The sequence below is a fragment of the Argopecten irradians genome, chromosome 3, assembly GCF_041381155.1.
Source record: "Argopecten irradians isolate NY chromosome 3, Ai_NY, whole genome shotgun sequence".
Classification (NCBI taxonomy): Eukaryota; Metazoa; Mollusca; class Bivalvia; order Pectinida; family Pectinidae; genus Argopecten; species Argopecten irradians.
Genome location: NC_091136.1, coordinates 50918183 through 51062361, shown reverse-complemented (window position 1 = coordinate 51062361; position 144179 = coordinate 50918183). Strand labels below are relative to the sequence as shown.

At 34.7% G+C, this 144179-nt stretch overlaps 3 long non-coding RNA genes across 4 annotated transcripts; 2 read left to right on the top strand and 1 right to left on the bottom strand.

Annotated features, from left to right (window-relative positions):
• The first annotated feature begins 23380 nt into the window (after positions 1-23380).
• On the top strand, positions 23381-25515 carry LOC138320080 (uncharacterized). Its single transcript, XR_011208088.1, has 3 exons — positions 23381-23569; positions 23783-23903; positions 24793-25515. It is a non-coding gene; the product is annotated as an uncharacterized lncRNA (long non-coding RNA).
• Positions 25516-43452: 17937 nt separating this feature from the next.
• LOC138318970 (uncharacterized) lies at positions 43453-127503 on the bottom strand. Its single transcript, XR_011207932.1, has 3 exons — positions 127340-127503; positions 125361-125449; positions 43453-44018 (listed from the first exon to the last, which is right to left on the bottom strand). It is a non-coding gene; the product is annotated as an uncharacterized lncRNA (long non-coding RNA).
• On the top strand, positions 61695-98878 carry LOC138318971 (uncharacterized). Of its 2 annotated transcripts, none has more exons than XR_011207933.1 (4): positions 61695-62079; positions 93909-94000; positions 94535-94654; positions 97661-98878. It is a non-coding gene; the product is annotated as an uncharacterized lncRNA (long non-coding RNA). The 2 variants fall into 2 exon arrangements; XR_011207934.1 differs by lacking the exon at positions 61695-62079 and adding an exon at positions 74080-74156.
• Positions 127504-144179: the final 16676 nt, after the last annotated feature.

Genomic DNA, 144179 nt, shown 5'->3' with positions numbered 1-144179 from the left:
CTCCAAACAAACTCGGTTAATACCTACAAATGAGATGGCATTAATTTATTCCTTCTGTCTGAAAATAAACAGACATTTTAAGATAAGACGCTTATAACTGTTCACACCTCTGTACAACAATGGTCTGACTAAGGCGCCTCAGATTATAGATGTTCTGAAATTAGGAACCGGTTAATGACATGTGCGATACCATTTTAAATTAGTCTAATCTTGGCTAAATAAGCGAAGAGATTTAAAGTGTGTCTTTATTCGTTGTACGATATCATTTTCTCGATAGTTCGTAATGAGTATATTCTAAAACCTTAAATAGCATCATCATGAATTTTAATAGCTCATGACAAAGCACGTTTATATGTAGTAAAGTAATACTATGGTGTGGTAACAAAATCCATTAGGTTTTGTTTATGTCTCATAATATAAAAATGATTAAGCTTCGCTTTATATCCAACTATTTTGAGCGTTTTTATTATTGTTATCTGTGTTAACTAAATCATTGACTCGTCGATTTAACGATACTGTTTTCAATTTTACCGAGTCCTGAAAATACCATGATGATATATACAGAATAAAACTATATATTCTACTTTGAATGCCAATGGTTGTCCACGACTGTCACAAACTTTTCATTCTGAATCATTTCATGTGTAATCAGTTTGATTTAGTGTCAATGTAAAGTAGACGTCGTCTAGCCTTCGGGAAAAACATATATTATTTTTGAAAGTGTACAGTAGTTGTTCGACAGGACAGTGCCCACGTATATCAATCCTGATGATGTAGTAAAATATAAGCTCCGTAGTAGATATTTTCACTTATTCACCCTTGGATATTAATAATGAATGTTCCAATTTAGTTTTTGGTTTAGAAGAGTTGAAATGTGTTTGCCGAAGTAAATGAGTTTACAGGCCCACTAAACTAAAAGATAATGCCAGGACATCTATCTCTGTAATGTAGGAGTGTGAATCAATTTCAGTAGCATCATAGAATTAGTCACTATTGTTACTAACGTGATATGGAGTGCTTGCTATGTTATTGTCAAAGAAGATAGAAATCAGATTCTTATTGCATAATGTCACAATAATAAATCAATAACTAAAATTCAATCCACCCTAATGTTGCCGGGTTCACTGAACTATACGGCTACATAAACGTGTTCGTAAACAAAAGTTTATGTAATTACATTGAACGATTCAGAGATCAGATACAATACCCAATAGATGACGATGCGAGGTGTGATGTTTCGGTGAAATATCGATGTATGGTGACTTGTTTGTACTGACTTCAACTGGAAGGTGTTTTAATTAGATATACCGATGTTCCATCGACAGGTGTTAGTGTCAGGTGTGTATTACGGAGATACACAACATGGATGCCACAACAATAACATATTGCTTTATTTCTATGTTCACTAGGATGTTAAAGCCAGCGTACACATTGTTATATCTTCATGGAAATATCTCTATAAAACTTTACAGAGTTACATAACACAATACTTAATTAGACATGAGTGACATTGTCTGTAATGTAATCTATCAGCTTGTGCTAACCCGCATTTAAAACATGCAGACAAATTAGCCTACGATATCACATGATTTTGTATTTTTTGTTTTTGTCTCAGCCATGTCGATCATGACATACGATAGACTGAATAACACCAATACTATACATACATGATTTGTATTTCATGCCTTGTTGTAGCCATGGTAACCAACGCACAGGGATTATCCTCCGCTCACTTTTTATCTCAAAACACTCTATCAGAGGTACTCCCCTTAATTTTACTACATTGCTATAGCAATGACTTGTCAGTGGACTGGACCGAGAAAGCGAGTATTAATAATAAAAAATGAAATGGAATATCTTCCAGAAATGAATGTACTTTTTAAAGGTGCATGTAAATATTTGATTATAATGAATAGGTAAAGATCTAGACGGATTTGACCGTTTGTCTTTGTTTATCCTGCTAATATCACTAGCTGTTAACAAAAAATGACAACGAGAATGTCTTTTGAAGACAATGCGGTATTAGTTAAAACAAATATTTACACAACAGAAACTTTTGATAGTATACATACACACAATGATATCACAGCCTGACTCATGAATTGACAAATCTTGATTGGAATATGTCTGTCTATAAACTGGAGTGAGTGGATCTTAGGTACATCAGTACAATCTATTTTAATCTATAAAAAGGTTAAGTGATTCCAGTAACAAAGGGGGTAACAAAAAGACGTGTTTTGTAATAAAGGATTTCAAACATAAAACTGTATATGCTTAGCAATTTGATAAGACAATTGCCACACAAACAATAAAGTCTCATGATTTGCTATTTAGATTAATTTAACCCCTGCCTCCACATAATTTACCTGTTTACAACATTTCCTTTGTCAGTGCACGTGTACTCTGGGTCAATCTGATTACGATTATAAACCAATATGTCGCGCATCGTTATTAAAATTTTTGCTGTACAATCGTGTTTAATTTCACTTTGTTTACTTTTTAGAAACAAAATAATTTTATTTTCTAAATTAATGTAACATATTGTTAGAATGTTTCAAAGATATGCTTGAACTGTTCACTAATTGAAAACAAACACAAACATTACGTATTTTTATCGTATTTCAACACGGTATAAAGCTGGTTATTTGTTCCGGGATTATAACATACAGTAATGATAATATTTGTCATTCTATGTTGCAACCAAACACTATATATAATGGTTTTCGTTTCAGATTTAATCACGTCATCAGCATACTTATCGCCATCACTATATAACAGACGCTTTTGGTGAATAAGATAATTGTGAGGTTAGTTGGTTACCAGTCAGTGTTAGATTACAATAACGTCCTACTAACACTCAGGGTCAGATTAGGAGGGTTGGTTACAATAACGTCCTACTAACACTCAGGGTCAGATTAGGAGGGTTGGTTACAATAACTAACACTCAGGGTCAGATTAGGAGGGTTGGTTACAATAACGTCCTACTAACACTCAGGGTCAGATTAGGAGGGTTGGTTACAATAACGTCCTACTAACACTCAGGGTCAGATTAGGAGGGTTGGTTACAATAACGTCCTACTAACACTCAGGGTCAGATTAGGAGGGTTGGTTACAATAGGGTCAGATTAGGAGGGTTGGTTACAATAACGTCCTACTAACACTCAGGGTCAGATTAGGAGGGTTGGTTACAATAACGTCCTACTAACACTCAGGGTCAGATTAGGAGGGTTGGTTACAATAACGTCCTATTAACACTCAGGGTCAGATTAGGTGGGTTGGTTACAATAACGTCCTATTAACACTCAGGGTCAGATTAGGAGACTGCGATATGCTTGTGTCGACTTCACGAATACTACCAATACAGCGTTACTTTAATGAGAACATGGCATTTATAATGTTATACCGTCTTACATGGACAATCCAAATTGATGTGGATGTACACGTGACATTCTGCTGCAATTAAATACCGTCTAGATAAATATGACACCGTTAGTTACATCGTTAGGTTGACTGCAATTAAAATTTTACTTTCTTTTGTTTGATGTGTGTGATTTTGAATCTTATCTATATTTGTTTTTTTTTTTTACATTCATAAAACAACAACATTGAACAACATTCAAGGGTCATTTTATGTTTCGTTTAGATTTTCAACTTAGACAAACCAGCAGCTGTCCAAAGCGATCTGCATGTAAAAAGGAGGCGTACATTCTGCCAACGTTATTGCTTCCGATACATTACTTATGTACGCAAGCTTCGGGACACAAGTATCTATCTGGAATAAATAAACCAATTTCATTTTACATTGGATATTTGATACCCTCAAGCCCTGTTTCTCCTCAATCAACACGGGACTATTTTCTTTTGTGTAAGTTTTATCCCTATGCCTTCCACAGGCCTAGATAAACTTAAATAATCAAATTTCATTTGCCAAGAAACTATCATAAATTTAAATTCTAATTGTGAACTGAAAGCTCTCAGGTGCGCGATTCGGCCTTTACAATACCTGAGATTTGAATAGAGACATTGTATAAGACCACTGGTTCAGGTGTAATTCAGGTGAGAATACAAACTACCTGTAATCAAGGCTTCATCATTATGCAAGGAGGGTACTTGTACATGAACAGTAGTGTTTGTCAGGGGGAGAGTGACGGTATTCGCTAATGCAATTTTGCGTGTGTGAAGATGGTTGATTCACCATTCAGATACCGGAAACCGGCCCTGATAAATCATGGACACATAGGAAGCTCTCTTACTCAACCTAACATCACCTTTTCATTTATCACCCGAGAGCGCGAGACTATGTAAATAAGATTATCGGCACGACTCAAGATCGAATCCCGGGGAACTGAAAAAGCGCTCCAGAATGAGTGGAGCTACGTCAGGGGTATCTGTGTTAACAGTACATGGTCCAGAACTAGAATTATCGGGTATAACTGTCATATATAAGTCATCTGTAGCGCATTAGCGGTAAAAAAAAACAAGGAAAAAATACGAAAAACCCCGACGAAAGTTGAAAAATTGAGAACATTGTGAAATAGAATGATAGCGGAGTGAACTTAGCTAGTGAGTCTTTACACACTGTAATAGACTTTTTGTTATTTACTTTCTGAAATTTAATGATGTTTTCAATTAGTATAATTTATTATCCGGTACAACTGTCATTATACCGGTATAACTGTCATTATACCGGTATAAGTCATTTGTAGCGCACTAGTGATAATAAAAATCCAATGAAAAAAATACGAAAAAGGCAAAGTTTTTAAACAATGTAATGGGTATTTTTTGTTATGTATTTAAGTTTGTTAAAATTTGGTCTCTTTTGCCATTTGTTTCATTTATTACATAATAAGTATATCCGATGCCATCATTTCTAGCTTGCAAAAATAAAACGCTGTACATAATATATCAATTCGATATTGTAGTAAAGGAACCATTTCGAAAACTATCTTTTATTGACTTTGGATATTGACCAATGGAATAAAAGCATACTAACACTACTACAATAACCAATTATCATAGCCTTCCACTTTCACCTTCATCATTTCCTGCCAGTTTATTTTATCATAACCAACCACTTTCACATTCAACATTCCTTGACAGTTATCACTTTCATTTTCGAACTGGTAATTTCTAGTTTCATGTATTGTTACTTTCGGTTTAAATAAGTGGTAAGTTCCATTCCGGACGGCTAGTGTTACGTAAAGGCCTAGACAGTGATTGGATCGGGCACACCACACCGGTATCATTTGTTATTATACTGGAATCTCCATCAGTATTCCTAGTATTACCTTAGTACAGGATTCAATGTAAAGCTTCCCTTCAGGCGTCCATCATTGTTTCAATAAATATCACTAACTGTTGATCGTGATGGTGTTTCAATAAATATCACTAACTGTTGATCGTGATGGAGCGAGTCAGACAGCGGTATCTTACTTTTAAAACAAGTTCCGTTTTTGTTTTGTGCGTATAAAAATGTCTTCTGAATGTAAGTAACAAATATTATACTATGCCATTTGTACGTCTTCTAAAAAGTTCATAACAGGGGATGGGTAGAAGAAGAAGAAGAAGAAGAAGAAGAAAACAAAAGAAGAAGAAGAAGAAAACAAAAAACTTAAAAAGAAACCTCAACAAAGCAAAACATAGATTGGTTTTAACGCATAAATAGTCACTTAAGATATGAAGTAATTTCACAATTTACATATGTTCCATCAAGGACGTAGCTAGATGACATTGGTTCCCCTAATGATTTAGTTATATAGGTATAAATTGTGTTGGATATGAAAAATGAGTACAGCAAATGTACAATTTTATAACTGTTCTCGTCTTAATCTGTTCTTTTTTTAAAAGAACAATGCAATTAAAACATTATATATAAAGATAGTAGGAAGTGTTGAGTCAATATAGCTATAAATTAAAATAATGACAAAGGAGCTGTAGGATGACTTGCTTAGTAACCCCTAGGTGTTATTGTTTTAGTCTGTTTACTCACTAAATATACAGTGATGTGTGTTTGTGGTCACCGTGTCACGCTTACTGACGCAGAGGCCTACCTAGATCCATTACTACAGAGTACAAACGGGAGCAGGTGATCGATTTGGGAAGATAGATAGTGGAGCGGAGCAGGTATGCAGAGAGCTTTATCCTTTAATACAGTTATTTTTTCAGGTTTTTCCTGTGGACCAGCTATAATTGTACACGAAGATGCCAGCACATGCCTTGAGCTACGCTGGAACGTCATTCACATGGAAATAATAACGACGCTCGGATTACTTCACGCTCTAGAGAATACGTGTCATTACTGCCTCGCGGTGACACTGACTCTACCGTCACTGGGGAGGGGGCCAAGGTGTAATGACTTTCCTTTGAAGCGCTCACGGAAAATACTATCGACAAACAAGCCAATAAAAAAGAGAGGGCTGCACCGCTGTTTGCGGACTGTGGCATTGAAGAATTCCGTCATTGGCAGATCTGACACCTTATGAGATGCAAAGAGTCGACACTCTGACACGTAGCGTCATTGCGGCCGAATTATAGTATTAGATATGCAGATGGTCTGTTTATCAATACATGAATGACCAGGTGTGTGACTATAACACAAACAACAGTAAGGTTGTATACCGTTAGGTTGACATTGAAACCTCCTCAATGTTTACTGGGCATTTCTTTAAAGGGGATACATATCCTGCCAAACACCGACACCTGGTCCATTGCTGAGGGAGGATTATAATCTTTATGACCTTGACCAATAAAAGTTTACGGAAATAAAAATATCCGGCAATATAAAAAAGTCATTAAAGAAATACAAAAATAGGTAATTTGTTGACCAGGGGAAATTAAGATGATAACAAATAAATCAAATATGATCGGCGTTTTTCTATTCATTTTCATTGCCTATAATTTTAAAATATAAAAAAAATATCTTTTTATTACATTTTTAATACTGGAAATGAAAATTCCACAACATTGACTGTTGACATCAGAATGTTTTATGCTGATGACATCGGCATTTCAAATCTATAATCAACCCCATCAGACCTTTACTGCCCTTTATTAATTCAGAAATATGTTCGTTGGAATATATGTCCTTGTTTAAGGATGCTCCACCGCCGACAGAGCATAAATGATATTCATCATTGGAACAATAATTGGTGTTTAATCGTGTATATATATGTCTAATTAACACAAAAAATAATATAAAATAATTTAGTTCGCCTTTGGTGCATGCGCAATCAGTATTTCATTCCATATAGGATATAGTGACACGGAATTTTTTCGGGATGCAATTAATTATTTTTCATATTTTTAACTTGAAGTAAAATTAGAAGCTCAAACTTTTCAATGGTGGTAATGGTGTAAAGTAAGTAACTTTTTTAACTGAAGAAAAATACTAAATCGTCTGCTTCTGTTTTTGATAGTGAAAAAATTCCATTTGTCAGCGGTGGAGCATCTTTAAGGATAATTAAAGTTAATATATGTTTGTCTTGGTGAGCATTTGAATAATGTCTGCCATACGATAACCTGTAAGTTCACACCTGTAGGAATTAGGATCTGTGTTAATGTAGCTTATGTACACTTAATCCAAGACAGTGAGCTCCACAGGGATAGGAAGATGCAGTTACTTTCGTTAAATATATTTGTCTATCGCATGCATCACAGTATATCAGGATTACAATGATGACAAAATGTTTTGTTCTGACATGTGAGAAGTCATTAACACAGTTTTAGCTCTTTAGTACATTGTTTAACAAAGCACATTGAACACTCCCAAAGATAATCACATCAAAATTGCGATCACATCAAAATTGCGACTGAAATAAATCATACATCACCAGAAATGCATTAAGCTTAATACAAAATAGCATTTATAACTGTGTCAATTTACGGACTTCGTTCATTCTGAATGTCACTGGTGACGGCGGTGACTCGAGAATATCTTCATAATATATTTTCGTTTTCTTTTACCACCTTACTCAGTTATAGGTTTGTATATTTTATGCTGTAACTAACCTAGCTAATGGACGGTGTGAAAATGAAATATAATCATTAAGTGCCCCCTGGGTCAGCAGTATCCGAAATATTTGTAAAAGGAGTGTACTTTTAACTGAAACATCATCATGGTATTGATAAATCCCGTACATTATGATAGAAAAGCAATACACGAAACGACTGAAACCAACAGAAAGCCATAACTTTATTGGTACTATATCGTCTTATTATTTATTATTCACAAGTTCGCACAATTTCTTCAACATTAAACTAAAATAATATCATACCATAATTTATGCGTCCATAAATAAGGTAGAGCATTTTATCATAATACACATCTCCTCTCTATTGCCCTCACCGAACATACCACCAGCCCGGGTTATATGGCGCGCTAGTCTCTGACCTTGTGATGTACTAGAGCAACATTTAAGTGCCTAGTATACTAAATTCATATTCTAAGTACATCTTTTCCATATTTTATATCTCAGACACATTAGGGTAGTACGAACTAGCGGAGGTAAATCATGATGTATCAATCCCAATCAGATTTCAGCCCCTTAATAACACATAACACCACACATAAAAAGTGAGTTTACATCCAACTAGAAACATTTTCAGAATTTCCCTTTTTAATGTGAAAGAAGATAAACCTTAAATTATACATACATTTTCGACTGGAAAATCTTATCGAAACTTTTATGTATCCACACAGATTTCATTTACATTAAAATTTACATATCCCTGATTATCATCACATTAAAAACTCTCTCTACCTGACGATCAACACTTTAATTTACATAGCTCCATTTACAGGTAGGCCTATTTGAAGAACCATGCCGCGATAGTACCACGGAATTCATTCATAAAAATTGAAAGGATCCGATCGATAGGCCCCTCAGAGGTACATTGGAGATTGTCAGGATATGGCGCTCATTTCACTCAAAATGTCAGTTCAATAAGCCATTTCCTGTTCACCGTTCGGGAGTTTATAAAAGAAACCTAAGATTTTGTCATCAGAAATTGGAAGTCGATCCCCAACTCTTCAATCACAAGGGCGATATTTAGATACAAAAGCTCCCTGGATTCGCTGGGGCCACTTGACCTAGCAGGGTCCCAATGTCTGTACTAGGGGCGGATCGTCAGTCGGCATGATCGCCAAACAACAATTGTGGTCAGGACCACACTGATCACATGTTACTATTTATAGACAGTGACACAAAGCTCCCAAAAAAATAATAAGATATTTTTGAATCGCATATTAAAGTGAGATATTTTATTTTACTGTCTAACTCATGTTCTGTACAGGACAATGACTGAAAGGGATTGAGGTAGTTATTTTTCTATTATCAATAATAAAGTGTCAATTTCCTTTCATGGTAAATGGGCATTTATTTTTTCCGTTGGTATTGTCAATTGAGATCGAACATTGTCAAATGTGAATTATTCAAAAAGTCACACCATTAGAGAGTTGTAATTAGATAGTTTTATTTATGTCGGAAAGATATCCGATTATTCCGCTCCACCGAATGTACTGGAAAAAAGCCATGGCATTTCTGATAGAAGGAAATCGAAGAGTGAAAACGATCTCTATAATAGTGAATCTGACAGCGCAACAGGTGGCTATTTATCGGACACCTCGGGTCATTTACGTCACAAAGTATCAATTTTATCTACCATTTACGGCTCTCGATATATAGGAATAATTTATGTTACGAACGCATAACAGTCTTAAATCCGACCGTCTATTCTCATTGATGTTATTTTAGAATAACCTACCTCCGTCAGGTGAATGTGTGTGTTCATCATCTTACCTGTAATTATAAAACATCAGGGTAATAAACATTCGGCCCGACCATTGAACAGGTGGATATTGCTGACACACTGTTACAGGGTTATCTCCGCTTTATAGATTTACACCTGAAAATAAATTTCAGATAGTCCTGACATCACTTGATCATTAATTATATAGCTATTATCAGAGTTATAGGCAGTTCAGCAAGGTACGTTTGCAATTTTATTTTAATCAAAATTGTAATGAGGACAATTGAAAGTTTAAAGCTCCATAACAGGAGGTGTAAATGAGAATGCCCCCTTGTCAATACACAACAGAACATCAAAGACTGTTGACATCACACAAGGTATGGGTCACAGTCAGATGTCACAGGCTTCTCCCGCCGTCACACTAGTGGATTCTGTTGGATGTCAGGGACACCCAAGGGTGTCGGATTGAATAATGGTGCGTTGTTCAGTCACTGATGTAGGACCGTATCTTATCTGTCATTATCTCTCTATCCCATCGTGCAACCTACGCAAACTGTCCACTATGACATACTTTTAATGCTATTGTAAACTTCTTCCTACATGGCAATTCTCTATATATAATCTGATATCGCAACAACAAAGCACACTAGGACAAACAAGGCTTGCAAAAACAACATTTTATTGGTGGGATCGATATCCATGTTCTACGAACCTCTGTTCTTACTTTACCTCAATATTTCCAAAAATCAATGGATCTATCGTTCAATGTACGAAATCTAGTATAAAGGTTAAGACCAACTTTCGGATGTCAGCAGAAATGGTGAAGTGCCCGCCCCATCTCTTAGCTACTAGGACCACTGCGTCTACCGAGCGATATTTATCATATTGTTAATCCAAGCCAAATCTGATTAATTCTCCGTCAACATGGGCCAGGAGATAATTACACCACCATATCAGTTGCCCGATTTAGCTGCCTCCAACACCCTTCATTTTAATCCTGATATCAATCGTACGTCCATCCCCTCACTCTCAGGCCTGCCCCTAATAACTCTCATACAATGATTCTCTGACAAAAGTCAAATCTTGTCAAGTGTTGCCTTCTAGTTATCTGTAATACAAATCAAACTTTACCCGTAAGGTAAAGGCAATAGTTGTCATATTAACCTTCAGAAATCAATTCCAGGTAATACACAAATCTATAAATAGGGGAAATAGCTGAATTTCCAACTTACGCCAGTTGTATAGTAAAACAATCACACTTGTTATATCGAAAATAAAGAAAATGAATAAAAAGATAGAAATGTCACATGTTTTAAGTATGAGTTCCACAGGTGAAAAAAGAATTCAGTTAGACACGTAGCATACGAAAACATTCTTGATTTGTTATACTACAGGGCTCACTATAGCATTGCCTTATCGTGATACAAGTGCTTTTTTGAGTATCATATAAATGTTTGGGTTTATTTACCAGTAAAACATTTTCTATTTGACGATTGTGTTGTACATATTAACTTTCAAATTCACTTTTATGTTTCATGGTCCATTCACACAAAGTTATATTATTGATAGTGTCACACTCCGTCGCCATTCATAAACAACTTATATGTAATATATATGTTTAATATATATGCGTGTTTATTTTATGAAATGGAAAATGTATCATTTAATTGCCTGTAAATATATGTATGTGATATATTACAATGTTAGTAGTCCAGTGTTTACATTCTCTGACCCATAGATACATCATTATTTCCGCAGAGATAATTTTAATATACTTACCTATCTCAATTCACGACATTGGATGATTTTTATTTTTCACATCAAAGTGTGCATTGTAGATAATATTGTAGTACCATTCCAAATATGTTGGACAATATGTGTGTATAAAATTGACATTCGAAGTTAATGTTTTATAATAAAAAAAAATTGATATTTTCCACATCACCAAGCACTTTGATATTATATCATCATCCTGACGGTAAATGTTTAGAAATAATAAAGGTAAACGCCATACGTGTATGTCGGTAGCTTAATATCTAATTATACTTTAATATGGTCATAGTTTATTGAGTGAAAAAACCCACGGAGATGGCATCTCCATCTTTAGTCCGTTGGTGGTCGAATTGAAACGAGATACATTTACCTGTGTGAGAGGTGAGAACCTTACCAATCGTGGTGTGAGCCTTTACCAGAGTGACGAGGAAGTAGAGGTCATAATACTACAATGGTATGCTATTCTCAGTACCAGCCGCTTTGTCAGTAATATCTAATTACAAATATATGTAAACTATCTGGACATAAACATTTACTACAACCTAACAGTGAACATTTAACAGGTGTCGTGGCGTAGTTACTCCGGCACAGGTAACTTTGTAGGATGGATACGAGAATTAAATTAATGTGACAGAAACTCAGGGACAAATGGAAAGGTATCTCCTAAAGGAGTGTTGGGTGTTTGAGATGGTTGTTTTTATGTCCACTCAACCGAAACACATTAATGAAAGACAATCTTATCAGATTAAGAGTAATGGGATATGATGTCAACATTTCAAGTCGTAATCTCCAAGTTTCATAGAACCTGTCGGTATTAATCTTATCGTCAAAGCGATAAATTACCCGAAGGTACAGAAAGTAAAACTGAATTTTTGATTCACGAACTCACTTAACTGTTGAAATAATGTTGAAAGTTTATATTTGGAATTGGCTACGGTTGTCTCGGATGCAATTGCATTAATAAATACACATAAAAGGTTTAATACTAATTGCAATAGCCAATATGACAATATCAAAATAAACCGCTCTTTTCCTGTAATGGAATGAATCAAGCTTTTTGAAAGTGATAGTTACTTTTTAATAACTTGCGAATTGTCGTCTTTCTGTGATAAATGGCCATAAGAATACGGGCCGGTGTAGCATAGCATATTTTATCCATATTTGGTCTTCTCCTGATTTTATACAATGTACACCTTTATCTTACAACGGAGCAGACAAAAGGAAAAACCCACATAGAACGAAAGATTGGCTAATCTTTATGACACAATAGATTCAAAAGACAATAAAACGCCTACACACAGAGCTGAAATAGACAATACCCATGTTCATGTTTCCTATGCTATTTAGATTGTGGACTTAACCCCTGCCTGTTTACACGTTTTATCAGATTGTCCACTGTAATATAGCTTTAATGCTGTGATAGTGTAAATAACTTTTGACTGCTTTTCCGAGACGTTCATGATTATTTCAGGGTAAAACTTCACCCAGCACCGTTTTCTTGGAATGGCAGGTTCCTATCTTCCTCAATGGTCTTCTATAACTTTTAAGACAAAACATGAATCTCTGCTATATAACATATAACTGGCGGCATTTATTTCTGAGCAAAAAATACCAGGGTCAAAATACAGTTGGTACAACTGGTCAGCATTCATGTTATACATACATTGCTATCGAAAGGACATATTTTCCTACGGATTAAACACAAATATAAATCAAAACTGTATGTGATATTTTGTTTCTGATATTTTCCACTGCAATGATACTTTTGTGCTTCTATCGTTGATTAATAGAATTAAGTAAATCCATTTCGACATGTTACTATAATCAGACAGAACCAACCACCCAGTTTAGTCAAACGTGCCCAATTTTCATTATTAGTTTTCTTACAAAGAAAAATGGTAAAACAAACCTCAGTTGGCTTCTATTTATTTAATCATTACCTTTTAGGTGGTTTTTCCCGGCGTAAACCATCTTAGTGATACAGAGATAACAATCTACTCAAATGAATCACTACATCGATATGGACAGCTGTCATTTGAGCTATCCGGAAGAAAACAGATATCTACCAATACTGTATGCAGGGGTTTTAACACACGATGACTAAAATAGCATCCGGTATGTCGTTATCAATTGTCACTAAATATAATAAAGATTTGAATATATTATCTTTGAAGAAACCTTCTATTTACTCCAGCTATTTAACTGTTCAATTATCATCAATGAATTCTATTGATTCCGTGGTTATAGTGGGTGTTTGAGACACCCAACAACCGGCCGTTCCCCAAATATATGTTAATGATGTGTCCTTACATTATTTGTATCCCAGCACCAGCCCTTTAAATAAGAATTAAATCCCTGCATAAACTATTGTAATTGATATCTTAAAAAAGGGTGTGCGCGTTCTGCAGTATGATGCACGTGGGTAAACGACATTCCCCGCCACCACCTCCTCCACACTTTTGGTCCACAGTAATGCACTAGTCACTCGTCGTTTTAACACACATCTTCAGACGCCTTATTCGCCAAAGTTAAGAATTTCTGAATGGGATCGGTTTGAATCAGCTGATCGAGTTGGGCCAATTTATGAAAATGAGATTTAATCATTCGGAATTAATTACCTTTAATTTAGGTAAACATTGTAGTAACTATAATAATAGGGATATACCCCCACCGACCCACAGAACCAGCCACACTGTTCTACCTAAGTCACACCTGGCGCGTTGGTTATTTATATTTTATTTTATCACCTAATCACAAGGGTAGTTATTTAATTAATTCGTGCAAGGCCAATTTTGTCATTCCTTACATCCTGTTTGGAGCTTTAAATAGTCGTAAAAAATCTAGCATGGTTCTATTAAAAATCTGTCTACAATGAACAAAATACAATACTACTCAACAAATTGTTTAAGCTTGAAATGTAAACAAAAGGTGACACTTAACAGTAAATAGCTAAATATCTCATTTACTTAGATCAACATGACCCCCTATATTGTTGATATACATCCGATGGCCTTTCTACTATTAATCGGTTCCAAGTACATAAAGGTAAAAATCAACATATAATATTATTATTATGTGTTTACGAAATGATTTGGATCCATACAGCGGAGTGTTAATAACTATAAAATGGCAATAATCTTAGACCAACCGTACTCTTCATCTCATTAACTAAGTATTATGGTATGCTATTATTTCCAATGCTAATAACGAGGTCGTAGCTTTAATCAGAAACATATATACATCTCTAATATATGTTTCAGTCTGATTTAATGAAGCTTTTTCAAAGTTCGGTACGAATTGTCAGTAAAGTCCTACTGTTAAGAATAGATGTAACCGAAATGTCAATCACCTGACTTTTATATGATAACACAATGACAAATTATTACATCGATTCAATATCATTTGCTGCAGAAATAGTTTACCTTGCTTAAAAAGTTCACTCGGTTAACTTCTCTATCGTGTTGTTGTCAACAACGTTACATTCCAAATAGAACTAAAATGTACAGTTGGAGCAAGTGGAATTAGTGCAATGTTACACTGATAATTATACCATATTATCTCGAAATTTCATTTTACTATTATTATTACTGTAGTAGTTCAATATGGGTCTACCACCGACTTAAAATATCATGGAAATATATATACAAAACAAATAAAAAGGTCATTTATTTCACAACAATTATATATATATATACATATATATAACAATAGAGTAGGTTACTATGGCTGAAATTGGGCTATTTTAATTAATGTGAATTGATATGAATCATTACTTAGTTAAAAAAATACTGTATTCGTCATTTAATAATATATACATGAACAAACAACAAAATTGAACATTTGGGGATGACAAAAAACTCATTAAACCGTATATGAAGTCCTTTTCCAGAAGCTTTACTTACGGACATACGATAAGGTTGGCAAACAAAGGTTCACAAATGTCAATGTCAAATGACCCTTATAACCATGACCTGTTGGTAATCCTGACCTAATGGCCAATATAAAATCACAGAATTCAACTGCCACGGACAAGTACATTTGTTTTTCTTACATCAATTAAATAAATAGCATTGTTAGATATGAAAGCTTTCACTTTTGTTTATCTATGTCGCTATTATCTTTGCAAACTGCTTACCCGAATGCGATCTTCAACGAAACCAATTGTTTTTATATAGAAGTCTAAGTATATGTATACAACATATAATTATATAACTCATGGACGTTCATACACCACATAAACACAATAGTCCAAATCAAAGCAGGATAATGAAAACAAAACAATGACCGGTGAAACCTTAATCACGCATGACTGACCTATGATGTAATGCAATGTCAACTGCTACAGGTTGGATACCTATTACCATTTGGTAAATACAGGTAAATACACTTGAGGATGCATTCTTCTGAGGTTCAGTCTCACTGAAGTCTCGTTTCGACAAAGATAAAAAAGTTATGAGATTTTCAAATATATTTTATCAATATCTGTAGCAAGTTGCCAGATGCAAATTTTGTCAAAAAATTACATTTCTATTTTCAATAGATTTTTTTATACAGGATTTTAAGAAATGGCCCATTTGGCGGCCATATTGAAATTTTGTCTTTTTCCTCTTTGAGTAGAGCCATAGTTTAACCCTTTTTTTTACTGAAATTGTTTTTACTTAAATCATCACTGCACCAGCATTTTTAGCTGTATCGAGCTAATTTTTGCTGTTAATCTTTACTAGGTTCGTGGTTATCAAAATATTGAGCATTATTGCGTGAAGTGATACGCTTTTGTCACTTTATTTTTACATTTAATGGTAATTTGATCACTTTTATTTTTTACTCTAAAATACTGAAAAATAACACATATTCAAATGGGGCAAAAAAGTAAGCACACTGACCCAACACTTTTCTGCCTAATTTAGAAAGAACAACACATTCCCTATTGATATGCAAGATATTAACAAAAGTTAAATACCACAACTACTTCGATAAAGGGTTAAATTTGGCAAAAATGGCTGAAAATGGTGTATTTTGTAGCTCAAAATTAAGGGGTAGGTGTAGCATATGTTGTTATTCTGAGAAAAAGTACGAGTCTTATTAATCAAAACTTGTATATTTTTAAAGCAGAGTACAGGAAAATAGATTCCTCAAACTTCCATACATATCAAACATCTTATTAGGAAATTATGGCTTTAAACTCTTGTGTATATGGTCAAAACGGCAAAAATCCCAAAAAATCTAAGATTTTGTCAACTTGGTATCTTTGAGTGACAATAGCTCAAAAACAAGCACACCTACATATGTTTTTTCTTCCATTTTCTTGTGTGGTATGAACTCCTATTTCCAAAAATCTATATTAGAAAAAAAGTTTAATACAAGAAATTTTTCAGAGGTGTACATCCTTAAGTTGGTCAAGTCATACATTTTAAAACACAGGTCTTGGCGAGGATATGATGCACAAGCAAACAAAGCTGGAGATGTTGTACCAATGTTTGCAAAGCAAAACGCATCTCCTGTATCATTGATGTTTTACGGGTACCAAAGTTTGTTTATGAGTAAACCAATCTGATCGCACCCGCAACAGCACAAAGACCGTACAGATATAGCTAATCTTACAAAACTTCACATTTTGAATGTTTTTTTTTCTTTAAACAAACCAAACATATTTTAGAAAGCTATATGTAAAGTGAACAATACCAGTAAGCCTTAACCAACACAGCGTAATCAAAAGGCACAATCAACTTTAATTTTATGTTTCGTATATGTGGTATAAGCCTATATACAAACGTCCGGTGCAGGACACCATCATTGTTGGTATGAAATTTGTTTCATTTAAAGTGTCAGGATTTGAATGCATTGTAATCAGTTATGTGTACTCAAATAAATCATTGACAAACTTTTGATGAATCTTGTTAATTAATCTGACAATTTAGTTAATCTAGAAATCAAACACTAATAATGGACCTGTGCACAGTCAATACTGTCACTGTATTTACCTGTTAGCCTACAGGTAACGGAATCCTTTCTTAAGTCAGCAAAGCTTTACAAACAGATTGGATTAAAGTCATCAGAACGGTAGCTGCTGTAAAAGAATAGCTTGTGTGTTAGGTCCACATTAGGCGGGAATTAGCGTCAGAAGGCCATTCAGTTATACTAATGCACGACAAAAACCTGATAACTGGTACAGAAAAGGTATTGACAATATATTGAATGAACCCGGTCATTGACGAGCGAGTTGTATTGACCGACGTCTGAGTAAACCTCAGCTAGGGTTACTCTGGCCAGACATTGTAATTACAACCTTGTACAACACCTTTTGGAAAACACTGTGTTTTATTGGAAACAGGATATTTACTTAAGAGTGATTCTAATGTGAGGAGCATAATGTATTTCCTGTGACAAGTCTGATGTCACTCGTAAGGTCATTGTATGTTCCTTAACGCAGGCAAACACTAATAGTTCAGTACAGATTATAATTGAGCAAATTGACATTCACTTAATAATGTGCAAATATAAATTACAGTTATAGATACTGAATTGATCAATGCGTCTTGCATTTGCATATTTATATTTGGCAATATTTGTCAGTTTAAAGACGCCAAGACATTATATATGTCATCCACTACTATTTAAAAGATTTTTATTCAAAAGTGAAATGTTATATGATTAATCTAACGATAAATCATCCGCATTGATAAAAAATATCGTAAAGCAATTGAAAGCATGGAAAAGTATAATAGAAATCTATAATTGAAAAAAAGGATATTATCAATTACAACAAATTCTTCTTCTTTTTACAATTGGAATTATCATTAGATGTTTCAAAACATTATTTTGGATTCATTATATACAGTGGTTGTTTGGAGTACCGACTGGTATCGATATACGTATTTCCATTCGTGGTTTGATTGTAGATCCCATTGACATACGTTCTAAGCCAGGTAATGTCAAAAGAATATACAGTTTGATACACTGATAGTAACTTTTACTATAACATTTCTGTACTCTGCAACTCTAAAATTGTATGCAACACAATATGCTATCTTCCACGCACGACATCTTTACGATAAAATAATATGTTTTTATGATGTTGAATATCTTTAAACTTCTGTCTGTAACAGGTGTGACGACTGTTATGTCACAACCGATGATGAGATACTAAATCAAAATAATCAAATAACCTGGTTACTATTGGTAGTAATTGGTGGCACATATTAGCATGGATATATATGGATATCTTGTCGTGATCATGGAAATTTTTGGAAAAGATATGATCGGACAACTATGCATTTATTGTACCCTATATAACATGGCACATTACTACATCGTAATATAACAATGTATATTGTTTTATTGATCTCTCGTGGTTTTACATAATGTTTTCCACATCCAATGTCGCCAAAATAATGTCATCATATCAAGTTTCAAACGAAATAGAAGATCAGCTATCGAGACTGATGTAATTTGGAACAGATTATTTCTCAATCCTGTGGTCATGTAGAGATGTATATGTATGAAGGCATTATCTATGATGCATAATATTTAAAATGTATATTTCGATGATTAAGTAAGGACATTTTCAACAAATCATGATTTCATAACAACATTTTTCTAGATGATAAATTGGAACTTGTTATATGCCTTTGCCAAAAATTAAATAAATACAAATAAAAAACCCAGGAATGAACGTATTTAAATGTGGTTAAACCAATAAGAGATCTGGAAATACATGTACACATAGGACCGTCATCCGACCACTCTTTCGTTACCACCATTGTTTATATGAACATGGACGCCATGTACCAAACTATCGTTCCATTGTGAAGGATGTTGATCACAGACCAACTCAATTAATTGTCAAATAATTTATCCATCTGATAAAATGTGTCAAAATATGTAATCTACTGTTGATACAGCAAACACAAGCTGGCCGTGGGATGTTCAACTGATATTATCAGAAAACAAATAATGCTTCCACCCTATAAACACTAGTCTTTGTTTCCCCGTGACTGAAACGCTTCATTCAAATGTTTGCGATTTTGACAACGCCATGACGGGTTAAGCAAGTCTTCATATCAGAAAATTTCATAAGAATATTAAATGATATCATAAATCAAATATGCAAATTCCATACCAACTTAAAAATCTTAAAGTATCAACTTAAGAGATAACTGTGGATTCAGTGGGCCCGGCCTGGTAGCTATGACGACCGGGATAACACACCACAAATGGCTAGGTGTTTATCCCGTGTTAGTAAATGCTGCCTTTCATCTTGTTAGTTGGGTAAGGTGTTGAAGGATCAGATTCCGCTACAATCAGACCTGGTCATCTCCAAGTTTTACATTGTAACTATTTAGTTTGGTGAGGTACAGTTCTTGATGAGATCACGTGTTGATTTTTGCTCCACAAATTTGTTTACCTTGATGTGGGTACCCAGCCTGGTAACGCATGCGCTCCTCTACTATGTACATACGGATACCTGTTTGCACTCAGAAATGTAGGATAAACCAGACAATGGTAATTGTTTCTAATTAGCGCTGATCGATGACGCATGTGCTAAATGTACCAAACTTACTATTGTTATCAGGTTAACACAATAGGACAGTAGAATGTGTGTTTGATGACATAATGCATATGCAATAATAGGTAAGCCATAATTAGTCGATGAACATTAGGAGTAAAGAAATAAATTAATGATAATTTCCTGTAACTGTTTTAGCTTATGCATGATGTCACTGGTACCATTAATCAGAAAATCAATTATAATGACCTACATTTGATAGGACAAGTGAAAATGCATTGCCAATTTCGCAATATAACTGATTTAAGCAGTTTAATATAAGTGTGCATGCACAACAACATTGTCTAAACAGTTTTTAAAAATACAGATAGTGTTAGATTGAGGGAATTAATCTAATGCAAGTAGATCATTCCTGATTTGGAAGTGTTGATTTAACGCGAGCACAGGCTTTTACCGGGCTTAACACTTCGTTCCAATGTTGATTTTGGACGGATCGTTGTACGATTAATCAACGTTATATGATATTTGGTAGACATTCACCAGGGTTCTAGCCCTTCAGGTCTGACACCACTGCTTCCCTGTATGTCGGAGGTAGATTTTACATTTATGTAATGATAAATCAGCACGATCTCTTATAGAAATAATATCTGGACAACGAAAATAAGAAAAACATCACATCCTACAATTACTTGGATGCATTCTAATCCTGCAATCTGTTAAGGTACTCATTTTATTTAGTTTTGTAATCAGGACAGCATAACATTTTATATTCTAGATTCGGCATCCATCATGTCATTGGTAGCTTTGTTAGTTAGTTAAATTAGATGCTGAGATAAGTGACATGTTATTATCCATAATTGGAATAATCAAACGATTCGTTAAAAAAAAGAAGATTGTTTTAATATTTTGAAATATATGTATGACCTACTATAAAAACTTTCCAAACTTTCGATGATTCACATAGTAAACCTTTTAAACTTAATTGTAACGAAAAAGTCGTATTTTCTCACCAAACATGGTATGCCAATCGTATCTCTCGACAGCTTTTGAACTGTTAGCAGTGAAAATTTACAACTACTCCAAAAGGATAAAATAATATCTTAACTGATTAAAATGTGTTTAACTATTTTTCTATTTTTAAAGATCAAAAAGTTGTTATCGATGGTGACTCATATTCAATGAAGTCACACACTACGCTACCTTTCTGCTCTAGACTTCTACCCATACAATATTGACATATCAGTCAATACGAGAGCTATTGAACCGATTCTGATTGGCCACAGAATAGCTCCCTGTATACCCCTCAAGATAAACCAGTGTAGTAGGCACTCAATGATAGCGACCCCTCTGTTATCGGTATTAGCCCCAATAAGGTATTATAAAGCCAAATATCGATAGGGACAATTTTGAAAATACCCAGATAACATGTCAAAAATATTAATACTATAATGATAATTTAAAAAAAATGATAAAACTAGTCATTTGATAATAAATCAAACCTATTACTTTACACCTTCAATTAATTAGCATGCACATGATTGTATGAAAGTGATGGTGTGAGTTAGTACGATTAGACTATTAAAGTATCAATTATTCAAAATATTCTACTAATGATTCATAAATTACATTTTTATTACAATATATGAAGTCATTTTCATATTTGATGTGGTGTCAATTTCATTAAATATTGTTAGACACAAGACATATATAATTTTACTTTATGCCATATTTGACTGAAATTGATTGACTAGAACAACAAAACCATTCTATTCATGAACTAAAAGCCACACTTTCCTTAATGATGTAATATTAATTACACAATTATCATATTGAGTAATCCCTAAATATCATAAAATTGATACAATCGGAAAGATATTTGAAACATGAACCGCTCGTAATCGGTAGAGCAGTACGGTATATATCAAGGACGCTAAGAATAGTAAACATATATATAATGTTACTTATATAATTTTGATATACGGAATAAAAATCATTCCCAAGGTGTTATTTTAAGGGATGGTTATGTAGTACCCATTAAGTCCCATTACGTAATTAGATGAAGTCTACAAATGCATTTGTGAAGAGGTCTATAGGTGCAAAACCTACTCCAAATAAGTAAAAAAACCCTGAAAAAATGATTTTAATAAATACAATCTTGGTGTTTGAAAGCCAATAAAAAGTGTCAAATAGCAATTTAGATAGCAGAACCGGCCACCGACATCTTCCAACAAAAAACATAAATATATTTTATTTACTAACTAATAAGACTTAATTTGAATTCCTACTGACGTCGCTGGATCTTTTAACCAAACCACAACAAAGGTTTATCGGTAAAAATCTACCTACCTGCCAAAGGTACGTTATAATAGTGTTACCTGCCAATCGGCATGTCGTCCCGGCGTTAGGAATGGCGACTAATTACTTAAAAATTGATCGAAAAGTCGATAACATTTTCAGTAATATAAATTCTTTAACAATTAAAATGTGTTTAGCTTCATTCAAATTACATTCTATTGAACTGTTTAATTTTCCCTAACAAATGACTCTTTATAAATCACTACACAAACACAGTGTTCAGTTTTCACTTTGGTAATAATAATTAACTTTTTTCTTCTTTGAAAATGACAAAAATGAAAAATGTTTTATTAACATAATTTAGTTTTCAATATGAAATTCTTTAACAGCGCTTGTTTTTCTCTCCTGAATCGTAAATGATGCCCACACAGGGAGGCTACTGATAAAAACAATGTGAAATAAACAGTAAGAGACTCGCTACAATGACATTATAACGCATGCCTATGTATTGAGCATTGTGTGTGGAGAGACAAGAGGCCTACACATCTGATCTCTTTGTCGACGTGCATCAGGTTTAAATGTAAAGATGATCACGACAAGGATGACATTCGTCAGACGTAATCTCGTCCGTATGCACTAGCTGTCCCCAGTGTCATTATCTCTATGCATGTGCAGTTGCATGCATGCTTCGCCCACTAGGATAAGGATCTGTGTTTGTAATTAAAGCCCTCCTTAACGAGACAGGTAGAACACAACGAGACAGGTCGTGTCGCTAATATCGGTCTCCATCCTCGTGTTAGATCCCTGTAATCAGTTACCCAAAAACAAAATCCAACAAGTAAGCATTTATTCCCATCATTTCTAGTAGATATTGTACTGTTTATATGTAAATTTTACATCCTTTCCGGGAAATATATTTTATAACTAACATAGCAAATTGTTAATCATCAACAGTGAACTTGTAACCTAGACCTTGTGCTATACCACATTAAATCATAACCCTAAACTATCGATCTTAGACATATGTATCCACACCTTTATTGGGAGGGCATACTACGTAATACTGTGTTTTAAAGAGTAGTGGGAATCTTTGTTTTAAAATATTGACGATATTTCCTTTAGGCGTGGCAAATCATATCAATTTTATTTATTCATAAAAAGGAAAAGATGATTTTTTGCGTTGTGACAGTCTTCATTGGTCAACGATGGTGAATGGAAGCAAGCACATGAATACATTATATTATTCAGGTATGTAGAATATGCACTAAAATTAATATTTATTATATTGAAAATTGCATATTGATAAATATATAAATTTCTCTCATTCGAAGGAAAATCTTCCTATCATATCGCTTGTATTTATTTGGTCAACGTTTGCAAAGTTTCCATCAAACATATATGTCACTTTTATTCATATCATATAGTATAGACTTAACATCAAATCTGAATAATGCCAATCAGGGCCATTGGAAGCCTACATCCTGTGCCAAATCCTGTGAGCAGTGAGCAAACACTTGGACGAGTATGTAGAGAGGCCACTTCCTGTCGGGACCAGGTCGACTTCACCTGTATCAAACTACAGGTGAGTAAGGTAGCTGATGAGCTAGTGATAAGACTAAAGAGCCCAAATTAGATAGGGGTGGCAGATAAGTGACATTAGTCATCTGTGTTTTAATATTATCAAGTGCAACCAAACAAAAACTAACTTAAAATAGACAGACTCATTTCTTAAATGTACCGTAAGCTTGTATAAGGTAAACTGAAATTAAATTAGCATTTATCTGTCATTAAAATATTCAACAATGAACACACTTTTTATTTTTCATTTTAAAGAATAGGGAATATGTTTATTGAGAAGTATTAATCATTAATCAATGTTCAATATATGTAAATGAGAATGATATGACATATAGAAGAGTAGCTGACTGTTCGTTTTGATATCTGACGAAGGTGTCAATGTTTCTAGGCATGTTAACGATTACAACTTTGTCAAGCCCACTACCTAGTATTATTCATTCTTTATCTCCAAACAATCACACATGCTTGACAATTGAATATGTACAATTAGATTGTGTACATTTCCTCGCTACACAGGGATTATAACTCGCATTTATTTGTGAGAAAATGATAGGTGTTGGGGTATATAACATTGACAGGAGATATTCAGGGATTGGGATAACTTGTTAAACAAGGCAGCCAAATGTTTGAATTACCTTACGGTTATAACATGTTACCTGTGATGTAATATCGAGATTACTCACAATCTTTTACGGTTTAGGAGCATGTTCAGATAAACCCCCAAAACTTCATTACCGTCTTAAACACACATGAACTTTACGTCCAAAACGTGTCGAAAAATACAATAAATGACATTACACTCATAGCATTATAGCGACTCCTATATATAATATTTAATTGTTTCTATGTTGTGAACTGTTTGGACAATAAAGTCGTGATGTAATTGTCTACAGGTACTTATGCTGATGGAGGGTCCACCTGAGGATACTTCGAAGCCAATTAACCTGTCAGATTTGTCCAATGAAGTGCCTTGTGTACAACAAAAATGTCCAAGATTTAAGGTTAATGGGTCCAGGTGATTCTGGTTTGTAATACAAAATATATACATTACTCTTACCTAAAAACACGATACAGAGAGAAATACACATAGGCGTCAACACATTGGGATAAAATATACCACAACGACACACGGGGATAAAATATACCACAACGACACACGGGGATAAAATATACCACAACGACACATGAGGATAAACTATACCACAACGACACATAGGGATAAAATATACCACAACTACACATCGGGATAAAATATACCACAACGACACACGGGGGTAAAATTTACCACAGCCACACATTGGGATAAAATAATCAGACGATCTAAAATAATGACCACTACGGAAACATGGTAGCCATGTTGAATTTCTTCGGGAAATCCAAACACCTTCTTAACTGCTACATATTGTATATGTGTTCGAGAAAAATGACGACAGCGTAGATTACTAATTGAACTTCACCATCTCTGATGCCAATTTATCACATAACTGGCCCGTTCAGCCAATGTCATAAATATTGTAACACACATGTGTAATAACACTTTTATGACGTCACATATATATTTGACGTCACAATATCTGTATGACGTCGCATGATTGTTTCAGTAGACGGAAACGTCATATCTGAGCCAGATTTCTACTGTTTTATATAGAGAAGAAATTTAAAGTTTTGCTAATATTTCTATTAATAAAGGTTATGTGATAAATAGAATGTTACATTCAAGACTGTGATTTGAAATTTATCAAACTCATTAAATAATTTGATATGCCACTCGCCTAACGGCTGCAAGATCCTCTATTTCCCTAATTCACTTTCATTGTTGAACACAAATATATTCCATTATTGTTAAATTACGTCATAACAAGATACATACCAGCCCTTTGATACCAAAACAGTGTGTCTTTCTCACCTTACGCTATAAAGACTTATATTACAGTCAAAAACCAATTATTTATAAGTTCTACTAACGTAAAACTTTAGTCTGAAAAACAAAAACCTTAAATTACCATTTACTGTTCATGTAATACTGCTTCCAATATTGTGAACTGATTTTCTTTCGTATCATATTTCCCTGCAAAAACTACAAAACTGAATTGAATGGATTTAAAATAACTCCTGAGCTTTCTTTCTAATAATTAACTTTTAATTGTATGTGTATATATATCAATTTAACGTATGCCAGATTACAAATACTACAGATTTTTACCATTTCAACAGTCACTTAGTCAGTAACCCTATCTGAAGAGCTGATAAAAGGCCTGTTATGTGACAATGCCTTGCCGAGAACAGATAAAAACGCAAGAAAGACCCCACTGTTAGCATCGAACTCTTGGCATTTTCAAACACTCTCCTGATCTTGACTGATAGCACTTATCAGTGCAGCGTACCAAATAACGTCTACGATATACGAAATGGGCTTCCATTATAGGAAATGTCACAATCGTACTAGACAACAAGTCAAAACTGCTTAGAAATGTTGGTGATGAGTCCACTGATAAATAATCTTTCTTCCAAGACATAAAGGTGGTCTTTAACAGAATAATCAAAGCAATCAAGTTTTTCTGACGTTGACACGAAATAGATTGCATAAACATACACCTATACAGCATACAATTGAATCGTTAATGAGGCAGAATTTATCTTGAAATTTTAAACAAATATCACCGAGAAAGGTTCAAATTACTTTTAACAGTTATCAGTACGCAACGGGCAGAGGGATAAATGAGTAATTACTGTCGTATTATCATAGAAAGTGAAATTGAACACATGAAGTCGTCATACAAACTGAAATCGAAAAACAAATCTATTTCAATTGATAGTCGTGAATAGATGTTTTTAATACAATTATTTAAAATAAGTAATAACATGACCAAGCAATCAATTCAAGGTTATGGCAATGAGTGCGAGCAACATTTATATTCATCGGATTTACAATTCATATATATGCTGCTTTCAAGTACGTTTAAACATCTGTACCTTTATATTAAATATATATATTATACTTCCCGCCAGGTGGGACATTACTGTTGTCCCCATTGCATATTAATAAAAAGCGATTATTTGGGATCTTATCTTTCCTCCTCCTGACTTTTATTCTCTAACGCGTCCTTTGACACCACATCCACTTTTGGCTTCGAGTTGAGCGTTCGTCACGTGAGGAAACATTTCGTCCAGTTCTTAGTCAAGACACACGTTGTCTATAAAAATGTTAGTTTTTATTGACGTTCGTGTTCTGTTCGGTGTCATCTGTATACTTCAGCGAGATAGCACTATGCAATAGGGAAGTGTTCCACTACATACAAATACAACGCAATCTCCCAAAAATATTCACACTCTCACACATAGCAACACACACCCTCACATGCAGTTGCATCTTAAATGACCTAAGCTATAATCTACCAATCAAAATAAAATCAGATTAAAACACCAGGAAAATCAATTAATTATAATTATCTACGTTCTACCTTTGATTGTATCTTGGATATATCGATTTAGTGCATTAGAGTAATTTTATTTGACTTTAGCCGCTCGGTTTTGTAAGCATTTTTTTCTTACGTGTTTTTGCTTTATTCATTTATAGAAACTTCCTCATATAGTTGGCTAATTTCGCATTCACTTCATTTTGCGTTTTGACGTATTTTGAACAACCCCAATATTTTACCTTTTGTTGTATTATTCTAAATTTTACATTATGTTTTTACAGTCAGTAAATTTAATTCCAGCCGATTATACCTTTTCTATGTATATCTATCTACTTATATATGTGTGTATTTAAATATTACTGAATTAGAAACAGATGAAACAGATTCACTTATCAATCATTAAAAAAATGATCAAATTTTATGTCTTAATATTTACTGGTGTCATTATTTGAAATAGTAACTCATGCAAATATCATTACTTTGTGTGATGTTCGGGATGTGATTTCATAACCATTTCTACCATACTTGAGATGGATCGTAACCCATTATAAAGTCCTAGTAAAAACACTTGTACCTCCACGATTTTTCAAAGGCAACCTCTTAGCATAAAATTACATATTTCAAGTACATCAATTATCTATTAATTATGACAAATCGATATAATTAACCCCGCTTGCATTGGTTGTGACAATAGATGTCTCGTTAGATTGTATTATGGATATCTGTTATCCAGGCCTCCTATACCAGCTGTAGCAGTGCGGGGGTAAATACACATTCACTCATATAAGTGTATGACCTTATCTTTTATTTAAATACATTTGAAACCTCATTGTTATCCAATGTGGCCTCAAACCAGAAAGTGTGTGTTCTCATAAACCGTCCATTCAACATTCGATATTGCAGTACTCAATGATAATTTACGATTTTGACAGATCATTTATCAAACTAGACCCAAATAAAACTTTTCTCAAATCAGTAACAATAGGTCAGATTAGTTCAAGGTCACACGCGCATGACCACAAGGTGATCTTTACAAATATACAAAACATTAATTAATCAGGTTTCGCATTTTACATTTGATTTCATTCATTCTTACCAACATGACTAGCTCCTGTGTGTAGGTTGAAACTAACTATTCTAATTCAATTAAAAAACATAATGCAATTAGTCATTTATTTCTTGAACCTGGCACATAATCTGTTGGGTCATAAGTAACTGATAAAATTGTTTTAAAGAAAATATCAAAGTAGAGAGTTTGAATATAATATAAATTGCCTTCAGTCCTTATCAACATCAGCACCCTCTAGTGGTCAATCTTGCATTTTCTTTATCGCAATAACTTCCGGTGAGCAGAAAACACTCAGTAGAGATTGGACCATTTCGCTGTTATCAGGAGTTATCATGTGTCGGCTTTGAAAACAAACTTGCAGACAAGATAACGTAATAATATATATCAGCGCGTCCGTCATTCCACGCCTACAATAGGCCCATGATCAAACGTCAACTTTCAGCGTGTCCAGAGTAATCACTAGAGGTCGCTGGAGTCGTATCTGCTTCCCAAAAGTTGGCAGTACTCACAAATATGTATGCTATTCACGTCTGTGAGGATGATAATATCAAACAGAAATGTTATGTATAGTTGATACTGATTTGTATACATCGTGTAATACCGTGAATCTCTGATAGTCAGGAACATCACTCACAAGTATCAAGATAAGTAAACTTGTATATATGTTATACAGTATTGGTAGCTGTATATTTGAACTAATGCGGCATCGTCCTATGATGTCCCATTCAATTCTATCCTCGGCATATTACAGAGATGAAATTAATTTTGTAGGCTTTCTTCGAGGTTGTTCACTAAATATCTAAAGAACTATATGCAAATTATATTGAGTCTTGTGCAATATATGTTCTTTAAGAACTTTGCATATTCTATATTTGTATACATTTGTGTGGGGTTTTGTTAGAAATCTAAGAGAACAACACGCGGATTTGCGACTAAAACAAAGCTGGAGACATCCGGGAAGCCGCTCCTTATTCACACATAATAGCATTATACATTTTTCCCATTCCTGTGTTCCTGGTTTTCGCTCATATTTGCAAACGGTTGTGATAAATACAGTATATAACAACTTTCACTTCGAACCGAAAAAAATGCTTTCGTCATTTACTTAATTTGTTGTAGAGGTTAACCTAAGTTCAAATGTACAAGCATGTGGATTCGTGCAACGAATTCTATTTTTTATGAATTTGGGGTCGGTGTAGACCAAAATCGATTTTACGAAAACTTAGTGGTCCATGCATGTGCACTATAATACGCAAACTCTGTTATACAATGCACATCATACTTAAATACGTCTAACGGTAATTGGGCTTAGACTAAGGTAAAGAGTAATAATGACTTTCCATATAAATACTGCTACAATTATGAGGGAGTATTTCTCGGGTCAATATGCAGACCTGTACACAATAATTGCTATGGTTTTAATGACCTGTTCAATGCCGTGTCTGGAGGTTATTGGGTACTTCAGTGTCTGGAAGTTTCAGCGTCCTCCATGGCACCACGACTAATTTCACGGTAATCATCTGTTTTCTTAATTCAATTCAATGTGTGTTAGAATGAGAAAAAGAACAAGGGTACAAACTACTTTGATACTCTGTCGATTTTTCCAATCTCTTCCATTCAGTCTTACGATCAATACAGAATCCCACACATCCATCAAATGGAAAGCATGTATATCTTTAAGAAGGAGATATTGCGCATTCTAATGCATCAGGGTAACGTCCATTCATTTCACTGCGTCAGTACCGACAGAGTACAGTTTCATAGATCAAAATTAATATTATGGATCTGATCACACAAAAGGTAAATAAACTTGGCATTCATATTAAAAACAATACGATGTCTTCATAAATATATACTGAAATATCGCATAGTCATTTAAAAAAACAATAACAAAATTTAAAAAAGAAATCGAAAGAATATTTATTTTTTTACATTTCACTTTATGTGTAGGCGAGCAGATATAAATTAGTACTTTCAGTAATATTTTGCAAGCTTAGACCAAATTTAGATTCCATAAAATAACCAGTTATACGCTGTTGTATTTATTCCATTTGTGTGAAGTATCGGCTAAGGTGCGTTGGCATCCAATAAAATTCATCTGTGCCGAAACTATTTAAAATGAAGCAATATCAAACATGCATGTCGGTATTATAATGACTTTCCCTTTGTTAGGCAATACCACGGCGTCCCATTGTTCTATATGAAACATTGTTTTCCTTCTTCATTGAAGACTGTTTCCATACCTGTGTATTTGATTGAATTTTCCACAAAATAGGGTTAAAACATTACATCATTTCAATTGTTAAATATTCATATGCTACAGCAATATGCCAGCCGTCCTACAAAAAACATTCCATAAAATAAAATTTAAGAGGCAACTTTTTGTGGTAGGAATGGGAAGGTTTTCCAGTTGTATTTAACACGGAACATTAATTTTCCTAAACTGTGATGCAATGTTTTAATTACCTTACCAATTACACAATCCCAGCTGGTGTGCAAAAGTTGTCATTTGAATTAAAACATGCCATAATGACTCGACTTTTATCTGCAAACAAAAAGCTGTTCACATTTATAATGACGAGCGCTAGCTGTATGCATAAATTATATTGTAAACATGTATAGTGTGTGTGTAGTAACTACAAATCAATACAAATAACAATATAAAAAAAATCATTATCTAAGTTAAATTTTGAAGTCAGTGTTGGGGTAGACAAAAACACACACATTTACCACACAACAACGACAGTCATTTCTGTTATCGATTTAAATGCTTGAAATCTTGATCAAATTGCCGTACAAGAGAAACAAGATTATCTTATTGAGTGTATTAAATAAGAGATATCGGCTTGATCCCCAACGGTAAACTCAATAATTACATTAAGTAATATGTGGACCACACTGCACCTTGTTAAGTACTATCTCAATTTAACGGATAATCGTGTAACAGAATGAAAAAAAAACATGCACGACTTAATATGAGTATATTGATTAAATAACATCTTTCTTTTTTTCTTTGCATCACAATGTGCATAACTTCACATGATGAATACCAAAAAGTCAGAATTCGACTGCATATAATACTCGGCTGTTTCGTTTTCATTGGACTTCAAGGGGACCAAATGGCGGATAATAGGATGGCAATATATTTGTTTCAACGTATCGACGCTCAGGAGAGAAATACTTCTTAAGAACTTGCATCGAGTTTTGTAAGAGTACTAACAATTTAAAAACAACATCGTATCTGTTTGGACCTGCAGAATATTATATTTCAAACAGCATAGTAAATTTCTATCTCCCGAAAGCAATATCTGTGGATCCTTGTATCACCAACCATGTCTTAGAAAACTGAAACAGTAGTACAAAATACGAATGTCTATGTCTAATTTCGAAATCACTTTAATTTATTGAAGAGCATTTTATGATGCATGTTTACAATGCAAACAAATACCAATGAGCAAAAGACTGTCGTATACACGCAATGTTACACCATCAAATTTGGAGTTTTTAGGATAAATCTAAAGTGTTGAGGATTATCACCCAATTTGACAAAACATAATCTGCATCTAATTAGGAGACATAAATAGAAGAGGAGGGGACAATATTGCCACTGACCCTGGCTAGACAGTAGCAACTTTTGACCTGCATCTAATTAAACCATGTAAATGATAAATCTCTCATAAAAATCAGACACCAATACATCAACTTTCTGACCTTACCGTAGCACCATAGGATTCGCTGGACCATACAGACACTTCACACTCTAGTGACTCGCAGTTGTTCAACTGCCAATACAAAAAACACCTACTGAACTGTCGTGAGATGTAAATAATTTATCCTAATTAATATCCCCATGGCCTGCCTGGAGTGTACACTCTGTGGCAGCCATATGAGAGGTGTACTGTGTTTAATTTCGGTCGTTGAATTTATGATCTGTTCGTCACCTTACAACCTAGCGATATGTTTTGGCAGTTTCATTGGTGTTCAGTTCCACAATTTATAAATGACATTTATTGTTCATACATTGCCTTAATTAGTTCAACTTTTCACCTCTATCTTTCTGTATATGACATTGCCAAGGTCATTCATTGCTTTAGAATATGATTTATTTGTTTGGCCAGAGTGTGGCTTCATTTGATTAAATATCATTTCTATAAGAGTATTTACATGTTTGATATGTACATAACCAGACACGACCAGACAGCTGTAACCACGTAATAAATTACTGTGATCCAATCAGCTTTACATAAATGAACTTTACACTTAATTAAAAAAAAACCTGACATATTACAAACAATTAGCATGAATTAAAAATGATCACGTTTTTACCAAAAGGAATATGTTTGGCATCCATACACATACTGTACATTTTTATCAAATGTTTTCGTATGACGTCAATGAGACCACCTGCAAGGACAAGGAAACACATACATGTACTTTAATCATTCTTTATGTAAATCCAATTCAACAAACGCAAGTAATTCAAAAGATAAGAATGTGAAAATGGGTTAAAATAACAGTATATAAATTATGTTCTGAGTTCAATAGATGTCATCCATTTGTACAACCGCCGGTTTACAATTCAGACAGTAATTATTGTTACAGAATAAGCAAAGCTGAACGTTATTAGATGTTATTTCATTATATGATAATCAAACACATTATTCCGACTTTAAATATTTCAGAGTTAGCTCCCTTGTGGTGAGGTATCGATTGTTACGTCATTATTTTGTGACCTCAATTCACGTAGTTTTCTCCGAAAAGTATGACGTTACGCTCGCACACACATGACGTCAAAATCAATACCTACCCACAAGGGCAGATAACAGATAAAATATAGACACATGATACTGTAAACAGATTTTTTCTCGGGCAACAAGATTTCGCAGGTGATTATACTGTATCACACTAAATCACAACTTAATTCGCTATAGTAAAATGTCGTTAGTTATGAACACACGAAATTACGTTTTTTGCAAATTAAATTTATTTAGTGTATGTCTTGCAAAGAGGCACAAGGGGTCGGTAAAGTGACTCCATGGACTGTATAAAAAAGAAACATGATATGACCACTGCGATAAAGGATAAGCAACAGCTAAAAAATTAGTATACATAGAAATATGTGCGACATAAAATTCCCACACACATATATGGCAGGTTACAATATTATGACTACAAATACATCCAACCATCAGTACTTAACCAGTCAAATGAGTTGGCACTAATATGATTTTGACACTTTTTATGGCAGAAACTTTGTTCTACAATAGGACTGCACAACAAGATAAACGAATAAAATTATCAAATTTACAAAAGAGCATTATTGCGTCAAAATCAGTAGAGTACATGTATCCAATAGTATTCTAGCAACCGCTAATCGGTATTTGTATTTTACTGAACTATATTATATTTTATTTATTATCAGTTTTGGGATGAATATGGTAATGTTTAGCTGTTCTGTATGTATTGGTGACCCCCCCCCCCCACATCCCGGGCTGACTGAAGACCTGTCCCCCAGGACAATCAAACCTGTCTGTCCCCATGTCCCGACCTGTCAGGAGAACCAGCTTTGGACATCAGTCTCCTTGTACTGTGCCCGAGTGACTGACACATCTCTACAGCATTCATAGCGAAAAGCTTTCCTCGGTCATGTTCAACATCATCTATTTTCTAACCCAGGCTTTATTTTATAACGTTTACATCTAATCCATTAAGCAAAAATATTCGACCATTTAGTTTGACTTCTAGATGATAGCCCGACCAATGTTGCGCTACCGACATGGGGTGAAGGCAAGGTTTCAGACAAATACAAAAGATGTCCTCTTGTTGGAAACGGAAGCTTGTTATGTTCGACATGAATTGTAACACAAGGGTAAGAAATGGGATAATGAAAAAGATGTAAAATGCAGTTACGTGCGCCCGCCGGCGATATTAATATGGTTACGATTGAAGGTATCGGTAAAATCACTGCCCGCCCATACCTGACTTTAATGATCGTGCCATATGTTAAACAATCCTTCTCATTGCACCTTCCATGTATGTAATATGTTAAACATAATATTTAGATTTGTTTCATATTGTTTAACATTTTAGCACTAAGCCAACCTCTTTCATGAACATACTTAACTAAACGGGGTCCACCCTATACAATACTATGTAATCTACATAATGAATGTCACGATCTACATTTGTTCTTCATAAGATCTCTGTTTAAAGTAAATTCATAATTGCAGTATCATTCATTTTTGTTTTGTTATTTAGGTATTACGAGATTGAAAATGTACAAATATATGAGTCATGAGCAAACACGTTGAAAGGTATACTATCTATATCATTCAAAATCACAGAAAAACATGCTGAAACCATATACATTCTGCTATAGTGCGCCTACTTCTTTATATTTCTTTGTCGTTTAGAATCTATTCTTAGATTTGCAAAACACTTCAAAATTCTGCACCGTCATTTCGGAGATATTTACAAATATAAGTTAACTAAATTTACATAATACATTTAACTGAAGATATAGGTAAAGTATACCCCACGGATGCATCGATTCATTAGCATTAAGTAAGTCCTAAAACAGCTCTATCCCAAGGATTAGCTTCGGGGTCAGGAGCTACAACTAGTAAGGTGAAACCAACAGAACAATCTAGTATCAGCTTTCTTAGGAATATGTTTAAAAAGATCACCCGGAGATTCTTTTTTATAATTGAAATATGCAGCAATTGACGAAAATGCAGTATCATCGACATCAATTAAAGTAACACTAACACGCTAACCCCCGTGTGTCATACCATCATGAATCTCAATCATCGAGATTTCGGTATCCCTGAAGATATCGGGCTGGGGATAATGTGAGGGAATGGGCGATTATACAGAGGAAAAATCGTACCGATGACATCGGGCGGGATAATGTGAGGGGAAAGGCGATGATACAGAGGAGAGGTCGTACCGATGATATCGGACGGAGGTTAATGTGAGGGGATGGGCGATGATACAGAGGAGAGGTCGTACCGATGATATCGGACGGGGGTTAATGTGAGGGGATGGGAGATGATACAGAGGAGGTCGTACCGATGATATCGGACGGGGGTTAATGTGAGGGGATGGGCGATGATACAGAGTAGAGGTCGTACCGATGATATCGGACGGGGGTTAATGTGAGGGGATGGGATATGATACATAGGAGGTGTCCTACCGATGACATCGTGGCGAGGATAATGTGATACAGAGGAGAGGTCGTACCGATGATATCGGACGGGGGTTAATGTGAGGGGATGGGCGATGATACAGAGGAGAGGTCGTATGATGATATCGGACGGGGGATAATGTGAGGGGATGGGCGATGATACAGAGGAGGGTCGTACCGATGATATCGGACGGGGTTAATGTGAGGGGATGGGCGATGATACAGGAGTCGTAGATGATATCGCGGAGTGATATAGAGAGAGTCGTACCGATGATATCGGACGGGGGTTAATGTGAGGGGATGGGCGATGATACAGAGGAGAGTCGTACCGATGATATCGGACGGGGGTTAATGTGAGGGGATGGGCGATGATACAGAGGAGATGGTCGTACCGATGATATCGGACGGGGGTTAATGTGAGGGGATGGGCGATGATACAGAGTAGAGTCGTACCGATGATATCGACGGGGTTAATGGAGGGATGGGCGATGATACAGAGGAGGTCGTACCGGGACGGGGTTAATGTGAGGGGATGGGCGATGATACAGAGTAGAGGTGTACCGATGATATCGGACGGGGGTTAATGTGAGGGGATGGGCGATGATACAGAGGAGAGTCGTACGTATTCCGATGATATCGGACGGGGGTTAATGGAGGGGATGGGGATGATACAGAGGAGGTCGTACCGATGATATCGGACGGGGGTTAATGTGAGGGGATGGGCGATGATACAGAGTAGAGGTCGTACGATGATATCGGAGGGGGTTAATGTGAGGGGATGGGCGATGATACAGAGAGAGGTCGTACCGATGATATCGGACGGGGGTTAATGTGAGGGGATGGGCGATGATACAGAGTAGAGGTCGTACCGATGATATCGGACGGGGGTTAATGTGAGGGGATGGGCGATGATACAGAGGAGAGGTCGATACAGAGTAGAGGTCGTACCGATGATATCGGACGGGGGTTAATGTGAGGGGATGGGCGATGATACAGAGTAGAGGTCGTACCGATGATATCGGACGGGGGTTAATGTGAGGGGATGGGCGATGATACAGAGTAGAGGTCGTACCGATGATATCGGACGGGGGTTAATGTGAGGGGATGGGGATGATACAGAGTAGAGGTCGTACCGATGATATCGGACGGGGTTAATGTGAGGGGATGGGCGATGATACAGAGGAGGTCGTACGTATCGATGATATCGGGTACGGGGGATTAATGTGAGGGGATGGGCGATGATACAGAGGAGAGTCGTACCGATGATATCGGACGGGGGTTAATGTGAGGGGATGGGCGATGATACAGAGGAGAGTCGTATGATGATATCGGACGGGGGTTAATGTGAGGGGATGGGCGATGATACAGAGGAGAGGTCGTACCGATGATATCGGACGGGGGTTAATGTGAGGGGATGGGGATGATACAGAGGAGGTCTTGATGATATCGGACGGGGGTATGTGAGGGGATGGGCGATGATACAGAGTAGAGGTCGTACGATGATATCGGACGGGGGTTAATGTGAGGGGATGGGCGTGATACGAGCGATTGATTACGGAGGAAGTGGGTCGTACCGATGATATCGGACGGGGGATAATGTGTGGGATGGGAGATGATACAGAGGAGGGTCGTACCGATGATATCGTGCGGAGGGGATGGGAAGATTATGAGGAGTCGATGACGGGGTATGGGGCGAGGAGGAGGTCGTACGTGATATCGGATAGGAAGGCAATATATAACATAATGAGTCAATTATTTTTTGGGGAAAAGGAAAATTAAAATCAATATTGTAGGGAATATAGATGACAAGCTAAGGGGCTAGGCAATGACACTAGGAAGTCAACTTGGATGCAAGCACTAACCAATGTCACAATGAAATAAAGACACTGGCACTAACCAATGTCACAATGAAATAAAGACACAAACTGTGTTAGGCAACTAGCGGAAGAGGCAGAAGAATATGTATACGAATGACAAACAAAGCCAAGTTTGAAAAGAATATGATCGAAAGGGGAAAATGGTAGTAACACAGAATAGAGGGCATGATTTGTATGGCTAGATGGGATTCCAGTTCGATACCATGGCAGCAAGTATATGGGATGAGGTCGGTCATTGGTATATGACGGGACAATGCGTTGGTTTGAAACGATTCACGTGAGATTTACCATCGATAGGTGGAACGTGACGCAACTGTCAGGATTCGTGTGTAAATTGGGGGTAGATGTTTTATTAAAGGATGAGGAAATAAGTGTAAGATCCCAAATGAGGGACTGGGGATTAACAGAGTAGGATAACATGTATAGAGAAACGTTCGATTAAATGGGCAAAACTATTAAGGGAGATAAAGCATTCCTTTAAATCATTTTGCCAGGTGGTGTTCAATGAGACTGAATTGATCGTATCATCTCCATCACATATCTACGTTTATAGGATATCCACATACATCATATTATCATTATTACATTGGGCACCCATGCTCAACCAACAGTTCCGCCTTTCATCTTCACATAACTGGAATGTCAACCGCCTGATTATTGCAGCTACACTTTAAAATATCATCCTCTTTATCTGATGTTTGTATAGACTGCTGGGACAATTAATCTCCCACATCCAAACTTGTTCAATAATCTCTCTCATCCCCGCAGATAAAATAGGCAATAAAATAATATTTAATCCTGTTAATAAAGAATCGTGATGCAGTGAACCTCTTTCTGTATATGTTTTCAATTCTAGAATTTAATGTACTGTTTAATGCATCCGAAATTTCCCACAAACAATTGCAAGATAATCACCTGCACCGTCACGGTGGGTGAACATGAACAAAAATCTCGGTCGTCTTCAGCATCACATACCCCGGAATGATTGTATGTTGTAGGGTAGTCATTTTAATTTTACTTATATGATCTCACTCGCCTGGAAACAATTTAGAAAACTGCAAAAAATCCTTGTTCAATTATCGCAGATAGACGTGCACGATAAGATTCAGAAAGCTCACAACATGCATTATGCTCAGTGACCCAGGGTAAGTACTTTCGCACAGTGGTAGTTGACTTTCTATATATCAACGTCGTTCATTCGTGACCTTGCACATTTTAACGATAGCCATCACATTTACAACTTTCATTTTTTTGCCATGCTTGATGGCGTGTGATGGCGAAATGAATGACCTACACCCCAGACAGGCGGGGTTTCCCATATAACGTAAAATGGTCGACGCCACCTCGATCTCATGACCGAACAAAGGGCTAAAGGTCAGGACAAAATGCTGAATGGTCAAGGCAATTATATTTTGGAAATATGACACCACAAAACACAAACAAACACCGAGTACAAAATCTGAGCACAAAGCTGTGTAGCTAACACTAGTACCAATCCAAGAACATATGAAGAGATTTTACCGTTGTTTTGCCTCGACCGATATTTTTGGGTTTGTTACTATCAACGCAATTAAAGTTGACAAATAAATAAATTAATTAAAAGTGAACAATTCTAATAACAAATACTAAATATATATCATTCGGATATAGACAATTTTTGGTATATTAAGAATGCGACAATAGCTCGTCGTCGATCCCTGTCGACCTAGCCAGTCTAGTGATCACCGTAATGGGATCATTCTCAGGATCACCAAGATATGTCTATTAACGAGAGAACACTTGTAAGCTCGGCTATCGGTGGTGAATCAGAGATTGGTCATCGACTTGGTAGGTGAAGTAATAACCTTATATATTTTTAATTTCATTGACATATTTACTGCTTTTACTATTTAAAGTGAACAGTCGGGCAAGGATGGCTAAAGTCGGTAAAAATGGTGTGAATGTATCCAGTATAATTTCTTATGAAATAGAAAAATAAAATCTCTCGCCAAAATCTGTCTGCGTACGAAGAAATTAATTTAAAGTATAGGAATCCTAAAACGTCCTCCCGGCTGACTATGTCCGTGGTTACATTTACACGCAGCCTCGCTTTCAATGCTTTCAACTTTCCTTTACTTTAATGGTCAGAACTGGGAAACGTAAGCAGAACTTGGCCGTCGTATTAATATGTGAGAACTTTTGGAAGGCCAATGAACGCATTTAGACTGGTTTTCTTTGCCCGACTATTCACTTTAAATATGAATGTATTTTACTGCATCAGGCTTTCAGTTATTGGAAATCACGTATTAATGTTGATTGAAAAACCTAGCCTCGAATAGATTCACGATTACAAAATGATTTTAAGAGCAAATTAAGAAGAATGTTTCTCAAACATGTATCTCTATACCAGAAAGTCTCTTTCCCTACCAATCCTGCCTATTCTACATATGTTTTAACTTGATGAGGACCAGTCTGACCCCTAATCATACCAATACATCAGCCTATCTTAATTTCCATCTCCCTCATGCCTTCATTTTTGAGGACTGTCCATTATATGTCTCCATGATAATAATCTTTATATTTTTGTACCCTGAATAACGGTGTTTTTTGACCTCTGGCTCTAACCATTCATTTGCTGTCCCCTGAAGGAGTTTTCTGTTTCCATTTAACATTGACCAGACTTAACACAGATGTTTTGACCTGGGTCGTAGGTCACACTCACCTTCCACCAATCAGCTGTCCTTTTGTTTTTTACCTTCATTCTCCTTGACCAATCAGCTATCCTTTTGTTTTCATTGAGGTCAAAATGTCACCATTACCCCTGACCATAGTGACCCGTCAGGTTTTTCCATTTGTAGAAATACAGATGGTGTTTTTTAATACTTCTTTGCTTGTACCTAATTAATCCTGCTCTCTGATCAACAAGTGGCTGCCCTGCTGGTCAACCTTTCATTGGACACCTGCACACTGACCACTCGCTGGACAACTTAAACAAAGAACCAATAAAAAAATTCTTTTCTAATGGATACACTAGTGCAGGACCGCTTGATTTGATGTCCCTTATCATTATCTAAATCATACACTCTCTGTACCTCTGAACTGGTCATTCCAAGGCCATTATAAATCACTTGATACATAGGCAGGGATCTCAACAAAACCCATTCAACCTGTTTGATGGACTTAATTTATGCAACTAAAACATGCAGTACATGCCAGATATCGGACAATTTGATTTCTTTTAATCCAAGCCTTCCCTGTCCCACCTCAAACCACATCCAATGTCCTTGGTCAGGATTAATTCCCCTCTCATACCTTCTCTCTTTTCCATTTCAATGGTACTTCAATGTGATGTCACTAGATGTACTTCACTACAAAGACAATAAATCAAGACCTATAGTTTTTATAATGGATGTTAATATTTGTTTTCCCATTCTTCTTATTCAAGACTTAGAGCCTTAACGTTTCAAGCTTCTTTGCCTATTGTTTGATCTATTTTTTCCACTTATGTATTATGCAATATTTGATATTGTCGTAAGAGAACATACAAATGAATATGTAAATCTTTTAGGTGGTGAAAAAGCAATAAAGACATATACTTCAATCTTTAATCACAATCAGTCACTGTAGAAATATTTCACATGCACAATACTGTCTCTTATGCTGGAGTACACATAGTTTAGATCATTCGGAGGTGTGGCCTAAAATGAGACCATCATATTTTCAAACTGTTGTATTAAATATGAAAAAATAATTCTGACATTTAGAATTTTAGATATTGAATGGTGTTTATTGTTTGTTTTTACATTTTATTAGGTTTTGGTATTGGAGAAACGCTCCAATTTGCTGCCAAGATTCCAGAGATTTGAATGTTTTCTACACAAGCTGAATAGCATTATAAGATATGACCTCCTGTTAGTCCACACCAATCTAACCTTCATTGATGGAATGTATTGCATCCTTTCATTGGGGTTACAGGGATTATCTTTGCTATAAAATCTATTATAATAACGTTTTCTGTAAGTTGGAAGGTGATTTTGGTTTAAAAAATACTTGCCTATAACTGCAAGACCAATCCAAATTTATCACGACCTTGACCTTTTTGAAGTCAAAACCTTGCCCTTTACTGCCCAGTTTATTGAATCTACTGTGGCTGTTACTTTAGTATCTACAGTCCTATCTTACTTCAGGAAATAAATTCATACATGAATCCTAGTCAGACATGAAACATAACTATAACAAATGCCCTGATAAATTGTACTGTGTACACTCAAGTATCTTTTGATGCATATATATACATATATTTACATAAGTATACACAGACAGACACTTTATGTTAATCTTACCCCTGTATCAACCTTAGAAGGACAGAAAAATATGATATATATTATTTAAAAAAAAAATAGATAAATAAGGTGTAGGTACATGTACGTGGGGGATGGGATAGGAGGTTGAAGGAAGATACACTTAACAACATGTTTTTTTGTAAAAAAAAACCTGTTACCTATTACCATATAAGGAGAGATTGAATAAATATGAAATACAAAGATTACCAAAAAAATTTTGACAGGACGTTTAATGTTATAGGAAGACCACCTCAGACCTAAAAGATGATTATCTTGTAATTCATACACTAAGTGCACATTTCAAGACACATTTACTTTTCAAAGGCAAATAACATCACGAACCATAGAGCTACACAACACTGGTAGATCGTGATTATCTGCTATTAAATGGAGTGTCAGCTTTTTTCTGTTGGCGTAAAATATATATCATTTCATCACTTGAGTGTAAATAGCCTGTACGCCCAGGGTGTTTCCACACGTGGGGCCAAACACTTACATGTTATGTTACATAATGTTTCACCAGGGACACAACTTAAGTGGGATCATGAATGAGCTAACAAAATATACCATGATTGTTCCCCTTTGTCTAAACTCTTTTGTGTGCAGCCTTTTATTTATCTGTCTGAATGGATCTAATCACATTAAATGAAGACGAAAGCGATGTTACATATACTTGTTTAGAGCTGTGAGTACATAAACGCTAGTTTACACCAGGTTAACATGTAAACAGTGTGAGTAGACATGAGCTTTCTACCTGTAGATATATATATATATATATATATATATATACATGTTATTGTGTAAATAGTCAGTCCGACATGCTGTACAAACATTTTCCCATATTGTTGATGGTTATATCACTGCTGTAGTGTGTTATTAACTAAAGTCAGGATTCTATGCTACTCTACAAATATACCTGTAACAATGCTGGTGCCAGAAAGACACATATTAAAAATATCACACACAATGACTATATCTGGTCATTTTGATTAAACTTAGCACAACAATATGTAACAGTAACATATTATGTCAAAAAATCATTTGATAAAGCGAAAAATTGCCTTGAAACAGTGCAATTAGACTTGTAAATAGTCTGTCATATAAACATCATCAAACAAAGGAATAGAACATAATTCAATTAAACAGAATTAATTTCGAATAGAGTAATATATGAAGAAAACAAAATAAACTAGGATTTTATAGTAAAGACAGTGAAATTCATTTTCATGTCTAATCCCAACAACATTTTTTTATTTATCATATGTAATAATACACCAGTTAAGGGGGAAATTTTCAATTTCAGTTCTGATAATACACTGTTTAGTAGGAGAAGGAGTTTAATGTTGATGATATCTAGATACAGACAGGTACAATCTACACAACAAAGCATCGTTATGTATTGTGCTGAACAGATAACAGCTTATTAATTCTAGATCTTGGCTGAATACTGAATAATCGTCTGTATCTCTGCCTCCCATCACTAGTTTGTTTATTGTGATCAAATGATCAGAATAGATCACAGATTCCTATCACTAGTATCTCCCACCATTTTATCATCAGCATAGCATTGATGTTGTAAGAGTGATTTTCAAGCGACCAGCATGTTTTGTATTTATTCATCATTTTTTATCAAATTACAGATAATAAAAAGTAAGTAAATGCAGAAGAAGAAAAAATGTATGAGGTAACACCTGCAGCCTTTTATGTCATGTGACTTTAATTAAAACAGATTCAGTCCAATAGACAAAGATACTTTTTTTTATACAGACAGTGAAAAATAAAATGATTTAAGAGGCATTATTTACACAGATATTCAAATGTTCAGGTGATAAATAGACAAGCCACAGGGCAAATAAGTGAGGTAAATATTCCTAAAAACTGATATCATTAAATGTGAAACAGATCTATTGTGGTAGATACACCATTAAAACTGGACAGTAGATACTGAAATCAATATTCAGAAAGAGGCAGATCTTCAATTACAGATATCCTAAATATTTTTATGATGGATTATATCAAACAGTCTCCTAGCTCACAGAGAAAAATTACACAGATATCCTAAAATGTATTTCCAATTTGATATTGGAAAGGCATCTTCAGCAAATTAATAGAAAACAGATGTTTATAAACTCTCCGATGTAAGTATCTTGAATGTGAAACTGAGGACAACAGACATCATTCTAGTGTTGACTGAGTTGGTTATTTATAGTTTGGGATGTCCTCAGGAACTGCGTTACTGTCACATCCTAAAACAAAAATAGATATATTTAGTTCAAAAAGAGTCCCAAAACTGTTTATACTACACTTTTTTAGCTTTCTAAACAATCTTTGAGATAAATTAAATGTTAATTTTCATAATGCAATTTGTCTTATGTTTCCAATTGTCATCCAATTGGAGCACAGTACCAGTACTTGAGTATTTCTATAAATCTTAAGTGTTAATTAACACTGATTTACGCGGGAATCAAGCAGATTTTGGTGTTCACCTCAGGCCACGTCGTCGGAGACCCACGGGTGATCGCACTACACGACGCTACACTTATCACATTTGGGCAAACTCCTAGTAAAATCCTCGTAAAATATGCTAATTCACATACTAGAATTGACCAATTAGAATACTCGATATACAGTTCAGAACTCTTCAGAATGAAGGCTGGTTTATTGGTTTGCCCTTATTAATACCTTATACCTAATAACATTAAGACTATAGTATAAAACACTTATATGACAATAGCTATTTCTGCCTAATAAAGCATACTATTATTACAGAAATACCTAATAAAGTCCTATACTGCTATGAACGAAGCTAACAACGCTTTTGTTCATAGTTTACCTGACCCATACACACACGTGTAAACATACACCGCTCGTGCGCTCACAGTATCATGTACCCGAAAATTCGCCAGGTGCAAGTGTTAGCCGTATAAGATACATAATGCTTACTCTGATTGATTAAATCCCATCGCAAAAATGTACTGGAACCAATCAAATTCTTCATGCATATAAATTACCTACGAGGATTTTACCAGGAGTTTGCCCACGGGTGATAAGTGTAGCGTAGCGTAGTGCGATCACCCATGGGTCTCCGGCGATGCTCAGGCCAGGAACATAGAAGTTTCATTCTTGTTTCAGAAATGTAGCGGGGCTTTAAATAGAAACCTTTTACATATGAAAAAAATGCAAATATAATATTAATGCAGATAAAATATAAGAATAGACAGGTGCATCTTTTCCATTTCTGCAACAATATATATATCAGATAAGATGAATTTACATATATTATGTAAATGAAACAAATTATTATGTTCATAATGAATTAAGTAGAACTAAACATCTGCCATATACATGGAAATAGATTTCTTATGTAACCATCATGCATATTAGATCTTCTCCAGAATAATAATGCCATCTTGGGACATTTACTGAATTATAGCTTTTTTGCAGTCTGCAAGACAGTGGTGATATTAGTTCTGGGAGAATTCTTATTACAAAGTTTTTTAAACTGTACATTTTAGTTTGAATTAATTAGGTGCAACTGTACTTAATTGTATATATATAGATAACAACACTGGAAAACCTTTACCGTAATGCACATAAGCCATGTTGTCCCTTACTGAAAATAGACTGATCTAATTTCATATGCATTATTCATGTACTCAGAGAATGTAGAATTTTGAAGTTTCAAATGTCATACGGTAAACATTAAACCTGAGTTGGCATACTATCCTAGAAATGATACTGTTTCTGATTAAACTCAGGTTCAAGCTGACCTGGTATTTAAACAGTCAGGTATGTAGGACAATTACTCCAGAAAAAGGATGGATACATGTGGACATTAATTAACATATTTTAAAAATGACATTACAAGTATTGGGTTGATGTTGTATTCCAAGCTCCAACTACAGGCTATATCTCTCTCAACACCAACAATACAAACAATATATCTTAATGCAACATAAAATTATATAATATGATGTAGATTTTAGTAAGAAAAGTAGGGAAATAGAACTCAGGAACTATTGTTTTCTTAGCTCTTTGTCATTATCTCAAGCATCCATAGGTGTGATAACAGTATTTCTAAATCTACTTCAGTGGCTGTAACAAATGTTATAATGTGCATCTTTAAATCCTATCTAAAGATTCTATTTTTTTTATACAAAATGCTTGTCTATTAAAGACATGTATGTATACATATGACCTAATCTGTTATATAGACAACACCAGCACATCATGTAATAGAAATTAAAAAGTGATGTAAGGACATGTTCACTGACAATGTAGAGACTATGTACAACAAGGCAATAGCTAACGACCTTCACTTACACCCCTCCCCCTCACCACTACCACAGGAAATGGATTACATGAAAAATGAATCTATCCTTTGAAGTTGTAGGTCTCTGCTTAGGTAAACAGCTCAGAGAAGGTTGGGCTAAGCTCATACGCAAACTTAACACATTCATCTTTAAACTACCTGTGACTTTTAAAGTTTTACTTGTGTCTATAATCCAGGTAAAATTTATTTTCCGAATTAAGTCTATTCATAATTGATAGTTTATTCACAAAGCGTTGTATTATTACAATTCAAAGCAAACTCCAAGACCTATCATATTTTATGGATCAGTCTCAAGTTGACTGTAATAATTGTCAGATTTTTATTATTCCAAGTTTTAAAGATTCGTAACCACAAACATCATTACATAATGTTTTGTTAGTCTGGGAGCCATACTGTCGATAATTATTTTGACAGAGAAAATGGTGTGAAAAGGACTTCCTGCAGGGTAAAATGTTTAGCTGAATTAATACAATACAATATATCAGAGTATTAATCATTATCAACAGCTCAAATCACCCATTACCAGTTTTCAGTAATCCTTGGAGAGCAACAATAACTAGATTATAATCATACGTTTACATCAATATTAAAATCAATCATCAACACCAGAAATGCACTAACAAGGCTGTTGGTATACAATTCTGGTGGGAAGGCAATCAAAGCATGTATTTACAGGACCAAATAGAAATAACACTACTGTAAAAATCAACCCACCAACAACGCCCTCTGTTTTAATAATTCTGAGTTTATTCTCTTAATAAGTTACCCCATCAATGGCTCAGAGTTACCTTCCCTTGATTAATGAGTTATCTGCCCTTGATTATGTAGAGTAAATATTCAAGGGGTTAGATATTTCAGAGTAACTTTTTCTTTATGTTTTAGTTTGTTTTGATAATTATGAGTTTATACTCTTAATAAGTTACCCCATCAATGGTTCAGAGTTACTGCCTCTGATATGTTATCTCCCTTTGACAATTCAGAGGTACCTAGTACCTAGATGGTGTAATACCGTATAAGAGGATTCCCTATTACAATTATCTTTTAATCTATACTTTTTTTGATGCAGTTTCGTTTCCTTTCTATACAAATAAGCATTACAAATATAGAATACCTAGTCAATAGAGATTAATTCTCCTTTTAAGTGACTTAGTTATAAACCACACCAAAGAAATTACCATTACTAATGAATTTTATTCAGACTCAATCTTTACATTTCATTCTTTCTGGGAAATACTTCAGACGTCACCTTATTAGTAAACAGATGTTCATAACAGCATTTTTTCATTTGCAGCACTCAGGACCCATTGATATTAATATGAAGTCAATTAACTAAACAACATATCCTATCTCTAACATTATGTCATTATTACAGTTCTCACAGCACAGGTTCCTCTCACTGACATACAAATAAAACCGGAATACGGTAATCAAAATGATAATTATCGGTCAATGATAACTAATTAGTCTAAACTTCAAGGCTCACATTTGTTAATATCTCCGAGTAATGATCAAATTATCATAAACCATCAAGAGTTTGTAACTATTGGGAAGTTTCTACTTAAAAAAACACAGTGATCCACAATTTAGTTATGAATATGGCCGTGTTATAAAACCTGTGGTTGACATTTAGAAAATCATGTGGTGCTCATTAAGTCCATATTATCTGTTGGCTTTGTATATGTAAGAGAGGAAATGACGGGAGACAAAATTGACGTAAACTATGTGACATTTTATCCTATCACATAAACGGCTCTCCCTATCCTTACCCTAGTTACTAATTGTAGATGATTGTAGCTGTCTATACTGAGCTGACATTTCAGAGAATCACCGATATTTTCTGATCATTAAATCTGATCAATCATCAACAGTCCAGAAGCCTCAGTAGCTCTTCACCTCCGACCCTAACAACATGTATAATTACAATATTTGACAAATTAACAGGAAACAATTTTTTTCCTATGTGGGAACTGCTATTAAAGTCGGCACTTGGATGAGTTTCATTTACCAAGGATATGAAATAGACACAAATTAAACATGTTGTCACATCTCAACAGTAGAATGAATTAAGTCACATCTCAACAGTAGAATGAATTAAGTCACATCTCAACAGTAGAATGAATTACGTCACATTTCAACAGTAGAATGAATTAAGTCACATCTCAACAGTTGAATGAATTCAGCTATTTAAGATCGTGTTAAATCTGATTTCTACCATACCAGATAATAGCCCTGACAGTAAGTCCAAGTCTGTCTTAGTTTGACTGGATCATTAGAGGTGCACATGGTATATTGAAATATTTGGTTCCATTTTTTAATTAAGCAATCAACTGATCATTCATTCATCACAAACTGTGAACTTCCCTATGAAGTGGGACCGTTTAGATCCCGAGTTTTTGTTAATGCGCAATTCCCTGGAAATGTAGACAATGATAATTCATAGTACAGCAAATAAATGACAAATAAATAAGTATTCAAATGTAGGTAATGATATTTGAATTTCCCAATTTGTATAGTATCAATGATATTTAGTTAACATCTAGAAATTTCAGCCCCTATAAATGTCACTAACCCCACTGAATTTATTTAAAGGTGATAATTTGAGTAAAAAAATATCATCATTGACATTTAACTGTTATTGGATGGATGATAAAAGTCAAAAGTCAATGGTTGAGGTGAACCCATTATAAATAAATCTGTCTGTCCCATACATATGATGTATGGAGGACCTCTGATGGTATTGTCAGTATAATGGTGGACTTATCTATACTGGGTCAGGGTATTCTAATTTAGAAATTCTATGTACTTTTTATAAGGACTACATTTTTTTTATTTGCAGGAGTAATCGTGTAATGCTTTAGGAATATTGAAAAAAAACTTAATTATATAGTTGATCATTGATTTCAGGACAACTTATTACAACAATGTCACAAAAGTACAGTAGGAGACATACCTATATTGGTGTGTAGATCAAGAAGGCTTTGGTAAAACAGAGATGGGGGATTTTGTATAACCCTTTTAGGGATGAGAATTTTGGATAAAACATATCAAGAGATGGTTAACCTATTTAGAGATTAGAAGAATTTGCAGCATATATTTAAATAGAGAGGTATGTGATATACTTTTGTGAAAAAAAACTTGTTTAGAGATGGATTTGGATAAGAGAGGTTTTGTTTGCAATTGGAGGTCTAAAACATATTCAGACATGGTGGACTCTAGTGAAATACATATGGAGATTAAAGATTTTGCATATTAATTGTAACAGCTTTACCAAATTTTGCAGAGTTATTCACAATCCAGTTTCAGTATTAATATTTGAGTTATATCTATTGGCTTATCTATTGAAGGATGTGAACTGAAAACTTCACAAATTATAATTTACACCTGGACATAATTTGCCGAGGAAAAAACCCCTTATTCTCATTTCCTCTGTGTTCAACATCCTCTATTTGAATTATGTCACTGATAAATGTTTTTCTTTATCCTTCCTGTGACCATCATCTGAACATTTACTAAGAACCTAATGTAAAAAGCAACACATGGAAACTGACATTGGCCATTTACATATCATCAGAGTAGTTACATCAGCTACAAAAATAAACGTACTTTCTATAGCAAACAGAAAATGTGTAGCAGTGAACATTATTACTGATATTTCCATTTTACTCTATTCAAAATCATCCAAATGGGGAATGGTTTATAAATACCCATTTCCATTATTGCTCCGAGATAGCTATCAGTTTCTGAGTGCTAGTACGAAATTCTGAAATCGGCCAATCAGAGAACCTACCTTTGTGTCATCATCTAGATGTTGTTAACCATTGGAAGTAATCATCGCCATCATCATCCCTGTTTATAGAACTTAACTAACCATGAATTTATATGTATATAAACCTATATTAAACTGCTATACTATATCATCACCACCAGTCTGTGATCTTCAGAGCGCGACGTCTAATTACATGTAGTTTTATTAAGTGCAGGCCATATCTTGGCTGTGCATCCTAACAATAAAACCAGTCATCATCGCCATCATCTGAGGCTGACAATATAAGTAATGTATTAAAGGACGATTACTATCGTATCAGTTGTGGACAGGAAATGGGGAAATTCCCGTTTATGGATATTCGCAGTTACGAGATCATAATGTTGATTTTGATCCGGTTCATAAACTTCTTGTTATCAATCAAACAAAGTAAAGACTATAATTATAAAATATATTTCTCAACTGATAAATAATCTAATTTTATTTCTTAAACTTGTGGAAAATGCCAGCAGCAAATTTTCGTTGTCATGTGTGTAAGTGTCTTCAGTGATATCTGATCCTTTATTTGTGTTTACAAGGACAGATTGGGTAGTTAAAACTGTAAAGAAGCGGGAAAAATGACTTTACTTAAACTTGCTTTGTAACTGGAAATATGCATGTTGACACGGTAAATTAAAATTGAAATGATAATAATTCAATGATTTACCATATATAATAGGTTAAGTTGCAATCAAAGTCCTTTAGAATGAATTTATTCTAGTGAAGCTTTATTTGTCTCATTATAAGCAATATTGTTCTCTGATTGGCATACATATACTATTGATGTTCAGACATACTTAAGCTTAATACTGATCAGTATCTTCATAATTTCCCGACTTAATTGTTAATGAACAGTACTTTGAATTTGTTTTTTTTCCCATTGTACATCATACTACATGACCCTGGCCGGTAATAGGATGTTAATTAATAATCAAACAAACAAACAAAACCAGGATCCGGAGTTTCCAGAGACAAATCATTGACCTATGATCAGAATTAACCTGGTAACTGCCCAATGAGGGATTCTAGCTTGAAACCCAGAGATGGAGGGCTAGTGGTAATATATTGTAACACCTTAACCACTAGCCCACCTGAGGTCACGACTGCCCCTATACCTCCATGAGAGAGTGAAAATAAGGGAAGTAACTCTGACAGATCACAATGTTGACATAAAACCCAGTGTGTGGCTGCTGAGGATAGCCCTGGTACAATAGCCCATTATTGTACTTCCTGTACTTATAAACAATTCCCATCAGGCTGTGTGTCCTAATTGGTGTTCAGACCACAATGACCAGTTATTAAAAGTCGGTATGAATCACAACCCTCTCACAGTAGATAATAGCTGGTCTGTACCAGGTCCACACCACTGAACTAAAGGTGCTAAAAATAATTAATAAGTGATAATACTGATAATAGCTGATTCAAGAAATAATGTGGTAAAACTAATTTAGAAACTTTTAAAGTTAAATATTATTTTCCAATTTGTAGTTTTGGTTGGAGAATGACCATTATTGGTAAGAGTTGTCAATATCTGGTGACTACCTCGTAAACAGAGACCTCTAATCCTCTACCATCCAGAGTATATTAACATATCTTGCTCCAGGTTTTCCAGACCAGACTCAGTGCATTTTTCAGCTATTACTTAGTACTTTATGTGAAAGTTATTGGTATTTATAAATATACATTTATACACAAAAAGATAATATCCAACTATTGGTACAAAACAACAGAGTATGGTCTACAAGTTATTGACAAGAGGCTGAGGGGTCATGACAGATTTTAGCCTAAATATTTGACCCTGTGATTATGAATGAAGTTCAAGGCCATTCATTTGAACAAACATTGAAGCTCTTCACCCTAGCACGCTAACAGGCCTATATCATGTCTCTTAGTCATTGACAAGAAGTTTTAGACTATTAGACCCATGTGCCTTTGAATGAAAGTCAAGGTTGTTCATTTGAATAAACTTTTATAATATCAGTAGCCTGGGCCTTTTGGTTATCTAAAAGAAGTTAGATTATAAGTAAATTTATGAACAATGGAGCAGGTCATCTGAAAGGGTCAGGTGACCTAAATGATTTTCACAAATTTTAATTTGCACTAGGTCTATTAACCCATCAAATGTCAGACATACTGTATAAATCCAACCCTCAAAATACCCCACCACGATTAAACCTCACTGATGAAAATGACATAGGAAAAAACAAAAAGAAACATCCAATGATACTAAATATAATCTGAACTACCTCAATGCATTATTGTACTGCTCAAAATATCATATATAAAGATTTAATTTAGAAAATTTAGACCACATTATTTTCATATTTGTACTAATTATACCATGAATTATATATTGGTTTGTATGTACATTCCTCAGTCATGATTTGACATTAAATTTGTAAGCTTTTCCATTTAGTGATTCAGAAATACTACAATGTCTTTAACATAATTATCATCTTATATATACACACTAAATGTAAAATTATTCTAAATATTTACACCCTAGAGATGCCTTAATGATCCAGAGAAAAACCATGTCAAGCGGTTAGTGAGTGTGCTGATTTTATAATTAGATAACAATTCATATCAAGTCAATTATTTACCATTCAAAAGGTTTGGAATTTCATTCGCATCAATTAATATCACGAGTTAGCGAACGTGTAAGGGCTCCCCAGCTGTACAGTAGTACTTCAACACGACGTAGCTGACGTATGATTTTCCGCCTGCCTCAGACATGCTGGAGCTCTTTCAAGCACCTTGCGACAATTGGTCCGATCGGATGAATATGTTAACGAATAGGTGTATCATTCTTGTTTTCACTAGACCAACATGTTGCACTCATTAAATTATAAATACAAAATGTCATTTGAGAATCCTGGGAATAAGGAGAGTATATATAGTGACACCAGGATTGATGGCGGACAAGATCACTCACAACACCAGAATCTCGGTGGCTACAGTATCCACCTAAAATCTGGTGGACAAGATCACTCACAACACCAGAATCTCGGTGGCTACAGTATCCACCTAAAATCTGGTGGACAAGATCACTCACAACACCAGAATCCTGGTGGCTACAGTATCCACCTAAAACCTGGCGGACAAGATCACTCACAACACCAGAATCTTGGTGGCTACAGTATCCACCTAAAATCTGGCGGACAAGATCACTCACAACACCAGAATCTTGGTGGCTACAGTATCCACCTAAAATCTGGCGGACAAGATCACTCACAACACCAGAATCTTGGTGGCTACAGTATCCATGCACCTAAAATCTGGCGGACAAGATCACTCACAACACCAGAATCTTGGTGGCTACAGTATCCATGCACCTAAATTCTGGCGGACAAGATCACTCACAACACCAGAATCTTGGTGGCTACAGTATCCACCTAAAATCTGGCGGACAAGATCACTCACAACACCAGAATCTCGGTGGCTACAGTATCCACCTAAAATCTGGTGGACAAGATCACTCACAACACCAGAATCTCGGTGGCTACAGTATCCATGCACCTAAAATCTGGCGGACAAGATCACTCACAACACCAGAATCTTGGTGGCTACAGTATCCACCTAAAATCTGGCGGACAAGATCACTCACAACACCAGAATCTTGGTGGCTACAGTATCCACCTAAAATCTGGCGGACAAGATCACTCACAACACCAGAATCTTGGTGGCTACAGTACCACCTAAAATCTGGCGACAAGATCACTCACAACACCAGAATCTTGGTGGCTACAGTATCCTGCACTAAAATCTGGCGGACAAGATCACTCACAACACCAGAATCTTGGTGGCTACAGTATCCATGCACCTAAAATCTGGTGGACAAGATCACTCACAATACCAGAATCTTGGTGGCTACAGTATCTCAATACTGGTCTAAATTTTCTCACAGACTATACAGACTACACAATCCAAAGGATTTTCCCTTCCATGTTTTCTTATTACATGTACATCATTTTTAGATTTAAACCTTAATTTCTGGGCTCCTCACCTTTCTTGGCATGTTTTGGGAGACAGCTAGAGGACAGCTCAATGAAGTCTTAATGTACTGTACTGTGCAATAATGAGTACAGTATAAGTACTTTGTATTGATTATCCTAAACATCAGACAATATAACGGTTAAAATGTTCTCAAACTAATCATGCAGGCACCAAACTTTGTGAAGAAAACTTGTTTAATAAGTAACCCTAGCTAATTTTCAGCAAGATAATCTCACACTTTAAATAATTAATACTTTACCATTTAAACAGACATAGCAATACCTTAGAAATTTCTAGAATGTCAATGTTGATAAAAGTGATCATGACATTGACACTTTACCAGGAATGAAGTGTATTTTGACTATATATATATACCTAACCTGTGTATATAGTTTTATCTATTTTAATAACATCTTTGATGTAAATCTTTAATAGATTCAGTACACTGCACTGAAGTGCTGATATTTAGTAACAGGTGATTTAATCATCAGAAATTAATCTAATAGACTTCTTAACCTGGATGAATCTTGATGATACTAATTATAAATCAACCTAAATTCTAACCTAATTATTTACAATTACAAGTGTCAAGGAGATGGAATGCCTAGATTTATTTTCATCTTCTATCTGCATGGGAATTTATGGAACATTTTACTGTTTTGGCATGAAGATTTATGCACTAATCACATAATAACAAAACCTCATTATGAAACAGTAGAAATTCAGATGGTTATCAAGTACAATGTGAACTATATTTGGTATCTTTTATTGTAACTCCTAAAACAAGAATTAAACAGCTAAAATTGGATATTACTCCTGTGTTGCTCTCACCCATTTGGTCTTAAAAAAATTGTCAAATGATCAGGTTTGTGTTATGACAACTGATAATTAGAAAACTTTATAGTGTGATATTACAGCAATTTATTTACTTTTTTAGCCTTATATGTTCATAGCTGCCTGTTAATCTCATTAGAGTAAGGATTCTATTTAGAAAGTTGAAACAGGTGTATTGACACTCCTGATTTAGTGTCACAGTTGAATTCACAGCAGGTGAATTACAGGTATTCCACAATAGTGTAAAACAATACAGTTAGAGAATATTATATATCATAATATCCTGTTCAAATCTTCCCCTATAAAGATATAGTTGGCTATTTCAGGACCGTTTACAAACGCGCCAGGCTACAATTAAATGTGGAGGGAAGCTGGAGAAAATTTGTTAAGGACATGTACTTGTGTTTGGTGGATTTGACTGACCACCAGGCAGTCTCTAGAATATCAAAAACATCACTAAAGTTTAGCTTGATAATGTTTGTCTCTGTGACATTCTTATGTTTCAAACTAGGGGAGATAATAAAATATTAGAATTTTGCTGAGAAATCAATATTACTCAGGATCTGTAGTCAGTCTAGAGGAGGAGGTAGTGGTAGTGCCATTCGGCATGCACAGCTCACACACAAGTTACATAACACAACTAAAATTCCAAAAAGGACATCCCTACTTCATGAATATCCAGGACAGAAAAGTAAAGTTTTGAAAAGTTATTGAGCAAACCATTAAAAGAGATTAGGTGTAATATGATATATTTCAGTTCTTTGGTTAGAGTTTACAAAAATCTTCTTTAAAGCAGATCAGATTTGTGTGAGTGTTGTTTATCCATGTAATGTCAATGGTGACTAAGAAGTCACCAGTTCTAGAGAAGTGTTATTCTAAATATGTAATAAATACATGTACTCCATACATCACACTGAAAATCTCATCGAAAGATGTCAACAAAGACACGATTTAGAATCGGCTAGGTCAATATCAATCAATACTTTGAGTTAATATTGATAACTTCCATTATTACAAATCACATTTATCAACAAACTTTATCACTTTTATCTTTCCCGCCGCATTTTCATTTTTACAAATTCAAGTGTTTCCTCTGTCAACATATCTTTGAACGCTTCAACGGTATTATGAAAGACTGCGACAAACCAACGGAGAAGTCTGCCAAGAGCCCAATTAATGCAGATTTTCTTTTTTTTTTGAAGAGGATAGAGACAGTGTTGAGTACATTTCAAGCAAACACTTAGGCTCCCCTGCATTAGGCAAATGAATTATTTCTAAATGGTGATATACTTTAGCAGGATCAACATCAAAGACTTGATTTTAATGTTAAACATTTGCACTACTTCAGGACAGAACAGTGTATATAAATCGTCACTGATAAACTTAATACTGCGGGTTCCATGTCAAATAAATTCTGTCTCTGGCCTTTAACAATTACTTGTTCTCCTATTGTCCCCGGAACATCCATCATGTTCAGATCTATTAGAGCAGACCTCTATACCTTTGATTGTTTATCATTGTTAGAGACAACAGATCAAACGTTCACCACCGATGTCTGTTAAGTGTTTTCAAATGTTTATATATTTATTTTAACTATGCTATGTGTTCATGAATTAATTACTACAATGGGGCAATGTCATGTCATTTATTAGGTGTTTGAAGTTGAAAACAGAAAGTTCAATAACGCTGCCCTTTATATCACTTTTATAAATTCATATGTAATGTAATTCTTTGTTTTGTTGAATGTTGTGTTCTGAATCTTTTTTTTGTTGTTTTAGAGTTTGATTAGTAATTAAGCCATCTCTTCTGTCAAGTATGTGTGGTACTTGTCATAATCATCGGATCACAATCAATTAACCTTAATGGTTTATATATATTATATATATACAGGCCTACTTGTATAGATACATACGAAGTTGATCTGTTTCTATAGAAACTATCAATCAACAAAGTTCATATTAATATATATCATATTGGATAAATTCCTTTATTAATCTTTTTCCAAACCATGCATATCTATAATTGATTTCTAAATAAAAAAATAAACTTATATATTTGTTTTCTTAATGAAATAGGACACATCATATTCAATAATGGATTCCTTAATGATCCATAATTAATTTCATAATGACTATGTACTTTACAAATATTTGTCCCACTAACTGTACTAATGTAAAAGAACTCTGTAAATTAATGTACCTGATGTACGGTTCATTGGGGTTAAGGGGACATAACTCTTACAAAAGGAGAGTGATAGTATTACCAGGGTGATAAAGTAGTACAGCGTGGGTGTTTAACACATGATTTTGATACATTAAATATAATACAATCGCATATCATCACTAAAATGTTCAGAAATGATATTTAATGAATTAAAATGTTTTGCCATTTGGTACATGTTGAGGAGATTGACATACGTTGTAGTGTATTTGGAATATTAATCCTATAAATGAGATTTATTAGCTGAAGGGTAATGGTATGCCATGTTTTATTTAATGGCTGTCACCTGTTCAGAACTTTATGTATATATGTACATATAATGCCATTGGAGTCTCAGTAACACACAGCCATTGAGATGCTACAAGTGAATTGTGGCTGTAACCCAATATGGAATTTGTCTGTCTGTCAGATATTACAGACACAATTACAATACTGTTTTCCGATACTGAAAATTAACTTTTGATATCTTTGACAACTGAACATTTAATATATAAAAACAAAACATTTGATGTGACCTTGATTAACCTTAGACAAAACAAGAGGCCCAAAGGGCCTTTACGGTCATCTAACTACCTTGGCAATAGTAAAATTAATTATATATGGTGTCACTTTGTCAGGACCATGTCGGGATCATTTTCAATTTCTTTCAACAAATTTTATTTCAAACAAGAGGCCAAAGGGCCTTAACATATAGGAAATTAATTAGATATAGTGTCATGGTAGCCATCTTCGATTTGGGATCAACCAGAGATGTAACAACACTTTGTCAGGACCATGTCAGGATCATTTCATGCAAGTTTCATCCATATTGCACCGGTAGAACTGGAGAAGAAGTTCAAAATGTGTTTTCAAGATGGCAGCTGTGGCGGCCATCTTGGATTTCGTATCAATCCGAAAAATAAAAACACTTTGTCGGGACCATGTCAGGATCATTTCATGCAAGTTTCATCCAAATTGCACCGGTAGAACTTGAGAAGAAGTTCAAAATGTGAAATGTTAACGCACGGCACACGGCGGACGACGACGGACGATAAATGACGACTATAGGTCATCCTGACCCTTCGGGTCAGATGACCTAAAAATTTTATGTTGCTCAAGAAGCTTTGCCTTTTTTTTACATCAACAGTATCAGATCTACCCTTTGTTCAATTGGAAAATAGTTGCTTGCACTATTATCAAGACATGTTTTATATATAAACTTATAATAACCAATCCATAAGTTCATTGTAACTAGATTATCTCCCCTTGATACAAAGGGCGTGAAATGGGGAACCGGCAAATACTGCCTCCATTCTCTGAGAATGATTGCAGCAATTGTTACCATTATAAATCCATTCAACCTATCTAACTAAGCGTATTTGTACAAAATGGCTATGTTAACTTATAATTAGTAAAAGCATTTCAAACCTTTCACAATCAATTCACATGTTAGAAAGCTGTAAAGAGATAACCAGGACAAGTCTGTAGGAGACTGATATAGATAAAACATAGGAGAGAGGGAGAAAAATGTTAATTATAATAACCCAAACAGGAATCAATTTGTACCACACATAATTAACAGTACATGCTATAGAAATCTAGGACCACAAACATACATAATGTAGGGAATATGAAACCTGCCTATTGCTTATCTACACATTTATCAGACATCATATATAGAAAGTTATGGGGTATTCGTTAATGGTAGAATTATTCAGGTCCTGTGAATGTTTGATACCTATAGCCTACTGATATAGTTTTATCATTGTTACCGAGTCCATAACTACCATTTAATTGACACAGCATAGTTATGATATGAAGGTCATTTTTCCACAACCTTTGATATATGGTAAACACGTTTAGTGTTATACCTATTGCGACAATCTATTCAGGCATTTGTTGTTGTTTAGTGTAAATCATCAGGAAGTTTCACAATCAAGTGAATACAAATAAACCATAATTTAATTACCATTACCAAAATTCACATAAGCATGAATTAGGAGCATAAAAATTTCACCCTTCAGTAAACCTTGGACAACAGCATGTAACAGATAATGGACCTTGTGGAGCATAATTCCGATATCTATCTACGGAACAGCTATATTGTATGTCCTTGAAATGTTTACGAAATCGTTCTAACCATTAATTGCTGTCTATTAATAATCTGTTTGGCAAGCCAAAAAAAAACTATAACCATACAGAAATCTTCATAGCTATAAGATCCTCATCGAAGTAATGAAAATCGAAAATCAAATGAAAATGTCCCAAATGTACCTAATGACCCTAACGTCCAGTAATAAATCCTGCCACCTCAATGACTACATCAATATTATTAGCAGATTTACTACTGAAACAAAAGTGAATTGCTGTTTTTTTTTATTCCAGGGAAGTCGACTTTCTGTCTACGACTGTGACGCGCGTGTCTGCGCCTACTTCCACCCGTTTTGAATAAAGTAATTGTTGACATTTGTTTGATGGGCCTATATATGAGAACTGTCCGTGACTGCTCGTGGAAGAAACTCGCTAGACTGTATGATCCAAGCGTTAATAGTGATAACATCATGGTCGTACGAAACGTTACAACCTACCAATTACAGTCGAACCGCAAGCACAGGAACAAAACACTAATTAAATCTATGTACCGATTCAAATGTTACTTCTGAAAAAAAGAGAGGCGTACTCGAATGGCATGCATTTGTTTACAGAAGTTACCAACAATAGTAGCATGAGTAGTTTCGGTGCAAGAAATCTACGCAGTCAATCGTAATAACTTTATCTGTCACCTGATTATGGACTAAGTCTGATTCATACTACGATGGTAATCGTTAAAAGAAATCTCTGGCACCAGCGTGTTCCAAAGAAGCTCAGGTTGAACAACAAATAAACAGATAGTTTGACCAATAGCATCTGTCCTAACAACACTATTCTTGTTGCCTTAGCACTGTAATTAGTATTACATGGTTTTGACATATGTACTGTGCCGATTTTATGACAGATCAAATTCTGGTCGTCACAATAGCCATGTAGATACTATAGATTGATAGCTTCTGATAAAGTAACTCATATTCAAATCGGCATGGATAAAGCACCTTTGGCACACGATCTTAGGATATATGTACAAGATATTTATCTGTATGACAGAGAAAAAAGAGATTGCTACTCCCCCTAGTGGAGAAAAGGCTTTGTCAGATAAGACAAACATTATGTTAAGTCTAGCCTTCAAACTCCATCAAAAGAAACTGTAAAAAGTCACCCAACCAACCAGCCAATCTCAAAGAAAAAAATGTCAAACTGGCATCCATTCAGCAAAGGTTTGTCAAAAGGTAACGATCCTCTAAGATGGAATTACAGATCAGGACCAATGTAGAAGCAGTGATAATACAGCAATAGTGAATGTCAGGCACCATTTCTCCGATAGGTGTAATCAACACCACGTTAAAGCAGCTCTGATTGCTACTTTAAAAAATCTGTTTACAATTGTTTCTCTTCAACCTACCACTTTTGTTATTCCTAAAGCAATAAGGTATAGAAAATGTGTCCATTAGATCCATCTAAGATGGTGTTTATGTCACTTCTATATTCAAATCGGGGCGATGAATAGAAATAGATACTTACTGTTTCTATTGGACAATTTCTCTTTCACAGATCTCTTCTCTTATGACATATAACTGGATGTCTGAAATTACAGGGCAGGGAAATTCTTACAATGATCATCCATTTAATTACTTATGATGTTGGTTTTTCCTGTCCACAAAGCATGTATATTTATATAATATAGCCTATAGGGGTTTATAGGAAACAAGTTAATGGAAGGCAGAGAGATTTTAATATGTTTAATAAAACTAAGTTACAAAGCTTGGTAAGTGTATGGATAAATAAACATGTGATTTTTTTTTACTAAAACATTATTATAGTCTGTAGAAAACTCCCTTTTATCCATAGAAATGATTGATTGTTACAGATAGTAACCTTTAATTTAGACTCTGTAATAGACCTAATGATTTTCTATATGAAACATTATAGTGGAAAATTTTGAACTATTTTTTATTAACAAATCAATTGGATATAATTAAATAACAGATAAAATAAAGATGTTAAAAAATTGCCATTCTAAAGTCTTTTTCTGACCACTTGATAAAGACTTTGTTGGCCTTATGTTGAGAGTACTGACATTTCAAAGTTTAATCAGTTTGACTTTTTATAATAATCTCACGTCTGCGTGTTAATTGCATATGTATTTCACCTGTCTGTGATTTCATAATTATCTCACAAGTCGTGAAAAGTAATATACGGCAGCTGTTAATTTATATAACAGTTTCACAGTTGTAGATATATATATATTTGTTAATTTTTTATAAATGTCATTTAGATACAAATAAAAAAAAGAGAGAGCTGAAAATCCATCAAAAATCTTAATGAATAGACCAAATACACAATAATAAGTCAGGAATTTGACATAGGATGTTATACATGATGTATATGTTGAAAAAATAAATGAATTAGAAAACTAAAGTGATTCTAAGTTTGAAGCCTTATAATCTTGCATATCAACACAATAAGATTTGTTTAAATGAAAAAAATACACACATCTCATTGCAATTTATTTTTTAGAAAATTAATATATGAAGTATGTAAATGCATGATAAACCAAATTAAGTGCATATCCTTGGACTCTGCTTGAGGATAAAGCTACTTGGGTACGGACCTGTATTGTGCAATGCTTGACAATTTACCTGTTGAATTTTACCTGTGAAATTAACTTGATCTTTCCTTCTCCACACCAGTGGACAGGGATTCATTAAATCATGGAGGAATCTGACAGGACAACAACTAATCCACTTCCTACCATGAATAAACATGAAGGTTTTATTGTATATTCTTACGGAGATAATCATGCTGTTTATCGCCCATTGTTCTCGCCACAACAATAGGACGTCCTGTAGTTGCAACCACTGTAAAATTTGTACTTTCATGAATGACAGCAGGGGATGTCAATTTCCCATCCCTGTCCCCGCCCCTCTCTCGGAATTATTGATCCCTACAAACCACAATAGTAAAGAAGCCGACCCCAAAACAAGACTTCTCAGCCCTGACAAAGAGATGGAATGTTGGACATAGTAAATCTACACCACTCCAGCCTCAGGTAATGCCACAGATTGAAATAACGGCAAAGTCCGCTGTCATCGAGCAACAACAGGAATCCCTGATCCCTAACCACATCCATCATTGTCCCTTGTCCGAGGGAGCTAATTATGGGCCCTGTTACATCAACAGACCCCTATAGTAGGACGTGACTCTATATTAGTGACCGTTATCTCCATAACGAGATCCAGGTAAACATTCTCAGGTGGAACAGGATATAAAAGTATATATCTACAGTTGAATATATACAACCAAGATTAAGTCTCATAATAGACTTCTTTTCTCTGAAGTTATCACTAAAGACAAAAAGGAATCTTTTACCTAAGATATCTTCACATCACCCCATAACTATTTTTGTGTTTGTAATTTGATACATCCTGGTCTACAGAACACATGACATTTATTGTTTCATCTCCTTAGTACATGTGAACTAAATATATGCTATATCAGTATATGGATTATTGATTTATGCATCGAAGAATACTTTAATGGAGGGAACTCTATGTCCAGTTAAAGCCATTAAATCCTTTAATTAAAGCTGTGTTTGCAGCTCTTCACTTATTCAAAGACAAAATTTGATACAAATGTGAAATAATCGGTAAGCAGCGTATGTGTAGGTATGTTATGCAGTATTGAGATCTAGGGTAAAAACCCTCTTCAGTTTTATGTCTATACCTTTATAAGGTCCCAGGGTTAAAGCTGAGCTGAGTGCTGTCCAATTTTTAGTCTATACGTTTATATGGTCCAGGGTTAAAGCTGAGCGCTGTCCATTTTTTAGTCTATACATTTATATAGTCAAGTGTAAAAGCTGAGCTGAGCGCTGTCCATTTTTTAGTCTACACATTTATATGGTCCAGGGTTCTGAGTGCTGTCCATTTTTTAGTCTACACATTTATATGGTCCAGGGTTCTGAGCGCTGTCCATGTTTTAGTCTATATGTTTATATTGACCAGGGTTCTGGGTGCTGTCCATTTTTTAGTCTATATGTTTATATGGTCCAGGGTTAAAGCTGAGTGCTGTCCATTTTTTAGTCTATATGTTTATATGGTCCAGGGTTCTGGGTGCTGTCCATTTTTTAGTCTATATGTTTATATGGTCCAGGGTTAAAGCTGAGTGCTGTCCATTTTTTAGTCTATATGTTTATATGGTCCAGGGTTCTGGGTGCTGTCCATTTTTTAGTCTATATGTTTATATGGTCCAGGGTTCTGAGCGCTGTCCATTTTTTAGTCTACACATTTATATGGTCCAGGGTTCTGGGTGCTGTCCATTTTTTAGTCTATATGTTTATATGGTCCAGGGTTCTGAGTGCTGTCCATGTTTTAGTCTATATGTTTATATTGACCAGGGTTCTGGGTGCTGTCCATTTTTTAGTCTATATGTTTATATGGTCCAGGGTTAAAGCTGAGTGCTGTCCATTTTTTAGTCTATATGTTTATATGGTCCAGGGTTCTGAGTGCTGTCCATTTTTTAGTCTATATGTTTATATGCAGGGTTCTGAGTGCTGTCCATTTTTTAGTCTATATGTTTATATGGTCCAGGTTAAATCTGAGTGCTGTCCATTTTTCAGTCTATTATACATTTATAATGTCCAGGGTTGTGAGCGCTGTCCATTTTTTAGTCTACACATTTATATGGTCCAGGGTTCTGGGTGCTGTCCATTTTTTAGTCTATATGTTTATATTGACCAGGGTTCTGGGTGCTGTCCATTTTTTAGTCTATATGTTTATATGGTCCAGGGTTAAAGCTGAGTGCTGTCCATTTTTTAGTCTACACATTTATATGGTCCAGGGTTCTGGGTGCTGTCCATTTTTTAGTCTATATGTTTATATTGACCAGGGTTAAGCTGAGTGCTGTCCATTTTTTAGTCTATATGTTTATATGGTCCAGGGTTAAAGCTGAGTGCTGTCCATTTTTTAGTCTATATGTTTATATGGTCCAGGGTTCTGAGTGCTGTCCATTTTTTAGTCTATATGTTTATATGGTCCAGGGTTCTGGGTGCTGTCCATTTTTTAGTCTATATGTTTATATGGTCCAGGGTTCTGGGTGCTGTCCATTTTTTAGTCTATATGTTTATATTGACCAGGGTTCTGGGTGCTGTCCATTTTTTAGTCTATATGTTTATATGGTCCAGGGTTAAAGCTGAGTGCTGTCCATTTTTTAGTCTATATGTTTATATGGTCCAGGGTTAAAGCTGAGTGCTGTCCATTTTTTAGTCTATATGTTTATATGGTCCAGGGTTCTGAGTGCTGTCCATTTTTTAGTCTATATGTTTATATGGTCCAGGTTGAGTGCTGTCTATTTTTAGTCTATATGTTATATGGTCCAGGTTAAATCTGAGTGCTGTCCATTTTTCAGTCTATTATACATTTATAATGTCCAGGGTTGTGAGCGCTGTCCATTTTTTAGTCTACACATTTATATGGTCCAGGGTTCTGGGTGCTGTCCATTTTTTAGTCTATATGTTTATATTGACCAGGGTTCTGGGTGCTGTCCATTTTTTAGTCTATATGTTTATATGGTCCAGGGTTAAAGCTGAGTGCTGTCCATTTTTTAGTCTATATGTTTATATGGTCCAGGGTTCTGAGTGCTGTCCATTTTTTAGTCTATATGTTTATATGGTCCAGGGTTAAAGCTGAGTGCTGTCCATTTTTTAGTCTATATGTTTATATGGTCCAGGGTTCTGGGTGCTGTCCATTTTTTAGTCTATATGTTTATATGGTCCAGGGTTAAAGCTGAGTGCTGTCCATTTTTTAGTCTATATGTTTATATGGTCCAGGTTAAATCTGAGTGCTGTCCATTTTTCAGTCTATTATACATTTATAATGTCCAGGGTTGTGAGCGCTGTCCATTTTTTAGTCTATATGTTTATATGGTCCAGGGTTCTGAGTGCTGTCCATTTTTTAGTCTATATGTTTATATGGTCCAGGGTTAAAGCTGAGTGCTGTCTATTTTTTAGTCTACACATTTATATGGTCCAGGGTTCTGGGTGCTGTCCATTTTTTAGTCTATATGTTTATATGGTCCAGGGTTCTGGGTGCTGTCCATTTTTTAGTCTATATGTTTATATTGACCAGGGTTCTGGGTGCTGTCCATTTTTTAGTCTATATGTTTATATGGTCCAGGGTTAAAGCTGAGTGCTGTCCATTTTTTAGTCTATATGTTTATATGGTCCAGGGTTCTGGGTGCTGTCCATTTTTTAGTCTATATGTTTATATGGTCCAGGGTTCTGAGTGCTGTCCATTTTTCAGTCTACACATTTATATGATCTAGGGTTAAAGCTGAGTGCTGTCTATTTTTCAGTCTATATGTTTATATGGTCCAGGGTTCTGGGTGCTGTCCATTTTTTAGTCTATATGTTTATATTGACCAGGGTTCTGAGTGCTGTCCATTTTTTAGTCTATATGTTTATATGGTCCAGGTTAAATCTGAGTGCTGTCCATTTTTCAGTCTATTATACATTTATAATGTCCAGGGTTGTGAGCGCTGTCCATTTTTTAGTCTATACGTTTATCTTCTAATCCTATTTGTAGATGTGTTTGTGTTGTTGTTGTGAGTGTTTGTTCCTTAAGACACATCGTGGACAGTGACAGGTATCCATTACTCTGGTCTGATTACCCTAATTAGACGAGCTCTCCGATATGAAAGCCAAACATCATCCCCTTATCCAAGTGTTCTATCTTCTCATTGTTTAACAGGTTCAAATATTGACCCATATATAATCAGGTCACCTCTGTGAAAAAGGTTAGGTGGTTAAATATTATCGTCCTGTCATAATATTGATATTGGAAACTTCCATATGGTACAGACGACCTAAAAGTACCCATACTTTGATACTCAGAATGTTGACGGCAGATTTCAGAACTCATACAGATAGAAATGAACCAATTACATAGGCAACAGATGGTAAACAAAGGTTATAACTTTTGATGATATATGATTGCAAAAACAAGAAATCAAAGATTTTGTTCTGGTAATCTTTTAGATGTTTGTTAATAAACCCACATTTCATATCCGCCTATAAAGTTATACATTCTTCAAGTATTCCATAAAAGCACCAATGTATATCCCTGTATAGTGAATGTCTATAGTGGCTGTCTAGGGCTAATAACTGGCAAAATACAGTACATTTTCTTCGTTAGAAATTCATTATCACAAACAATGATTCATGAAGAAAAACACAAATTGGCAAAAACATTCAATTACTTTCCGACCACAAAACCATCAACAACTGATCACAACAGAAATAACTTATCTGAGCTTGAATCACAATCCCATGAAATTGTAATGATGAATACACACAGCTTTGTTTCTGTGTAACAATGTGAAATGTATTGGAAACTCATTGTGATAATGTCAATTATTTATCCCTGAAACCACACACAAAATCATCATGGACATGTATTTCTCACACACCATATTTCTTACAATTATCATGCTCAGCTGCGTAAAAAGATTCCGATGAATAATTCTGTCAAAATATCTAGTTTTGACAGCCATTTGTAAATTTCATAATTAATAAGCGAGACAGTTTCTGAAAAGATAGAATTTTACAATTTTTACGCTCAACAGAATATAACAAATATCACAATGATATACAAAGAAACTAACTCCAGGTTTGTGTGGTAGCAACAAAAGCTATTGTTAAAGTCATTTCTCTTGTCAGGTTTCATTCCACCTTGCTGATTCTCTCGTAAGACGATCACATGCCATCGCAGTTTGTAGAAAAATCACCCAGCCTAGCGAGTCAACAGGACCTCCTTTTGACAAGATTCACTTCTATACAAAAGATTCCTATTGCATTTGGAGTTTTGCTGGACCATTAAAAGAATTTAACACCTGAACAGAGAATCTCAATTTTCATCAAGAAGTGTAATATTCTATGGCATTTACTGACACAAGTTATTACAAGGTTTGATTGCAGACACTATTATCAAGTAAAGTTCACAAACTCTCCGCAAATAAACCTTGTGTTTTTTAAGCCACATCATACTGTTATAAGGTAAAGTGAGAGACTGGAATCCAAACTGACACTAATTAAAACCCATCTCCAGACTCATAAGTAAATTGATGTTGATCGGATGGAATTTAACATCATATATTATAACAAGAAATTCTTTCCATGAATTTTATGATGAAAATAAAAACTTTTATTTTGATTCACACCAGTGCATTTTGGTGAAATAAAATTCCAAAAATTATGTTTCCATACAGAAATGAAGGGAAATTCTTCAGAAATCAAAGTTCAAATTCCTGTAACAAAGCCATATAGATTGGCTGTTTGGATAAGAATTGGAGAAGCCACATGTTTCCACATTAAAATGGATTGAAATCCCTTTAGAGCATGTACTGAACGGACTGCTGTGACAAATTCATTTTATTTATTGAATTGAACAACAAGTCTTAGAATTCATTAGCCATTATCCACCGAAGACTGGCCAGGGTGTTTAGTTAAGCTAATGTCTTGTCATTCAGGAGGAGACCAACACAGATTTAGTAAGGCCATTTCACCACGGAAACTTACAATATTTAGAGGGCTGAAATATGCTGTGTGAAGATGTATGGAGTTGGGCCTGAATGGCATCGCCCTGGGAAGTCGTAATTAAGATTGGGAGTAGAGGAGGAGAATGGGTCGACATTAAAATCTGAAGAGGAGCATTAAAGTTGATAATGAGGTGTGATGCTATCACCTAAACACAAGGAAACACAAACACATTTGTAATGTCAGATCTCCTGAGGCCCTTCATAGTGAGATCAAACCTTGACCAATGACACCCGATCTGCTATTGACTTGTGACGCTAACACACACACTTGGAGAATAGCTTTACATCACCTATACAAATCTTACTGCCATTAAAGGAATAATCTCTACAAGTAGAGTGCTTCCCCTTCCCTCCCGAAATCTTTAATGCCCAGAGGAAGTTACATCAGAGTATTGATTCAGTCAGGTTTCACTTGGTGACTTAAGGCCTGGGTGTACTCCCCCTAACCTTGTAAGAGGTTACGATGACCTTTACTCTGTAACAAGTTACACCACAAATTATTACAAATTTGATAACTTCTATTGACAATGTCTTGATCTTCTCTACAAGGCTTTGAACAATAGTGCCATCAAACCAAGGGAAACATGATGACACTTGATCTTGTCTGTTTACACACAACAGTAGAAATAAACAACCTTACACAACCATAAGATATTACCTTAACCACAAACAGGACCGTAAAGTTAATATGTAGGAAAGGCAACAAGATTCTATAGAAATCTTACCTTATTTGCAGTTATTGTGAAACTTTTGTTTGGATATAATAATGAAAAATATGCAAATTAGTTTACTTTTGAACCAAGCGTATTGATAGTTCCTCTGGTTAACATCTTTAAATTTACTGATGGTAGGGAAACTTTAGATCTGTTTACAATTTTAAGTAAAAAGATTCATAAAGAAAGGCAGTATTCTAAAAGTACTGTCTTAATAACTAAAAAGAATATATATCAAAGAATTAAAAGAAATAGGCAAGCTGCTTTTAGATGTAAAGCACTCCTTACAAACAGAATAATAAACACTTGTACATCAACTTTGCTGACTGATATCAAACTTTTTATTTCCCTCTTTAAAAAAAATCTTTTTAAAGAGAATTTCTTCCATGAATGATATCAAATTGTTAAATGGCATTAAAGAAGCAATGAAATTGACGATATGTCTTGTCATCTCAGTGCTGACAAAGTTTAGTACCAGATAAAGAGGGCATCGTATTTTATTATATAAGTATAGATTACAAATTCAAAGGTTCTACGTATCATTTCTGATTCAGAGTACAGATTAAGTAATGTGTTACCTTTATCTACTAAAATTTCATTATTCCTTTACGACAATATTACATCACGCTGTTGCTGTACCAAATGATCCATGATATACATGTTTATTCAAAGAAAAAAAAAGGTGTAAATGTGAAGAAAAAAACCAACAACCCAAATTCATTTAAACGTACACATAAAAAGGAGTGGCACATTAGAAACGACGCACCTTCATACAAGTACGATATGTAGAGTTACAGGTATGGAGACGTGATACGCCCAGGTTGTGACATGTGACAACACTGTTAGATACACCTCTAGAAGTGAGAAACCTAAACGAAATCAGGTTGATTGATTAAATCCATTCACTTTTACAAATAAAATTTAATTTGTGGAACAGTTCTTGATTTTAGTAATTATCAAACGAAATAAACTAAATCACATACAGAATAATGAACTGGGACCCAGTGACCCCAGCTGATGCTGTTTTACAACTTTTCAATCTGAAATCAAACTGAAGTCATGAGTGAAAGCCAGTGAAGGCACTTGTTACAGGAGTTAACCACAGGCACCTTTTAACGTTTAGTCGGGTATAATTTGTAAAGTAAATTAAAGAAAATAACAAGTCTGTAAAAGTGTGGTCCATAATCATCTTGGTTGATGAAAAAGCTCTGAAATATAGTTTTAAAATGAGGTCTAAGGCCTACAGACCATTACAGAGTATGTGTGTATTAGGGGTACTATGGGCAGGGACCCACTAATGGTCTACTCATATCCCTTTGACTGGTAAAGCAGAAAATTGAACTAAATCGACACAAGATATCGGGACCTGGATTATATGGGCTGTGACTGATGATGTTATAAATAAAATCAACATTGACAACCAAATATACTTCGGTAAAACAATTTTATACCGTGCATTTATGAGGGTACCGTCTATACAAGTTGACTGAGAGACAGAGAATATTCCACATTGCTCATGAACACTAATTCTTACAAGAATTTAGATAATTAACAGTTCGTTATAATATGTTTGTGAAAAAATCATCTCCCTTGAAAAATCTTTATACTGTTCCAAACACCACAGTTCTTGCTTGTCTTTCAAAAATGTTGTTTTCAAATATTCATAAAGCAAATGATTTAATTCATCACACAATAGATTTAAACATTAGTATGATATTTTTAGGTTTTGAGTTACAAGTATGCATGGTGTTATATTCAACCACATAGATGTTGTCTTATGTCATTCCATTTGTCCTTACTTAAATCTCTGGGTTTTCCCATTCCTTTTAAATACCTTTGATGCTAATTTTAAACAAAACTGTCATTGTCTTGCGAAGAAGAACTTTTGCGGGGGACATCAATATGGAGTTCTTATCATATCAAAAGAAAATTAGACTGTCAAATAGTTGTGGTGTAAAATTAGGAGAGCTAAAGTATTTATAATAACTCTGATCGTATCTTGATCAAGATCCATATTTTTGTGTATAGAAATGTAACATGGCTGGATATGATAGAGTGGTTTCACACAAGGTTGGGTTTGCCTGTGGTTACCTACCCAAACCACCTACAGACAGGCTGATGGTTACATAGCTACCCCCTTTTGTTTCTACCCATTCTATCTTTAAAATAATCCAGACTGAAAATTGTTTCTCTTGGGTCACCGATCTCAACAGCTTTTGTTATATCCCTTTACAAATCTTGATAATGTTTGTGAATTGGCTGTGAAAACCACAAGTCTTGTTCATATCATCCCAGGATAACTCTCAATCTCACGGCAACACAAAGACTCAAACAATCAACACATGCATCATTTCTTTACTTTTATGTAAAATCTTTATTATTGATGTTTCTCAGTAGTTAATACAAAATCAAATAAAATGTTATTCATTATATAACATGTTAGAAAGATAATTGATTGACCATCTTACTCTAGCTGTCAGAGGACAGATTTTCATATCAAAGATTTATTATTATCAATAATATCTACTATATGTAATAAATGAATTGTATACTAATCAAGTTTCCCTCATGAAAGGAAATCATTTGATTGGTATATTGTAATCTTTAAGAACATTTTAAAATGACTTAATCAAACTCATATATCATCTATAGGCTAATTTAATATATATGCACTGTTACATCTTATTTCAAAGCAAGCATTGTAAATGCCACTTTATGTTTAATTTACAGATTAGGAACGCAATCATCAAACTTCTAAATTTGAGATTCAATATGTTCCATCATAGGAATTGTAACATACACAGTTAAGCTGGTAAAACTTTCATAAAAACCAACTAGGAAAAGTTCCCGCATGTTTAAAACTGATTAGCATTTTTGTAAGATAACCATTACAATTCTCATCTGTGAAGAAAAATTCCAAGGATTTTATCTACACAGAGTTTCCGGTTTTCAATCATGACTCTAAATTCTAATAAGACAGAAATGAAAATGACTTGCAAAGTACATTGGAGTATCAGTTATACAGAATGCTTTGTATATATATGAAATGAATAGTCTCCGAACACTGATTAAGATCTTAAGATAAATAAATATACACATCATTAAACTTTAAATCTCAACAATAAAATTCCTTACATAATTTTTTACTTTAATTTCAAGATTTCGATTAAGATTTCGAATAAAGAAATAAGAGTATAAATACCAAATTCTGACAATCTCGAGTAAAGAAATAAGAGTATAAATACCAAATTCAGACAATCAATCAGTAGTTATACAATATTGATATCAATAGTGTTAGGTGATACAATAGCCTCGTCACTGTTCCCACAGCCTAGGTGCAGTCAGCCTATTGTAGACTAATTCAACTGTAATTAACATACAAATCATTGCTGCATACAATAATTTGTGACATTCTCAAAGCCTATCAGAAACATCAACGATACAATATACCATGTCAAATTTAGAGAAAGTTTTGACAAATAAATAGAATAGATATTTTTTTTCTTCAAAACTGATCAAGAGTTGAACGCAATTAAATTGTCAGGTAATCATCTTAATGACTTCATGATAAACATAACATGTTTACAAGTGGTGAGAGATTTTCACTCTCTGCTGACCCAGTTACCCATCCATACACGATTATATACTAATCACATCAACATTCTACCATCAATCACTAATAAATGGCAATCGACATCTTCTAAAGCTTGTTTGTGTGACCTTTTATACTTATATCAAGGTCATGCTTTATAATTTGCAATAGAACTCAGTAATGGGTATATAACTCAGCTGTAATAGTTTTGTACGCTGTGCCTCGTTACAACTGCACCTTTTTTATTTTTCAGTATATTTTATATAAGTCAATCTTTGACAGTATTTCTTTCAGTATACTGTGTATTTCACTACTTTGTTTTTCACTTCATCATGCAAGCAGACTCATTCTCCTCATAGTATAGTCAGTGTCATAATGTACAATTAAAGCATCTGTCTATTTTCAGTAAAACATGAATGGAAATTATACCCCAATGAGAGTGGGTCTAGATTATTGTAAGAACTTTTATAAGTTGTGCAGCTTACTTCCTACCGCCTCTCCTGTGAAGGTCGAGGCTCCATTCACACTCGCCCACAAGATTATAACAATCAACCTGGTCTTTGTGGAAAGTTGACATTGTCATTTTGTGGTCATTAACAAACCCATTTGAAGATAATTGTGGTTTTTAATTGAGACTGGTATGGAATATTTTCAAAGGGATTCCCACAGTACAAAATTTCTATATATAATGCTAAAAAGAACAAAGTCAAATCAATGTTTTTTCGACATTACTTTAAAGTATGGGGTGAGGAATGGAGTTTGTTCTAATTGTATACCTGTCTATCTACCACCTGTCGGTTAATGTTATATGATCACTTTTCAAACTATTATCGTCTGTCTTTTTATAAGACCCAAGTTTGAAAAGAAATTGTTTAGATCACAAATTGAAATATTGGAAGATTTCTGAAAATTTTCAGTTCAATTCATGACTAGGAAATCACTTAAGGACTACAGATCGTTTCCAACATAAATGAGAAATAGACCTATTAACAACGGTCTAGTTGATAATGTCACGACTTTTAATTGTGTTTGACTTTTCACATCTGAGGATTTGATATCAAAGGATTTAGCTGAAAACTGGACTGAAGGAGATGCCAAGAGAAGATTCCTGGTTAATGCTCATGGACATTTCATCTAAATGTAGATTTATAACATCTTTTATAAACATATATAATTGTCATGATTGTCATGTTAAAGTTGTCAAAATGTCACAATTAAAAGGAAAAGAAAAGAAAGAAATTAAGAAAAAACTAACAAATGTAATGACTTTCTTGCATGTTCTTCTTTCAGAAGATTGTTTATGTGGGTGTTATTAAGTGCAAAATAGAATACACCCTTCTAATGCACTAAACTGACAAAAATGTCATCTGTGAACAAATTTTTCATTGTTACACAGACAAATTAGTAAATGAGTTTACACTGGGAGTGAGGGCCAGACCGAGGAACAATGTCGACCACAGTATTTCTGACAAAGAACCTGCTACTATTGTAACAGTTGTGTAAGGCAACTAGACAACAGGCGTCAAATTGCGGAGTGTTGAATGAGCTACAAAGGGGAGAGATAAGATAAACACCATGATGAAACCCAATACACAATAGTCTGTGGTGACAGGAGAAAAATGGTGCTGCCATAACTACTAAAAGAGTATATCATAGTACAGCAGGTCACGCCCGAACTCGGGGTACAACTGGTGCTACGATGAACTCGTGCATAAATCCTGCATTCTTATACACAGGTGTACTGATGAACTCGTGCATGAACTCTGCAATCTTAAATACCTGCATTTTTGTTTGTTATTATTGTACAGGTCCTTAGGTTTCTCAGGTTTTTAAAGTTTCTGAAACTATTTATAAGTCATATAACTTACTTCAACCCTAGAGTTAATGACCAGATGATTTAACCAAAGGTCTGGCCCATCATTTGATTTTGGACACAGAAAGTCCTTCATTTGATCAAGTTTCCCCTTCAAATTAAAAATCATATATCAATGATATGGAGATGAAAATGATTTTAAGCTGAAAACAAAATATGTTGGATAAAGAAATTAATTTTCTGAAGATATACAATTGTTTAAACAATCTGCAAGCAAATCAGTTGTTTTCTGTGGATTGAAATTTCTTGCAAATATGCAATTTTGATAATTCTGTGGATTAAAATTACAGGTGTAAAGTTTGTGACAGCCATTATAATTCTGACAGATTTGTAAGGCCATGGTTTGGATTTAACTACAGGTAACACTGCTATAATTAATTGTTTTTAATTAACCTAACAAATGTATTATGCAGCTGACAACTGCCATGAATTATGGATGATAAGATAAATACTGACATTCATGTGATCTATAGCAATAGATAAAACAAGAGCTGTTGGAGAACAGCAAAGCTCGCCTATTCAGAAGAAGTTGATGTTCAAGTATTTACTATTTAAACATGGAAATATGACAAATTAACAGACTCAAAAACCCCCTAAAGGGCCCAAATTGGTTGTATTGTCACGTTCAGCATCCATACACATTAGGAAAATAAAATCATAAACATTTATGATGACTTAAGCTTAAACAATTGACAAAATAGAAACTTGCTCAAAAACTTTAACATGGAAATATGACAAATTAACAGACTCAAAAACCCCCTAAAGGGCCCCAAATTGGTTGTATTATCACGTTCAGCATCCATACACATTAGGAAAATAAAATCATAAACATTTATGATGACTTAAGCTTAAACAATTGACAAAACAGAAACTTGCTCAAAAACTTTAACGTAAAATGGGACGCCAACGCTGACGCCGACGCCGACGCCGGGGGTGACAACATTACACTGGTAACCCAAAATGTGTTAATCTTGCCGAAACTTGTTAGAATAACGGCAGAATACTTAATTTTTAACAAGTTTCGGCAGGATTAGCATATGTGCTTTTTTATTCAGTATTAACCCTTTATATTAAGACTTTTCCTCAGAATTCCAATTCGATTAATAAAATTAAGTATTTCTGCCGTAAAATTAAGTATTTTTCTGTCCGCCGTGGGTCGTGACGGCTGACGGCCGAATAACAGAGGGTATCGGTCACAATTACCCAACTTCGTTACGTGCACGGCTATTTATTGCTACATTGTCGGAGGTTGGGAATCGCCAAACTTTTCCGATGCGACGGTGAAATTAACAGATTCGGCGATAGAATTAAGAGTTTCTGCGTTTATATTCAGTGTTTCTGCGTTTATATTCAATGTTTCTGCGCTAATATTAACACATTTCGTCGCTTACATCGAGCGGGGCGCGCGCGCCGAGCCGTGACGGCCGAGCACACGGCCTACACAGGTAAACTTTACCTTGTGAAACGAGACTTACAGTACGTACAGCCGCCAGCCGATTGTACCTGTAAAATAATTATGTTTACAATTCTCTTTTCCCCTTTAAAAATACATATATCCTCATTATCCTATTCTCCTATCTTGTGTTGTTTTCTTTCCCGCGTCTCGTCATTTGAGCTATGCATTTTGCACTTTTTTTCGGAAGAGTTCCGATACGAGCGGTAACAAATGAATAACTGTCTAGGTTATGTGTAAAATATGTGTATATACACGGGGATTAACTATGACAAACAAATTATGTGTTTGATTATGTGCAATTACATGTATGTATATTCTTCTCACAAATTTGAATTGTTGACGATATTAAAATAAGATCGTTTTCCATAAAATAAATAAATATTTGTTATTTACAGACGTTTTGAAAGATATTTTGCTGTTGCCTTTAATTGTAAAATGCTGATTAAGTGTTATACATAATGATCTGCTTTTCAGGTTTGCTGAATTGATTTGATATACAATAAACGACCGATATCATATTCTGGTAATATTTGATGTACTTTGTGGCACGTAATTCCAGTATTTATTTATTTCTGCGTTTATATTCAATGTTTCTGCGTTTATATTCAATGTTTCTGCGTTTATATTCAATGTTTCTGCGCTAATATTAACACATTTCGTCGCTTACATCGAGCGGGCGCGCCGAGCCGTGACGGCCGAGCACACGGCTTACACAGGTAAACTTTACCTTGTGAAACGAGACTTACAGTACGTACAGCCGCCAGCCGATTGTACCTGAAAAATAATTATGTTTACAATTCTCTTTTCCCCTTTAAAAATACATCTACCCTAATTATCCTATTCTCCTACATGTATATTTTGTTGTTTTCTTTCCCGCGTCTCGTCATTTGAGCTATGCATTTTGCATCTTTTTTCGGAAGAGTTCCGATACGAGCGGTAACAAATGTACACGGGGATTAACTATGACAAACAAATTATGTGTTTGATTATGTGCAATTACATGTATGTATATTCTTCTCACAAATTTGAATTGTTGACGATATTAAAATAAGATCGTTTTCCATAAAATGAATAAATGTTTGTTATTTACAGACGTTTTGCTGTTGCCTTTAATTGTAAAATGCTGATTAAGTGTTATACATATTGATCTGCTTTTCAGGTTTGCTGAATTGATTTGATATACATTAAACGACCGATATCATATTCTGGTAATTATTTGATGTACTTTGTTGCACGTAATGCCAGTATAGAGGCCAAACTTATCTGGTGAACTAATACGATAAAATTTAATTCATATTGTCAGAAACAATTATACATATATGTTTCTGATTAAATACATGTTTAGTTTTAAGAAGTATTCGTCAATTATTTATAATAATAAATAGTATACACGTGTCAATTTTCAGTTGTTTTTATTCATGCTAAAGATATATAATTCGTAATATATAAATGCGTATTTTCGAGTGGGTCTTTTTGTGATATTTGGGTAGCCATGAAAATGGCTTTTTTATAAAGGATTGGCTGATTATAGGAAATGACATCGGATATACCGATGTCTGTATTAATCATCATATCTTATTTCTAAAAAAAGAGACACAAAATTGAAAATAATATTGATTTGAATAAATATCCTGATGAACCGTCATGGCACGAATCGAATAAAGCACTAATAAGAAGGCCACATAATAACAGAATTTTCATACAATTTTCAGTTTAAGAGCACACCTTTCGAAACCCAGTTACTGGGAGTTATCATAGCTGGCATGTTATTTATTACACCATAAAATACACATTAACATGGAATATTGTGTCAACACTAACCGAACAACGGCTAGCAATTTTTTCAAGGCTATATTTAGTGCGTGACGTAATCGATACACAACGTCACTATGATAAACATAAAATATCATATGAACGATCACTGTGCTATACATTTGTCAAAAAATTATATACTCAAAATGCTAATCAACGAAAGACAGAGACTAGATTGTCAGTGAAGTTCGGGAAGACCCCTTTTAACCCAGTACACTTTAATGGGGGTTTACAAAGAATGAACTTTACAAAAAAAAAACCTTATTGCCAGTATATGTTCTTCTCTCTCTGTCAGGTGAATTATATTACCTGTACATTTACTTATATGTTGTCGCCATAGATACACCTCTCAGGTGTACTGTGTACCGCACACGTGTCATCCGACTAATTAACTCCACAGATAATGGACGCCGTGAACAAATTTAGCTATATTGCTTGCCCTATTGGGGCCATCCTGACACCACGGGTAGGAGCTAGCTAGCGGTACCCTGCGGGGTTACGAAGGGGATGCGTATGCATTTTGGGGAGCTCGAAGTGAGAAAAATGGCCGACGATAGTTGTATACACTTTTTCAATGCGATCATATGTGTATGATTTTTTACACCAGAAACACAGTCATACAGCTACCTAATAATTTAATGAGACCATAGTATATATAGTTTCATATGTAGTGTATGTCTAATTTCTGTGAGCACTTTTTCACACCGCGGTCGCTTATAATAAGATGATAATATGATACTAAGGATTTTTGTCTAAAATACGTCCTTGATGATACCAAGGACGTTTGTGAGGTGAATAAGTCACGCTGGGTTTTGGGCAAGTACGACGTAGGAGCTTTTGCGTTTGTGTACTGACCGTGACGTTGGCCGACGACTCATTTTCCTTTGATATCCGCCGGCGCAGCCTTTGATGTAGCTTGTGGGTGCGAGGGTTACCGTCTTACTTTCTGAAGCGTCATTTCATGAGTTGTCGTATTTTTTAACAAAAATTTAAGACATATCTTCTAAATCTTCCGTCCTTAAAGCAAGTACTAAACGTTGTGAAATTTTATTAACTTTACATTGGTGTTTCGTTGGACTCGATTTCCCGGTTCGTCTAGCGTTACGCGTGGTGTTTAGTAGGGTAAAGAGACAGTTCTCACTTATAAATCCTTGATGATACTTTTGACGATGTTGGGATACAAAATGGGGGTGGTTTCAGTACCAAGTATTTATAAATTGTCATATAAAATATATCACTTGACTTTATATATATAATCATTGACACACACGCCATATTGCAAGTCAGCAATTTTAGGAGATTCACGTAACAGTACATCCGGGTACTCGGTAATCTGTACACATTTACATTTTTATTATGATAAAATGGTGCGTTAGTCCGATAACTATTAGGCCTAAATCAAGTTCAAAAAGTGTTAATAAAATACGGAACACGATTACATATATACAAGGATTTATAAGCATTTATAATTCCATGATATATTTAAAGGATTTGTGCAGTCAAAAATGATATAATTTCAGTTTATGCTGGAAAACGCTTTATTAGACCGTGTAGAAACCTCTCCGTGCCGCTGTAAACCGCCGATATCGAGGTCAAATTTTCTGACCGCCCGATTATGCATATTTTCTAGCCCTAAACCGTGTGACGTCACAATAGTCCGTGGCTTATTGCTGTACTTTAACTGATGTGCTATCACTTACATCGACGGTCGCAGGAAAAGCCGATCAAAGATTTTTTTTATGATTACTTTTGAGTGAAGTTAATCGTACAATAACTTTGTCTCGAATATAAATAACTAAAAGAGTGAAATTCGATGTTTCAAATACTCTAATTTGTGCTCTAATAGCAGGTATCTTTACGTGTAATTATGAAAGAAAATCCACACAGAAATAAAAGTTTCCGATTTTTTGTCGAGTTCAGCAACGAATACGCTTTAATTAAATAATATTTTCCTGTAGTCTGTATCTTTGATACATTGTGAATTGCAAAGTTTGTGACTGTAGAATGAAATTTTACGTAACAATTGAAGAAATTCTTGATTAAAGCATCAAGGATATGATGCTTGACATACGTACACACCGATGATTTATCATTACAAACATTGTGTTGTGTGTTGCTAACCGAATAAATCGAAATTTATTACAATACCGTAAAACGTTTCAACATGTGGTAGAAAGAATTTACTTTCGATATTATAAAAGATCTAAATATTGAGATATTAAGCAAAACAAACTATTTTTTCAGACCGTGCTGTCGCTTTCAATTTTTAATCGATATACTAGTAGATACACCGACATTATAGATATATAATTAGCCATGCCTTTGGTTTGATGGTTATGTAATACCTTGACCAGGATGTTATTTACCTGTACACAACGCCATTCATCGAACTCACCTGTAATTACCTGGCCGCGGGCGATTTGCTATTCGGTGGACTATATCGGGTATTTGCTATTGTCTTACTGTCAATCAGGTTAGGACATCCGTTAATTGGATTGTGATTTGAATTATGGAAACCCCGTACATCTATGCTCTAGGTTTTTTTTATTGTCACCTCCATTTTTAGAATGAAGATGTAAAAGCAAATGGAAATAAAATATACCTGATCATACCTAGGAATACATATTACATATATATATGTCGTACGCAGGTAAAACAAAAATGGAAGGTGACTTATTCAGAAACAAAAATGGTTCTAAGAACTAGTTCAACTAAAGGTTTAACCTAAAAATTATTCCAGTCTAGACTGTAATTACGAAATCGTGGCATATAGCAATCTCCAGTAATTTCTAAGGTATTAGTAAAAATTCTAAGCATGTATTTTCACCGTTTCGAATCTTAATGTACATGTATAGTCATACAAGAAGGGTTACAACATTATCACACTAAATATACTTATTTAAATATCACTTAGTATATTTTTAAAAAGGTACAAGATATTATATCTATTCTTAATGCCTGTATACGAATAATTTCAATTTTCATTTGAACACTGTATGTGGTTACTTTTTGGATTATACGATAAATGTTCATATATCATACTATTAAATCTCGGTATGATATACAAAACGGTCGACAATGAATATACTATTAAGGATTTAGTATAATTTTGAAATAATGAATTTAAATCGACACTTAAACTGTAATATAGGAACAAATATCAGAAATACCATTGATGTATTTCTGCTTTTTAGTAAACGTTATGGATAAAGTTTCAAAGGCAACAATATAGATATACATATTATTTTCGGTATAAGTTCGGTACTGTAACTCCAATATCACATAACTGATAACCGTCCACATTTTATTTTTACTCAAAAACGGTGCCGTGTTTGCATCATATCGTTATAGCAGAAGTTTGAATGAAATAAAAAACACGGATTCTAGATATATTCATGCTAAATTTTGGGATTTTACTCGTAAAAAGACAGTGTTACATTATACTTTTTTTATTACACTGAAATTTACATCATATGCTATCTAAATCTCAGTCCAGACTGATCCGAACATCATTTTGATATCGCTATCAAATTGGACTGATTATCTAATCTAAAGTTAAATATATGCTTGTTTGAATTTTTGAAGTGGTGTAAATGGAATGTTTTGAAACTGAAAATATCTACATCATCAAGCTAGAATAACCATTTACTCTAAAAACTCAAATTGTAGATCTAACGTATACGTATATATGCTGTATACATGTATAGTACTAGGCTTACCTTGCGTCACGGCTCGGCGCGCCCCGCTCGATGTAAGCGACGAAATGTGTTAATATAAACGCAGAAACATCGAATATAAACGGAGAAACATTGAATATAAACGCAGAAATAAATAAATACTGGAATTACATGCAACAAAGTACATAAAATATTACCAGAATATGATATCAGTCGTTTTATGTATATCAAATCAATTCAGCAAACCTGAAAAGCAGATCATTATGTATAACACTTAATCAGCATTTTACAATTAAAGGCAACAGCAAAATATCTTTCAAAACGTCTGTAAATAACAAATATTTATTTATTTTATGGAAAACGATCTTATTTTAATATCGTCAACAATTCAAATTTGTGAGAAGAATATACATACATGTAATTGCACATAATCAAACACATAATTTGTTTGTCATAGTTAATCCCCGTGTATATACACATATTTTACACATAACCTAGACAGTTATTCATTTGTTACCGCTCGTATCGGAACTCTTCCGAAAAAAAAGTGCAAAATGCATAGCTCAAATGACGAGACGCGGGAAAGAAAACAACACAAGATAGGAGAATAGGATAATGAGGATATATGTATTTTTAAAGGGGAAAAGAGAATTGTAAACATAATTATTTTACAGGTACAATCGGCTGGCGGCTGTACGTACTGTAAGTCTCGTTTCACAAGGTAAAGTTTACCTGTGTAGGCCGTGTGCTCGGCCGTCACGGCTCGGCGCGCCCGCTCGATGTAAGCGACGAAATGTGTTAATATTAGCGCAGAAACATTGAATATAAACGCAGAAACACTGAATATAAACGCAGAAACTCTTAATTCTATCGCCGAATCTGTTAATTTCACCGTCGCATCGGAAAAGTTTGGCGATTCCCAACCTCCGACAATGTAGCAATAAATAGCCGTGCACGTAACGAAGTTGGGTAATTGTGACTGATACCCTCTGTTATTCGGCCGTCAGCCGTCAGGACCCACGGCGGACAGAAAAATACTTAATTTTACGGCAGAAATACTTAATTTTATTAATCGAATTGGAATTCTGAGGAAAAGTCTTAATATAAAGGGTTAATACTGAATAAAAAAGCACATATGCTAATCCTGCCGAAACTTGTTAAAAATTAAGTATTCTGCCGTTATTCTAACAAGTTTCGGCAAGATTAACACATTTTGGGTTACCAGTATTAGCTCCCCCTATTCTTCGAATAGGCGAGCTAATGAATAAACATAGATGGGGTAATGAGACCCTAAAACATTAGTACAGTATTCTTATTACTCTATTCTTAATTAAGGTCAACTAAAGAATAGCGTAAAAAAAATAGTTGCTAATCTTTATCTATAGCATTTACTCATGAAGTTTAACTTCCATTGCTGCTGTTGGCAAACTGATATGCCATTCATTACCTAAATTTGTCAAGGGCATTTCATTCATATGTGTTTGAATGCCTTTCATACGGAAGTGACCTCTTGACATTGATGCCAAGTTTATAAAAGGTCATCTAATGACTTAATTGTCATCAACCATAAGTGTTCAGATTTTCAGTTTATAATCCATGGTATTTCACATACAAGTGATCTTTTACCTGGATATCAACCTAAAAGTACAATTGTAATTTTGTTGTCCATCATACACTTGTTTTTTCATAGCGGTGTCGTGGAACCCAAATCACCACGATAATGAAATTATGTATAAATAGGCAGCATTTAATTGGCCTTATTAGAGGTATAACACAATATGACCTTTATTAAGAGGTCACATTCAGTTAAATCAATGATAATATGGAAAATGTATAAATATTTCTTAGAGATCTCTAACGTCATTCCTTGACTGTAAAAGTTCCGTCCTCTGTTACTCTATAAATCGGTCAGGATTTTGGGGGAATTATAATTAACGAGGTAGGTTTAATCAAGCTTATGATCATGAACTAATCAAATTACAGGAATAACCCTGTTTACTTATCTACTTGTAGAAATTGATTCTACATTTTCTTTTCACTGTTACTTTTAATATATAAATGTATCGACCAAGGACAGATATCACTGATAGACAAACACGAGTCTCTATATTTAATGACAGCAATATCTGCAACGATTTTCTTACAGATTGGCTCAAGAAATTTCAGATAATCAAATTTAAAATCTAAATAAAAAGTTGAAGAAGTGTTTGATTACCAGATTAGTATCAATATGCTACTATTGAATTGTCAGAATGTCAGTTAAGAGATCTAACGACCTTGAAAGTTTATCAAACGACCTTGACAGGGTTATCGTCACTGTCTTATCGGTGTTGTCTGATATAGAACCAAGTCTGTGTGTATAACATGCATTTAATTCTATTTTGAGTCTACAGCTGAATTCTTTTAATAAAATTACAATAAGGATTGAACCATTTTACCATAAGGCCAAGATTTATTGTCTTGGGTCTTTGGGCGGTGTCGATTCGTCCCTGATGAACCCAAATTTAAATCTACCAGATCAGTTTAATGAAATGTTTTCCTTTTAAAGTTGGATTTGACAAACCTTGTTTATCATTAAATCATTGAGATCAACGGCTGATCAGCCAAACTGTCTTATAGCCAACTACAAGGTGAGTCCGTACAAAATCTTGATAGTAGGTAAAGTAATACATATTGTGTAGGGGTCCAAATAATATCTATAGGATCAGTTCAGATAGCAAACCTGTATTACCTATCAGTCCAATATGTCTTGTTTTTTATAATCTTATTAAAGCTAAAAGATGATGTTATAGGCATCAAACTGACCCACACCAATCTACCACAATATTGGTTAATGTGACTTAATGTATCACCTTCAATGTCTATCAATTATAAAACTCCATTTCTGGATACTGTTTATTTTCCCATAGAAAGTTGCTGTTTTGACAACATGACCACACTGAACCAACAGAGCATCAATTAGAGTTCTAGAAGGTCACGATAACTGAGTGGATATTATGGTATCATCACTTTTCACCATAAGCCTTATCTCTTTGGGCTAAATTGATCTGAATGCTGCATTTTATACCCATTCTATTTTCTATGGTGTTTCAGAATAATATTAAAAGTGGATAATGTTCCACAATATATTGAAACTTCCAAAACTTTAAAAACAAATCATAAAACTGAAGAATGTCATAAATAGCTATATAAATCAATATAAATCAATAAACATGTTTACAAAATTTTACTGTTGTTACAGATTTTTTTTATTGTTTGTTTTTGCCACTTTTAAAATCCAGAGAGGTTCAATAACACTGGTGTCAACTCTTCTTTGACTGATTAAAAACTAGTCAGACAAACATTTTACTGTTTCCACAGATTCTAAACATGCAATACCTGCTTTTTTAACTCCCAACCTGCATTAATACACTGACAGTTGAGTAAATCCTGTGTTTATCTGTTTTCTACCTGTCAAGGTCGCGGGTAGGTGTGTTGCAGGTACGAACCTGATGTATGGCCATGTTGGTCAATACAGTCGCTGCATATATTGGGCACTAAGTGTCAAATCAGTGATTAATTACTGTTGTCAAACTCGGGGCTAAATTTAAATCGTGCACAAAGGAATGTCTCTTTAACAGATCTCAAGCACAATTGTGTAAGATGTTTACTAATAAAATAGGAAGAAAACTTAAGGTGTAGATTTAAAATCAGCTGGCATGTTTTAATCATTTACGACAAGAAGAGTATACATGTTGGTATCGTCTTCTCTATGTACAAATAAATGTCAGTGTCTTTTGTATGACATTAGCTCACTTCTCTTTACAGTTCACATTTTCATGGAATTGTCCTTTTAATATGCAGTGTGTTTGGTCTTAAATAACACAACATCAACAAAATCATAGCCATTTTGAACAAACTCATAGCCATTCTGATCAGAGAGAAAAACAGCACTGTATAGATTTATATAGAAATGTAAATATATATCACTTTAATACATTACTAAGGTTTCTTCTATCACCCCAGATAAATGACTGATCCACGAACTCTAATTACTGAAGTAAAGTAAAGCTAAGCAATAAAGATCAGGGATAGATTTCACAGAATTCTAAAATTAATAAAAAAAAAAGATAAAAAAATCAACAATAAGCCAACTTAAACAGATTGTCCAAAGATACTTATCATCATAATTGTATATGTGGAATTTTATCACATCAACACGTTGAATTTCCTGCATTAAGTGCACTTTTTAATAGACTGACTTGGATTATAAAATAATACTTATATCATTGGATTATAAAGACTTCTTTCTTAATTTTGTTACATAGCAATAAAATGTCCCTATATACTTGTTACATACATCTGGCAATTCCTTGCTTGATAATGAGCCTTGTATGACAATAAGCTTTTTTACAATAAGCCTTTCATATCAATAAGTCTAGCCTGATAATAAGTCATGCTTGCCAATAAGCTTTGTTTGAAAATAAGCAATGACAGTAAAAATTGTTACATAGCTTTAATGCTCAACAAAACGCCTTGCTTAACAATAAGCCTTGTATGACAGTAAAAAATGGAGATCAAGGTGCCAGATTGAAAAAAGGAGTTAACTGAACTAAAAGACCCTATGGTACATCTGTATTTGTTTTAACACGGTCATGTTGTGTATATTTCAACAGAAGTGTTCTACTCTGTAGGTTAGTCAGACTCTCTTCCAGCATCTACAATCACAAAGCCAACATGTCAGCCCACTGGCCACTGGACTAGACTCAAGTGGCCATCACACAGATTTCCATGCCTTTTATCCAATACTCCAAAACTTACCCAACATGATTGTCTAGAATGACCTTCCCTCTTGGGATACTGATCTTGGCCTTTGTTCAGGTGTTGGTTGGAACACTTCACCAGTTTTCTTTGTTCCTTTGCTAATATACTTAAAACTTGTGCACTTTGCAAGGTACGTGCCCGAGCATCATCAGCTCTGTACACTATTTGTTAAAGATCGTACATTAAACTTCAATCACAATGTGTCACAATGATATATCATTAATGGAAATGTAATGGTTTTAATAAGAGATGTTGAGAAGGAGTTCAACAAACTAGGATCAGATAAAAACAAATTATTTCACTTGATGCCATTGTGTGACATGCAGTTAATACCACTACTTTCAGATATGCTGGTCTTTTGGGTAAAATTAAACTGTTGTTGGCAATTAGTAAATGGCCACAAGTGCCATCTCAATAGTGTATTAACATTAGTGACAAAAATAATACTTTATGATGGAAGATTGATTTAAGCTTAAATTAAGTTTTATTGTACAAATTTATTTACAGATAAATGCATTCTCTAGCACAACATATATAAACTTTAAACCCCTACATTGGTGTCAGAATCTATCTAGTTAAATCAGCCAAATACACTGGGGCACCCTATATTCCCCAATGTGTGTGTATAAATCAGAGTTAACCAAAGTGATAACTTGGAGACATTTATCTATGAGTAAGTCAATGCAGGCCAATTCTGTCATATGTTAATAGAGTTGATATTAACTACTCGTGTCACACAATCAGCTGTTCCAATTAAGATTTAATTGGTGAGATTGAATTGTGTCACTGCATGGTTTAGATGACAAATGACTGTTTCTGCCAGTATTATCTGTGGGACGTACCAGTATACATGTAGATTTCTGGCATACTTTCCTCCACACAGGATTTGGCTTGTGTGTAATATTCTTAATGAGTTTTGTCACATGCATGTTATATAACAATAAACATTAATTTTCCATGCTGGCCGGGAGGGGAGATAACCTATCTAACAGTGTAATTAAGTAATTAGGATCTGGCGACTCCCACGAGGAATGATCAACTGTGATATGATGTAGTGATGCTGACAGACTGAGACCAGATATGTAAAAGTGTGGATATAGTAAGCATCTTGTGATAATCTAGTAGCTGATTCCCAGATGATTGGGTGGTGTAGTGGTGCAATTATTGGAATTTTGGGGGACAAACAGGTTAGGGGTTACCTGCCTAATCACATGGACTAATTCTGGGCACTCCAGTTTCATTTTACCATAAGATCCCTGCACATTTATATCCAAACCATGAACTTGTTTCTCAATTGATTTAAAACATGGACTACACTACAACTACACAGACAACAGGTAGATTTCCCCCATACCAAAGTTTTGATGTAGAACTACTAAGGCCAATATACATAATATATGCCGATAGTAAGTTGTTGTGAACTCCTTTTACCTTGGATCTGATGTATTTCTTGTTTTATTTTTCATAGTTTGTTTTTTATTAGCCCCACATGGAGTTTCTAAAGTATGGATGATATAATACAGTTTGACAGCCACACACAATTATCAACATATAATTATCTTCAACACAAGTATGTGTCCCTAATATACCTTTTATTACTTTTTATTTAAATATTATGCTACGTAAAAATACTTTTTATTGAACAAAACTTTTAAAATATCCTAGGTGAATGATCTTTGCTAACTAGCAATGTACACAAACCTTCTGCTATAAGTACTTCTTTTATGGTACATTAGCATTAACTATTTGAAGATCAATAAATTTTGTAGAGAGCGACCTTGGAGTATTTGCTGAACTTACATTGTAGTCTATCTGAAGAACTACGCAGTAGGATTTAGTCTTTATAATAGTCAATATATTGATCAAACAGTGATTTTATCAAAAATGAATTCATTATTGATATTGAGATTATTACCTAGTCCTACTTGATGTAATTGACAATGAAAACCTTAGCCCCCATGGTGTGTGTATATATATATAGTTGTTATAAACCTGTACCCTCAATTTTATATATTCACGATTTAGTTCGGTTAACGATATAGTTCTAAGACTTATTAACAGCAATGGTCATTTGAGGATGTGCCATATTGGTGGTAGAGCTAAAGCCTTAAAAGGGAGGGGTCACAGAGGTCAAGAGGTTATAGTGTAACAACTCTTTACCACACCAGCCATCCATCTCAGATGAAAACCTTCACTGCATGGACAAATGCCATGTATGGAGAGAAAGTCAGTGGTTTTTCTTGAAGTACTATGACTTTTCTCCAATTCTTGAATCTGAAGAGTCCTTAAATTTCCATATATAATAGAGCATGAAAAGCAAGCAAAGAAAAAACACCACCCAATTTGGCAGTAGTCTTAACAACACCCTGTCTTAACTGGGTGTCATACAATCATTCTAAAGGAGGATAATCTTCTGAATGTACAAAATATTGTGAGGACAATCAATGTACAAAACACTTGTTCTAACAAACACAAGATCTAGGATAGTCATCTATGTCTTGTACAACTTGCTCCCTCAACAGTGCTTGGAGAATTGGACCACACATTGTATGTTCTGTTCTGAAACACAGTGGACAATCGGACCACACAGCAGTGGATTATAGTAATATAGCAGGTTGCTGTCCGTTCTACTATAGTATATAACACTAACTGGTCAAATATCAAATACACATAAAAGCTGTAAATACGTAGTAGACCACCCTTGTCAGCGAATAAAAACAAAGCTAAGGTGAGCCCTGTGTATACAGCTATCATTTCTGTCAATATCGTACACAATACCCTAATCAATGGTCAAATATTAGCTGACCACTTCTCTTGCGGAAGTTCTAACAGCTCAAACACATTGCTCCATATCGCATCACACACTTCTTTTTACCTGCATGAAACATACAATGAAATTTTAATGAAGAGTTTACTTTTCAGTTCAAATCGTGACAAAAGCACCACTTACTCCAACTTCAAGTAAACCATAAACCATAAATTATAGCATTAATAATAATAAGTGTTTAAACATATTTACTTTCTATGCAGGTGTTAAAATTACAGGTAAATTATAGCAGATCGTTAAAACATGCAGCAGTCAGACCTTTATACATTAACATGCTTTCTAAATATTTAACACATTTAAACATACTTAAGTGTGTATCTGTATCAAGATTAACATCCTTCAAGTTTTACCAAATCTTATTAATCTTAAGAGCTATTACAAGCCTCATATAAAAGATAGCAACTAGGAATCTACAATTGCATATATCTACTTCAGAGAAAATACATATATCTATAGGGCAGTGCGATAGAATGGAAGAGAGATCATTTATTTTATCTTTAATATCAACATATCATATGAGGTTATGAGTAACACATTCAGGGAATTTTATGTCTGTTTAAAAGCTATTTAGTTTTTTATCATATGTATAAATTGTCCTGATATATGTTTATTCTAAGCAGTGTATCTTCACTCTGTATCATACATGTATCAGTATTTAAAACATGATTGGACTGAAACAGAAATTATAAAAATTAAAAATAACACTGGGTTTTGTCCAACTTGGATACAGTTTTATATGACATACATTTTTATATCCCTTTTTACTTGAGCCAGTCAAATTGTAATTGGAGAGAAACTATAAAATAGTAAAAAGGCTAATGTAGTTTTATTGTTCACAACTTCCTTGTTCTGTAGATTTTGTTAACACTTCCTTCATATCGTTATATATATATAGCTTACAATTAAACATTTAGCTAGATGCAATTCACTTTTTGTCAAATTTTTATTTAATTTCTATGAAATTCGCTCGAAATGTAATTTTTGAGAATCCCATTTCTCCACACTTCCTTGATGCTATAGAATATCTAATGCTCATCTGATATTTTCAAGGACATATGCTATTTGACTGACTCCACATGATAACAATTGAATATCAATCAATAGTGAACGAATTACAATTCATTAATTGGTTTATATCTAATTGACCAACTTTTGTTTAATTGTGGGTACACATCGAGGGATCAAAAATTGATGAGAATAAAACATCATGGTTCTCTAAGAAAACTGTCATTGACCTGTATGATGAAAAGAAACCAACCACAAATGACTTGTTGTGTTTATATACAACTAATATGTATTGCCAGACTTATACTGTGACGGTTTATCTTCAAACAAATTCATTCATACACAGGGTGCAAACATATAGATATATTTTTAGTGTTATCATTCTGAAACATCACTAAAGGACACAAGAAATCAACACTCAATGTCATGCTATGCTAGCAGATCCATCAACTGTTACAGTGAAAAGTCTCATTCATGCTTACTTGTTCTTTGTCATCTTTTTACATTTAAGGTCTTAGATATATCTTATCCTCATCAACGCCAATGTAAATGATCGGCTTTAACTTCAAAATATGTTTTGTCCTAGAGTTGTAACTGTTTATATCATTTGTTCATCAGATATTTAATAGAATAGAATAAGATGAAATAGTGTATTAAAACCACCAATGTCTTATGACCCTTCTGTAATGACAAGGTCAGAGCACATAAGTATCCACACATTCTGCTTTATTCCAGCCATCAGTAGCAAACAGACATTGCTAGTGTCAATGTATATTAATGAAAAATAAAATCTTTATGCCATGATCAATATGATATTCTCAGAAAATGTAATTTCTAAGGTAGCCATGGAGGAAATATAAAACCAATCTCCATCCTGTTAGACCTGGCGATGATCAATAACTATCAGTATACAGAAGCCTTCTCATCATTCTAATCTTCCTGGTCTTCAATGCCAGACAAATCATTTGGTTTTATAGAAATATCAGGAAATCCACCATAACACTAGAAATGTCACCTTGTAAAAAAGTCTTTTGTAACATAAGAATAAAAGTGTGTTCAGAACATATCCTTGTTTTTCTACATATAAACCATGCATTTTTGAAATAATATGGAACTCAAAATTATATAAGTATTGAATTATTCTAAAATCAAAGTATAATCAATACTCTATGTATATATAATGAGACCCCTTATATCAGTGACAAAATTTCACCTGAATCAGCTACCCTATCAAGTCACTGTCTGCTAGATTACAGGTATGCTAATCTAATGCACTTTAAATCTACACTTTCCAATTTAATGTGTACAATAAATGATATTTTGATAGGTATGTTGGCACCTTTAAGGACAAGCTCAATGGAGATCCATAAAGTTGGCTCCATCCACGACAAAAGTCAATAGTGTTTCATAACATGTCTGTTTAGACACTGCCAGGGTCTTGGTGCAAGAGTGTGAAGATTTTATTGATTCTAAAAAATTGATATATGATTTGTCATTATCTCCCCTTAATTACCAAGAATTGTCTCCCCTTTATTAACTAAGCTTTTCATCAATAAATGCATAATTCATCTTGAAATATGTAATTACTATGTACATGTACCTGTCATAAAAGGTAATGCAACAGCAGACAGTAATATAAGTAATATCCTCTTATACACATTTTTTATTTGGTGGTGGTGGTGAGAGGAGATTCGGATACAAACTTGCATTTCAATAAACTAGGTTACTATAAGTTTCAATTGGTACATCTGTCCTAATGGTCTGGAAAAAGTTCATGGGATCATTTAAAATGTCAATCAGCGTTGGCAAAATGGAGCTTTTTGAATGCTGTGCATTAATAGTTAAATTTTCTATATCTTAAACAAATTTCACATATAATGTGAGATATTTTCTATAACACCCTATCACTTTATCTACACTATTTGCTCACTGTCAGAAAGAAATCTATTCGATGATGCCAATAAAAAGTCAAGAGATATTTCAAACAACTAACAAGTCAAACAAACAGATCTTTTCTACATTAAAACTAAATTTATTATAAAAGATTGTTAGAATTTTTTTGAAGTGTTTTTACTTTGACCAAGTTATTTTTTTTTTGAAGTCTTGGTTTGACAATAATAACACCTTAAAAGCCAGCTGTGTGCCGTACGCCCCTTTCTGTACTGTATGTTAGAGACCAGTGTGGGGGGCTAGATACACTGTCCCCCACCCATTGTTGATATAGTATGCCACCTTGTAGGTCTATACGCACAACACTGGCTTTTGTACAAAAAACCTATAACATAAATAACATGTTTATAGATCTAAACAACACATATCATTTTTGTCTTAGCTACATATCTGTACCAGTGACATTCACCTACATACACAAAGGGCCATTCTGTGGCCAAGCATTTTGAAAAACTGCTTTCTATGGAAGAAGTGGAAACATTTTTTTCTTCTCTTTGACAGTTACTTTATCACTTTCTAAATAATCTTCTTCAGTGTTTTACAAGCGACAAGTCATGAGGTTTCATTCATGAAAGCCTGACATCCACTTTTGTAACATGTATATGGCATTCAGAAATCAAATTTACGTTATAGACTGCCAAAAAAGTAATTCCGCTTGATGCAGTATTCAAATTTTCATAATTTTTTATTGATATTTTGAAACCAATACTAAAAAGTATCCAATTGTAACAACAGTATCAATTACAAGTACTGATTATTTTTGTCAAACACATTGAATTCCAGCCAGTCTATTGTAAAGAGTGAAAGGACACAAGTTCTTCCTACAGTACTGACTAACCTCACAACCTTGTTATAGATCAAACGTTTATCTGTATGTATAGGTCTGCCTTGTAAATGTCCTATACCCAATTAACAGTACACAAAACATCAAAGCAAACTCTGACCATAATTGTTTCGAACTTTGTTCAATTCAAACTCACTTTTCCCTCGACCCTTTTTGTATAAGTTTTACAGATTTAAAAACAGTATTGTAAATTTTGAAATTTCTGGCCAGCACTTTCCTTTTCCAGTATTAAATTATGTGTCCTTGCATTTTGAAGATTAAATCTTCCACTTAACCAGAAGATAGATATGAAGTGAGATTCCATTGAAATTAAATATCATTACATACCAGAAATGTAAGCTGAAGGAGTTTCCTGAAACAGTCAAAGGATCACTCTTGATTTTGATAGGGGCCCTCTCAAAACTCCCTTCCTACCTCTTCAGCTTTAAGTCAATTAGGCTGCTGAATGCTGTAGATTACATTCAATTGACCATCAGTGTTAATGTAATGGTCATATCTTCAGAGAATTATACAAACGTAAGAGAGCAAGAGAAAGGGAGGTAATAAATCACATGATTTTTTATGTCTCTCATACTCACTGATATTTGTAAAGCTTAAAAGGACCAACATATAACCGATGATATACCATAAATAGTCAACTTTTATCAACATAGTCAAGGGCTATAACTCTTGATTATGTAGGTCCTAGTCCTGTAAATAAAACCTGCCTTTGTGACCACCTCTGTATAAAAACCACCTGCTTAATAAGACCACTTTTCTTGGGTGCAATTTCAATGTGTGTTTCATAAGGACTGTTTTGCTATAAAGGCCATTTTCCTGTCACTTAGGTGGTCTTTATAGGTAAATCTAACTGTACTAAATCTATTCAAAGAGATTTAGCAATAGTACTATACCTTTACTCTGTATCTTTAAAAATCTTTAAAATCATAATCTTCTGAAGATTAATTCACATTAATTAGTGTTTTCCTGACCTGGTGTGACTCCTGATGAAAGGACTAAATCTCTGTAAATTAGTATAACATGTGTGTAACAATAGTCGTAATCCTCCTCACTTACATCCAATTACTCTTATGTCTGATTAACATTGAGATAGCCAGCTTTGTCTATGTCTGAAACCAACACAATACATATTGAATATTATAGGTAAATTAGATGTCATATTTTTGATAATGAATTTAATTGGGTTGTGAGACAATCCCCTATTTTAGGGCTAATCACTCTAGCCAATGAACATGCTTTATAAAGGAGATTAGGGACAGTTGGGTTGCAGAACCCCACTGATTAATAGTAATGGTAAGTGGCACTTTGTAAACTTAAGTGGCTTGTGGTAAATAAGTCAGGCTAATTTGTTAATTGTAACATTGATGATGGGTCCAGTAAAACCTCTTAAGTGTTGTTAGGGAAAAGTCAAAGGTCACGTGCATGTCCTATCTGGAAAGCCATAGGCCACAAGACAACTCAAACCCACCATAGGCGATAAGTCCATCAGATCAGCCATAGGGTACAAGTCCCTCAGACCCACAAAAGGCTGCAAGTCTATCAGTTCAACCATAGGGTACAAGTACCTCAGACCCTCAAAAGGCTGCAAGTCTATCAGTTCAGCCATAGGGTACAAGTCCCTCAGACCCACAAAAAGCCACAAGTCAACTAAGGCCACTCATAGGTCACAGGTCAATTCAACCCAATCATAGGTCACAGGTCAACTCAATTAACCCAGGCATACATTGTATGTTACAGGTCAACTGAGGCCAGCTGTAGGTCACAGGTCAACTGAGGCCAACGTAGGTCACAGGTCAACTGAGGCCAACATAGGTCACAGGTCAACTGAGGTCAGTCATAGGTCACAGGTTAACTGAGGCTAGCCATTGGTCACAGGTCAACTGAGGCCAGCCATAGGTCACAGGTCAACTCACACCAGCTATAGCACCACATTGAGAATATTTACACAACATGATTGAATTGGGTATAAAAAGATTACATCTTGGATAAAAGCTTGAACACATTAATGACAAGATCTGAAAAAGTGAATTATTTTATCACCTTCAACAAAAGCAATGAGTAAGACGTGTGCAGTGCTTAACCCAAATATATAGCGTGATTTTGCTGAATGTTAAATGTAAAATCTGAGGTCAAAAGAAAACTTAAGATAAATCAGACAATTTAGTCAATATTAACTTTGTCTCTAGATGGGGCAACTAAATTTAAGGGTCAGAGTAAGGAAGGGGTTGCTTATGTGGAGCACCAAGTTCCAGGTTAATAAAAATGAGCGAAAAAATCTTGAATGACATGTAAACATGTAGTTTTATGTGAAACTTGCCTATCAATATAGCTATGCATGTAAATTTGTATTTGTATTTTTTCAGCCTCAGAGTTAGTTTGAATGTGTTCGAGTTTGAGATTTTTGGAAGATGAAGCTTGTGAGAGTAAAATGTATTATGGTCCACGCCCAGCACACACCCAGCACACCATCCAGACTTGTAAATGTGAGTTACAACAACAAACTTTCATCTTAGCCTTAGTAAATCTTATCACAAGTCTAAAACAATATAACGGAAAATCCATTCCTTAATTGCATGCTGAGAGGTGTCATTAGGATCACACTGTTGTAAGATATTTGCACTGTAAATAAACCCCTGAAGGACCTCCCCCCCATTACTATTGGGGTGGCAGCAACCTGATTGTTCATACAGCAGAAAAAGTCAACATCCGGCTAGTCAATAAAACCACTAACCTCGATTAGCCGGGAATAAACAGTGCCTAGGGTGTCTTTATCACGGAAGTAGGGTGACAATTACTGTTGACACTAACCAAAGATTGAGACGAGACCAAGATAGTACAAGGAGTTAGGCTCATCCATAATATTCATAATGTTATGCATATGCAAAGTAGGCAGTACGCCAGGTAACGGTATTTAAACATCACCGGATGGAGACAGACTATTGGGGGAGAGATAAATAGGGTCGGAAATGTAGGACAAAAAAAAAACAGATAGAAAGGTGGAGAGGGAGCAAGGATATATATAGAAAAAAAAAATTCATATACAAATTTTGAATTGATAATTCCAATACATCAATAATATTGGCTATAAAGTTCATTTACTTTTATCTATTTTTATTTTCAAATTAAGAATTAAATGTTGAAAGAGATAAATTAAGCTAATTAGATGATTTTTGAGGATTCTACAGGTGCAATGGTATAAATTAAAACCATAGAGCTGCAATCACACACAGAAATTAAAGTATTCATCAGTTTACCCAATAAACATGCATTTTATTATAAGTCCATCACCATGTTACTGTTTCTGTCATGTGCTTCTATAAATAAACTATTCACACATTTTTTCCTCCCTAAAATCTGGCCAATTATAAATTTACCTGTTGCTATAGTCTTTCTTTAGTGATGACACCAACTACCTTGACCTTTGACGTCCTTATAAATTAACTACCTGCGATGAAGAGGCACTTAAAGAACGGAACAAACAAGAAAATGTATGATTTTAATATAATATTGATCATAAATGAGGTTTTAAACATGACCGGGAAAAGTAAGCCAAGAGTTTGTCACTGGTGACCCTACTTAGGGTCGAACCAAAAATGTCAGTTTTCAAGGATACTGAATCGATAAAACAATTTGATCTCAAGTGAATTCGTATCAGAAACAAGAAGTGCTATACATTAGATAAGTGTCTCTACGGGTAGCAGTGGGTGTATCAGAGAATCTGTGTGATAGTTTCCCAGCCATAGTAAGCCTGGGACAGGTGTGGAGTCCGCACATCCACTATTTATTTATCGACTAATTGAGAACCTGTCTTTGGTTAACGCATGGTCTATTTACTAACGTCAAATAAGATCAACATGTACTTTTTGAAATTTTGAATATCGACAGATCAACTAAGAGACACTCCTGAACACTGGGACTTCTATAGTGAAAAATTTAATCAATATCTTCCTGAATAAGGGTGTTTGTGTTACAAACCTAATCCAATATTAGCCTTTGACAGTATAGCCAAACTAATGAGTACACAGTTAAATTTGGACATCTCTCCTTCCTACAAAACTCATATTTGAAATCAAAATTGAAAATTTTCAAATGCAAATACTGCTTTGTTTGTATGCAGGTTTTTAAATTATGTTGACCTTGATATTTTGGTAATGTCATTTTTATCCAAACAAATTCATCTCAACCAATTAGCATATTCAATTTAGAACAGTGTCAAATCAATATTCCCCTCATACTACCTCAACAATTGACAAACACACCATACAATTCCCCTAAGAGTAACTCTAACTGATTGACCTTGACATTGCTCAGAATCATCTCCATCAGTTGACCTTGATATTTCCAATAGGGACTATAGCTACCCCAACTAATTGACCTTGACATTACAAATTATTCAGAGTGTAAACTTTGATATTCTTTTAGAATACATCTGCAGCAAATGACCTTGAAATTGAAACTTTAATTAATAGCTTCTTGTATTGCAATCTATTCCACCATTGCGATCTTTTATTTATATTGATGTTGGACCGTCTCTGTTCAAACAAAGAGACATTTGAATTTACCATAACTAGAAACTGGAAAATGTTTAACATATTACATCTACCGTTTTGAATATAGAATCCAAAAAAGTTCTAGCACTATATATTCATAATTTATAAACCTTCTGTATATATTTGCATTTGATACCAATATTGTCAATGTTGCCTTTATGTACTGAGTACAAACATATTGTTGATCAATAGGGAAATGGTGTCTATACAAACCCATGTTTACACCAGAAATACACTATAATGTCACGAAATGTTAAGTTATCAGAATCCTATCTTAAGTTCAAATCATATAATCAATCAGAAATTCTGTACATATTGGTTTGTATCATCAATGTAAACAGTTTTTTTTTTCATAGATAATTTACTTTAAAGTGTCTGGATTCTGTCAAACGGCTGATTTTCCGATTTTCTACAGTATTTTTTATCTTATTCTGCTTTAATTCCTTTTAATTAGCTGACAGTCAATATTACTTAATTGGATTTAAACTGTTGTAATAGCTGTAGATGTGTTGATGCTCATGTGCATGTTGTGTCGACATTTCTGTATCCAAGCTTAAACACTCTATTCTGATATTGTAGAATGTATCATTCAATACACTTTCACTAAAATAATACCATGATTATCTTTTTCTTTTCAAAATAATCTTCTAAATGAAGGCATACATGCAGGTCTATAAAAAGTCACCGAGTTTCATTTGAGTACTTTACATTAATTAATCTTCTCCACAATCTATATATAGACACAAAATACTGTCAGAGATGTAGGTAACATGTAGGTGTAAAATGAAATTCTCACAATACACAGATAATTATACAGCCATTTATGTACAGACTAATCAACATTAAGTACTCAGATATCTGATATATCCACTTATTTAACTCACCATAGCCTCCAGGTTATGTAAATAAGATATTTTTACATCCTGTTTTCATTTCTAGGGAACAAGGTTTGAGAAGCACCTTTGGGATCTACTTGAGTTGTCCGTGAAGAGCCCCTCTGAAGTGTTGGTATAGAGGAGCATGGGCCAGTTCCCATGGCTGTAAATCTGTTGGAGTGTAGATTGGAACATCAACCTGATTTATTATAACCTGTCTATACCTCGTAATCAGTAATTAAACATGAAATCAATACAGGTTCAGCTGATTGTGAACATTTCCTTTTTCCAATGGGTCATTTGATAGTATTCGAGGGTTCCATTGGATTCTAAGCCTATAATAAAATTGGCTAAGGACCTTAATGATCATCTGACTACGCTTGTTGCATAATAATATTGAAAATAATATAGATTCCATCAGAAGAAACTTTTGAGATATTATGAAGAATAATTAGTAATTTATAGCAAATATGAGCTGAATCTCTTACATGAACGTGAAGAAAGCATTCAAAATTTTTCCAAAATGGCATCAGTGGCAGCCAACATTGTTTCTGGACCATAAATAATAGGACATGGACAGGACCATCTTAATTAGCCTCATTATTGATTAGTGTCAGCTTATTGACACTCACATGGAGAATCCAATTGCAGTTTGGGCTGCTATGACAAGTCTTTATAAAGCCTCTGACAGCTTCTTTTACATCCAATTTTTACCTTTATTGCACCAGTGAAACTTGAAAAGAAGTGTAAAGAGAGGTTTTTCAAGATGGTAACTGTGAGAGCCATCATTATATAATTTTGTCCAACCTACAAATTTAGTCAAGACCATCTCATTCCAGGTGTGTTTTATCTCAATGCCACTAATTAACCTGATGGCTAATTATCATTCTTTTAAACTATAAGAACATATTTTAGATTTGACAACAACAATTATATACAAGTAAGTACACAATATCATTAAACACAACAGGAGGTTATTTTCATCAAAACAACCTATTTATAAAGACAAATGTGTTTTAAATCTTTCTTCCAATTAGAATTTCCAGAAAACACTGTTATTGCATGGTGACGCATTCCCTATCCCCAAGCCTATCAACAAGTGTAATTATATCTATGATTTAAATGTCTAAGGACCCTCCCGGAAATCTCTGATCTACCGGAGTACACAAGGTTGACCCTTCTCCGAGTACAAACAAACACAATTATTAGATATTGTCATTTTAAAACAGCTGTTTCGTATTCAATGTATTTCTTCAATAAACCTTTCACGGACACTTGAGAAGGGGTAAGGTTTATAATTTCTAAGCTTGCATGCAGAAATGCACTTGGACTAAAAGAAAATCTGAAAATTATCTGTATGAATTAAAAAAAAGTGGGAGATAATTTGAGAAACGACTAGTTATAAATACAAGGTATATAATTACCAAAGAAAAACAAAATCAACTAATAGTTTGGTGTATAGGCCTGCTCCATTACCCTTTTTCATGGCTGTTAAATTGATATTCCATTTTGCTGTTGGGACTGGAGATTCAATTAGTCCTGTTCAACCCTTTAATCATAAGGTAGGTTATTAAGGAAGCTTTGGGTACCGTGATTGAGTACTGCCATTACCGCGGGTCAGCGCACACTGACGATGTTAAACCTACAACTGTATCATAACTTATGACTTTGTACACAATACATAAGCTGTCATACAACATTTCCTTTAATTTGCAGCGTGATGTTTACCATTAAAATCTATTTGTATTCAGCCTCTCTTTTTTGATAGTTTTGTTGCTTATTTCTGGATGTTTTTAAAGTTCTATCAGAAAGATATAACCACCTAGTGAGTTAAGTACAGTCTTTGAAGTAGCAATATCTTTGTTCAGTAATCAGGATTTGTAAAGTCAGAGATCCCAATATCATGGAGTATACTCAAATCACGTTTTTGAAGCCCATGTAAGATTGAAATCAATTAATGTATGTTCAATTACTTATGATACTTGAAATGTCTATCAATTAAGATATAAAACTAATCAATGAATGCCATTATACCATCATAACCAGGCCAAATGTATCAGGAAATGAGCCATGTCTGCTTCGCGCTTTTGTATAAGGAAGCCCTGCACTCATGTAATACAGATCAGATACACACTTACTGTAAGTCAACATACCACCTAATAATATACTGATCAAAGTCAATATATATATCCCCATTTTCCCCTTTTTCATCACTCATCATACATACATGTATTAAGACCATGGAGTAATGGTTCAGCTTATAATTGCTGTGATAATTTACTAACTAGAACTATGAGACCTGGCACCGATTTCTTGAAACTTAGTCAAAACTGAGGTGAAAACTCAAGTTTTTCTGCTTATGTAACTTATATGAAAATGTATGACTTAAGACATGCTTAAGCTGGAGAGCTGCACCATCTACATCACTTTGCTGGAGATGTCAGTAGTTCAATTAACTTAACATTCATAACTAGCTTATCAATAAATGAATGTACCAAATTAAGAGTTCAACATACAGCACATACCATTAAAGAAGCAAAATCTAACAATTGCAGCACCATAAGGGTATAGAATATATAGCAAACAATCCAGCCGAAACAGGGCAAACTAAAAACTCCAGTACCAAGCAGACAAAAATCAAATCTAACAATCCAGCTCCAAGTGGGCAGAATGTTATACTAAGTAATATTAATCCAGCCATGAAGGCCACTTCTAACAGATAAACTAGGTGAATAAACAGAAAAAAAGGAACTGAATTAAATTGCCATTAGCTTAGCAATTCAAAACCTTCAAATTATATACCTGCTTGGTAATATTACATAATTTTAAAATGTTTTAAATATTGAATGCCTTTAACATTTTGTGTTGAAAATTATTATTGAAGTTGCAGTTTTTGCCAGCCATCATTATTTGTAATAGCCATTGTGTATATAAGGTTTAGGTGTACTTTGTGATGTAAGTCGGTACCACTGTCTGTACAATAACAACATTCAACATGTCACAAGATCAGTTTTATATTACAAATCGAAATTAACCAATTTTGCTTTGAATAAAATTTATGAAGTTTTTCTAATTTGAAATCAATTCAATTTCTGGGATGAAACTAATTTTCTCCTCAAAATGACATTAATGTTTTGTTGATTGTATCCTAGACTGTCATCTGTGTTCTGAGGAATTCGACTGTCGTACCTACCAGGTCTTATCCCAATTCTAATTTTAATCAAACTATCTCAATTATTTCTCAATGAAAGTGTCTGGATAAATGATACCTTGCTGGAATTAAACTTCATTTCAACAATACACAATTGCCTTTGTTCGTATTTTGTCTGGAAATTACTTATTCAAACTGAATCTTAAAATTTCCCGATTTCAACTTCAATTTCATTCAAAAACAAATTAGGAAGCTACATCACGTCTCCAACAGGAAGACAAGTGTAAGTCGTAAAGAAAACAAATCCTTCACGCTTGCCGGACCACAAAAGGCATGGTACTGTTATGTTTATCACATTCAAATTACCCATCAGCCCATCCCATAGAAAAACACCCGATACCATCTCAATAAATAGAAGGGCACAAACATTTCCAATTTCATCGAGGTGTATCTGATTTACCCCCTTCTTAAATGGTGTCATTGAATAAACAAAAATAATGCCAACTTCTAAGCTGAGGTCACAGAAGATAGCAGATGTCCATATATGAGGTGGCTTTAATTATAAAAACAACTTAGTTTTTATTCCTGTGGTTTTTCATTGATTAAAGCCCGATTGGAACAAAATTCCACCACATAAAAGTGCTCAATACATTATAAAGCCAAACAGGTCACCTGTTGCCCATGTTGCTTTAACCTTGCACATGGCTATAAGCCTCATAATGTGGTACAGTTACCACAGGCTCATCAGATTTACATCCAAGGGGAGGCAACTCTTACATTAACTATCCTAGAGCTTTTCACAACAACAGGTGGCCAGCGAAACTGTTCTGCAGGTGTCAGCGGTTTAGAAACGTTATGGACATTTAATTCTTATTTCTTTCATTCTTATTGATTTGGTTTATGAATTGAACTCTGATTTGAGTATAATAAATTTTAATACAAATAATGAACTTACTGTACCATAAAGGTATTGACAAGTGATTATGATCTATGCTATATATAACTGCCAAGGTCAGAGTTGATACGGTTCCAAACTAAACAATAGTTTAAATGATTGGACTGTGTTCCTATTTTAGGGGCTAATATTGGAGGTATATTGAAGAACACAATTCAATATTTGTGCTGCACTTTAATATATACTACAAACTCTGAAAGAAAATGTCAATGTAAGAGCTTCTGTTCCAATGTTTAATAAAGTTTAAGTCTGAACTACATCAAATATAGGAAATAATCGTTCCAGATCTATACAAATACCCCCTGTCTGCTTGCCACAGTAATACACATAGGTCATACACACAATATATACACTCAATTTTATCACATTTAGAGTTAGTACAGAAAAAAATATATTTCAAAGTTGTTTTTCTCCTGATACAGAATTAAGTTTTGGCTTGTTACAATGGTTATAGATAGAGTTTATTGAAATTGTAATAAATATAACCTAACAACAGTTTCTTTTATTAGTATAGTTTTATTAAAAGTAAAGCTATATTACAAAATAAATATTTTCAATTCATGGTTGGTGTTCCAAAAAAAAAAAAAAATCTCAAAACTAAAGATAATTTTTTTTATCAAACTATTAATTTGATTATCAATTAACATGTTGAAAATGTCCGTAAGAGTGAAATCAAAGGAGCCAGTCAGTTGTACATTAAGTGAGGATCACCAGATGGCCAGTCAGTTGTACATTAAGTGAGGATCACCAGATGGCCAGTCAGTTGTACATTAAGTGAGGATCACCAGATGGCCAGTCAGTTGTACATTAAGTGAGGATCACCAGATGGCCAGTCAGTTGTACATTAAGTGAGGATCACCAGATGGCCAGTCAGTTGTACATTAAGTGAGGATCACCAGATGGCCAGTCAGTTGTACATTAAGTGAGGATCACCAGATGGCCCAGTCTGGCCAGTCAGTTGTACATTAAGTGAGGATCACCAGATGGCCAGTCAGTTGTACATTAAGTGAGGATCACCAGATGGCCAGTCAGTTGTACATTAAGTGAGGATCACCAGATGGCCAGTCAGTTGTACATTAAGTGAGGATCACCAGATGGCCAGTCAGTTGTACATTAAGTGAGGATCACCAGATGGCCAGTCAGTTGTACATTAAGTGAGGATCACCAGATGGCAGTTGTACATTAAGTGAGGATCACCAGATGGCCAGTCAGTTGTACATTAAGTGAGGATCACCAGATGGCCAGTCAGTTGTACATTAAGTGAGGATCACCAGATGGCCAGTCAGTTGTACATTAAGTGAGGATCACCAGATGGCCAGTCAGTTGTACATTAAGTGAGGATCACCAGATGGATCACCACAGATGGCCAGTCAGTTGTACATTAAGTGAGGATCACCAGATGGCCAGTCAGTTGTACATTAAGTGAGGATCACCAGATGGCCAGTCAGTTGTACATTAAGTGAGGATCACCAGATGGCCAGTCTGTTGTACATTAAGTGAGGATCACCAGATGGCCAGTCAGTTGTACATTAAGTGAGGATCACCAGATGGCCAGTCAGTTGTACATTAAGTGAGGATCACCAGATGGCCAGTCAGTTGTACATTAAGTGAGGATCACCAGATGGCCAGTCAGTTGTACATTAAGTGAGGATCACCAGATGGCCAGTCAGTTGTACATTAAGTGAGGATCACCAGATGGCCAGTCAGTTGTACATTAAGTGAGGATCACCAGATGGCCAGTCAGTTGTACATTAAGTGAGGATCACCAGATGGCCAGTCAGTTGTACATTAAGTGAGGATCACCAGATGGCCAGTCAGTTGTACATTAAGTGAGGATCACCAGATGGCCAGTCAGTTGTCATTAAGTGAGGATCACAGATGGCCAGATGGCAGTTGTACATTAAGTGAGGATCACCAGATGGCCAGTCAGTTGTACATTAAGTGAGGATCACCAGATGGCCAGTCAGTTGTACATTAAGTGAGGATCACCAGATGGCCAGTCAGTTGTACATTAAGTGAGGATCACCAGATGGCCAGTCAGTTGTCATTAAGTGAGGATCACCAGATGGCCAGTCAGTTGTACATTAAGTGAGGATCACCAGATGGCCAGTCAGTTGTACATTAAGTGAGGATCACCAGATGGCCAGTCAGTTTGTACATTAAGTGAGGATCACCAGATGGCCAGTCAGTTGTACATTAAGTGAGGATCACCAGATGGCCAGTCAGTTGTTCATTAAGTGAGGATCACCAGATGGCCAGTCAGTTGTACATTAAGTGAGGATCACCAGATGGCCAGTCAGTTGTACATTAAGTGAGGATCACCAGATGGCCAGTCAGTTGTACATTAAGTGAGGATCACCAGATGGCCAGTCAGTTGTACATTAAGTGAGGATCACCAGATGGCCAGTCAGTTGTACATTAAGTGAGGATCACCAGATGGCCAGTCAGTTGTACATTAAGTGAGGATCACCAGATGGCCAGTCAGTTGTACATTAAGTGAGGATCACCAGATGGCCAGTCAGTTGTACATTAAGTGAGGATCACCAGATGGCCAGTCGTTGTACATTAAGTGAGGATCACCAGATGGCCAGTCAGTTGTACATTAAGTGAGGATCACCAGATGGCCAGTCAGTTGTACATTAAGTGAGGATCACCAGATGGCCAGTCAGTTGTACATTAAGTGAGGATCACCAGATGGCCAGTCAGTTGTACATTAAGTGAGGATCACCAGATGGCCAGTCAGTTGTACATTAAGTGAGGATCACCAGATGGCCAGTCAGTTGTACATTAAGTGAGGATCACCAGTCAGTTGTACATTAAGTGAGGATCACCAGATGGCCAGTCAGTTGTACATTAAGTGAGGATCACCAGATGGCCAGTCAGTTGTACATTAAGTGAGGATCACCAGATGGCCAGTCAGTTGTACATTAAGTGAGGATCACCAGATGGCCAGTCAGTTGTACATTAAGTGAGGATCACCAGTCAGTTGTACATTAAGTTGTACATTAAGTGAGGATCACCAGATGGCCAGTCAGTTGTACATTAAGTGAGGATCACCAGATGGCAGTCAGTTGTTCATTAAGTGAGGATCACCAGATGGCCAGTCAGTTGTACATTAAGTGAGGATCACCAGATGGCCAGTCAGTTGTACATTAAGTGAGGATCACCAGATGGCCAGTCAGTTGTACATTAAGTGAGGATCACCAGATGGCCAGTCAGTTGTACATTAAGTGAGGATCACCAGATGGCCAGTCAGTTGTTCATTAAGTGAGGATCACCAGATGGCCAGTCAGTTGTACATTAAGTGAGGATCACCAGATGGCCAGTCAGTTGTACATTAAGTGAGGATCACCAGATGGCCAGTCAGTTGTACATTAAGTGAGGATCACCAGATGGCCAGTCAGTTGTACATTAAGTGAGGATCACCAGATGGCCAGTCAGTTGTACATTAAGTGAGGATCACCAGATGGCCAGTCTGTTGTACATTAAGTGAGGATCACCAGATGGCCAGTCAGTTGTACATTAAGTGAGGATCACCAGATGGCCAGTCAGTTGTACATTAAGTGAGGATCACCAGATGGCCAGTCAGTTGTACATTAAGTGAGGATCACCAGATGGCCAGTCTGTTGTTCATTAAGTGAGGATCACCAGATGGCCAGTCAGTTGTACATTAAGTGAGGATCACCAGATGGCCAGTCAGTTGTACATTAAGTGAGGATCACCAGATGGCCAGTCAGTTGTACATTAAGTGAGGATCACCAGATGGCCAGTCTGTTGTACATTAAGTGAGGATCACCAGATGGCCAGTCAGTTGTACATTAAGTGAGGATCACCAGATGGCCAGTCAGTTGTTCATTAAGTGAGGATCACCAGATGGCCAGTCAGTTGTACATTAAGTGAGGATCACCAGATGGCCAGTCTGTTGTTCATTAAGTGAGGATCACCAGATGGTCTATTGCAATCCTGTATTTAACATAGGCTTGACCTTTAAATGATCGTGCACAAAATAACTCTATAGCTCAAATACACTATACTCAGGAGAGGTAATCAATAAAGTCTATAATCACAAGTAACACTTTCAGTTATTTTTAAATCCTTTCCTGCATGATTTCTAGGGAACTTAAAGCTTCATACACCACATCAGAAGAAGGAAATCATGATTAAAAGAACTTTTTAGATATCAATATACACAGCATTGTTTATAGAAATGCAAAAGATAAGATACATATTTGCAGCTTTGTTTGTAGTAATCATAGTTCAGAAATGCATATTAATGTAGCCTTAAAGGTCAAGGTCATTACCAAATATAGACCAACGACTTGTATGCTATTGATAAAGTCATTGAAGCCTTTCAGATGCTTTCTGTAATCCTAAATTTCATACCGTTACTGCTAGGATCCCTATTAAGATTTTGCTCTTTTATCCCATGAAAATATTTATTCTGGTTTTAGATAATGACCTTGACATTGAACATGAAGTACAACCCCATTACAACCAAGCACTTTTGATTAAGAGGATATAAATGAAGATTGATCTATAGAACTCGAGTTATCACTTAGAAACTTTTGTGATCATGACAACACTATTGCGATACCTTAATGTGTCATTGGCTTCTCAAACGACAGCAATATCATCCAAGAAGATCAGTGAACCATGTCCTCAGCTGTGCATATAGAGCCCTATTTCCTCTGTCGACCTTCCTGAAGTGTTACTTTAGAGTGGATAAATCTAATTACCATATGTACATTAATGATATTCAATATGAACAATTTTTCTTCTCTTGACTTATTCCTTGGACTGATTTTAATTAGAACGTATTTAAATGCAGCATTCCTGAATGAGTCAAAGTGATTGAGAATTTTACAAACTGATTGGCATGCCAAAAACAGGGAACATTGCAGTAATATTGTCATCTATTCTATATACCTATCAACTTAAATTACTTTGGAATGATAGTAAGGAAGAATGTTCAGTCATTTTACCTCAAATATCTACACCAGAGGCCCTAAAGGCCTTTTGTTACACTTTTATATAACCTCTGGTTCAGTGAGGGCAATGCAGAATGACCTTGGTAACACTGACTCTAAGACTTAATTAAAGAGCAGAACAAAATACCAACACAATAGGTTAATAGAGACATTACAAAACAGGATACCAATAAGGAAAAGGAAAGAACTCATTCTAAGTGAATACAGGACACAGCAGAGAATGGACAGTTATTTGTCCTGTTGTTAGGGTAATTGGTCCATCAATGCCTTCAAAGCAGTAATTAAAGCTCTCATTGAAAGTAAGATCAGTAAAATGTATCGGTAGCAGAACAAAAACAATGGCAGTGTTTAAGTTTGTAACTTATCTGATAACACCATGTCAGGTGGTTTTTTACACCTATAGAAATATCAGCTGTAATTACACCAGCTAGTAAACATAATACTTAATTCTACTGTTAATGATTTTCTAGGGACATTAACGATTGAGTAGACAAAGAACTGGAGATAAGGATTCATATTGAAGACCACACAACATCTTAGTTCTGTGTACTTGAATGAACTGTAGTAGTGATAGTCATTTGTATTTATGTACTCTTTATCTTAGCCTCAACTGATGATTGTAATATAATTATGTCCTATTTGGAGACTGATTTAGATATCTTTATTAAATTTTTCTCCAATGCTTTGTCACTTTGTGAGAATTATTCATGAAAATGTGAAAATTACCAACTTATGCCAAGTAATATTGTAATCTACTTTCAAGGGCAGACAACTGTTCATTATGGAAAATATTTTACAGTATTTTATGTTGTCTTAAGCATTCTTGGTTCGGAACACTCTTGGTTTTTGTCAATGGAAAAACTTCAGAGCTGCATGTAACAGTGGTTCTGTTTAGAAACTAACATTGTGTAAAAACTCTGAAAGGTATCTGATCATGATGATAATCCAATGCAGGTGACTCACAAAAGTTGTGTCATAATTGCATTGCCTATCAACACAATTATAGCCTTGACTTAAAGACAATGATTTTCAGATAATGGTTAACATTGACATTAAACAAATCATCTACATCTAGACCTCAAATATGCAAGGAAAACATCATGACGGGTCACTGGCTTTTCATGAAAATCAAGATCCTAGTCATTCAGCATAGTTAAAACTCATTATAATCTTTAAACCACCTCATCAAAACTAAACAAGGAATTACTGTCAACCAAAAACCTATCCAACATTCTGAGGACAAACAGCATACTAACATAATAGTTTCTAGTTCTGTTTTCGTTTTAATGGTAGCTGTAAATTTCTACACATGTCAACAACAAAAAACAAAGGGTTATCACTAATCAAGATTTCCGATCCATGGAGAGGTGCCCAAAACAGCATGCTAAATTAAAATGACATCTATCAAACATGAGCCGTTTCCAATTCCATGGCATATAGGTTTGGGGTGTTATAAAAAAAGTGCATTGTGTTGCATTCTTTGGTCTGTTGACCTTTGAAGCGTGAGGACGAATTGCGACAGGTGTACCTAGAGAGTATCAGTGAAGTGTACTGTAGATGTCATAACACAGTGCATCAGTTAGTGTGTGGTCTGATTAATAGTTAACAATTACCACACAACTAGTACTCAGTCAGAATAACAGATGACCAAATCATAGTCTGTCTCACAGCAAAGTAACACATGACCAAATCATAGTCTCTCTCACAGCAAAGTAACACATGACCAAATCATAGTCTCTCTCACAGCAAAGTAACACATGACCAAATCATAGTCTCTCTCACAGCAAAGTAACACATGTCCAAATCAGTCTCTCCCACAGCAAAGTAACACATGACCAAATCATAGTCTGTCTCACAGCAAAGTAACACATGTCCAAATCAGTCTCTCCCACAGCAAAGTAACACATGTCCAAATCAGTCTCTCCCACAGCAAAGTAACACATGACCAAATCATAGTCTCTCTCTCACAGCAACACTCATAGTCTCTCTCACAGCAAAGTAACACATGTCCAAATCAGTCTCTCCCACAGCAAAGTAACACATGACCAAATCATAGTCTCTCTCTCACAGCAACACTAAGTTCTTATTTAATAACAGTAACACATGACCAAATCATAGTCTCTCTCACTGCAAAACTAAGTTCTTATTTAATAACAGTAACACATGACCAAATCATAGTCTCTCATACTGCAAAACTAAGTTCTTATTTAATAACAGTAACACATGACCAAATCATAGTCTCTCTCATACTGCAAAACTAAGTTCTTATTTAATAACAGTAACACATGACCAAATCATAGTCTCTCTCATACTGCGAAACTAAGTTCTTATTTAATAACAGTAACACATGACCAAATCATAGTCTCTCTCATACTGCAAAACTAAGTTCTTATTTAATAACAGTAACACATGACCAAATCATAGTCTCTCTCACTGCAAAACTAAGTTCTTATTTAATAACAGTAACACATGACCAAATCATAGTCTCTCTCATACTGCAAAACTAAGTTCTTATTTAATAACAGTAACACATGACCAAATCATAGTCTCTCCCACTGCAAAACTAAGTTCTTATTTAATAACGGTAACACATGTAACACATGACCAAATCATAGTCCTCTCCCACTGCAAAACTAAGTTCTTATTTAATAACGGTAACACATGACCAAATCATAGTCTCTCACTGCAAAAATAAGTTCTTATTTAATAACGGTAACACATGACCAAATCATAGTCTCTCCACTGCAAAAATAAGTTCTTATTTAATAACGGTAACACATGACCAAATCAAGTCTCTCCACTGCAAAACTAAGTTCTTATTTAATAACCAATGACCAAATCATAGTCTTTCACTGCAAAAATAAGTTCTTATTTAATAACAGTAACACATGACCAAATCATAGTCTCTCATACTGCAAAACTAAGTTCTTATTTAATAACAGTAACACATGACCAAATCATAGTCTCTCCCACTGCAAAACTAAGTTTTTATTTAATAACGGTAACACATGACCAAATCATAGTCTCTCACTGCAAAAATAAGTTCTTATTTAATAACGGTAACACATGACCAAATCATAGTCTCTCACTGCAAAAATAAGTTCTTATTTAATAACGGTAACACATGACCAAATCATAGTCTCCCACTGCAAAACTAAGTTCTTATTTAATAACAGTAACACATGACCAAATCATAGTCTTTCTCACTGCAAAACTAAGTTCTTATTTAATAACAGTAACACATGACCAAATCATAGTCTCTCCCACTGCAAAACTAAGTTTTTATTTAATAACGGTAACACATGACCAAATCATAGTCTCTCACTGCAAAAATAAGTTCTTATTTAATAACGGTAACACATGACCAAATCATAGTCTCATACTGCAAAAATAAGTTCTTATTTAATAACAGTAACACATGACCAAATCATAGTCTCTCCCAAGTTCTTATTTAATAAATTAGAGAGTTTTGTTCTTTATCTAAAGCACAGGTCGATGAATTATTCTTGAACATACTTTCAAGAGCAGACAAGAATGTGTCTTCAGCTGTTCTTAATATTTCATAAGAGTCTTCATTGCTTCCTTAATTGCTAACATGAAGTCAGCAGTGCCATGCTTAAAATTCTAATAACTATAATTTGATGAGTTCAAGTTGTCAATTGTAGTCTAAACCTGTGTAAATAATAGACTTGATATGACCTTTTCCTTTATAGATAAATAATCAAGATAATTGATTGCGAAATCAGCAAATTTATAAACAACCTTGAAAATTACTGTCTGCTACCCGTTATTAGCTTCTGTTTGATTCTGGACTATCAAGTTTTCAAAACTACAATTTGTATCTAACATTGATGAATATCAACACATGGAGACAAGGCGACTAGTGTTGAGCTGAGTAGATTAACACACACAGGCCAAAATACTTGAACTGACAACCCTCTCCTTTAATTTTACAGTACTTATACAGTTTGTCGGTACTTCTGATATGGGGGAGCTCCTGGAACAAGGGTAGAACTGATGGAACGCTATAACAGAAATCGAGGAAGTGCCTATAGTGGGATTTATGTGAATAGCAGAGTCTCGTGACAAACCAGTCAAATATCACTTCACATCTAATACTCAAACGCAACTACAGATCTTAAAATAGAGTTAAGATAGAATTTAATGAAAAGACATATCTCAACGGCCAAACCAATGTCATTTTTGTTAGCTATATGATTAAAAGGCACGGAAATAGTGAACAATTAAAGTGTTGCCGCGGACAACTTACATCAGGTAATGCATTCAATTATTTTGTTTGCACTACATTTAAAATTCTTTTCAACACAATTAAAACTAGATGATCTTATCTCAGTGTATTTGTTATTAGTTTTTTTTTTACAAATATCTTTCTTTTCAAAATGTTCAAACAAAAGTATTTTACAAGTAGAAGTTTCCTGGGTCTGATATTGTGGTGATCTCTGACAAAGTCCTATAATTGTTATCTGCTGATATTCTATACTGAAAATTAACTGACATTGTAGATCACTGTTAGAGATTTCTACAATGGACAAACAAAAGATTAAAATGTCTTTGACAAGTGATTCTTTTTAACAAGATGCTTAAATTTCTTCTTTCCAATTAAATCACTGATTTCAAGTGTTTTTGTGAAGTACAAATTGAAGTGGTGTCATATATGTTTTCAGCTAGAATTTCTAGATAAAGAGATTTTCTTCAATAACAAGAATAGAGGGATTTTATTACCTATGGCAAAACATTTATGTGTATTGAAAAATAGCCTAATACATTAATTATAAACTAAAGAATGGTGTTTATAATCCAGTTAAAATGTCTAGATGACTTTTCATGGAAATTCCATGGATGGAAATTCCATGAAACTTTAAAACTTTATTTCCATATCTATTTTCCACAGATTTTCCATGGAATTTTGTACTTACAAATTAAAAAAAAAGACCAATAAAAGTTATGAAACAGCCTCACTGAAATAACCAAGCATTGGTCAGGAAAACCCCTAACATGGTTGAAAGAAATCTTCATAAGTATACTGTACTTCCTATGACAACTGTTGTTCCATTATCAATGTGACTATTTAATTGCTATCTTGTGAGGTTTAACAAACACAAGCAACTGACATCCAGAAAGATGACAATCATCTTAATTATATATATTATAAGAATAAAAGATAACTTCTTAATCAGTTGATGTCTTACTTTCGACCTATTACTGGAATTTTATCCAATATTCTACCTCAACATCCATCATTGCTTTATCAGCACTTTACCATGAGGTTTGGCCAATATATACTGATCATCAATAATTCAGTAGCCCATAAATACAGTTGATTACGTCTGTACACCATTAGGATAAGAACAGCTTGTCCCAATTCATTTCACTTTGACAGATTCTACTGGTATACCATACAGCTGAGTATTGCCATACTAATACATGCTGTAATTTAATCTGATACTTTGCTCAGAATTATCATTACCTGTCCATGTGATCTGTTGTTCAACACTTAAATACTGAAAAATAATACGAATTTATCACTGACAGGCAATTAGAATTATTTTCCCAATCCAGGTTGCCTTAATCCTTTAATAGTGCTATACATTCAAAGAGTTCCTCCAAATCAGATAACAAACCCTCAAAACGTCCTGTTAAAAAGAAAAAGACATATTTCACGTCCATATCGTAAACATTTCACAGGTAGCAATTATGTGATAGCAATCTATGTGTAACACTTTCTTCAAGGCATCATATGTATTGGATACAGTTTATGGTGGACGTCAAAACCCAATCTATTATGACTGTCGTCAAACATGCACGTTTGTCAATCAGTACTCACTTTGTGTATTTCTTCTGTTTTTTTGCTTCATATCCTTTTCTCCGTAATGACATGGAAACGGTGGTTAAATGAATGCAGATCGCGATATCAATAGGTCTATTAATCTTAAAAGATCTTCCAATTTTATTGCTTTATAAATATAGTCTGTAAACTACAATTTTGAATAAAATTACACCCTTTAAAAAGTTAATATAAAAACACTTTGATAAGGAAAGAAAGCACATTCAGATTATTCAAATTTATTTTTATTTTTAGATTTTTTTTTATAAAATGTAATTTTAGTTGAAGGCATGAATGATCGTGGATCACATAAAACCAGCATTGGACCTTATCCTGTGATATTTAGAATATAAATGTCTGATAAAGTACCTATATATATATATCTACCATAAGATTAATGGTATCAGTGTGGTCCCAGACTTCCCCCATCCCTATGTTAATCTTCTGCCATTAGTTGCTATGCTATATGGATGATTTGTCATAGGGCATTCTTTTTTTTTTAATTCTAAATATGAATGTTGGTGCTATAAGATGATAATGGTCATTATAATCATAGGGGTTATAGATTACTAGATATAGAAATATAAGTACTCCAGTCATTTTACAATGATAACATCAAGGCAATGACTCCACAACTTAATACATATGGAAACTTGCAGTGTCATTGCTTACTGATAATTCTTCTTTTTAATTTCAGACATTGTTCAATCACTATTGAACTTCCAAATTATCCTGGAAGTGATTTGCTTTGTTTAATAAGCAGTTGTTGTGAAACGACTCCTATGCATTACAATACACTACAAAAGAAAGGGTATAGTAATACACTTCCTATCTGATAGGTTTGCATGATCTTCTTAACGATAATTCCATTTAAATTAAATTGTCACACCAATTATCCCATTTGAAATGTATTTAAAGCTGATAACAATTGTTCCATATTAGAAAATTGACATGAGAAATATTGGCATTGAAAGGATAAAAAATCACAAAAGTTATATTGAATACAAATAAAAGAACAACTACATCTTTATTTTACTTGTTAACAGTATTGCCCTAGCTGTTACACAGTATTAATGTAATTTAAATGCATTAAATTGTACACAATTCATTCTTCTATGATGATTTTAACAATATTGCACAGCAAGAAGTTGTTTATAGATTTGGTCGTCAGTCAAAAACTTCATAGAACTGAATCCAGATATTTTGACCTTTACAAAGATCAAGACCCCAATAGAATGTCTAATGGGCCTCCAGATCAAGGTGAATTTCAGCATAATGCTGAGAAACTTTGGACCATAAAGCGTACCAATAAGTTATAGTTTTTTTTTCCCCACTTATTCGATAAGGTACCTTTTGAATCTAGTGATTTAATTTGGAAAAGAATTTTCACCAATCCAATGTGCATGTTTTGTGGAAATTGACTGAAATCAAATTTTATCGAAGAACATTACAAAATAGTCATATTAACAGCCTGATTAATTTAAGAACACAAGTAGGCTATCAAGATGGAGGGAAGTAGTACAACCCAAAGAAAATCTACCAACCAACGGTCAGTACCTGGCAACATCCCACATAGGTTACCAATACGACTTCAGTATGGCAGAACACCTTTGAATACCACAATGGAAACCAATTTTTCATTATCAGGATATCTGTCAGAAATTATTGTTTTGTGCAAATCCAATTATGTCATATTGATATATACATATTCCTTACTTTTACTCCGGGTTCAGTTATTTTTTATATGTTCTATGTAAAGATACCACAATTTGCAGTATTAGCTTATATTTATATATGTGTATTAATTATACTTGTATGACAGTTTTATTTTAAGGAATGCCCAGAATCTTCATTACAAATCTAATAATAAGGAGGCAATGCAAGACATTTTCTCACCCGATTTTATAAAATCTGAGGTTATTCAAGGTCACACCTATTAATTAACTACTCATGCAGGTGTGCTAAATTGGGACATGAACATAAGGACAATTGCTTACAATGATTGACAGGTATTTACACGTGGTTTATATAAAAATCAACATAAAAAACAAAGTCCGTCTGTGACACAATATATCTAGATATTTATACCTTAGGTTTACTTTGTCATACACCCAGATGTCACCATGGCTCTACACCTTACCCCCCCCCCCCTTACCTGTCAGATATCGGGTATGCCCACCATTGTCTAAAAGAATATAGATAAATTATATGTAATCATATGATCTCACATCTCCAATTCTTCCATTATTTTACACCCATAGTAAATCTGTGAAATTACAGCCTGGTGCACATGCAGCTCAACATAATGTTGATGACCTTTGACCCCTAAAGTCTAATCTGATACTTGACACTAATGGAATATTTTGGTAATGCATGGTTTTGTGTATTTATAGCCATATACGTATACTTAAGTTCTCTACAAAATAATCATAATAAATTTACATTTATTTATCAGTTTACTGCAAAATTAATTTGAAATCATCTCTGGTGTTTGGTAATGGATAGGAAATGTCAGCATTAAATCATTTGTCTGATTAATATGTAGATATGGAGAGCCAGAAAAGTGTGCCAAATATTTTCTACTCACCCTAAAGTCTTGTCAAAGCTAGTCTGATCAGTTAGTTTGTCAATGAAGATAAAATAGTTTAATTACCAGTGTGCAACAAGACCTGAAGACCCCTTAATGGTTATCTGACAGAACAATGCGTTCATATATGGTCTTGAAAATAATAAAAATAAGAATTCACTATCAAGAACCAGTTAAAAATTACCAATATTTGTTAAAAATGGTTTAGACAAGTTTGAGCAGAAAACCATCTCTATAACTTTTTGATAAAATTTTAAAATAAAAATGTTTTCAAATTGGTGGTCATGTTGACCATCTTGGATTTCCATCCAACAAGAAAACAAGAGGCCCATGGGCCTTAACGGTCATCTGACTCATGGCACAAAACAACAAAGTCACAGTATAAAGTATTGGTTAACGATTTATATAAACAATACAAGGAACTCCTTAGTTGAATATGTAAGTTTCTGAAATAGGGAAATGTCATTTGCTGAACAAACTTGGTAGCCCTTCTTCCATATATGGTTGTAACCCATTCAAGGATTAATATAAGGAGGAGTCAGATTTCAAAGCCAAATTTCAGAAAAGCTCCCATATTGGACCTCTGCCGTACTATCCCCATGGGTCTTACCTCGGTCCTTTATAAAATATGATTGTCCTCACCTAAAGTTCCCCCTTCTGAATCAATTAAAACCCCTATAGACCAATTTTCATTGAGATCGGAGACTAAAACCTGAAAACAGGAAGTGGGCCAGCGTACATCTTGGAATACCAAAATCTTTACGAAAATGTTTGCATGTTGTTCGGCATCAATTAAAACCCCTATAGACCAGTTTTAATTGAGATCGGAGACTGAATCTTAAAACAGAAAGTGGGTAAGAGGCCATCTTGGAATACCAAAATCTTTTCGAAAATGTTTGCATGTTGTTCGGCATCAATTAAAACCCCTATAGACCAATTTTCATTGAGATCGGAGACAGAAACCTGAAAACAGGAAGTGGGCCAGCTAAAATTAAGAAAATTTGCCCATTTGGGGCCCCACCCCTCAGCCCCTAAGGACCAGACTCATTTATATAAAATATGATTGCCCTTCCCCAATGATGTTTCACACCAAATATGGATGAAATCCATCCAAGGATGAAGGAGAAGTAGGATTTTAAAGCTAAAATTAAGAAAATTTGCCCTTTTAGGGCCCCGCCCCTCAGCCTCTAGGGGTCGGACCAGGCTCATTTATATAAAATATGATTGCTTGTCACCAATGATGTTTCACACCAAATATGGATGAAATCCATCCAAGGATGAAGGAGGAGTAGGACTTTAAAGCTAAAACTAAGAATATTTGCCCTTTTGGGGCCCCACCCCTCAGCCCCTAGGGGCGGGACCAGGCTCATTTATATAAAATATGATTGTCCATCCCCAATGATGTTTCACACCAAATATGGATGAAATCCATCCAAGGATGAAGGAGGAGTAGGATTTTAAAGCTAAAATTAAGAAAATTTCCCCATTTGGAGCCCTACCCCTCAGCCCCTAGGGATCGGACCAGGCTCATTTATATAAATATGATTGCCCTTCCCCAAGGATGTTTCACACCAAATATGGATGTAATTCACTCAAGGGTTTAGGAGAAGTAGGCTTTTGTGTTAATAGCTTTATGCACGATGCACGGCTGATGGCGGACGACGACGGACGAAACACGATGACAACAGGTCATCCTGACCTTCAGTCAGATGACCTAAAAAGACATTTCACATGCAAGCAATTTTGACACAAAGCCAACAAGCAGAATTGAAGTCCCATGAACTGCAAGAATTTGACAAAAAGTTTGAAATACAAAAAGTCTGAGGACAGTGCATAGTCGACTTAGCAAGATGACAAGGTAATCATGTACAGATCTGTGTCATATAAGATGACCAAAAATGGAATTTTATGATATTAAATTGGTTGATTTTATGATACATACAGCAAACATAACAAAACATTAACTATACAGCTAAAACTTCATATTCAAAACTTATTTGCTTTCACCAGATTTTGCAGGTAGTGGGAATTTTTTTGGTGTAATTTTATAAGCTTCATTTGTAATCTTTTGCTATTTCACATCATGCCCCAGGATCATGAAACAGTCTTCGACTTAAGTTTTAGCTTAGCCAATCAGATCTGAGGTAATGTTTTGTAACATCATTTGTGAATGGCTAAGTTGAAATTTAAGTTTGTTTTAGACTAAAGTCTGTTCCCTGATCCTAGGGCCTGAAAACAGAACTGACTTCATGCAGCTCTGCATTTTTTATTTTTCTTATAGTGCTTAAACTGATTACAGACCTAAGCTTATAAACTTTAACCTCCAAAAGAATAAAAGTAATTTAGTAACGCTACCCCTGTCCATAATTCAATCATTACGAAACCTGAACCGCATTCAAATCAAAATAAATTGACTAAAGCATAAACATCAATATGCATAAATTTGAGACAGTAAAGGGAAAATTTATTCTCATATCAAATTGCTGATGTTATTTTCATTTATGACGATTTAAATCACTTCCATTGATAGAAAATGATATCGTCGTATTTATAAGTATGGATGCCTGCTAACAAAACTTTACAAGTGAAAATGTTTTACAAAATTATGGTCGTTACAAAACTTCTTTGATAGGGAACTGTAATTTTCATAATTGGCTAATACTCATTTAAATGAATGACATTAAATAAAGAAAAAAAAATCCACAAACTTTTATGATAATACATACATTATATCTACACATAATGAAAAATCTAAATTCCTTGTAAATTATATTTTGAAGTATCAAATAACAGGTTTGGAATTACCAAGTCTTTCTTCGAGGTGCAATCGCCCATGAAAGATGAGAAAAAAACCTTGTAGAAATTATTGGAGCAGTGTATTGTGTTTTGTAGAAGGTGGGCACTGCAGCAGGTATGATTGGATCTAATAGGGAGATCTGATTGTAATCTGGGTCCTCAGGAAACCATAAATTAACAAACAGCTATAGAAGACACACAGCATGGGCGAAATCAAGGAAAACCTTAATGGAAAATAATGTATCACTGTCACAGCACAAAATAGATAATGGCACATTTAAAAGTTTAAGTGGCTAAATTATTACCAACATTTCCAAATCAAAACTGTTATGATTCCGTTTTTTAAATAACTATAAATATTAAATAAGACATGTATTGCAGCTCGCTTTATATGGCTTTCTACATAATTGTTATGTAAATTACAACAGAGGAAGTTTTAATAATAATATTTGCAAAACATTAAGCTGAGCATGCACGCTTGGATGCCAGGACAATGTAACTCACATTAAACAAGAGGCCCATGGGCCTTAACGGTCATCTGACTATTAGTACAATACATCATAGTTGTTTAAAGATTTTAGCCTATTTGACCTCTGTGACCTTGATTGAAGGTCAAGGTAATTCATTTGAACAAGCTTGGTAGCCCTTTATCCCAGCGCGCTACATGCTCAATATCAGTTACCTGGGCCTTCTGGTTCTTGAGAAGAAGTCATTTAAAGATTTTAGTCTATTTGCCGCCTGTGACCTTAAATGAAGATCAAGGTCATTCATTTGAATAAACTTGATAGCCCTTCATCCAAGCATGCTACATGCCCAATATCAGTACCCTTGGCCTTCTAGTTCTTTAGAAGAAGTCATTTAAAGATTTTAGCCTATTTGACCCCCGTGACCTTGAATGAAGATCAAGGCCATTCATTTGAACAAATTTGATAGCCCTTCATCCAAGCATGTCAAAGGCCCAATATCAGGTCTCTAGGCCTCTTAGTTATTCACAAGAAGTTGTTTAAAGGATTTAAGCCTATTTGATCCCTGTGACCTTATATGAAGGTCAAGGTCCTTCATTCGAACAAACTTGGTAGCCCTTCATCCCAGCATGCTGTAGGTCCAATATGAGTATCCTGGGCCATTTAGTTCTTGAGAAGAAGTCATTTAAAGAATTAAGCCTATTTGACCCCTGTGACCTTGAATGAAGGTCAAGGTCATTCATTTGAATAAACTTGATAGCCCTTCATCCAAGCATGCTACATGCCCAATATCAGTACCCTTGGCCTTCTAGTTCTTTAGAAGAAGTCATTTAAAGATTTTAGCCTATTTGACCCTCGTGACCTTGAATGAAGGTCAAGGTCATTTATTTAAACAAACTCGGTAGCCTTTCATCCCAGCATACCAGAGGCCTAATATCAGGTCTCTAGGCCTCTTAGTAATTCACAAGAAAATGTTTAAAGGATTTTAGTCTATTTGACCCCTGTGACCTTGAATGAAGGTCAAGATCATTTATTTGAACAGACTTGGTAGCCCTTCATCCCAGCATCCTACAGGCCAAATATGAGTACCCTTGGCCTTCTGGTTCTTGAGAAGAAGTCGTTTAAAGATTTTAGCCTTTTTGACCTCTGTGACCTTGAATGAAGGTCAGGGTCATTCATTTGAACAAACTTGGTAGCCCTTCATCCCAGTATGCTACATACCCAATATCAGTACCCTGGGCCTTCTGGTTATTGAGAAGAAGTCGTTTATTTTTTTTTTAGCTTTTTTGACCCCTGTGACCTTGAATGAAGGTCAAGATCATTTATTTGAACAAACTTGGTAGCCCTTCATCCCAGCATGTCACAGGCCCAATATCAGTACCCTGGGCCTTCTGGTTCTTGAGAAGAAGTCGTTTAAAGATTTTAGCCTATTTGACCCTCGTGACCTTGAATGAAGGTCACGGTCATCTATTTGAACAAACTTGGTAGCCCTTCATCCCAGCATGCCAGAGGCCTAATCAGGTCTCTAGGCCTCTTTGTTATTCACAAGAAGTTGTTTAAAGGATTTTAGCCTATTTGACCCCTGTGACCTTGAATGAAGGTTAAGGTCATTTATTTGAACAAACTTGGTAGCCCTTCATCCCAGCATCCTACAGGCCAAATATCAGTACCCTGGGCCTTCTGGTTTTTGAGAAGAAGTTGTTTAAAGGATTTTAGCCTATTTGACCCCTGTGACCTTGAATGAAGGTCAAGGTCATTTATTTGAACAAACTTGGTAGCCCTTCATCCCAGCATCCTACAGGCCAAATATGAGTACCCTGGGCCTTCTGGTTATTGAGAAGAAGTTGTTTGAATTGAAGTTTGTTTGAATGAAATAGTTTTATGCACGGCGGTACGGCGGAACGTATGAATATCAAGTTTAAATTAAGATTTATCCTAGGCAACATTTTCATTAATTTAGTCAAAATATAATATAAGAAACAGACTAATTGTCACCAAAAGGCCAATTTAGTCAAAATATAATAAACAGACTAATTGTCACCAAAAGGCCATAACTGGTGGTAGGAAACTTAAGTATCTGGGATATTCGACCGACTACTCTATTTAGTAACTATCCACCTCAGAGTTGCCCATGCAGCTTAATCAAAAATACGCTTTAAGCTACAGTGACACAGTTGTTATGTAATGGTTGCAGCCCGATTGTTTTCCTCCAAGTATTCCAGCCTGAATCCTACAATACCCAGAGGCCAACTTATATCCCTGCCTTTTTATAAAAAAATAAACCAAGTAGATTACACACATCTACACTATGGATTATTCCTACCATGTTTCACTGAAATTCCTCCAGTAGTGAAGGAGAAGTAGTTGTTCTATCATGTTGTAACAAAGGGATATAACTCTCGTTAAAATTCCTCCAGTAGTGAAGGAGAAGTAGTTGTTGTATCATGTTGTAACAAAGGGGTATAACTCTCATTGAAAGCCCTCCAGTAGTTAAGGAGAAGTAGTTGTTATATCATGTTGTAACAAAGGGACATAACTCTCGTTGAAAGCCCTCCAGTAGTTAAGGAGGAGTAGTTGTTGTATCATGTTGTAACAAAGGGACATAACTCTCGTTGAAAGCCCTCCAGTAGTTAAGGAGGAGTAGTTGTTCTATCATGTTGTAACAAAGGGACATAACTCTCATTGAAAGCCCTCCAGTAGTTAAGGAGAAGTAGTTGTTCTATCATGTTGTAACAAAGGGATATAACTCTCGTTGAAAGCCCTCCAGTAGTTAAGGAAGAGAAGTTCTTCTGATATCATGTTGTAACAAAGGGGTATAACTCTCGTTGAAAGCCCTCCAGTAGATAAGGAGGAGTAGTTGGTCAATTGTTATGTCTACAGACAGTGAATCAATTAAACGTCCCCCTATCTTCTTTGTGGGGTGGAGGGGGAGGGCGGTGGAGGTGCTGATGACTTTGCATAACAGTTAGTGATACTAGACTTTGAAATTGGAAATTGCTATATATAATATTGTTGGCTAAATATTACAGGGAATAGTGTACTCCAATGGTAGTACAATATTAACAGGTGGCGGGCCTGTATCTACAGTATAATTCAATGTGGCAGCACTATAAAACAACAAAATACATTGACTGTCAAATTTCTCCTGCACATACTATACTCAGAAAGACATGTGTACATCATATTGGAGAGCCTGTCATTAAATGGCTTTTGCTATCATGATATGTTTGATAGGCATATAAACTCATAAATGTCCTTCCCTAACTCGGGGTTCCCTTATTCCTTTTAATCAGTGGTAAATAAAGATACTATTCTTTAGAAGTGAATGATGTCTTATCATTTTATATGTAGAGCTTATTTACAGGAGATGCCCCAGGAGTATATATTGTACATGCAGAATTATGTGGAAGTGTAATGTTATGGACCCAGTAACCTCCCAACACACTTCATCATACACAATAATTTTGTAATCATGTGTACAAACACTAAACCATTACCGCCTGCTAATATAAACACATTTGAATTTTTATTGAAAGAAATTTTAATTCAATTGCTATTTTTTTTCTACATCCATTTTATTTATTGCTTCCTGTAATATCCATTTACACAATTGAATATGTAAATTTCTTTTCAAATGAAAAGCATGTAGCTTTTAAGAAATATTTAAATCAAAATACAACTGAAATCTCATATAAACCCTCTTCACATCCTAGTCTGAAAAATGAAAACACAGATACCTGTCCTATGAAATAAAATTGCCTTGAAAAAATGTTTATCCCTTAAATGAAAATTTGCATAAGAAATGTGAATTACTGTAGAAATTGTGACATAACGCCTAAGGGGAAGATACAATATAACCTCCGGATTTGACCCCAGATCAACTTTATGGGATAGGGATGAAACCAGAGACGGGACGGTAGTGTTAGGCCTTGGGATGTGTGGACGGGTACCTTTATTCAGCTAGGAGGGGGTGTGGCTGGGGCGGGGAGGAGCATTACATTATCGTAAAATTTGAAAGTGATATCCTCAGGTTAAAAGGATATGGTGAAAAGGAACGGACAGAAAATGCACCTAAAAACCAGTCACCCTCATCTGGGTGTGTAATGAGTCTCGGAAAGGTTAACAACAGTACAGCACATTGGTCCAACATTAAAATCCCACTCCGAATGTCTGGAAAAATCAGCGAGTTTATTCAAATTCATCATTTCAAAAATTAATAGCAGTCTTATGGTAAAATATACCAATAATGACAGACTAGTTAAGCTCCAAACTTCATTAAACTGATATTCAATAATTTTAATGGCATTTTTGACCATTAAATTTCATCCTTAATCTTGTAGAAATTTAACTGGCTTAACCCTAAAAAATATCATTGTTTTGGAATGGTGTATTCGGTTTAAGGCCAAACATTAAATATCTCATCTTTAGATCTCAATTAGAACTGTCCAATTCATCATTTTATAACACTGAATTGATCAAAACCATCCATTATTAACAATAGATACAATGAAAATGAAATTTCACATGTATTATAATAGAAATTCAGCCAAAAAAAACTAAATTGGTATAATTCCTTTCTTTAAATTTCACCTATAACTCCAGTAAACTTTGTTTTACTTTTTACTGCTGTTCTATAGATTACATCGCTACATGTTACAGGTGAAGTGTCTATGTAACCCGCATTGTGATTGGCTAACAGTGTGTATATAAATATAAACGTTACACAACCTAATTGTGCATCTGCGAAAAAAAACACAGCGATTTAAAATGGCCCCTATTTGTGCAATCGGGACATTGTAAGAAAGTCAAAACAATTTCAAATGTTCAAATAAATAAACTTCTGGAAAATAAATATTTGTAAAATAGAAGTATTACGCTGTAAAAAAAAATATAACGCTAATATATAGAATTTGCGCTGTAAAAATATAAATGACTGTTTGATCAGGTTTTTTTTTCCGTAGTACACCTTTTGAATACACAGCGTAGCACAAGTGATAGAAGAAAGCATGGCCGGTTTATGTGGAGAAGTTAACTTCAAATGCATTAGAAATGATTAAGTTCTTTGACGAAGCAATAATGATTTTGGAAATCCCGTGTTTGCGCGTGGAAACATAATTGTGATGGATAATCTTCCAACCATCATACTCTCCACAGTACAATGTTGCCAAGTACGTATTTCATGCCATGAAATCCAGCTTCGCAAAAATCCGTTGTATTTATCAAAGTTCACAGAATTAGCTATCATTGATGCCCTATCTGACATTCCTGATTCAGAACTTAGCCGCTATTATGGACTGTGTGGTTATATTTGAGATTAACATAAAACAGAGGAATCTATGGTAAAAAAGAACTGTTTTATATTTCGTATTTCACTGAAAGAAGTATTCTGTTCACCATAAGAAAACAGGTTTATTGTGCACACACGTTTTCTCTTCTATTTTTAGATCAACTCATCCAATCACAATGCGGGTTACATAGACACTTTACCTGTAACATGTAGTTATGTAATCCACTACAGTGAGTCGATACACTAGTACTTTACACAATCATGCAATCTTATGATAGAATGGCAGTAAACCTGATCATTTTATTCTAATACCATATCCAAGTCACCATAATGTCAGCAAGATTCACTGATATTTAAAACTCATCCTCTTTTTATCTCCTTATATATATTAGAGTTAAAATCAATATCATATTTATATCAATTTGTCATTATCTACATAACAGAAATGATTCACCAACACAGCAATGTATAGGTACTCGAGTCCTTAACATTGCTTACCTATCTTCAGAGCAAATAAACACCTCCTGTTAAATCCATTCAACTGTTTAATTGCGCTGGTACGTTGTTTATTTCATTTTCAATGTCACCGTTTTAAAGATTTATGAGTCGTAGAAGGCATTGCGAATGTTCCATTATAAGTTTGACATGTATGACAAACTTTTACCATTCACACCAATGTAATTATTGTTTCTTTTCAAATTGCACAAAAAGAGACTTTGAATCGTTTTCTAATTCTTTATTGATTCCGATCAATCGTGGGGGGTGTGATACAAATATTAATATTAAAAAATATCATTGATCATGTCTGTGCTATACTGACAGGCAGTCAGAATAACCTTGACAGATTATATAAACTGTATCTTTACTTTCTATACCATATCATTAGTACAACAAATACACTTTTAATGATAGTCATGGGCCGGTATTGAAGTAAACATCTATTTCAAGTTCATCATGTAGAGCGGTATACCAAGCTCATAAATTAGATCAATTAAATATATAACAAGATCATGATGTAGATGAATGTAAATATTAAGTTCATGATTTAAGACATTGTGAATTAAGTTCATGATGTAGAGCAATTATGAATCAAGTTTGTGATCGTGATGTCGAGCTATGTTATATATAATAATAATTAAAAGTTCATCATGTAGAAAAATATTAATCAAATTTATGATGTAGAGTGATATTTGAATCAGGTTCATGAAATACTAAATTGATATAAACCAAGTTCATGATGTAAAGAATATGAACCAAATTCATTGAACCATTTAATGCATAATGTGATGAGGAATTTTCATGTGTAGCCAGAAGTTTATATATGAGAATTATTTACTCCACAACATAACCCTAACCCTAATTGATAAAAAGCAAATGCAATAACCTAACTAGAATATTTGAAAACAAATTTGATATTGAAGTACACAGAAAAGCTGAAAAGGGTCTGTTTTAGACTGTACCAAGGATATACCATAACATATTGTGATGATGGAGAAGTAATATAAGTGTCATATAACTTTATAAAGTACTACGTATATGTATGTTCCCAAACATCTCACGCTCTCAGGTTTAAACTGAATGACCTGATCAATGAATTCTCTCCACCTACTAGAGAGGTATGTTTAGGCACACGCAGGGTCACTCGGTACATTGCCTTTCCCCCGATTAATAATATCAAAAAATTTGTATACCTTCGTTCCTGGGACTGTGTATCTATGGTGTATCAGGAAGAAGCCTTTTCACTGTCCTGGTGCACAGATTTCAGGTAATACACCCAGTTCTGTAAAGAGATAAAATTAGACATTTTCACCAGTGGGGTAATTAAACATGATCAAAAGCCTTGATTTTCGCTCAAGTGACACTTGACAAAAAACCACATCTAATGAATTGTTTCTCCTGGGGAATTATATTTCATCAATAACACATCAAGTATCTCAGTACATTTATCAGCCACATACTTTCTGATACTGTCAGTATGTACATCTTCAGTGCCGAGAACATGTATCACAACAAATGTAAAATGGTATATATACATGTGTACCATAATTTGATCGATAGTTTGCTCAATAGAAATATAGAGTTAAAAAAGCTAATGTTCTCATTTTGAATCAAAGCTAAATTAACCTTTTTCTTATTAATTAAAATATTTCTAAAAATTTATTTGGCCCTTCAAAAGACCGTTATTTTATGCATATTTCTGTTTAATAAACATAATGTTTCTAATTCCCAATCAATTAAAGATTTTTGATATGAAATTCAATATTTCCTTATATACAAACTTTACCAGGCAAGTGTATAGGATAAAAGCAATGACTTTCTTTTAAACTGCTGTATGTGAAAATTCATCTGGTCAAATTCAATAAAATTAATTATACTATACCCCGAACAGTACATGGCGTACTATCTCCAGCTTATGATTATCATAAAATCTATCAGAAACAATATCTATACATTCAGGCTATGGAATTTTACCCACAGTCCATTTTTGTTAAACTTTTGAATTATAATAAATGTTGCATTGAAGTGTCTAAGACACATAGTTCCAAAATTCTATAAACCTTATCACATTCAATAAACTTGGTATTTATTTTTACTTTAATCTATTGGCGAATATCAATATAAATCTTTTAAGATTCATCAATTGTGAAAAGTAATAAAAAGACCGAGCTGAAGGATGCAGTGTATTTGGTCCAAAACCCAAGGACTACTGTGTACTTGGCATGTATATTAACATCTGAATTTATATCATTGAAATTATGAAATTAAATATAATTTGAATAGAACAAGTCATTAAAGAAATTCATTTTTCTTCAGAAGAAATTGTGGCATTTCAATGCTTGTATATTACTGTCTTCATAATAAAATGTGACATGATGTCTAAACGAGCTGAATAATTAATGGATTAATCTCTGTACATGACATGCCTGTAGATTAATCACTGGAGCCTCTGGTGTACTATATAAAACCACTAGCCTTTCAATAAGGAACTTTGTGGTAAACCCTTGTTCTGTAGGTATCATTCAGGGGCTCCACAATTAATGTTAAATGGTGAAAGGAGTCTTTATAAAGCATTAAAAATCATATTAGGAGCATGTAACGGATGGCACCACCCACTTTGGAGGACTATAGCCTTGATGAACAGCCACAACATAAACCGCAGCCAACATCTAGAACCGCAATTGTTAGTGTTCATTACCATGACAACGAGATTATGACGCCCATTTCAACTAGTAATCGTGCTGGCTGAGAATCATGAATTGTTGTTATTCCTTTAAGATAGGTCTTATTCCTAAAAAGTCGTAAGCGATGAAGTTGGTGTGGTTGAATTTAGCTAAAAGGATCGTTGAGCAAAGGAAAAGGTGCCATCTAGATATGTTGATCTTTAACCTGGAGAGAGGGGAATACACTACAACGAATATACATTGTACGCACAAGACCTACTATACCGTTCGATCTTAAGACAAAGTCATTATCTGTCTAAAAGACTTTTGAGCAACAATATTGCAGCTAGGAATACACCAAAGAATAGTAGACGTAATTAATTCGTTCACAATTAACTGTCAACTATGAATGCAAAAATAATACATTTAACGAACAGCCGTGCACGAGCGCGTATCAGTGTGAATCCCACGACAACGTAACGTCGTGTGTTCCACTAGAAAACACTTACCTTTATTTGTACATGTGTGTCTGAATGAAATTGGTAAACGTTTGCACGGTGACATTTCACAACCCTTTTGCGACATGCTTCTGATTTTCACAAAAATTGCCGCCAAATGTCACGCTTGCCCTGCACGCTTCAGCTGCAGCATGCATATGTGTACACCGGATATTGCAAGGACATAAATATTAATTAATTATTCTCCATTTATTGTCGCACCTACAGGTCATGGGATTCAGGGCAAACAAATATCATACAATTAAATAACAGACGAGTTAATATATGTTAAAAAGGTTACCACTGAAAAAAAATATGTTGTCACTAATCATACCAATGCTACGGCGGTATTCGTGAACGAACCAACCGTCCTATACGTATACTGTAATGGTGAGAGCGTAAAGCCTTAATGGCACTCTACCTTCCGAAACGGCTTTTTATTTTCAAAATGGCAATGTAAAACAAAAATTATAATTTTGTAGAGTCGCAAAAATTATTAGCTTACAGTTATTAATACACCTATCATCACCTTCTGAACAATTTAATTGAAATAAATCAAATGTTAATTTTCATAACGCGGGTCGTCTTATGTTTTCCGTCGCCTTCATAATTACCGCGCGTTAGTTGACTATCACTGCGCCAGACGGCAAAACAGCGAACTGAATCTTCACTGTTAAAATCGATTACGCAAGAAAACTTGCATTTGTTAGGTGTTGTAACCTCATCTTAGGCCATCCTTAAATATTATGTTATCATTGTTTTTAAGAAACTTTTAATTTTGTTTCGGAAAGGTAGTGGGCCTTTAACACCTAACTTCAGAATCTACCTCTTAGGAAGGACACAAAAACTTTATTTCTTAATATATTGTGAAATTAATATTTTTGTCGTTTCCGTATATATTTTTTTACCCGGCGAAAAGTCTTCAAAACCAGTACCCATAGTACACATTGTATTGAATCCGAATGTAGACAATCTTAAAGATAAAAATATTCCTTAGAAAACCAGTCGGTAATTATATAAAACCAATGCCTGCTATATACATGTATATATAACTTTCTATTGCATATACATGGAATTTCCGTGCATTATGTAATATGGGCCCGGGTACGATAAATATGTCTATACTTGGCCCGGAGAAATTCTCTAATCTAAATCCATGTTGAATAAATGATAATCTTCTTATAAGAGCATACATGGTATGTTTACATTGAGGTCCGTAAAGGCTTATACAAATATTAGGATGTACCTAAGATGTTCCAAATCAGTGTGCGTTTTTGTCTCCTTTAATTTGGTATAAATGTATCAATTTAGAATTGTAGTACGTATATGGTAATAGAGATTTTTGGAAAAGTGCATTCTCGGGTCATTCTCACGATACTGCATTTTAACAAACTGCATTACTTTATTTAGTTTACTCAGTTCTTATCATACACCATACGTTTGAGAGGGGAGCATTGCATTGGCAGTACTTAGCCTCAAGTGTAGTCTTTAACAAATATTATCAACTATCAAAATCCAAGGTTAACTTTGGTTCATTTTCAAAAATAATAAAATGCATACTACATCGATGCATGAGATCCCCACACGTGCTTTGTACTATGTACATTTTGCTTTGAAGTTACGGCATTTATTTTCTCAAACTGCATGTACAAGATTATTGCAAGTAAGTCAAATAAATTAGAATGAATGCATAAAAGTGGAAAATGATAAAAAAAAACCCAACAACTGATATTCAATTAAATGCGATTGAATTGAAATTAAACGCAACGTCATTTTAGATTTGAACTATCCCAAGTCTATGATAATCGTATAAGAGTGCATGTGAGCGTATACAATGAAATGATCTATATATAAGACCATATTAGGTTATCCAATACCCCTTCCCTAACCACCACATATACCAACATCACACGCCGGGCGAAACCTGCCACCTCTAAAATACTTTTTAATGAAATTTAATGGGCCTCTCTGAAACTGATACTGTATTGTTAGGCCAAACACACGCTCTAATTACGTAACCCTGCCTGCTTATAAAACAGAAACGTTTACCTAATACCAAAGATCCATAGGTTTTTGGTGATCAAAATACACCTGTGAAATGTTTTGATCATATCAACTTTCGAGCAGTCTGCGGGTTTTTCCTCAATAAATCCACATTTTTTTTTATTTTCGGTCTTTTCTTGGTGCCTCCACATTAATAACACGATTAAAGTACAGAGAACTCCTTGCGAGAGATTTTTTATTGACAATGCATAATATTTTAATAATAAAACTTGAATATGTCAAAGCAATTGCCGGAATTATTAAACAATGAACAGGATTATCGTATGTAGTAAATGCCCGATTTCGATAATTGTAGAACCAAATGTCTATCCTACCATAAGGAATCCAAGTAGGAATCACACCATACAGATGGATCTTAGAGATAAATGGAATTCAGTACTCATCAATTTCAATATTTCATAATTGATGATTTTTCAGTAAAAAGACGAATAGTTTCGTCTATACATAGCGAAACATTCCAATAATCCTTTGCAACATTGGAAAGTTATGCATAACAATGCACAATTCACTGTTTGAATATGAAGAAAACATTTAAAATAGACCAAATGGAATGGATTTGCATTCGATATATTTACACTAGTTTCCTTTTAATGACGAACAAATGATGTCGACGTGTTCAAAATAAAATATTTATCAAAATGTGATTTGTATCTTTAAACCCATTTCCCGTGAATGGTACAATTCATCGGTTGATACCCTAACTTGAATTGTACTGGATTATGGCGTGTATGATATATCAATGCTACATTGATACTGATAAAGAATGGCGGTTATAGTTTAATCAATCGATCATCATTTATTATTCCAATAACCAGATGGAAAAATTACCTCAAAACTCATAAAATATAAAACATAATAGATTCCATTACGATACACGTTAGCGAGATGACAGTTCTATTACATTTTGCACAATTAAAAGAAATATGAGGAACGACTCTCTCGCGTTTCGATTTAAAAAGAGACAAATTAAAACTGAAAAGGTAACAGATTTTAGCGATGTATACAGCTAGTAGAAAGGTGGTTTTGTTATCTTGAAATAACTCTTAATACTCATTTCTTCAAACAATCGCAGATAAAGGATTAATATCGAGATTAGGGATATGGAATTTCAGCAGTGTATCAACGTGTTATTGATACGCCAAGGCTAACACGTCACCCCGCGTTATACCGTCCTCAAAGGCTTCACCACTTCTCCAGGATGTTTGGCGTCACGACCACTCTTTGATATCAAAATGCATTGGAATGTGTTACGTATTGATGCTAAAAGTTTTGACATCTCACATTCAACCTTACACAGACTTCTTCAGGACACCAAATTACCGGCGATCGTAAATATAGGTTTTTATCTGAATTTCTATGATCTTCTCCATCTGTTTCTCCTTTTGTTTCCAGAACGATAAGGGCTTACTTTTCGTAGATAAGTATCTAAGAGTACCGTGCATAATCTGTTTATTTTTACTATTACTTTACCAATATGGTGGCAGATCTGATCACTTATTGCAAATAGCCATCTAAGTTGGTCGCTAAGCAGAAGCAACTATTATAAAATATGCAAAGTTTTGAAATGGAACCAAATGAGCCAAACATTCAGCCAAAATACTAATGTATATAGCAAGTTCAAATAAACCAAATGCAATTTACGATCTCGCAATGGTGGCACATAGTGCTGATATTTTATGTCCAATGGGTCTAATTTGATAATCTATTATTTACATCATCACATTATGACATTAACAACTATGTAGCGATCAGACCTAAACACATAGTGTTACATTACCCATTGGGGTGAGACAATATAGTATTTACGGTATTTGTGGAGGTAGAAGACTGGTACTATAAGCAGGAGTTGATCATCGCATTTCCTACATCCTTTATTCTTAAGTCAACGCGTAACAGGATGAAGGAGAATGTGCATCAGAATTGGATATTAAATAAAAGGTCTTTTTCTAGAACAGTAATAGTTAATTGTGATCACGAGCACACACATCCTTCCTGACGTATAAAACAGATAAGAGCAATGGATGTGATCACATGAGCGCAAGAGTCATTGAAGCAGCCATTGGTGTTATTCATTTTCCATTGCCTACTGTCAGGCAGGTAATACACTAATTGTTCTGGACATGCTCACAATGAATGTTATCCGAGCGAACAGATGATTACCTGTCTCGGTTTGCAATCAAAGACTCATAGGTAATTCAACACCTGAAGATGAACTCAGACTAGATTAACTATTGTTAGATATACTTCGTTTAAATTTCATATTGAAACGTCAAACTTGTTAAGCTGACCCAGGGTGAACCTGGTACTTTAGATTTTCGGTACTGGGACGGGATTGTGACAGGGATACACTTATAACGAAGAAGGAACACTTAGAGTGTCTATCCAATTCCATGGTATGTCGGGTTCTTTCTGTAGACATTAACAGTGACAGAATGGCGTCAGCAAAAGCGAAAGAGCACGCGGATTTTAACAAGTGTATTAGATCCTATCTCATTTCACACGTAGACAATACGTAAGACAATTTGTATTATAGTTTCTTACTTATACGAGACATTGAAGGACACTGGAGAGTATACTTTAATAAACTGAGGTCAAGGTCGTGACTCACACCATTGTCCTACGTGCTGTGAGAAACTAGACTCCTCTCATGTGCGGCCATTAACAACATGGAGAACCATTGAAAATGTGAATGGTGAATTAGGCGTGAAGAATCGGAGGAATCATTTTTTCACTAATTTCCCTCTACCCCTTGCTGATCTTTGCGGTTTTAGGGTGCAAACAATCATCGTATTGAATTCCAAGTGAAGGTCGATCTGCTTTGTACATTACAACGGGAAACTAATCTAGTAGTACTTTATACTTACAGGGCATCGCACTATGATTCAAATGACAAATAAAATGTTAGTTTTTATTAATGATATTGAAAGGTAAATCTTTAAGTTTGGAGTTTTTATTTCATCTGGAAATATTTTAAATGTTGCAAGCGCTTTGACGAAATGCTAAACATCAGAAAAAAAGCATGTAGCTCTATCAAGGGATGACCTCATCATATCATTTATCTTACAGTTATAACCTTAACAAAATCATTTCTGCTGACATATACCCCTTGAACGAATCCTCGTCTACATAGACTTTATTATTATGATAACTTTTGAATTTTGTTTCTCTCTCTGTCATTCTGTTTGTAATCTGGCTGTGATCGTCACACAGTTTCCATTCATTCTCTGTTTATCATCTGTCTTACATGGGGTTGTTCGTGTTCAGCATTTCAGCGCTTCAAGGAAAGCAAAAAGACAAACAACATATGAACACCTAAAATCACTGACGATTACTTACAAAATATTTGATAGTGCGAACCGACAAAGTTCAGATGACTTAAGTCTATGTTGCACCAAATGTTTGGTTAATGATAACGATTTGTGTGAGGTTTTACCAAACAATTTTACACACACGCTTATAAACTTTTGAGATATTATTTTCATTGTTAGGGTTTCAAGGATAATCATATAATCATACAAATGCATTGCTTTCATATATTTTTGTGTGAAGTGACATTAATGCTTGAAAAACTTAACTCAAGCATTCTGTAGTCAGTGGGACTACTACTAATATTACATTCTTTAGTGGATTTTTAACCATCGCATGTTATATGCCGTAAAAGTGAATAAATGATCACATGTAATGTAGCTCTTTATCAACAAAACCTAAAACTTCATTCAGTTCGTAATGTCTTGGGAATTTCGTAAAATCTTTAATTGTATAACACTTTCACTTATATCAATGCATGTGGTCCTTACAGCTATGGCTTCGACTATGATTTCTCATTTTAAAGCCGATTACTTTGTTCCTGATACCAATGAACCTGACTTGAAAGGCTTATATCCCAGGGGAGGTAAATCAAATAGGTTTTGATTTATGTTTTTATTCTTTAGACAAGCCGGTGATTCTATCGACGACGCCATCAAGTACAGCTCTCTGATCGATACCGAAGATCGATACCCAATCGTTCCAAGTCGGTCGCGTTTGAGTCATGTCATTGTGGCAATACACACGAAACCGCTGCAAAGTTAAACAGCACAGGTGTATATATCTACCTGTCGATTACAGGTTGAGGATATTCTTAGTAATCACGTCCTTTGATTTGAAGTTGTCTTTGTTAATCAATCAGTAACAATCAGCCGTATTGATACCATGTAAAGCCGTGGGTTTAAAAAGGAAGAGAGTTGGACTTAGTGAGACAATGGTAGGGATCTCTGTGTACTCCCAAACATGTGGACGTTAGTGCTTTAATATACGCACCTGTGCAGAATTTAGAACTGCCATTAAAATGAACGCCAATCTAATTGTACTTTTTCATTATCAAATATTGAAACACATGTATACGTATAAAGGCGTATATGATAAGAGCCCTGCTTCTAAAATGGAACCACACAAAAGATAGGGGTTAAAAGTTATAATCATGGTAAAATGACATACAACCCCAACATATCTTTACGTGGCACAATAGGCCAATAACATCAAAGAGCAATTCTCGACAATGGGGACGTGACTTCTTATCCAAGCCAAGGACTTCTCCATTCAAACATACATTTGAATAAATTCAATGCAAACTTGAAAATATACATTCCAATAAAAGCAAAATGTAAATTGATGATGGTTTGTTTAGACAGTTTCTGTATTTCATGCTGTATTTATTTTCTTATATTTGAATTAGTTTCGAAAAGTTTGTGCATCAGCAAGCACCCTCTGTATGAATAAATAGATGCGGATTATATATTATAATAAATCATGTTTGCCAGCTATTCGTACAAGGATTCAGAAATCTATATATCAATGATATATGCGTTTCATTTTATATTTCATGTTCGATTTCCTATTAAATCACCGTGACATGGATTTCAAGGGAGACCAATACCTCCTGCCGAAGGTCTGGGGCTACTGATGAATAATCGTTAATGATAGAATAAACAGAAACACACAATGAGGGATCAGAGTGCTAGAACACACATACAGATGGTAGTATAACCTTATATTACTTCATCAGTTAAAGTATGGTATACACCTTCCTGGACAGGAATCAATTATCAGTATTTTAAAGCAATGCAGTTTAATTTTTAGTTTAATATATCTAGAGGACATTTTAGACTAGTATCATCACATTATGGTCGTATTTTCTAATGTCAGTGCGAAACCGACGATAAAATAGATTTTATTTCTCTGGTGGTACTTATTAGATGTTGTGGGTTTGGAATGTAACAAAACCACACAGTTAAAAAAGAATCATCTCTTTCTAAAATAACCGTATCAGCATAATGCAATCATAAATCATGCAATTAGGTCGATCTTCATACAATGTACATAGAAAAAGTTCAATAAAAAAATTTATCTGGCTTAAAGTCCTCATACGATCATGTAAGATATCAAATACAAATATGCGTTTATATAGCATTAATCTGATTAGTGACAAAATATTACATGAATATATTGACATAGGTATAGGCAATGGTTATTAGTCATTTATACTTCTCAGTCAGTCGGTACATTTTTAAAACTTAATCCATCGTAAAAAATGTGCAAATCACTGTCAGGTAATAAAGAAACAAAAGAACTCATAAAAATCTGTTATAATTAGTTCTACAGAAACAAAGGTCGTGTACGTCAATGCATTTTTTTAAAGTGGGTGGTGGAGCGATTTCAGGCGACACATTGTAAATATTGATAACCAATACCGCATACCCTGTCTTGCACCGCGCAACTCATTGTGTGTACAATGAATGCCTCTCAATAGATCTCACAAACTATTATCGCGTCTCGCACGATACCCCACTAGTCAAACGGATTCCGTCATCATTATGTTGTATAGGAATATTTGGATGAGAATCAAATCTATAATGCAACTCTTAAGGTGTGCGATTTTGACGAAATCATTGAATTTAGTCCCACCCATGCCACGCCCCACGACGCCACCTCTCGGATCGAAAATTGACCAATTACAGAAGCCGTTATTTCCCACACGTGGACACGTTTTTTTTTACGTACGATATTTAGTCATCACAGGTATGTAGTTTTAAATTGCAGGATATTTATACAATCATCTGTTCAATTAAGTGTGTCGTGATTTTCCTGATAATGCGCCATTAAGTAATCGCCCTTCCGAAAGAAATCATCTGGGTGCGTGTTATCAGTGGGATGAGATACCAACCAAGTCCTTTGACCCCTTTAGGAACTGTGGGCTGAACCAAACCAGTATGTAAAACAGTCAAAAGGCTTTTACTGAAACTGTTAAATCCATGTCCCGTTGTTATCAAGTCTTCCAATTTGACTGACAAAGATCATTAAAAAGACAAGAAGATCGTGATTTGCGATAGACCTACCACAGTCGCGGGTCTAGAGACAATGACTGGACGTTGTTTTTGCTAATATGATCCACTCTGAGGACCAAACAGTCACAGAATACCAAAGGTTAACCAGAACATACTATCTGTGTATACCCATCACGCCTTTGTTACCCTGGCTAACCATGAAACACTGATCCTTCCTTATCTCCTACCTGGTGACAATGACGCGCAGATGCAGTCCTATTGTTTAGACATGCAGCAATGTCTGTCAAATCTGTCTATCGAAAAATATAAAAAAAATAAAAGAAGGATTGTTTGTGTAATCTATAACTGAATTCCAATTACTGTAACAGGAAATGATGAAATATTTAAAGACAATATTGAAGGAAATTGTCTACGTAAACGAACTCCACCCACATACTATCTAGATATGCAAGAAAACAACTTTTTAACAACTTTATTTACAAAAATCGTATGTAAACAGGGACATTTTGAGAGTCGTAATTCTGGGTGTTGAATATTACCATGTCATCTAATAACACCCCGTATTGAAACAGATAAAAAGAAACCATTTCTACATAAAGGAGACAATGGGCGTGTCAAGGTCTTGTGGTTATTGGCTAGTTATACTCTGCATGTGCTATTGTTTCCCTTTCCACACTAATAGATAGTATGTCTATGAGAACTTTGTCAGGTGTGTATATTGATACGTAAACGTGCACTCAGGCATAATTGCATTCACATGCCCTTCTGCATCGACCTTAAAATTTCTGGACATATTCCGATCGTTATCTTCTTATTGACGTCAACTTCGAAATCCAGAGTAAATATAAGTAGAAAAAGTATTGGGTCGATCACAGAAAGACAATAACATGTCATATTAGTGTCAGTAGAAGGAATTAATGACCGAACAACAACGTAATCAATGAGGTACATATAAAGGGTACAAGATAATGCATAAAGTTGTTTGTGTGTGGTGCTCTATCCCGCAACAACCAAGGTCAACTGCAAGCACTGTTGAATATGTAGTAAAGATTTTCAACGTAAAGAAGAATAATCTTCAGTTTAGGTTATTTCAACTTTAACATACTTCACATTAATACACCACTTTAAGATCAAATTATTTTTCTTTAACCAGCTGTATTTATTTTGTTTTCTAATGAATATACTAAGAAGCACCAGAGAATAGAATGGAAACATCAAACGAAAAAGGGCTAGATGGACAAACTTTCAATAATGCGTTTATCGTATCGCTGAAGCATAACAATTGATGCAACAAACTTTAGTGGTTTTTATTTGCAACGGTAATGTTCTTTCTGTGAGGTTTTCTTAGGGGATTGCTTGCATCACCTCTTCGTAGAATAAACTTTATAAAATTTATTTCGAATATTAGTAGTACCTCTAACAAGTCATCAACAGTTTACTTGTTGATAGACTAACTGTCGTCTTTTTATTTTCACCATGGGCAATAGCCATTTATTCTAATACTTTAATTTCTTTGCGTGAATCCACATGCTGCTAATAGTTTGTATCATGCTTGTATCATGTTTACGATTATTACGTTGGCATCAGGCTACGTAGTTTGCAATATGCTTGGAAAAGAGAACTCGCGTCTCATTTATTTAAATAACTTGGGAATGTCGAAATTTTTCATCGAATAATGAGCAGCTATATTTCATTGATATGATGTATCGATATGAGTTGTCTAGATAGTTCTTTCTATCGATGACAATGTTATAGGGAAATAAGTTACCCTTCACAACGAACAATAACTAGTGTTAAGTCCGGAATGCTCCGATACTTTTTTCAAAATGACGAATTGTTATTGAACTACATCTGTTTGAAGTATACATATTGATGGTTCAGGGTGTGGGGGCAATACAGCATTGTAAGGGTATGTACCCCACGAAGGCAGACAATTTGGTCTCCGCAACGAGTGCGTGCCTCGCGCGCTGCTCGTTTCGTGAGAACCACGCGCTGTATCGAAACATCAACGCGCATTATCATGGCGAAAACAAATCTGCCAAAAATAAACAAGATGTGTTTTAATACAAGATTATCGAAGCCCATTGACATCACGACACCAAAGGCTATAGTGTGATTGAAGTTAGGATAGATAAACGATAAGCCGTCAGCACTAATGTATAAACAAAACACGTTATAGTATTCAACGAAGACTTTAATGATTTGTGTCAAAGACAAATGACAATTCCAATGTCGTAGTGTGTTTAGTATCCCGTCCGACTCTGGACAAGAGTGCATCGTGATCATAAACCTCAAGGTGTGCAACGTTACTCGTAAACCAGGGATCCTAGCTGGGCAAGACATTAGATATACTCAATGGATATATCAAAAGATTAAAGGACCCGACCTTTTTTAAAATAAGAACGCTCATTGAACAGTTGAGATAGTATAATTGTATACAGGTCTTTTAGCCTGGTGGACCCCTCTGATACCGTTTTAGTGTTTGCCAATCGGGAACACAATCGTCGGAAACACGATTAACTTACCTTTAAGATTTGCCCACGAAGGTTTATTTGTATACACGTCATTACAGGTAAATTGTCAACAGTCCGGCAGGTGCGACACGCTAATTGTCCTATCAAGGGTATAACTATCTTAATTACAGTTTTAATTGTAGCATTGTACCCGAGCGACCGCGTCATAGGTAAAGGAGTATTAGTCACTGATTTCGGTAGCAAATTACAACTCCACTAGGATTTATATTAGTTTGGTAAGAAAAAATACATTTCTTTCAGGTGGGAAACTCTTCAAATATTGACTTCACACCAAAGTGATAGTCGTGTCTATCACCTCAAAATCCTATTTAATTAGCAAATCGGAAATCTGAAATACTTAAAGAAACCATATTTATACAAATCATTTGTTAGAAAGCTTTATCACTTTTAACAATATACTGAAAATAAAACTGAATCAGATTATTTTGGCACTATGGAATGGAGTTTAATGGTTTAATTCTCTTAATCAGTAGATCGTGGTGTCATTTAAATAATTGAGTTATTATATTTTCAAGGGTTTGTAATAATGCAATCATTTTATGCGAAGTAATTTCGTTTTGTGTTGAATAAACATTATTGAATTTTGCATGTCTCGCTGTACCTTATAAAGAATGGAGTAGATTTCTACCATATCAATTACAGAATTAAGCCGGTAAAACTCGCCAAATTAAGCAATTCAGAACAATTTGGTTTTTTGGTTTTTAACTTCCACACGAAGCAAAAAGAATACATATATATATTTAAGATGCCAATCTTCAAAAATGAAATGATTGTTTTCCGGTAAACGATTATTTTGGATAATTGTAACTAGAAACGTCAGAAGAATACTATTATTTGTCATTGCCCTGTAGCAGTGTTGCATGTTAAAGAAGAAAAAGAATTTATCGTATTTCAAATCAATAATCAATTTTCTAAGTCATTGATTTTGATTACGATACGTGTGAAAGGTCACGTGATTTTCCTAGTGATATACACACGGCCTTTATGACCAGCGATATAAATGTTGGCTGTTGATTTCAAATCATGTCTGTTTCACTGTCAAGTTCCGGGTTTCCCCATCAGGGGTCGCTTTAATCCGATTCAATTTTACAATTCATCCGGAAGGGAAATAAATTCACTGAATGAATGCTCAGTATTTTGGGCTCCGTTAAGGTCCACATTACGTATGTATGTGTCTAGTCAACCGTAATTGTCACAGTGGCCAATGTATGAGAGATGAGGTTAATATTTCATCTATAAAGTGTTTATTATTAAATTCCGTATTTAGTCTTTTTGTACAGGTAACAATATCAGGTGGTAAATAGTTTAATTAAGAAATTCAGCATGACTCCATACCGCCTTCAAGAGCTAAGCAAGAGAACACTCAACATTTTAAAAGTTTAATTCCATGCGCTATTCAAAATAAAATATATTTATGTAAAACTAATTTATATAAATATATAACACGTTGACTGCCCAAACAATTTGATATAAACTATCGGGATGCTTTTATATGCGAATGAATAAGGCGATTAATATTAACCCCACTTATTAGACCTTCCACTTACAATTGGTGTAGGACAGATGTACCTGGAATGACATTCGCTGGTATGAGTATATACATATGTTATGAGTAGGAATATTGCTAAACTATACTATATGTCTTGCAAGATTATTAAATTTATTTTCCAATCTGATCTTCCCTGGCAATGACAAATATGTAATAAGAATTTTATCAAGATTGGATGTTATATAACGTGTGCTAAATGTAAAGCCGTACTCCATCTTTCCCCGTGTATTAATGTTAACGCCGAAAGAGTATCCGTATTTTGTAAAAAGTGAGGTTGAGCAACAAGTGTCTTGCCTCGACATAATAATAAATAATCAATAAATAAGTTACAGAAATTCAAAATCGATTTGAAATGCATTTATTCTTTTATTGTATTGTACTCGAATGTGACCCTGACAAAGTTTACACAGCATCAATATTAATTTCTGAAAGTAAATAGTGAGCAGTAATGTTAACCACAGATCAAACAAAGGAGTAATATCACTGATACTGTGAGAACGCTTTAGAGTTCATCACAAAAATCAGTAAAGTTTCAGAGAAAGATTTGGTGTAGAAAGCTCAAGTCGCAATATAGATATAACCAATAAATAACATGGTATAACAATTGTTCAATAGCGTGGAAATTCCTTACTCCTCTTGCTTCTAACAGTTTTGGATTCTGAGGAAAGAAATTTAAACTCAATACAGGCAGAATAAGAATATTGATATGTTCACATTAAAAAAATTTGAGGAACCTGGACATTGTTGAAACTATCTATAAGTCAATTATTTATTGACTTTGGGTCAATGACCCATCAGTACAAAAGTATGTACATTTTATACATATTGTGTACAACATGCGTTATAACATAATTTTATTTGGATCGCAAAAATAAGCTATATATAGTTAAATTATTATTTATATGTACAGGTGTATTACAGTACTAGTAAAGTTCTATATACTTTCATCACAGACACAATGATGCCCTCATTCATAGGAATGATACAAATACACAAGTCGACAAACAAATATTAGGGGAGTCCTGATAATAATCAGTCAGAGAGAAAAAGAAAAGTACAAGATAATACCATTTCGTTAAATGCGACAGGTGGACGCTGGAGATTAAAATAATTAATAACACATTTATGCATGTCAATAATCAGTACACCAGTCTATATCAGATGTTTTAAACCATGCCAGCACTTGAACCTAGATCTAAATTAAGCTTTGATAGCAATTTCAAATCTCATTCTCAGTTTTTGTGTGTTTGGCTGTTATTGCATCATACACAAACTTGCTGAAAATTGCGTCTACTATAGCTTGATAGTACCACAGTCAAAAACGTGTTGAGAAGAAATCGTCGGTGAAAGAAGAACTGGATACAAAGAGGATATAATGAACTAGGAAATAAATTATTCTCCAATCGCATTTCCAAACTTGTGTTGACAAAATTGTGATGACTGTGTTGCTATTTTTTGGTTTTTGTAGTCTTTGATTAGGAATTAAAGTACAAATGCAAGGATAAAAAGTCCAATATCTTTAACATGGACACATTGTGTATAGTAGACGAGGTTAGGTCAGATGTAAATATTACTTGTTGAGACAAAACGTAATGATAAGATAAACTTTCAAACAGACCCTTTCATAGAGTGTTGAAGTGCGAAATCACGCGGTAGTTCTGTTTATCCACACGTGCTATGTGATATGTCAGCCTCGGCCCAGTGACCACTGTCAATGGACACAACGGTCACCTTTCTCTTAGTACAGGTGTGACATCGGACAGACCACCAGTCTGTAACACTATACCCAAGTCCACACATACCCACATTGTCCAACAGCTATTCCACAATCCGTCATAATCAATTTAAATATTTGCTTCATTTAATTGGGAACAACAGATGTATTTACTTCCGTTTTTCTCACTTAGTGTCCTTGGCATCATTAGATTTTAATGTGTTTTGCCTGAATTAAACCTTATTGCTATAATCTATTTGCGGTTTCTCACTATGACGGTGTGATTTTTTTTCTTTCGAAAAGTGGCCTTCTATAAAATGACATACATAATACTTAATACAAATGTCGTTTATCATTTTTCTTGGCACGGCTTGGTGACAATTTTGACACAATGTGTCAAATCAAAACTTCAACCCTATATTGCGAACTGTGGTTGTAATTGTTATATCGACAACTTTCTACTTTAAAGATTCCGTATGTGTTTATCACTACTGTTTTATTATGTTAATGCTGTTTTCGTCAAATTCCATATTTTGAAATGAATGATTTTACACTAAGAAAAATGAAATACAATATAAAGATACTGTATCCTCGATACAAATCTATGCAATCCAAGGCCATGAAGTAACGTGATGGAATTATTGATTAAGGTAACTTAAACAAGACATTCATTACTACATTCCTTCTATACTTGTACAGTAAAATGACTTTCGAAATAATGCCGACGTGTTTTACTACCAAAGAAAATTTATAATCGGCATCAGAAAAATTAACAGGAAAAATTACATTGATAGGGTTACAAGGTGTTACTAAGAAAGCTATTTCGTTTGACGAAATGGCGAAAAGGAACTAACTCGTATAGTTTGTTCCAACAATCGTACTGAAATGTGGGATGTCGTCGATAAAGCTGAAAACGCATGTTTTTCGCGGAACACCTTGTCAATTTATCCTAGCATTTGTTCAATAATATTAATTGATATTTTGTTTGCCTGATTTCTAATTTACCAATCTATATATTGGAAAGCAGCTTCACTGTTAAGAGGCTGGTATATATATCCTCCTTTTGTGTACTACATCGTCTACGACGATACCACTTAAATATGAAAAGGTATGGTACCCTTGTGACAGAGCTCGTCTTCCACACCTGCCAAGTTCCTCTTACTGTCTCGTTTTCTGTAATGAATATATTTATAACGTAGTTAATGTTTCTTTTTTACCTATTGTCAACTGAAATGTGTTTTTTTTTATTTCCGTGATGACAAGGTATATGGTGTGATATTGATAAATGGAAAATGTTGATCCCTCGAACTGTAAGACTATTTCGGTTGGTCGGCAACATATGGAATACTATAATATATTTACTAAAAGTATTATGCGACTTTTCTCGAACCTGTCGGAGAAATATACACTCCAATACTTAATAACCTTACACGGACAATCCTGTTCATCATCAATGCGAGACATTTTTTATCTGATAAAATATAAGTAACATACACAATGATTTTTGCCCCGTCAGTACCCCGACCTGCTGCCACAGCCTTCCGTGACAGGGTGACCATCATCGGCCAGCCATTGTAATATATCACGGAATGTCAACACGGTAAAACTGGGACAAAACGCAGGGCTGTTTAAGTGGCTGATGGCTGATTTATGCTCTTAGACTAGCATTCAAAGTGGCAATACGCGTCCACATCTCACGAACGCAGGCAGTATCAGACCCCGATCTACCACATGACACGCTGTACCATGGAAAAGGTGTCGAGGGGTACTGCCGTCCTATTGTGTTTGTCTAAATAGACGGTGATGCTCTCGTGAACCATTTCACTTCTTTACCCGTGTTTATGTAACAGTAATCCCCAGCTGTAAAGGTATGGAGGCCAACGCCAGCGATAATCGACAGTATAAATGTTAGATATGGCTTGTTTTATTGATATCACTAAAAATAAATTTTGGATATTTCATTCATCGCTTGCCTACATAATACTAAGCTTCCATGATCTATATTCGGTGAAACGAAAGATAGCAAATCTTTGATGAAACATTCATATTGAATTCATAATTATGAACAGTCTATTAAAAGAAAATATACAATGTTATCAAAGTACTGTACATATACATGGCATGGCCCAGAATGAACTTCTACATTGTTGGAGTAAATGTTAGGAGGGTTTTTACAAGGGAAACAAACGTTAAATTAGAATACAATTATGTTGTTTTTTAAATCAAAAACGAAAAAGAAAGAACGAAGTGAACAGGTAAGAAAATAACAGGGACATGTGAGTAATGTCGTGATGGTCTATGTTGAAATTTTGTGTTTTGGGAGCCTATGACCTAACGTTGTGACATTTATAATGTTGAAGATTGTCATACCGTAGTGACATATACCGACGAAACTAGATATCCAGGTCTATCTATAGTTTGCTATTTTAGAGTTTCTGGTATGTGTTGACAATGAAATTAATCTTCGTCAATGATTTCATCAGGTGCACAAACTCAAGACAATGGGGGATGTAGAAGCAAGCAAATGAAATACAGAAAACATATTCCCAATAAAGCTCTTCATAACCTGCAATGAGGCCAAATTCACAAGCTTAAACTGCTGGCATGCCGTTCTTTGGATGACAAAGCATTAAGGTGTTAAAAATACTATTTTGTATTGACAATGACA